At 32.4% G+C, this 144,179-nt stretch overlaps 2 protein-coding genes across 2 annotated transcripts; both read right to left on the bottom strand.

The window, feature by feature from the left end:
* Positions 1-26,588: 26,588 nt before the first annotated feature.
* On the bottom strand, positions 26,589-127,822 carry LOC149479801 (basement membrane-specific heparan sulfate proteoglycan core protein-like). The gene is made up of 7 exons (XM_089707418.1): positions 127,685-127,822; positions 41,144-41,242; positions 37,816-38,117; positions 29,813-30,032; positions 29,130-29,304; positions 27,817-27,953; positions 26,589-26,858 (listed from the first exon to the last, which is right to left on the bottom strand). Exons 2-7 carry the CDS (start codon positions 41,199-41,201, stop codon positions 26,659-26,661), a joined length of 1,092 nt encoding a protein of 363 aa, XP_089563544.1. The 5' UTR covers positions 41,202-41,242; positions 127,685-127,822; the 3' UTR covers positions 26,589-26,658.
* LOC149479802 (uncharacterized) lies at positions 80,089-80,664 on the bottom strand. Its single transcript, XM_089707638.1, has one exon. It carries the CDS (start codon positions 80,662-80,664, stop codon positions 80,089-80,091), a length of 576 nt encoding a protein of 191 aa, XP_089563764.1.
* Positions 127,823-144,179: the final 16,357 nt, after the last annotated feature.

Here is a 144,179-nt window from a genome sequence, read left to right as displayed (position 1 = left end):
ATATCCCAATGTATGCTTAAATCTTTAAAACTACGCAACGAATTTTGATGCAGTTTTTTCATAGGTAGAGTTTAGAGAGAATAATTAGACGTTAGACAAAGCGGACGAAGTCGCAGGCGGAAGGGGAAAAACAAAAATACTACTTATATTCGTGTTTTCTTTAAATATTATTATGTTCTTAACATTAGTCTTAATAAATTAAAATAAATTAAAATATCAAAACAGTTTAACATCCGTAATCGTTTTACCCCAATCGTAATGATTTATTCCATGCCAAGTCGGTTTGATAGCGGCTGTGAGTAATTAGGTCATACATTAGAGCCTGGGGGTTATATCATAGTAATAATTATTTTATTGCTCCATCCAGATATAAAGAATGTTTGAGAAATCATAAATTATTAATCTGTTTATGGTTACTAGAATAAGTTTGGGAAATAGACCTGACTTTCTTTCACTTAGATGGATATGAGACAGTTTTCATAGTGTTGAAGTTATTGTTATATGTAGCTACAATGTACAAGTAAGATTTCAGTTATGATCAATTTATCGCCGTGAATATTTCATACAGTGATAATTGATGAAGAAGATTTTTAGATGGTTTTATGATTCGTAATTGCTGAAACATTTATGAATCAAGGAAGTTGAAGGCATTCAAACTACAATAGTCGTAATATAATAAATAGCTGATACGAAAGTACTAATTTATAATTGAAACTTTTCGGTTTCCCCAGATACTGTAACACAATTTGACTCTTTTTAAAAAGTAGGTATTATCAAACATTGTAGTCATTTAACTGGCGCAATTTGTCGAATCAGCCATTTTAGTATTAAAACTAGCTTACCGCCCGCGGCTTCGCCCGCTTTGTCTAAAACCTAATAAATTATATACTAAAACCTTCCTCTTGAATCACTTTATCTATTAAAAAAACCGCATCAAAATCCGTTGCGTAGTTTTAAAGATTTAAGCATACAAAGGGACATAGGGACAGAGAAAGCGACTTTGTTTTATACTATGTAGTGATGATATTATTGCTCTTAGGGCCTCGTTCACCATCTCCAAGTAAAGCGTTGATTAGTTACTTCTTAATTAACGTTAATCAGCAAGTAAAGGTTACGAGTATCTTTTGTCAATTTCACAAACGAAAAATAAGCTCCGAGTAACAACTTACTGGTTAAATGAGTAACGGAACAAATCGTTCGTCACATTCGTTCAATATTACGTCAATGTCACTCGTCAAACGTCATTGCACTATTGCAGCTGTCATTTATGCATTGTTAATTTGTTAATTGTTGTGGATTGTCTGTAGGGTTGGAAATACGCGTGTGATTTTAATTTGTTAAATTATTATTATTATAATATTTATAAATTATTATTATAATATTTAACAAATATTTTTAATTAGTACTTAATATAATAATATTTGTTAAATATTATTATATTAAGTACTTACCTATTTAATTATTATCATGGATAAAGTTAAAAGAGATAGAAGTGCAAACTTTTCTTTGAGGGATGGGAGGGATTAATATGATTTGATAGGTTATCTACATAATATAAGTAAAATCACTTCAATAATTAAAAAATACCACTCACCTTTGCGATGTGCGATATATTTTATGTTTTATAAAGTTATGCACTTGGGCATATTTCGATAGACAAAATCTAGCGAAAAAATCAGTTTCATCGAGGTCCGTAAAATAATCAACATGGAATTTAAATACACGAATCTTTGCTATTCGTTGTGTCGAAGAATATTCTAATTCATCCAACTGATGATCAATTAAATCAAATAAATCCATTTTTATTTGTTTATTTAAAAAAAATCGTTGGTGATATGCAAGAAATGACAACAGACAGACAGGACTAAACCGTCGAGTAAAACACGCTAATTGGCAGAAGACGTGGCAAGTAAGTTACGGGTCGGTTAATCTTATGATTAGTGCTACTCGGACGTCGTGAAACTCGCACTTGAAGTTACTGGTCACTTTAACTGGCGATTAGCCTACTCGACACTTTACTTGAGGGTGGTGAAACAGGCCCTTACTACCACAATATTTTTAATAGTAGATACAAATGATAAATATTTTTTTTTCACATGTCACATCTGTCAAGAATAAGTTGGAAGTTGTAAATAACACCTTTAGTTAACAAGAAGCATACAGATCTCTGGAGATTTCTATCCTTTAGTGTTTTCTGCTCAAGGTTTTTGAACCTGTCATTTGTTTTTGTATCTCTGTATAACCTTATATTTTATTAACTATACAGGGTGTCCCACTATTGGTATACTAAGCGCGAAGGGACTTGTAGTTTTGCATACACTGATCACGTATAAAATACTTAAACAACAAAATTACATGAAAAATTTTTTGCTAAATTTTTCCTGAAAATTCATGTTTTCTTCTCTAACTTCGCGCAATCGACATATACCGCTTCTCTCATGTGAGCATTTTGTCTTTGAAACATAATCTTAAACGATAGGTCACGTGCTGGTGGCAAAGTTGGGCGGGTTGCTTGTTGTGGGTATACACATAGAGTTTTAAGAATTCATCTATTTGAAAAAAAAATGCGTCTGGAATTTTATAAGTATTTTTACGTACTCAGCGTATGCAAAACTATAACCTCCTTTGAGCTTAGTATACCAACAGTGAGACATCCTGTATAGTATGTTTGTATGTAAGCGACATGTTTGTATGTAACCGACTCTTTAGGTCTGGATTTTGACCCTCTGACTGATGATTTAACTCAAACTTCGTAGGTGTTCTATCAAAGATCGGTGAAAATAATTTCATGGGATGTGTGATTTTTAATTTTTTATTTATCTGTATTAATTATTATTTTATGTTTATTTTTATATCTTCTTATTTTCGTTTAGTAGACTTTTTAAGTAATTAATAAATTGGTACATACAGCGACGAATAAATAAAACATTGAAATTAAATTCAGTCCTTACACAAGACGTGTTTAATATTGCATGTAGGATATGGGATACGGATTTGTACTCTAACTGCCAGTTTATTAATAAAAGTTTGTCTCTTGAGAGTGCTATGACCTTTTTATGATAGATACAGAAGACAAATGATTAACCTGATAGTGTATATTTTATTTTTGTTAAGTAAATTATTAATGTAGAAAAATTATTTAGATTACAAGCAGATATTGAGGTAATATCTCATTCTATCTAATTCTGATTGACTCTTATTAGCGCGCCAGTTTTGTAATATTTTGCTTTTAAAAAGAAGATGCAGCTTATTCAAAGGGATATAATATTATTAATCGTTCATTATTTGAATATTGTTGTTTTGTTTGTAAAAACGGCTGTTTTAAAGTGACTTTACTTATTTAAAATTTTTATATCTAACATGATTTAGGAAGTTAAAACATTGAAATGTCCAAAAATAAATATGTTTACCGAATAAATCAGCAACAATGAAAATATTTAGGAATTCATTTGCAAAAGTCAATGACCCTCACTTAAAATAAAACAAAGGAAAATCAATGCAAATAGGTACATCAAAGAACTCCCAAGTGATTTTAATACGAAAACAAACTCAAACTTTACCATTGTTTCTCAAATTAACCTATCGCGTTTCAATGTTACCAAAAATTCATTTTTTCTAAATATTTTTTGTCAATAAGGGAAAAACTTCGTTCATAAGCTAACATAGGATGTCATTAACTGGGGTATTGTCTCATAAATAATGGCAATCATAACGGAGGTTGATCACGAATATCTGATACAAATAACTGACGATAAAATCGCGTCATATATTATGGAACGCACCTGGCTTTGATATTCTTTTGATATTCGGGGTTAAATTTTGAGGTTAGAATGTCATTTTCAATGGTGAAGAGGTTAAAAATTAATCATTGGGAAACCTATAAAAAACTTATTGTGACTATTTAGACAATGTAAAAATTCATTTCTAAGTCCTGAGATAGTAGATGTTTTATGAAAATAAAAAGTATTTTTAAAATCTTTTAAACATTATTTTATTTAGGTACCAGCAAAACATAGAGTTTTTTTATGTACTGGCTATTTTGTGTGTACAGTTTTACTTTTTCTTCTAAGAAATCTTACCAGAAAGGTGTATTTTTCTTGTAAAAGGGGTTCAGTTTGTTTCTAGGAAAATCTTTTTAGATTATTTATTATTCGAAAATTTCCGCAAAATAAAATAAAGACGTCAAGATAGGTAGAATAAGAATCTTAAATAGATTACGTAGTCCTTCTGAAAAAGGACTCTGTATATTTTTATACATTCATGCAGTGTAATTGAAGGAGGTCTAATAAATCTATACTAATGTTATAAAGCTGAAGAGTTTGTTTGTTTGTTTGAACGCGCTAATCTCAGGAACTACTGGTCCGATTTGAAAAATTCTTTCGGTGTTAGACAGCCTATTTATCGATCTATATGTCATCATGCTAAGACCAACAGGAGCGGAGTAATACGGATGAAACCGCGCGGCACAGCTAGTGTTAGATGAATGTGTTGACAATTTTATTAATACCTACAGGATTAATTTCAAACCTTATTCTGATACACTTTTGTGAAGATATATTAAGATGATTGTTTGTGAGTCCCGCAAAAGTACTGGCTGAATTTGGATGAAATTTGACACAGATATGGATTATGCTTGTGTATGTGCAATTCTATTAAAGCTTACAGCTTTATAAAGAAATCATTGCTTCAAGTGTCTCATGTAATACATATATGAAAGATAAAAACGACTAAGAGTAAAGCGCGTCACACACGGTGAAGATACTATAATATTTTATCTTAAGATACGGTAATATTTTATAAATGACCCACAAAATTTCGGGTCAGTTGTAACAGGATGGCGGTTCTAAAGGGGTCTTAGTACGCAATGACAAAAAGAAAAATGATGGTCAGAACGCTGATACCGGATGCCTTAAGATACTATAATATAAAATATTACCGTATCTTAAGATAAAATATTATAGTATCTTCACCGTGTGTGACGCGCTTATTCCTTAGGAGGCAGATATAAAACATGCCACTTTAGTAGACCTAGATTATTTTGATGTGTCTCTCAAGGCTTAGCCAGCCTAATATATTTTCAAGCGTCCAGAAAATCGATTTACTGACGACTTGATAGCGAAACTTTGTATTTTCTCTCTATACAGCAATTTTGGTATGTGGCCTTTGGATATGTATACTAAAACTCTGGTAGATCATTAATATTTGTATTACTAGCTAATGTCCCGGCTTCATTTGCATTCGTATATATAAGGAATAAGTTTGTGCAAAAGCAAAAAAGGAATGTAACTTACATAATCCAGAACATAATCTTTATTTATGCTAGTTTTTATAATAGATTCAGTATTAAAAAAAAGAAAGATATACTTTGCTTAATAATACGGACTTCATAGTCATAAATTAACAAACGGTTTTAAAGTTTATAAAAGTTTCAATATTTGCCTTTAATTAAAAAAAGACAGAAAGACGGAAATTACTTAATAATATTTAGTGACGTCATATTCACAAATACATTCCTCAAACTAGACAGGTATCCAACCTAGGCATCTATACGATTACTCATAAATTGATCAAACCACAGTCACAGACAAAAACAAAACTGTATTGGCATGTGAAATTGAGCGTATTATTCATAAAGACGGACATTGTATTGTATTATCTAAGAACTTCATATTCGAATCCATTAAGAACCTGAGCCGAAAACCACGGTCAGTTAAAAAGTTGTCAAACCAACTATCAAACACAGTCAGTCAGTATAAAATGAAGTACGCAAAAACTCCTGTATTAGCATGTGAAAGCCCATTTGTCGTGGCGAGATTGCACATGGCTCTCATTTAACGCTTCGACGGGACTGAGCCAAATAACGATAGATTGCTCCCATTTTCATCACTGGTGAGGTTTGACAACCCAGTTTGGTGTTGCAGTTCAATATTTAGGGAAGAAATCTATATATCAATACAGTTCAATAATCGATATCTATTGGTACTAATGTTATAAAGGCAAGATTTGAATGTAACGACTAGTGGGTATACTGTTGTGATAATACAATGAATAAATCGCGTAAGTAATAACAATAGAGGTAAAACACAAGAGGTAACACTTAGATTAAAAACATAAAACACACGTATAAAAAATAAGATGATAACTATATTTATTAAGGTGTTTCATACGACCCCGACAAAAGGAGACAGCTCAGCATATGCTGCAATGTTAAAGAACCTTCGCAGCGCTGTTTTTCAGTGCCCCCCTTTGGGCCTAATTATATCAATAACAACTTATACCTAGATTATATTACTCAAGTTCTTTCACCAGAAGATAGCTTTAGCTCATAATGGATGAACCCGGGACGAGTAGCTAGTATATTTATTCATCAGTATTTTATTTTGTTATTTGATAGCATGAAGAACTAACAACTGACCACACATCGATTAGAAATAATTATATTATTATGATCAAATTCTTTAATAGTAGAGAGCAGCTCTACCATTGATCCAATCTTTAAGTATTTTTCATTAAAAATTCATCAATCCAATATATCAGTGAAAAATTATGTCATACATGATTAAAAACGAATTCTGCACAAGTAACGAATGCAAGTATAATTTAATTGAAAAATACTGCTGCTATTGAATCAAACTTCGCTCCATATCACAAACGACTTTTATGTATTACTGAACAAAATATATTATCATATTAAGAGATAAAATTAAACTTCAAAAGAAAACCATATAAGGCAGTATTGGAATGTAAAATATATGAGCTTTATGATGGAAATTGTAGGTATATAATTTGATATAAATTATAATATGTACATATTTGATTTTCCAAGAAATGTGAATTATACCACATCAATCAATCACGCAGTTTCAGAATTCCTGCTACTGATGTTCAAGCTCATATTGTATCATCTCATATTATTATAGTTACACTTGATAATTGCGTTTGTGTGAAGGATATGTGATATTGTGTTTAACTCAACGATTTGTATCAAGAAACTAATATTAAGATCTTATAATTTTCATCAGAAATTGACATGTATAAACAGAACCTTTGTCAATATGACATAACAATTTAGCCAGCGTAGTGGCCTAAACTTTCCTAAACTTTCGAAGCTATGTATTATTAGGGAACAAAATATACGTTGAAGATCTTCAGTTGATAATTGATTTTACTTTTTAATCAATATTCTAAAAACGAAAGTGTGTTTTGTTTGTATTTTTTTCATGTCGCAGCGATGCGATGTAGGTATGGAACGATATTTTATTGCCTGTAGACAGTCAGCAGGCTAAAGAGTGATAAGGGTACTTTTTATCCGACTTTCAAAATGTTCTATGTTCGTCTATATGTTTGTAGTTGTATATGTAGGCATCAAAGCTTAGGTATACAACAGCTTGTATGGCACGGAAGCCTGTGCGGGGGACGCTTTTAATTATAATAAAAAAGAAACAATGTCAATACGTCTAACATAGTCAATTTGATAATGATAACAAATAATTTAATGAGGCATCCCTCCTAGGCTAACTATTCGGCTTTTACCCTATGTTAGTCTATATTTTTAACGAAATGAAACAACTCAGTACCACGGCAATTTCCACAGACATGTATATTAAGTAGACAACGCAAGTACCGCGATCTGTATGAAAACCAAGCGTGTCATATTTTTTGGACTGACCTTGACGCGTTATGACGTCACGAGCGCTTTTTAGTGATGGTAATTTCATTTTACGCTAAATCGATTAGGACGCCACTCGCGCGGCGATTCTAGTATCGTCCTATCCCATCGAAGTAAATCGAAAGAAATCAGATCAAACTAGATCTATGTCTAAGAGGTAGTTAAATAAATGAATCGTAATCGATTACTAAATCGATTCAAGACAGAAAAATGATAATTACCATAGACAGAGGAATGATAAAATAAAGTTATAAACCTTTTAATATTCTAACAAGTAAACTAATGTGTTTTAGCTTTTTCTTACATATGCCCATTGAGTTACCATGTACTACGTACTAGAGAGGCCATCGAAAGAAAGTAATGAAACTGTCAATCAATCAATCTTTATGTCCCGTTGCATCGATCCATTTTTCTTTTATGTTCGGGTTACTTGGAAAACTGAAAAAACAAACATAGTCTAAGCAATAAGGAGTTTTCTTAAAAAACTCCCAAGATGACACTTTAACTAATGGCGTCCATGTCATAATATTTATTTTTAGTTCCTTTGTATTAAAATACTTAAAAGTTCTAGGTCAAGTCGTATTAAATAACAAAAAAAATCTATGCCTTTTTTTCTGAAAAATTGCTCCTTCAAATTATCATTTTTCTGTTCGATTATAAAATCGATTAGAATCGAGAACTGTTGCATCAAATGAACATCACTAACCACAAAATTGGACAGAAAAATGAGAACAGAAAAATGAGAAGACGCTATTCATTGCTTGTTATCATACGACGCGATCTTTACCGTGCCAAGTAAAAGCCGCAATGTATTCCGAATCATTTCGTATGATTTGGTATCCGTGTTTGTCACGATCGTTTTCCACAGATATTCTTTATTTGATTTTAAAATAAATAGTGCATATTCTGATTAGAAAATTACTTACCGGTGGAAGGAAACATCTCTGCTAACTCGGCCACTCACAGCTGTGGAGTTTCTACAGTTTATAACGGCGCAATTCGGCATTTTACTTTATTCAGCTTCACGTCTTTCCTTGGCGAACTGCAAGCGCGGACTGAGTGTAGGCCAGCGTCAAGTAAGTTTCATAAACTTAGTTTGGACACGGGAAGTACATACACTCGCTTAGTCTATCTTGATACATGTCTGTGGCAATTTCCTTTACAAAAAACTATTAACCATTAACATAATATTATATACCTCCTCTATTATAGACCTCAAGTTAGAACTTCCTTACCAAAACTGATAAAGCTCGCATGGTGGATCTGTCAAGCTCGGTTCTTAGTACAATATTACGATGCTTCAATAGAGCTAAATATTCACGTGAGGCACGCGAAACGTTTCATATTACAGAAATATACGGGAGATGCTTTTGGGCGGGAACGTTTGGTATAGATTTTTGTAAAACGCTACGTTTTGCACCTAGTTTGAAATGATGCTTGATATGAACGAACGTACTTACTTTCCACCAAAAATGTTACGTTTTATGCATGTGTTAAAGATAGTTTAAAGTACCTATATTTTGTTATTAGTTTAGTGTCAATTTGATAGAGTTTCAAATATTGGATTTAAACGATTCTAAGTATTTATTTATATCGGCCTTCAACGAGATGGACAGACGACCTGATCAAAGTGGCGGGGAGCCGCTGGAGTCAGGCCGCTGGTGATCGGTCGTTATGGAAATCTTTGGGGGAGGCCTATGTCCTGCAGTGGACGTCTTAAAAGGCTGGAACGGAACGAAACGGAACGGAAGTATTTATTATAACACGATTTGTTTTATCTTGTTGGCGTAAAAGTGATGTTGATATTGGTCTAAAAATCATTTAGACGAATATCAACATCACTTTTACGTGATCCTTCCTTTCTATTCTTTAAACACATCTTCAACATTTTAGACAAATTATTACTGAAGTGGAAATGTAATAATTTATAATAATATTAAGAAATATTTCTCTATCTATCTCTGACTCTATCTTATTATAGAATAGGAAATATGTTAATATATTAAATATGGATTATATTTATACTAGTTTTCCGCCCGCGGCTTCGCCCGCGCAGTCAAAGAAAAACCCGCATAGTTCCCGTTCCCGTGGGATTTCCCGTTTCCGGGATTGCGTCATTTTCCCGGGATAAAAAGTAGCCTATGTCCTTTCTCGGGTATCAAAATATCTCCATACCAAATTTCATGAAAATTGGTTCAGTAGTTTAGGCGTGATTGAGTAACAGACAGACAGACAGAGTAACTTTCGCATTTATAATATTAGTATGGATGTATTTCGCATCGTATCTTAACACAACCCCTGCCCGTGTATTCAAAAGCGTGCATGTGAAAGGAATGTGGCAAAGTAAAGTTCAGTTATACGCTTTTGTAGACCTCTCACATTGAGCCTTTGTGGAACACGTAATATTCAGCGTTGATACGGTTTGGGGGAGACCGCGCAATTTGTAACTGATAGTTAATTTATTTTTGTGTATTGTATCAAATAAATGACTGACTGACTGAGACTGAGTTTGTTTGGTTGAATGTTTTTAATGGCAAAGTATTGGTTGGAATTAAATTATATAGAAAAAATCGATCAGTGAAACAGATGTATAATGCATCTGCCCCATACCCCACTTGGAGACATGGGGCTTCACTTTAAACGAAATAGATGAGTGTAGAGTAATTTTATAGATTATAACCAAGTAAGGCAATAAAAAATTCAATAAATTTAGTTATTTATATATAAATATATACCTACGTATGCGTAATTTTCTGTGCTGCATTTACGTTTTGATACAAACAACTATTACCTATTTAACACATAAAATCATCTTCAATCCTTTTTACATCCATCCTAAAAATAGACAAGCTTATTTTGCTAATTTCTCATCTTGATCCACAACATAAATCCCTGTAACATGTTTGTTTAGGCCAAGGTCAACGGAAGAGTTTACTGTTTGTGGCGAGAGGCTCGTCTGAGTCAACTATTTTGATGTGCTTTCGTCATAGATTACGCGAATTACCTTGCTCGTATTATTATGTAAAGGTTTAATTCATTACCACTCTTGCGTTGCGGATAAACTTTTTTGTAAGCTTTTCAATTTCTTTAAGCGTATAAAACAGTATTTTTAAAGATTCTCAGCAATAGTTTGAATTTGATATTGAGTTTGAAACCAAAAATCATTCTATCTACGCTTCTTTCTTTTATATTTGAACCAGTGGTGTTGCCTTCTTCTTCTTTAATTAATGGCTCCTCCCAAAAAGTAGGGAGAGGTGTTGCCAGCCGAATTTTTGATAACTACTGAATGTCGTTTTAATATAAAACTAATATCAAAGATGAAAATACTTCTTAACATAATTTTTATCTCTATCTTAATAACACGGGATTATACTCCGAAAAGTAGAATACATCAAAAAATATCCAAGTAAAGTTAAAAGCGTATTAAAAAGAGCATTTTTAAAATAAAATTTTTAGCAAATATTCTTTACCACAAAAATAAAATATATAAAACGCAAAGCCGCAAAGCGCAAAAGCTAATAGATATTGCGAATTTTGACTTATGGTTTCAATAGGAAAACCGATAAGTGCAATAAGTGCAGTTAAAAATATTTTACTTGGATATGTGGAATACATATTATTATTTTAAGTTTATTGCGTTTTGCTTTTGACATAAATCCTGCATAATTTGGCAAATATTTTGAAACGGCCTCAAATGCGTGTGTTATTTGTATGATTAGTGCCTAGTGGCTGTATTTATATTTATTAATACTTTGATATTAGTTTCCCATATTTTTATATCTTTATTTTAAATAAAAATGCACAATTTTTCAGATACTCAATCCTCTTAGTTTGTTTATTCACGAATTTAACTTTAACAGTTCATTTCTTTTGACCTCTATTTTTAACTTAATTTAACTCCAATTTATAGAACAGAAAAAATTCACAAAAGTTTGTAAAAATACTAATTTTATTCACACTTTTAAATATTAAAATGAATATTTTTTAGAAGAAAAGCGATTACAATTTATACAAGCAAATTAATGTCAAATGTTTAATTCTGACTAATATAACTAATATAATTAAAGTGACAAATAATAGATAAAATTCATTTCGAGTGTAAGAAAGATTCTTAATAAAATTTACAATTTCAATTTAACACTAAAATTATACAGATGTATACATTAATTAAATATCATAAAACAACTATTTATGAACACAAAAAAATCCATGAATAATATTCAAGAAATAATGCTATATCTATTTAATTCAGATTTTATTAACAAAAGAAAAATAGAATTCCATTGATGCACTGTGTACTGAGATTTCATTTTCATTCATAGAAAATGCTTTTTAAAGAGTAATCTGAGCATAATCTCCTTAACACTGAGGTGAAATAAAAAGCATCAACCCTTTATCCGGGCTGTATAAAATATAAAAATATAAAGTTCCTGAGACCCCGTGTAATTGAGGGATTTGTCGGTGGAATGGACCAAGGAAATAGGCACGTAGATGTGGTTTGTAAACTGGATATAGCAAGCCCTTTGGAAAGTGTCATAGGTTTTGACTTCGTACCTCGTACGAAAATTGGCAAAAATTTCATAGTAACTGGCCTTCGCAATGGGCAGCGTTGGGCGAGTAGGATACCTATGGAATACCTAGTAGCATAGGTTCCTACCACAGGTTCCTACTTATAATAGCTTCTTAAATCTTATCGCTTTCTTCATTTCTTAAATTGTTTGCGAGATGAATATAGAATACAATACTTTTAATTTATTGTAATAATATTTAACTAACGAAAGATTCTCATTAAGATATATAGATTTTCAGAATTACTAATTTAAAAAAAAACAAGTAGGTACTGTATAATATAGCATTCTAGATACACATGTTTTATCTAGTTCCCTAATTCCACATTTTGTACCTTGGACAAGCTTTTAAATTACACACTTTTATCCCTAAATAACTTTACGTTTAATTCGCGGAAAGTTTTTGGGCTTTCGGCTGAGACCAGAGGTGGTTCGGATAACGCATTTTTTGTTACTTTACTGTTTGCGAACTGAATTTTTGTGATGTTTATTATATTAACTAGCTTTTCACCCTCTTTGCCTTAAGCATAACAAATTATTAAAAAAAAAACTTACACTACTACTAAAAAAAACCCCATCAAAATCTGTTAAGTAATTTAAAGACGTTAACATTAACATACAGACGGCGGAAAGCGACCTTGTTCTACTAAGTGTATGTAATTGTGGGTAATTATAATACAGATAATAATTTTAAGCAAGGAATTCGATTGTACAAAATACCTACTATGTTTTAAATATAATTAAAGGCCTTTGATCCCTTGAACATTTCAATTGTTACCCTCGCAAAGTAATTATATAGTAGGTATCTTACCATTTCACTATTAATTCGGAAATACCTATTCAACTAAACCTTCCCTTTTTACAATGTTTGATGTAAATGTTAATAGATTGCTTAAATTGGATGAAAATTTGAATATAACGTCTTTGATGTTACAATATGAAAAGTATGAACATTTTTTGTTAATTGTGAACTTAGTTTATGTAGAGTTTGATCATCATTAGTTTTCAAAAGTAGGTAAATCATTATAATCTGTCTAGTTTCTAGTCCCTTTGTAATGTCGTACATCATGTTTTCTTCGACACATGAAAATAATTTGCAAATAATTTGCACAACTCGATCAACTTGAAAAAATAAACAAAGAAGAATTTGAATGTAGGTACTTTTAAATAAATAAGACCCTTTTCTTAATGACAACATATTTCAATTGTGAGGTAAATATCACCAAATTGATACCCTTGACATGCTCAATACACATGACAAATAACATATTTTTTATAACACCTACGAGAACAAAGCCTACATTTTATTAAAGGCGGGAAATATTTCCTTAATGATTCAAAAGATTACCGAGTCATGCTATATTGTTGTTCTTGTTATAAATAATGGTTACAGGTTTTAAAAAAAAACACGCTGAAACCGCCTTAAACTTTGAAATTATTGCAATATCACCGATCCTTGATAACTGTACAACGTTTAAATTCAATCTGTTTGTTTAAAGTCAAAATCGAGTAAAGGAGTCGGTTACATGTCGGTTACAAACATACATTTGAAGCTAATACACTAAAACATTTATTTATTCAATTAGACTTCTCCAGAAGCACTTTTGAAGCGTCATAACATATTTTAACATTTACCACCGATTCGGAAAGCAGTATCTATGGAGAAGAACCGGCAAGAAACTCCATAGTTGCTCTTTAAAAGCGTGTTAAAAAAACAAAATATGATTTATTACAAACTCTCAATGGCTTATACTTGAAGTGGGTTAATTGCATCGATGCAATATTGATGACAACCATTGAAAGTTACGGCGTAATTAATTAGTGCATGCTGCCGTGTAAAATTCATAAAAATTAGTTGATAGGTTGACTGTCTCGTTAGTGTGGTTAGCATTTTTCATTATAGAGATGTGCTAGGTTTTATGCTAGGTACAACAAATATATTTCATACACTTAATACATTACTAATTATACCTAGTACTTAAGTATTAATTTTTTAAATTATAAATGTGTGTTTTAAAATCAAGTGATGAAAATTCATACATTCAAATATATTTCCATGATAGTTATGACGTAGTACGCGATATTCTGTCACTTTTTTACTTCGATAGTAGATCTGGAACACAAAAAAAAAAGCTTTCGTTAACCTTGTATTCTTTCTAAGGCTTAGGTTTGCATTAAATTTTTTTGTTGCTGTAATTAGTTGTTTATTTTAGCTCAATAGTCAATAATAAATACTGTAGTATTTCGAAAGTAGTAGCAAAACTATTTTATAATAAATTATAAGGAAGTCGAATTCGTAAAACAAACGTCTTTTAATAATAAACTACGTGATACAGAAACCATATAGTTCCACAAGACACGGAAAAGCTGCGTGATCAAGATAGTACCAGTTTCCCACCGCTACGATAGAAGACAAGCCAATTACGGACTGATAAATTAGCAAACTTCTGCTCGTACCATGATGTCTTATAGAAGAACTAGCTGTGCAGTGTGCTTCGCGGTTTTACCCGCAGTGCTCCGCTCCTGTTGGTCTTAGCGAGATGATATTATATAGCCTATAGCTTTTCTCAATAAATAGGCTATATAACGCCGAAATAATTTTTCAAATCGGACCAATAGTTCCCGAGATTAGCGCGTTCAAACAAACAAACTCCTCAGCTTTATAATATGTATTAGTATAGATTACTACCAGTGTGCAAAAAGGACAGCGCTATATAGATCGTCTAGTGCCATCCCTTTCCCACACTGGAAATAATACTACTAAGACATGGCTAGCTCGCGCTAATTATAAAATAATACAATGAGTACTTTTCATTACAAATTGAAGATCTTAACGTCAAACTGTAATATAAATTTAACGATAAGCTACCAACTAATTGAATTATACAGGCTTTCTGTTTGTAGTGATTAAATAATATTATAGATTGCTTTTTCATTTGAGACTTTAGTGTTTTTTATGGGTTAGAGTTTTTAATTAATTGAACGTTGTAAGGGTTTTGCTAAGGAAAAACGTTAAGAGGGAGATATAAAGGGTAGAAAAAGAAACAACTTGTGAATAACGAAGTATACGCTATTGATAAAATTGCATAATGCCAATTAACTATGCCAACCATGGATTGGCATTTGTTATAAACGGCTCGACCGATTTTTTATTATTATTTTTATAATTAGGAGAATTTCTCTAAAAAGAAGATAGATGTGTGGAAAATTGGAAAACTTAAGAAAACTTTGACGAGTAGTTAAACTTTGTCAGTTACACAGTTCACGTGAATAAGACACCTAGAAAAATTGTGGAGCCAGCTAGTAGATAATTTAATAAGAATTCACACCCATCTATAGGTAGGTACATACTCTTAATATATAATTTATTATACCGTATTTATATATAGGGTATTGACGGAATTTGTCCGCGATCGTTTTGACCAACCTACTAATATTATAATTACATGTTTGTTTGTTACTCCTTCACGCAAATACTACTGAACCGATTACAATGAAATTTAGCACATACATAGAGGTTAAAAGATAGGATAGTTAATATACCGAAAATCCTAAAGGAACAGTAACTATGAGTATTTTCCTTTGACTACGCAGGCGAAGCTGTGGGCTAAAAGTTTGAAATGTATAAACGAAAAAAAAAAATACGATAATGTTGTCGATAAAATGTATTAATTTGATACGGAGTTTATCGCGTCTTAAAAATCACTTAATCCAACACACATCGTTACACTCAGAGCAATGACTTCGGGGAAGATTTACTCGGTGTACATTCGCAAATTTACGGCTTATTTAATAGAACCAAGCATGTGTGAAGCCATTAATAATGGTGGGTTTTAGTGCTTTGTAAATTGAGAGACAATTCTGGGGTAAGACAAAACAATATCAAGTTAATACGTGTTAATACGAACGCATTGGTCTATACGGATTGGCAGTCTATACGGATGTTAGACCGCCTCCTTGGTACAGTGGTTGACGCAAGAGCCGAGGTTCGATTCGTGGAGACGAAAAAAAAATGTCCTAGTCTGGCAGGACACAGAAGGCTGATCACCTACTTGTCCCTAAAGAAATCGATCAGTGAAACAGATGTGTAATGCATCGGCCCCTTACCCCACTACAGACACTTTTTTATACAATTGTTATTTAAAATTCATCTTTTGTAGTATTATCATTCATAGAAAGAAAAAGTCGTTAAAACAATGAAAAAAGGGCCATAACAGTCCTTTATCAAGAATCATAGCGGAAACTTTACGAATTTATAAAATTTCAACAAATGTACAACTTTTAAAGTATGTTTCGTTTATTTAACAGTAGTTTTCGTGTTCTCAATGCTTTTACTTAACGACTGTTTCAAGATTCTTATAGTTTGAGATATACTATTGTTGTATTCACGCAAACGTGTTATTATTTTATATAATTGCCTTACCTAATCGTGCTTTTTACTTAAGTATATGTGTACTTACATGTATTTTAATTTTTATCGTTTAGTTTATTTAAATTGAAAATTATAAAAGCAAGTAAAGAGTGTTTATTTATAAATTACTAGCGGTCCGCCCCGGCTTCGCCCGTGGTACATATGAAAAATAGATGTTGGCCGATTCTCAGACCCGTTATGCACAGAAAATTTCATGAGAATCGGTCCACCCGTTTCGGAGGAGTATGCAGACTAACATTGTGACACGAGAATTTTATATATAAGATTATCAGTTTTTGTAATATTTTCTCTAGAAAAGGTTAATTCGAATGAAAATTATATTGAACTAGTGGTCCGCCTCGGCTTCGCCCTTGGTACATGTTTCGCAATAAAAGGTAGCCTATGTTCTTTCTCAGGGTCTAAAGATTATCTGTGCCAAATTTCATCAAAGTCGGTCCAGTAGTTTATGCGTGAAAACCATACATACATACAAACCTTTCCTCTTTAGGTATAATATTAGTATAGATAGTATAGACAAGTTAAGGGACTTGCCCTATCTAAATTAGTTTGAATGTTTTGGTTAGTAGTAACTTGATAAGTTAGTAGTAAGTCAAACGAAAATGTAGGTATTCAAAAACAAGTTGTTAAGTGATCAAAGTTCTCAAAATTTCTTAAATATCGAAAAGGTTTACGGACACACGTAAATAATTCAAAGCATCACTATATGCACTGAATTAAACTACCTATATTATGAGGTTTTTTAAGTTTTAAACCAGATGGTAAGTGATGAAAAGCTCTCAATTCTCTTCAATAAAATTAAAGATCTTTGTTGTTTTAAGGACGCACTTAAATAACAAAGCATGACCAGGCAAGGGGTAAAAGTACCTATATTATGTAGTTTTTATACTTTAATTTTCAATACTAAAGTTATAGCGTCAGACATATTATATCATCTGCTAGTTATAGACTATAGCGCTTCAAAAGCTCTTCATATTATCGATTACTTCGAGCTTGTACGTACTTTTATTGCCTAAAGTTGCATTTTATACTAGCTACTATATACTAGCTGTGCCTCGCGGTCTCACCCGTGGATGAAGTCGTGGGCAATATAAAGTATTTTTATTGTTCATGTGTTATTTTGATGTGTTATCTATATTACCGAGACGAGTCGTTTTTTCGTTTAAGTAACACAAACATTCTCATCCCTATTCAGACACTCGCATTAATAATATAATATGATAATATCATTTATATTTAACTTTCTCTTTCATAACTCACCTATGGTAATTCAATATTATTACACAACGAACAACACAAGACTTTAAACAAATAATGAACTTTATCCAACACACATTAGCAATGCCCAGAAGTTGGTAAATAAGAAAAGTTACAAATCGAGAAAGTTGTTAACTTAAATAACAATAAGAAAACTAATATACCTATACGTTTCAAATACCTGTTTAGGAATTAAACAGGTGTTTTCTAGTTAAACTTCGCTAAATAATAGCTTGCAGGTCGTTGAAAACTATCTGGCTCATAAAACTTTTAAACACAAAGATCGCCGACTTCTTCCACAAAAACTGTAATGCTTGTTTAGAAACTAGCTGTGCCCCGTGGTTTTACCCATAGTGCTCCTTTCCTGTTAGTCTTAGCGTGATGATAAATTAGCTATCTAACACCGAAAAAAATAAACAAACAAACAAATACACTCTTTAGCTTTATAATAATATAGATATGAGTAAAGATTATTGTAAAAATGAATAAGAACATAATTTTTTGTATAATTAAACACAGCATAATAAAACTATTTAAACATGAGTCTCTACTCAGCCAAAGACTCTTCTTTGGCTCTATATTATGTGTAAATTAATAAAATAAAAATTAATCGCAAAATGTGTAAGCGTCGAGAACGCCTTGACCAATTCGTCTATTTTTTAAAGGTTTAGACACAAGGAATTTTCTTTTGAAGAGAAAACACAAAAAAGGGGCAATAGGGCAAAGCAACATCTGCTGGGGCAAAGGGAATAAAAAGCTTTCGTAAGAGCTTGTAAGAATTACATTCTTTTACATTATTCTCAACTATGTCGTATTTAGAATGTGAGTAGTTTCCATAAATGCATGAAAAATAGTTCAACGATCCGCAAGTTATTAAATATTGTCAAAGTTTCGTTCAACATCTGCCAAGTTTTAAAGAGGCTTAAAGAACGAGCGAACACTTACATTCTTATGGTTCTTATTAGTTACACGCAAGTTAAAGTTTGATACGTGTTTTAATAGTAGGTTTATTAATGAGAAATGCTCAGTTAAACATGTGTTCTATTAATCAGATAGTAAGGAATAGTTACATTGAAGTTGGCGGTGTTATTTATATATGTATATGAGGAATCAAGAGTATAGTTTTGCTTTAAAACCTTGAGTTGTGTAACTTGTGCGAAATATATATTTTTTATTGCTACAAAATCTTTGTTTTTATTTTAATTTATCGCTTACATACAACACATTTCAATACCCATATTTGAGTGAACACCTCACACCTCACTAACACTAAAAATAAACAGATTATTCTAACCGTAAAAGCAGTTATTTCGTTTCGTTCCGCAAAATTCGAATTCGTTCCAACAAGAGGTGAATTGTACCTGATATAAATTTTTATTACTACGTTACATTGGCCGGACTAAAAGCCAAGCTTTTGCTTCATGTACATTGCACGTTTGGTTGCCGTTTTAAAAGGGAATTTCAACTGTATTTTAGATCAATTATGTACTGATTAGAACGTGATTTCGGAAACGGTTCTTTAGAATCCAGGTTTTTATTTTATTATTTACTCTTATCGGATGTTGTGTGTTAGTATTTTTTAGAAGTATTTTAGAAGTGTTATTTACAAAGCTACATAGTTTCACAGCTTATTAATATATTATGTAGATAAGTTCTATGTCCTTTTGACGTCGGTAATCTATTTGTAGATCTGCAAACAACCTTAAGGGTGTTTACCCGTCCGATTAGGGCCCTTCTGGCCTCCTCCACTCAAGCGACAGCTCAAGCCGAGGTTCGTGGTCCCCGTCAAGGGGGGACGCCCTTGTGCATGTCGCTACCAGGGTGAACCTTCAGTTCACCCCCGCGTCCGCGTTAAAATGTAGAAGCCCTTCTGGCTAACATTGAGAGACACCACACAAAAAAAAAAAAAAAAAAAAAAAAGGGTGTTTAACCACCAATAGATAATGTGCGAGGATGTGAATGTGTTCAATTAGTTTGAATTTTGAAGCGTTTAGTGTTTGAAGCGATACAATCGGTTATTTACCTACAAACACATTCCTCGCTACACAATATCGCACATTATTAGTGGAAAAGCACCCTAAAAAGTGAAGTCCCATGTCCCCTAGTGGGGTAAGGGGCAGATGCATTATACATCTGTTTCACTGATCGATTTTCTTTTTTAAGGTACAAGTAGGTGATCAGCCTTCTGTGTCCTACCAGACCAAGACATTTTTTTTTCTTCGCCTCCACCGGGAATCGAACCCAGGACCCCTCGGTGTTACGCTCACGCGTCAACCACTGCACCGAGGAGGCGGTCAAAAAGCACCCTAAGATACTGCAAATGTTCATGGGCTGTGCCGCTTACCAACAGGCGCTCCACAAGCTCCTTTGACGTCATAAAAAATACGTAAAATCATTTTAGCATAGTTCTTTTATTCTAGTAGTAACAGTAACGATGAATTTCATGTTGATTCTTGTTGCGACTTTCTTTTGTTGAATGAAAAAGGCGTCACTTGTAAAGTTACACGTGTAAGTTTAGATAAATAAAAAAAGTTGTTGAAAAATGTGTCAGTGTTTTTATACTGTGTATTTATCTTGCTGTATTGTTAGGGAGTACCGTAGAATATGTTTTTTGTAAATTAATATATTCAACAACTAAGTTATAATTCATTTCATGTATTAAATTGTTATAGAGATGCTCTTAAATATTTCATTAACTACGGCAGCCAAAGGTAATTTAATTTAAAAAGTTTAAAGGCATTTAAAATAAAATAATTATATTCAACCGACACTTCAGGGAATAAGAATTAAAATAACACATAATATATTTCGAAATTTTGATTTAATAAAACTCAGAGACAAGAATATGCTAGAAAACTAGTTGGTACATTTCTCGTCCTCAAATAACAGTGAATAGTGAATACTATCGATAGAACTAAACACACAGATTACTTGAAAGTTCGATGGCACCTCTGAACTTCTAAGATTCCTCTCCCAATGGTAAGCGACACGTGCCAAGCAGATCGAACATTCTCGAACGTCCTCGAATGTTCTAGAACATTCTGTAAATCGAGCCAACGAATTTCACTCCAACTGTTGTGTCTTCGAAAACTTAATACAAACCACAAGCCAATTACAATTTAATCAACGGTACACATCAGTAAGATATAGGTCCTTGTGAATTAATCAACTCACTATCCAACCGAATAGCGCAATGAGCCAATGCACTAATTAATTATATTAAAGCCAATATAATAACAAACATGGATACCGTTTGAAGTCTTAATGGTGATGATCAACAAAATTGAGGTCTATGTTCATGTGTTAGAGGTGAAAATTGTTAAACGTCGGAGCGAAAGTGCCGTCTATTTTTTAATTCTATAATATTTGATAGGTAAATCGACAGATGATATTTTACACATAATATTATTAGCACACCGAGACGGTCTTTATGGAAAAAAAATGAAATAATAATAACCTTATCGTTACGTAACCATATATTCTGTATGGTTACGTAACCAATGTTTATTAAGAAGAGACAGTACAGTTTCATACCCATAGGTACAATAATTTTTTTACCTTTTATTTATAATCAGTATAACTACAAATAGATTGATAAACCACGAATTAAAATTGTTATAAACACGAGTAGTAGCCGATCTCTTACTGAATAAAGTATTATAGAAGAAAATATTTTTGTAGCTGACCCAACAGACATTGGTCTGTCTTTGTGCGAACTGAAAGGCGGGAAATTTTTCCGTTTTTTTTCTTAGAACTAAGTATGTAAGAACCTTATCCTGACATTGTAATATGTTTGCGCCTGTGTGTGATGTTACATGATAAAATAGTCGAAATCGGAGCAGTAGAGTAGTTCATGACCAGTGAAAAAAGGGTTAATATTATAATATACTGCAACATTATCTACACTTATATTATAAAGAGCAAAGTTTTGATTGTGTTTGTTTTAAGGTTTGAAAATTACTGTTGAATCAATTAAAAAAATCATTCATCATCAGAAAGCTACATTATAATTACTACATGCTATTATTTTTTTATTCAAGAACAACTTGGACAGAGCCAGGACGTACTGCTAGTATAAAATAACACATACTAAATCCACCAGACATAATTCAGTGGTCAATAACTTAACCCAAAGACGCTAAAGAACCAATATATGAATACCAAGCACAATGTTTATCCAACATGTGTCATAGGAAACCACAAAGCCGCTTGTGGGCCGCTAAGCCAAGCGCGACCGCTTAAATTAATCGTCACTGACCAATGACCATGCCTTTGATTAAGTGGTTACGGTAAAAATATAGGTTGAAGTTCGTATACGGATGCTTGCAGTTGTAGGGATATGGGAATTTAACGAATGAAGGCTTTTATTGAAAGAAAAGTAACACATATTATGATAAAATTGAAATGTTTTTGTATGTAGTTTCATTCTAGGTTTGGACTGTTTTCTGAAAAATGCCATGGAATCAAAACCCCCATCATGCATCATTCACATCACTGTTGATCCCTCCTAAAGGCAAATGACGTTGTTTTTACTATATTTTATATTCTAAACGAGCATCGACATTCATCTGTATTGCTTCGATCCCTGCTGAATACGAATAACCCATAAAAGTATTGAGATAGGGCACGCAATCCAATTTATCAATTTTCTTATGAACCTCGCAAAGTGAAAGTTTGGTAATGTTTTTTGTTGTACCCAAATTATGTGTACGTGGTTAGGGGACGTCGAAATGGTTTAAGTTTGTAAACGGTTTTAGATATAGGGCAGTAAATAGATGATTAATTAAAGTAACAAGTAGTATTTATGTGATATGCTACTTCCTGAAAGTCATACAGTAGGTATATACAAGACGTGTTCAAAGGGCTTCTAATTTTGCGTGTGTAAATTTATTTTGATGTATATTTATCAAATTTAGTATACTTAACTAATACTTTCGAATAAATAATGGCATTTTAAAAATATAATTATTTTTAATTAAATCTGTTCTTACAGATAGGGAATATAACATTTAAAAGGTGTAAATCACTAGCTTGCTTATATTTAATTTAAGAAAAGATTTTCACTCTTATAATACCAATACTATTCGTTTTAATCGATGTTAATATCATTCAAAATATGTCACGACTAGTATAATATTATTACTACCGACTACTACAACTTGTAGACTTTATCTCTACAATTTTTCATCCTAATGTCAATTCTCGATAAACTACAACCACATATATCAGACCTATTTTCATATTAGGTAGACATATAATGCAGTATCCCTTGTTCGCCATAAAGTGTTACTGATAAGCCGTCAGAAATAAGATTCAGGCTTTGTACAAATCCCTGTAAGATTACATGATAAGTGGCGTGTGGAAATATTTTGAGATCATTTTTGTGTGAATTTGGTGAATGTGTGTTTATTAATAGTTGCACAAATTAATAATTATTATTATTAGTTTGTGTTGTTGCGTTGTGTGGTTTTATAGGTTCAATGAAAATTTATCCATTGTAAAATTTAAAAAATCAACCAATGACAATGATAATACGAAAGAAAAAGTCACTTTAATTTATCCAATATAGGTTTTTTTTAGAATTATTTGAATCATGGATGAGTGAATTACAAGTAAAATTTTAACCATTTCTTTTTATATCAATTGTTATTTACGATATTTTGAAATTTATCATAAAACGAAGATTAAACAACATTTAATTTATTCAAATCGCTTAAACCTTTCACTTACAGCTTGGATTTCCATCTTATTCTCATGTGTCCTTAGGATTATGTACCCATCTCATGTTAGGAAGTACGTACAATGAAAAATAAAATTCGCATCACACGATCTCCTCTTAACACAAGACTATGGACTTTCAATATATTAGAATAGAATTAAACATTTACTGACAAATTGAAGTAAAAGTTATTCAAAATTACAAGTCATGCCCATAAAAATAACTTATTTGCAGACGGAAATACATGTAAAGACCGTGACATACACGTTACATACATATTGTAATCCATACTAATATTATAAATGCGAAAGTAACTCTGTCTGTCTGTCTGTTACTCAATCACGCCTTCACTACTTAACAAATTTGCATGAAATTTGGTATAGAGATATTTTGATACCCGAGAAAGGACATAGGCTACTTTTTATCCCGGGAAATAGGATAGGTTTTATCCCGGAAATCCCACGGGAACGGGAACTATACGGGTTTTTCTTTGACTGCGCGGGCGAAGCTGCGAGTGGAAAGCTAGTAATCTATAAACTATTTATTTTGCACTAACTATGTGGTTTCTTAGTTTATAATCTAACACGCTCGCTGCGAGTTATCATAGCTTTTAAATTGTTATTTCATACACATTATTATTATATTACATGTCCTAAAATATGCTTTTATCAAAATTTATTCTTAAATGATACGGGAAGTGGTAACGTATAATGTGCAAATAAGTTAATGAAGTGTCAATTCTCAGAACAAAATACTTGAAGTATAATTAATATTCTCAGAACAGAATAAATAGCCCACATTGTATTGACAAATCTTTCAAAATGCTTGTTATGAAATATGTAGTCTTACCTAAAGTTGTTATTCCTCACCGCAAGGCTCTTTTTGGCATAATAATATAAACTTATAGTGAAATCACTGACTGCAAAACTTTAAGTTCTGCCTTACCCGGGAACTATAACAAGCTGGATTCGAGTTATTCTGGTTTGTTTGGTATCAAGGATAAATAGAAGCCGCAGTTTTCCGGGATCAATTACTCCCCTTAAAAACATGTTGATGTTTCATAGTTGTTGTACTCTGCATCTTGCTAAGAAAAAAACAATGTTTTTTCTTTTCGCAAGACTTGATAATGATTGCGTTGTTTGTTATTTGTTCCTTTCAATATTGATGTTGGAAATATAAAAAACAAACAAAACCTTGGAAGTACAAAGTATAATAAGCTATGAGGATGTGTTTGTGTTTGATACTCTTTCACGCAAATACTACTGAACCGATTACAATGAAATTTAGCACACATATAGAAGGTAACTTGGATTAACACATAGGATAAGTTTTATCCCGGAAATCGCACGGGAACGGGAACTATGCGGGTTTTCCTTTGAAAACGCGGGCGAAGCAACGGGCGGAAATCTAGTTTAACATAATTATTATAATATCAAGAACTCTATAATCAACAAGAAACTAACCTTAAGTCTTCAGTGAAAATAAACACATAATAAAGAAAGCTTCATTGTATTCATATATGAATAATTTTCTGCAAGGTCTGAAACTGGGACAATAAAATGCCTATAATCGCCTAACGAATGCATAATGCAGGCTATGTTAATAAATGGAAATAAACACGCTTGGTTTTATTTATTTTTCCTTACACGTGGAACGGAATAAAGAATATGTAGACCTCCTGACCGAATTTCTGCAAGGCCTCGCAGTGGACGTTTTATAAAGAAAATGTATTGCGGTATATATGATTATTAATAATAGCTATACATAATAAAGCCACTATTTATAACCCAAAATGATATTATATATATGTTACCGGAAATGTATGTAATCCGTCATTGTAGGTATACAATTCCTAGGAAATGTATATAATTCCTAAAATCGCACGGAAATGTGTGAAATAAATTATTTTATACACATTTCCTAGGAAATCTATACATTTCCTAAATAGCTATCGGAAATGTAAAACATTTAAGAGTTTGATATATCGCAGGCAAATTGTATATAATCTGGCCGTTTACAAACGGTCGGCATTTTGTAGTAACTATGCCGATAATTCGAAAAAATTTTTGCTAAATTTTTCCTGAAAATCCATGTTTTCTTCTCTAACTTCGCGCAGCCGGCATATACCGCTTCGCTAATGTAAGCAATTTGTCTATGAAAGCATAATCTTAAACGATAGGTCACATCACCACGTGCTGGTAGCAAAGCCGGGCGGGTTGCTTGTTATGGGTGTACACATAGAGTTTTAAGAATTCATCTATATGAAAAAAAACTGCGTCTGGAATTTTATAAGTATTTTTTACGTATTCAGCGTATGTAAAACTATAACCTGTTTTGAGCTTAGTAAACCAACAGACCACACCCTGTAGAATACAATCCAGTCAAAAAACCAATACAGTCAATAATAATATAGAGTATGGGGTAGCAGAAATATATTTGCCTTACCTACATGTAAAATATGATTTTTTAAATATTTTAGAAGTATTATTTGGAATGCGGTTTAACTTTTTACCACATAGACTATTTAGGTATTATACTTTTATTTAATCTTTAGTTTTCTTTTAGTTCCAAAGGTACGATTGACATACCTAATATGAGTACTCATATTTCTTTTGACAAATTCTTGCCTGTAAGTAGTTTGTTTTGGAAAGTATTTTCCTTATTTGGTTCGGAATTTTAGTTACTTTGAATGTTATACTAGTGGTATGCGGGTTTGATCTCTATTTAATAATATGTACAACGAATGTTATTTAAAGTGTTTGATGTCTTAATAATATATCTTTTATACTGTTTTATGCCTCCACAAAACTTACCTTATTAATATTAGGAGGCCCGTGTCCCAGCAGTGGGAATGTATATGGGCGGATGATGATGAATAGTTACAAATACTATTAGACTCTCCCATAAACAATTAAACATCACAAGGAACAAATAAAACACCACGACTATATAATGAAATTTTATTTCCAAGTAACTATGTATAATATTTAAAATCAAACTATTTACAATATAACTATCACGTGGGATACATGAGCCCAGTAAATCGTTCTTTTAAAAGGCCTTGGACCCTAATATTATGTAATAGAGTTGCTAAAATAACAACCACTGTGAATAACGTCGACTGTGATAATATCACTGTTATAATAAATAACGTTATAACAGTGATTTTTTGTGGTGTGTGAATCCCGGCGTTGGCGTGCAGCTCCGCTAGGCTTTCTGTAACAAAATTATACGTTTTAAATGATATATCGTTTTTGAGCTGTTTATTAAATTTATTTCATGAATGAAAAGCTTATTATTCAATTAAAGCATTAATTATATTGTCTTAAATATTTATTTTGTTCATAATATTATATCTTTTTTAACGATACTAGTATAATTCGAAATATTTTTGTTTTTTCTATGAAGTAAGATCATAAAAGATAAAATTTGCCCATCTTTCATTTTCTCTTATAACCAATAAGTAATATCCTATTTCGTTCATGTAATTTAAGTCAATAATACACTTTTGGAATTTCTAGTAGTCTTGTTGTAGATGAAAACATAAAACGGCCTACGTAACACTAAAAATAAAAAAATAATACTATAAAACACTAAATTTTCTGACAAAATCCAGTCCCCATAAAAATAGCTATATAAAAGACAGGCCAGTACATTTCCGACAAGAAGTTAGCAATTGCCTCAGCAAATGGCCTTATTATAGCACAGCGGAACCTTTTAGCTTAAACTACCCTCCATTCAAACAATCCCTTGTTCATTTTCTTTATTCCGTGTTTTTGTAAATTGATTTTTTGTAATATACTCGTTGAGGCTTTTTAATAAAAAAGACGAAAAGGTTATTTACGTTCACCTAATTTTGAGATACACATTAATGTATACTCGTATTAAGCTTTTCTTGGAATGTAATATTTATTTTCTTATAACATTATTGAGCAAACATCAACAGGACATTTCCAATTACAGAATTTTTTTAGATTATCTTTCAGATTATGTAACAAATGTTTTTGTAAAAGCTTGACAAAGACAAATATACTATATAATTTTTATGATAAAATATCCTGTCACATCTCAAATCAGCAAATTAATGTTATAGTATATTCTCAAAGTTAGTAGCAAAAAATCATTTTCATACAAAAATTTTACGTCAAAAATGCGGGTAGTCACGCATTATTACCGTTCAGCACGTGAACTGCGACAGTATGCGGCTTGGCGCCGCGCACGGCGCACGTGTAGTTGCCCGCGTCGCTGCTGTTCACACGCGCTAGGCGAAGCACGCTGTCCGCGCCGCCTGGCACTTGCTCGGTTTTTACACTGCAAATATGGAAAATATATTTTTATGGTTTTGAGCAGTAAATATAAGTACATATGAAAATAGGGCTACTTATTAATAAAGGGATGTGTCGTAGTTTTTGGTTTGTCTAGAATCGTGTAATATTATGTACATTGTAGATATTGCGTAGATGAAGCAAAAATAGATACAACGGCTGTTAAAATTACTAACGGCTGCTAATATTCAAGCAATGAATATTAATTGAATCGTGAGTATTTAATCAAATATCACCTCTGTAATTAAATACGCTTATAGCCCTAATTATTCTTATTTAAATAGCGGATTACGGTAATCACGATCCCCAGAGCGATAAAGATATACTTTGAAATCATTACACAAAATCATTTGTAAATGAATTCGCGAATTGACTGAAAATATTAACAATTTATTTTGAGAGAGCATTAACGCTTGATTTCTCAAGGGACGTTATTATAAGCCTGTTTCGTTTTGCCTTAATAACTTTCTTAAAGTTTAATTCCGACATAAAAGACGTATTACTGCTTAAATTTTCTATTACGAATAATATAACTCTTTAATAAACGTTGCGAAAATGTTCGACAAATGTTTCGAGTGTTTGTTCCAAGAGAAAGGACCTATTATAAAGCAGGAAACTAACTTATAAGTAAATTAATACTCGGCTTCTGGACACGTTGGTAATTGTTCCGTATAGTTCAGCAAACTCCTGCTACGATCAGTGTTTAATAAAGCTAAATTAGTTACAGTTCACGAGCGAGTCATATTCTTGTTGGTCTTTATATTGAACAAAATTATCCAGATAGACGCTTAAACTTGCTTACTAAGTTTATTATGATATTTGATGGCATGGCCTATGAAGATAACAAAATTGTCTGTAAGCTCCTTTTTTAAAATAATTGCTTAAATTACTAAATAACAATATAATTGATTGTCACAAATAAGGCAGTTTTAATTGGTTACCGAAATCTCTTTTTTATGAAAAATGTTTGCTTTTCTTAATCGTTTCGTAGCAAGACTCACATGTACCAAATCTATAGCATCCGATCAAATATAGGTATTTACAAAAAACATTTTTTCTACCATCATTCTACTATTAGTGTACCTTTTTAGCGTTCTTATTATCAATTAATTTGAAGATAGTATCACTAGCTTACTATACAATATAATAAATACACTCATACCTGATACCCCCTCTCGACGTGTCAGAATTTAGCGCCTTTCCCTCATGCAACCACGTGAGCACAGCAGGCGTGTCCACATACCGCGCTCTGCAGACCAGCGCGAGGGTCGACTCCGCTTCATAGAACTTCTCCAGGAGAGGCGCACCAGCTTCGTCTACCACCCAGACTTGTGGTGCTGTTGGATTGTAACATAAGTTAAGGCCAATGTTGTATTAGTAGAAATTATAGGGGACAGTTTGTATTGTGACGTAATTTACATGGTATCAGACGTCACCGGGAGATCCAGTTTAGTTGATTGTAGAGGTTCATAAGAAACGATAGACAGCAGCTAGCTAGTCTATCGCATGGTAAAGTTTAATCTAGGTTTGTAAAATGAAGTAACTAATAGGGTGTTAGTGCTCCTTTTTAGGGATCTTATCAGCTATGCTTACTAGAAACGTATGTATTCTATAAAAATGTGTGTACCTATTGGATAATTAAACAAGTACTTAGAGTTTTAAATTTTATTTATCTTTTTATGGATCCGTGTAAATGAAGTCGCGTTAAAACGGTCGAGCAATTATTATATTATTAATAGTTATAAAACAAATGCTACACAACCGCACGTAGGTGACCGCGCCGACACGGACAGTCAGCAGCTCGGAAATTTCGTATCAAATAAAGAATATGGATAATACACTTACTATTTACATGCAGATATATCCTGCTAACTCTAGGCGGATGCGTTGATATCTGGCACTCATAAACTCCTTCGTCTTCCGGCTTCACCTCCCTTACGAGAAGCTTCCAGTTGCCGGGGTAACGCTTGGCGACCGTCACGCGGTCGTCAGCGGCGTAAGTAACCGCGCCGACCGTCAGTAACTCGGGGATTTCGTCTCTACCTCGACGTCTTACCCAGGATACCTGTAATAAAATAACTTTTATTTATGTTTATACTGTATCGTTTGGTGTACAATAATCTACAAGTATTAATCTCATATTTTATTAAAGAATTTGTATGATATTATATTATGTTGTTTTATTTTACTGTTCAAACCTGAACCCAATTAATTAATTATATGAATGTAAACATGAAATTTTACCTTTTAAAATTGCAAAGTTTAATATTATAATACCTATAATTGTGATAATAATAATTAATAAGTTTGCAATTATAGTATTGGAAGGAGTTATTTAATTGGTTTCTTGTTTTTAGTACGTATATTTCAATCAACTTGGAATATATTTATATGCATATTTCGTTTATAAATATTGATATACGTATTGAGAACAAGAAAATTAGCTCCGACTATTATATTCCTCTCGCAAACAGGGCCACTTCGTGCCGAAGCATAATCGATTGAATATACCAGAATATACCTCATGCTAAAGAGTCAATTATTGGAAAGTTAAATTAAAACCATGGTTTTCTTAATGTTTAGTATCTGATGACATATAATATTACTAGTGGTCCGCCCCGGCTTCGCCCGTGGTACCTACATGTTTAAACTATCCTATCTCTCAAGTTGGATCGAACTGCATAATATGGTGTGCGAATTTTATTATAATCGGTTTAGGAGTCCATTGAGGACAAACATTGTGACACGAGATTTATATATATTAAGATGAAGCTCTACAAAATAAAACTACTTACACGAAAAAAGCTCAATATAGCAAGGCATAGAAAGTTGGTAACATGATTTTAAAGTTAATTGAAATGTGTAACAGATTTTATAATATGCATCTGTCCTTATTTCCCATAAGAAACATGGAACTTTCTAATAAAAAAAATAAACAATAAAATTCGTAGTAGGTAACTATTAAAGGACAGCTAGAATGTGTGTCTCTATTTAACTTCATTTAAATCAATTTCAACGATTAATTGATAGACTTACGCTTTGAGTTTTGAAAGGTTTAAATTTGCTTGTTTTATGGTTACTTTTTTAGCTATCAAAAACAAAGCCCATCTGTAGAACTCGTAACTAGTAAAAATCATCAATTTTTGAAGAGCTTTCTAAAAACGCTTCAACCGAACAAGAAACAATATACAATTTAATTAAAATAAAGCGTAAAGTTGTTTTTACTACTACAGTTACAGAGTACTTGCGGGAGCAGTTACAATTTAACTTCCCTAGTTAAAAACCTCTCTAGCCACTAGAAATGTCGAGTTTTGTAAGCTACATAATGTTTTATGTCTTGCTTCATGAGTATTTTTGAGACTATTTTACGCCACGCGGTTTTACGTGCCGCGGAAAAATCAAATATTTGTATAGCTCATTTGTTATTATGATATATAACATATATTACTGAAAAGTTTCATCCAAATCCGTTCAGCAGATTTTACGTGAAAGTGTAACCAACATACATCCATTTATCCTCACAAACTTTCGCATTTATAATATTAGTAAGATGGAGATATGATTCTAACTTATTAAAATAATAATAACAAAATCACTACATAGTATAAAACAAAGTCGCTTTCTCTGTCCCTATTTAAGCTTAAATCTTTAAAACGGATTTTGATGCGGTTTTTTTTAATAGATAGAGTGATTTAAGAGGAAGGTTTTAGTATATAATTTATTATGTTTTAGACAAAGCGGGCGAAGCTGCGGGCGGAAAGGTAGTATAATATAAAACTGATTCATGTGTTAAATTACTTAGTTGCTACTTTGAGGCATGAAATGATCACGATATTTTATAAAGGAAACGTACCGAAGTTTTTATAATAACATCGTAATGTTGCACGGAAACGATTTTCTTACATCCTTATTGTATAACGCTATTAGTAGGTAAAATATTAGTCCAAGATTGGCTTTTCTTATAGAATACATAGTCTGATTTAACCCAGTACCTCTCAGTTGTACGCTCTTAATCACTGTACCTTTTTTTTTTTTTAGTGGGGAAATCTTGCATAGATACCCACGGCCTCCGGGGAAGAGGCCGTGGGTTATGTCGGATTCCTACCGACCAAAACCCCACTGTGTTCCGTCAAGCCGCATCAGCGACAGGGCCACGGGTATGTGTAGAATTCATCCGTGACCTTAATCACTGTACCTACGAGAAGTATAAGCATAGTGAGGGTACTTTTACACTAATAATGTGCTAGGAATGTGATTGTAAATAACCAATAGTATCGTTTCAATTTTCAAACGCTAAACGTTTCAAACTTCCAAATAAATAAAGCGAATTATTTGCGTTAAAGCACCATAATACGGTTTTAATTATTCTATACTATACTATACAGGGTGTAATCGTTAAGTGTGCACAGGCGATTATTCCGTAACTATTACAGATATCAAAAAACTTTAAACTGATATCGAAAGTACTTAACCTAATGAGTAAAATGGCCATAATAAATTTTTAAAAATAATACGAGAAATATCTAAAAAATTAACTTTAAACCCTCCCATACATTTAGTATGAGATATGAATATCCCATGTACATGGGTTGATCCAAAAGTAATGATAATCAATATTAAACAAGGTCATTACAGTTAAAATAATTATGTATTTCTCTAGATAGTCTTCTAACTAGATAATATACTTCGATATTTTTTTTTCTTAACTTAGAAAAAAAAAAACTTTGACTTCATCTACAAAAACCCCTCAAAATCGGCCATCACTTCGCTGTCGTCTTAAAATTCTTGTATCGACGGTGTTTCTTGTGCCGAGGTAAGAGATAGAATTAACTAGGAGCTAGATCTTACAAACAGGGTGGGTGTTCAAGCATTTACAATGCCGATTTTTGATTGGCAGCCATCGCAACTGACGCTTTGTGATCTGGTGCGTTGTCTTGGTGAACCAACATTCAAGACTGAAGTTTGCCATGTCTCTTTTTCTTACTAACCTACCCGCAATCTTTTAATTTGGTCTGTGTAGTAAGGCCAGGCCCTGTGTAGTAGTGGCTACCTTCTTAAAATATTCCACATTTCTTCAGCGTCCCAAAAAACTACGGCTTTAATCTATCCCACTAATTTTCACTTTGAAAATCTTCACCGTCACTTTGGAAGCTCGCATCCAGGCCATTGATTGTTTCTTGGTTTCAGCATAAACATGGTGAACCCAGGTAACGCCCATGGTCACAAATCGTGACAAAAATTATCCTGATCTCATTAAAAATTTAGAAATTCACCCTCTAAATGTCGAATCGTTGTTTCTTCTTTTCGTCGGGAAACATTCTGGCTCGCACTGTTCACATTAAAATTAATGTTAATACTTGGAAACGTGGCCTGTAGATATAATTTTTTTGTGATAACTTAGTGATTACATGAGCAAGCATAAAACATTTATTTTATATTTTTATGTGCACAGGAAATACCCAATTATCATTACTTTTGGATCAACCTATACATTTAATATGAAAGATTTTAGCTTTTTTTTTGTTTTTTTGGTTTTCTGCTTTAATTACTTCGCAAATTTGGAGGGAAGTTCATTTAGAAACTGTAAATAGACCTCCTCATTGTATTGCCCAATAAGGACGTCACTTCGAAAATCTACTATGAATACAAAATGTATGGGAAATAAATTGTATGGGAGCGTTTAATGTAACATTTTTGGTTATTTCTCGTTTTATTTTTAAAAATTTATTATGGCCATTTTACTCATTAGGTTAAGTACTTTCGATATCAGTTTAAAGTTTTTTGATATCTGCAATAGTTACGGAATAATCGCTTGTGCACACTTAACGATTACACCCTGTATATTAATATTATAAAGCTGAAGGGTTTGTTTGTTTGAACGCGCTTATCTCAGAAACTACTGGTCCGATTTAAAAAATTATTTCGGTGTTAGATAGACCATTATCGAGGAAGGCTATAGGCTTCATATCATTACGCTAAGACCAACAGGAACGGAGCAATGCGGGTTAAACCGCGGGGCACAGCTAGTGCCTTATATTTTGATATTTTCATGACCAAAATGCTCACAATTTGTCACATTCAAGAAATGCATAAGCATCCAACAATTATCTACATTAAACTCAAAGTTTTTAAAATAGCTCGTGACAATTATGTGCATTGTAAATTTCATAAATTTAAAACCAAGAAAGATAGTCTCAACAAATTGAAGTATCATTTCAGTTGCGAATTCATGAAAGTTTCTCTAAAGAGCGAGAGCAAATGGGATTCATAATAATACCAAGTTTTTGCTTTGTCGTGTATTTAGTTTGTTTTCTGTATTAAATGTTATTATTACTGTGTATTACGAAATACGGAAGTGTTCTAGTTAAATGTGGTTTTGTAATGTTTTGTTGTTCTTAATGAGAGGTGAGAGATTTTAATGTTTCTTTGAATTATTATAATTGTTACTAAATTAATGTTAACATTTGTATCTATTAACTAGCTGTGCTCCGTAGTCCGTTATCGAGTCAATTTTAATATTTTATGTTTTTGATTGAACAGAATCGTTGAACATATCATCTAGTTTGATATATATTTTATTTTTTAGATTTGGTCTTGAATATTACACGTATCATCTAATAGAAGATTGGTAATTTTGCTTTATACGCACCCTTAAGGGGATCATGTACAGTTTTAACGCTTTAATTGCTCCGAGGTCACGGGCGTTTGTTAAAATTTTTAATAAGTAACTATTTGGGATAAAATATCAAACTCTGGATAACGTGGTTGTAATTTTTATCATTCTAAGAACTCGGACTGCATTATAATTCATTTTGTAGAGATAACACTGAACATGTCAGTCGCGTCTTTATTTTTTTTCTTATCGGAATTAACCCGGCGTCATTGAGGTTGGGTCAAAATGACCCGGCTTGTTTATAATTTACAATATCTTTGTAATTACGTGCACGATTGTGCTGTTCTTTGTAGTAGCTGGAGCTAATAATGTACATTAAACGTTTTGGAAGTGAAATCCTTTCCACGTCGAGTGTACTGGGAGCTACACGCGTGTATTTTCGAAAAAGGTAAATATGACCCATCCTCACAATTGATGTAACAATTTCGCGCCATGGCTAAGTTATCGATTTTTACTGTTGTGTATGATTTATTGGTGTCTGCAAACATTTTTTTTGCTTGTTTCTGTGAATTTTATGTTTTTGTTTGGACAAACAGGGACTTATTATAAAATAGGTACTATAAACGGATAGAATAGAAAATATCACGTATCATGGCGGGTTTAGACTCTTGTCTGACTCAGACTTACCTTATTATGATGATGAAGTAGAAGAAGAGGATCATGTTAGAGTGCAGAGTGTGTTTCAAGCGGAGAAAAGCGAAAACCCGAATTCAATACCTTTTACAATAAAACTAAATATGGGGTTGACGTCGCTGATGAACTTTGCGCCTCATATGATGTGAGTCGTAACTCCAAAAGGTGGCCCCTGACAATTTTTATGCCATGTTGGACACACAGGAATTAATGCGCTTATAATACGTCGCATAAATAAAAACAAACCAAACGATAAGCGACGTAATTTTTTGAAAAACTTAGGTCTTGCTCTGGTCTTAGAACATTTGAAAATTCGCCAGGAATTGATCGATAGTAATGACAAATGGGCAAAAGAATCAGAGAATTTATTGGTGGATCATCAGAGAAGCCACCTGCAATTTCCGCAACAGATTTTAAGTGTATCCGGAAATAAAAATAGTAAAACAAAACATTTTTGTCAAGCTTGCCCTAAATTTATTTGTCCTGAACGCATCATGGCTTTCTGTATTGATTTCATTTACAACGAAGATTCTAATTAGCTTTGTTAAAGTTTTTTTCTAATATATTAGACTTAAGTTTATAAAAATGCTATTTGTAACCAAAATTACTGGTTATTAGCGTAGGAATGACATGAAAACATAAGAGGTCTATATTTTGTTCCTATTTTTATGAGTTTATGTCAAAGTTGATTAAAGTGAATAAAACGTTGGTTAATTATTATTTTTATTTTATATTATCAAAACCAGAATACCTATAACCTATAATAATAACACAGAATACTAATTTTCTTAAAAAGTTTAAAAATAACAACTATAAAATATATGGTAATATTGACCCACCTCAACGTTCGCGTATCTGTTTTCTACCACAATGACGCCGGGTTAAATACGACGCTTTATAATTACGTTACTATCTATCATCAATAAAAAATGTATAATTCTATTATTTCACATTTTACTATATCTAAATACCATATTACAACTTAATCATCTTTTAAAATTTCATTCGTATCATCCTGTATCGTATCCATATAAAAAATTCACAATTTTAAGCATTAAATTTTCTAACGCATATTGCTGAAAATCCGTCGACACTAATATCAGTTAAGCCTCTTAAATTCGAGCGCGATAAAAATTAATAAAAACCCGTCGCACACAAAATACTGCCATCGCGTAAATCTCTTAGATGATCCGTGGAAATTTCTGGAAGGTTCTAGAAATTTCTGGAAAATTATGAATTAATCTCGTGACATCTATTTAAAATGTTTTGCGTTCGAAACGGATGTCGTAGGTATTTCATGAGAAATTGTTGGCTACGAAATGTTTTTAGTTTCGTTTGCTTTTTGGCAAATATTGTTCTTTATTTCGCTCTTTCTTAATGATATAATGGAGCGTTGTAAAAGTTATTTTCAGTAATATTTCTTGACCTTGAAATGATTTCTTTATATTTTATTTCTTACAGCTGAAGAAGCTCACGTAGTCATCTACATTTTAAACAGGAAAATATATATAAACGGCAATTTTAGCCATAAACTCTGATGTAAGCCTATATTTTGTCTTCGAGATAATAATCTGTAGACGCTATTTTATCGCTATTATCGCGATTATTATGTTTATAGATTGAGAAATATCTTTAAATATATGAGAATGCAAATTATGAAAAATTTATAATGTAGAGCTGTGTTTATTGTTTGAATGCTCTTATCTCTGGAACTGCTGGTCTAATTTGAAAATTATTTCAATCGATTTATGAAGGAAGGGTAACAATATTTACGACGTAGCGTAAGTGAAACCGCGGGCATAGCTTGTGCTATATAAATTGAAAATGATTATCTCTACGTCATAATTTCATAGGTCAAGCTCGTAATAACGTTCCTTTTAATGAAATAAATCGCCTGCAGTTTTAAAAGAGACGGGTATTAAAGTATAATTAGATCTCATTTTGAATGAATAAAGATGAATTATTATCAGTATTCATTAAAATGGATGTAATTTATTTGATTTATATTCAGTATTTTAATATTTATTTTAAGGTACATAACAGGTAAAATATGATCAATGAAATTTCATAATAGACACTTTATGTGCTCACTAATTTAAAATTAGGCTTTAGGCTTTTAAACCAACTCCTTGGTACAATGCATAGAGCATTAGCGTAACTACTGAAAATAAATATCTCACCCATAATGCTACTGAATGATAGGTACATAACAACTTATGTATCCTTAATTTGATAACACATATAATCTATATTAATATTATAAAGCTGAAGCGTTTGTTTGAACGCGCTAATCTCAGGAACTACTGGTTTTTTTTTAAATTCTTTCAGTGTTAGATAGCCCATTTATCGAGGAAGGCTATATACTATATAATATCATCACGCTAAGACCAACAGGAGCGGAGCAATGCGGGTGAATCCGCGGAGCTAGTGTATTACTAAAATTGGACGAATATACTCCCATGTCAGATATAAAAAATTATATTAGATTCAACAATGATATATCCAAGCCATCTTTAAAACACTAAGAAATTTCAATACTCACAGTCTTATCCTGAAGCAGACTAATCCTGCAATTCAGATGCGCATCCTCTCCCAGTTGAACCGTTATCTTCGACATATTCCCCTCAGGTACATCTTCAAACGTCGGTCCATACTTCCCGTGATCGAAGTACGACTTGACGGACACCACGTGGGGCACAACTGGTGCCTCTTGCTGCGGGACTTTGAAGGATTTGGTGCTGTCTATCGTGGAGTTGCCCAGTCGCAGCATTATTGGTGCCGGGACTATGCCAGTGCTGAGCGCGTAGTATGGGGTCACTGTTGTGTCTTCGGATGTGGAGTTTTCTAGAACAAAATATTATGTTTATAGATACTTTAAACTTTTAAGAAAGGCCAACTTTAAAATTAATTTAGATAGAGTATTTGAGTATTTAAAAGCATTGATTTATTTACTCTTGTATATTTAAAAAAATATTGTTTAAGATACCGTGAAACCTGCTTACTTTGCCACTTTTTCATGTGTTAAAAAGTTTGATTCGCTTTAAAAAAATATAATTGTATGAAAACGTAATGAGTAACCTGCACCTAGACGTAGTAAATTTCATGAAAATTTACATTATTACTAAATATCTATTTCATTTTTGTAAATTATAATATTTTAAGCATAAAAACAATTATGGCAAAGTTAGCTGTCACTTCTGGTAAATTTGCCATATGAAAGAAAAAATGAAATTTTTGGAGTTTATGAGGTTAAAAAGTAATATATTTTCACTCATCCTATATCCCGTAAAATAAAGTAACAACTTTATATTATTTAGCACTGGTAATTTAACTCTCTAAGAAGGTGGCAAATTCACCAACCTTTCCAAAATATTTCCTATATAAGAAGAAGTTAGGGTTAGGGTTGTCAAATAAAAATGTTTTCGTAGTAGGAACAATTTAGTAAAAGTAAAAAAAAACATAATCAATTACTTCTAGTTAGTTTCTTAACTTTGAATTGTTTTACATAATAAAACAAAAAAAAATAGTATTCATTAAACTAACTAACTTTTTTTTAATATCACACATTACACGACATTCCTAAAAGATTTAAACAATGACAAATTCTTATTTATATGATCTTGATTGAATATAAAAATTGTTGTTATTTTAAACTTGATAAAATATTCATCAGAAATTTTGTGGCAGCCCTAACCTCCAACAAAACATGGCAAAGTCACCATCACAGACGTTGTGATTGGGGTTGTTGAATTTACCAATACCAATTGCGAAGTAAAGGTAGCTTGTAGCACAGTAAATCAGCTTTTATTTAGCTAAAGAACATTATGTTAACATAATATCAAAACAATACTTACGTAGGCAATGCTTTTCCCGTTTGTTTTTGTAAAAGTTCCGGAGCACTAAGTTTCATACCGCCAAAATTCGAAAAAAGTAACCGCCGAAAATTACATCTCAAAAACAAGCTGGGCTGCCACATCTCATTCGGTTTTGCCATTTAACTCATAAATTTTACTATAAAGGCATGCATACATGACAAAAAACTGATATTAAGATGTGACTACACTTTTTCCCTCAGAAGTTGGCTATGGCAAAGTCTGCAACCGTTGGCAAAGCTAGCAGGTTTTACCGGTAATGTCATTGTAATAGCATATAAGGCGGAGGGTTTCTGATTATTATTATTATGCTTTTATATTACTGTGTTTTTTATGTTTGCACAGAATGTGGAGGAAAAATTGATAACATTGTTATTTCGGTATTTAAAAGCTTACTTTTAGTTGTACTAAAGATTTATTTAAAGATCCATAAAATTTGTATAACAGTTGAAATTTACAAATCAAAATAGTATTAAGGTCCGTATACAAAATCTATCTAACTAAATTTGATATTTTTGGTTTTATGGCATTCAAATGCTTTATAAATGTAAATTTATAAAACTGTTAATAAAGCGGATGTCCTCATTAAGAGTTTAGTACAACATTTTCATTATCAAACATTTCTAAATTCGTCCCAGTAAATACAAACACACAGAACACAATACAAAATTTCAAAACAATGTCAAAAGTTACAGCAATACAATAACTGTTATAATAATTTAGATATAATTATTTTACACCTAAATCACAATTAATTAACATTACCGAACTTACCTCGTTATGCTAGTGAAAGTGTCAAGTACTAATTAAAAGTTATTATAATTTGAATTAACATCAATATAAAACCACAGACTAATAATAATATAACGATCTTGACATAATTATGTAACTGAAAAGGGATAGAAGTTTGTGTTGAGAACAAAATGGGGTGTTTTGTACCTTCAAGACTTGTACCTGAAACTTTTGTCTATCTGTTCGACGTTATTATACAGGGTGTCCCTTAAGTAGTAGACCAACAGGTTATGGGGGGTAGAGAGACTTATTATCTAAAAAAAATACTAAAATTTATTGTCCTAGACCATACATTATTTTTAAACCAGATTTGTTTAAACTTCAGTCCGTAAACTTTAATAGTAAAATTTTTACCTATTTTTGGTCTAATTTTCTTGTTGCTGTTAATAATTATGGTTAAGTATCATTTTAATTAGGATTTATTAATTGCCTTGAACAATAAAATAAAAAACAGAAATGGTAAAATTTCATATTTAGCTTGTGTGGATGATATTTTTATCAAATTTTGAAAATAAAGCATAAATCAAAAACTTTATGGTCTAGGACAATAAATTTTAGTATTTTTGCTAGATAATAATTATATTCTCTACTCCCCATAATCCGTTGACTACTTACGGGACATCCTAGATAGTTTATTATAAATATTGTGTAAACTGGACTTAATTAATTGTAAGTGTGTAAGTTTATAATACTCTACAAAATAGTTTTACAAAATACATTCGCTTTTCTATCTCATGGTCGTCCGCGTGGTTAACCATTGCAGTAACAAGGCCATTGTACCTACTAGATAACTACTATATCTACAGTTTTATTTTAATTTTTTTAGGGCTAATTCTTCAATCCTTGGTTAAAACTTATTCGTCGAATAATGTATAAAACTACCATTTTAAAAACGTATTCTAATTGCCCGTATTTCACAGTTTACGTGACATTTTAATATTATCCTTGATCGTGTAATACTTTATTGGACGGATAAGTTTTATCCACGCATTGAAAAATCGGCCCTAAATACAATAAAGTGTGACATACGTAAATGTAATGTAGCGACAATAATAATGACATACGTAAAATAGCAGGAAAAACTGGCGGCAAGAAACCAACAAGGCTAAATGACGTGCCGTAGGAGAGTCCGACGCCCAACAGTGGACTAATGTAGGTTAAAAAAGGGAATAAAGTGTAATATGAAAATACATAAATATTAATTACCTGTAGTGAACTGGCATACAACTATCTGCGATAATATGAACACGCCGACACCCCACATAGCGCCTGGTTGAGGCTCAGCCCCATTCGGGGCTTCATAATCTGTAACAACACATACATAATATATAGTTAGGAAAACCAAATAAATAAGTAAAAAGTTATAAAACTCCTACTTATATTATAAATGCGAATGTTTGTATGTTTCGTGCAAAAACTGCTTAACCGAATTTTATTAGATTTGGCACACACAAAGAGTAACTAGGATAGTAATTTTTATCTCGAATAAATGTAGTGCTGGTAAAACCGCAGGGCACAGCTAGGTATTGTATATTTGTCTAAAAATGCAAGTATTTTCCTTTAAACTTGGTAGGAACATAATATAAAAAAAAATGTATGCGTGTACTAGAGTACACACGTAAGAAGTGAAACTTCTTTATGACCTTAAAAATGTCACGAGTATGGCGTAACGCAAAAATGTCACGCGTACGGCGTAACGCAAAAATGTCACGCGTACGGCGTAACGCAAAAATGTTACACTAAATTTTTGTCCAACCCCGATAAAGAAGTTTCACTTCAAAAAATGTGTGCGTGTACTAGTGTACACACGTAAGAAGTGAAACTTCTTTATAGCTTTCTAGCCTTATTTTTCAAAAAATAATTGACTATATGCAACTTGACAGAAATACGTCGAATCACGCGTGCGGCGTGGTAGGGATAAGAACAAGATGGCGCGTAACGGAAAAAAGTCACGCGTAACGAAAAAATGTTACACTAAATTTTTTTCAACCCCGATAAAGAAGTTTCACTTCAATTTTTACATAGAGTTAATCATATTATGATTATTTTCAATGGCATTAATCAGCCACACTTTTTCTTTCATTCATAATAAATTATCTAAGATTATCTTCTCTCATAGAAATCTAAATAACAAGACACATAGAAGTGCTGTAATGTCATAATTGTATGAAAACCGCTGTCGCCAAAATCAACACATTCAAACCGAAAGCTAAACAGTACACACAAGTAAACTATGCCTTTTATTGGACAGCTTGATTTTAGTGAAAACTAACTTAACTATTAAATTAAGCTTTTGAATATGTATCCTAACGCACGAATTTACGGTTTATTTTAGAATAACATCCCTAAGTATATGAGACTTTTTGCTTCAATACGAACAAACGTGATAATAAGAATGGTCGACTGTGTCATTCATTGTTATTTCGATTACTATGGTGACACTCGTAATACTTGTAAATATTCTATAATTTTAAGGAAAAACGGCATTATTTCAAAAAAAAAATATTTTCCGATGAAATATTATTCCTTTATAAATATAATTACAACTTGTGGAAGAATTTCCGCAATGGGAATTGCTGAAACACACCATGTATACACTCATACGTCTCCAGAGCAACTGAACAGTGACGAATGCACTGGTGATGTGCAAATCACCTGAGTGGCGACAAGGTCACGCACGCTTACGACTTCTAGTGTCTTGTTATTTAGATTTCTATGTCTTCTCTACTTTATCTATAATACAATTCTCGAAAGTTGATTGGATAGTTCAACGTCCAAAAGTTTTAGATTAAAAAAAAAGGTTTAATATTTCTGACGATTAAATTACATTCACATTATTTCTTTTATATCTAACTGTTTTGTAATACCACCGTGAGCCATTCAAGCCATATTGTAATCGTTTAACAATGCCTAACATTGAACACGTCTGCTAATTTAACCGCTCATAAAAATATCGTGACGGTCATTAAATCCGTGATAAAAAACGAATTATCCCTGGTGATGCGGCACCTAAATTAATTATGTATGTATTTATGCAAATTAACTTTAACTCGGCAACATTTTTAGCGCTCCAGCCTTTGAGGTACCAGGGCTTCAGAAGTGTCGTGGTCCGTGGATTATGTCTAATTATCGAGGAACGGTCAGGCGGGATTTTTGGAAGAAAAATTTGAAGTTCTTATGGAATTAGTGGTTTGGGTATCGTTTGGTATTTGTGAATGGCAGGAAGGGGCCTGGTATAAATGGTAAGGTTGTTATTGTATATGAGAGATAACAACTTACTGCAGTTGTTTTTTTTAAGTTAAGAATCCTTATCGATTTTAGAGTGATTTTGACTTGTTTCTGTAATTCTTTAGGAGCACGTTTAACGAAACTAAATTAGTGACAATGTGTTATAATATCTTAAATTAAAGATTCATTCAATATCTAAAATATGTTCCAGACAATTTATTGATATTCATTGTCCAGTTTGTTTAATAGCCAATAACCTGAGAGGTGTTTCAATTTTTTCCATGCGAGACGTTCGTGTCTTTGTAGTTTACACGGAATTTAAAAGAAGAAGTTTTCTTATAAAATATACGACAGTAAAGACACTGAGACATCCTAAAATAGCTCGAGGCAATTTAAGTACTTTTATTCAAAAATTCAAAGAAAATCTAAGTTAAAATAGCCTTACTTTGATGAAATTTTATGTGTATTTGGCGTCGAATTTTTATAACATACAACAGAGTAAAAAATAAATAAAAAATACACTTTAAATGATAGATTTATGCTTAAAAATTTGCATTCAAAAAAATACATATTATATGATTTATGAAAGTAATGGAATATTTTAAAGTTCTCTAGAATTTTCGATTATATACGGGAGCGCAAACGCTGTTACGGCAGACCGCGCTCCGCGCTTTAGGGAGTAGGACCTGTTGCGCTGCTCCGTCAGACACAAAATTACAAAAGTACGTTTTTCCCGCGCGTAGTAGTCGGGAAGCCCACGATACTAGATTAGAATTGGTGGAGTAGACGATACCGAGATAATAAGGTCCTATAATGTTTCCACTTTGAGCGCTTTCAGCCTTTGAACGCGATCATCGTGTGTCGAGTAACACACGATGATCGCGTTCAAACGTAAAAATACTAGCTTTCGTCCAGCGCAATTTTGTATTAGGACTCTTAAGTAAGTAAATGTTTTGATTCACGATTTGGCGTGTCATCTCATAGAATCGTAATTTCATGAATAAATAAGAATTTAACTGTATTTATAAATATTGCTGAGATAAATCAATTCCTATAATATGTGCAATATTCTAGAAATCATATTAATCTGAAATACTTACTGGAAGCATAAAACATAGATTATCTAATACCAATTATACATACTGAATTATAATTATACGACATAAAAGCTTTCTTAAAATAAACCCTAATTTAAAATCCCTTCTATTTCACCAGAATGTTAATTATTTCACCCATTAGATTCCAAATCGATTCTTCCCAATACAGATTGAGTGAACCACCATTTTTAAGAATTTTAATTATTCCGTTTCATTTAGTAGCTGTAATTCCTTTTTTCATAAATTAAGAAGCTTAATATAAACTGTGTTCTATTAAAATGTTGTTGTTGTTTTTTACAGCAGTACTTGAGAAGCATCGTCACTACATAGTATAAAACAAAGTCGCTGTCGCTATCTGTCGGTCCCTATGTATGGTTAAATCTTTAAAATTACGCAACGGATTTTGATGCGTATTTTTTTTTATTGATAGCGTGATTATCGAGGAAGGTTTTAGTATATAATTTATTAGGTTTTAGATAAGGACGGTGAAGCCGCGGGCGGAAAGCTAGTTATAAATAAAGTTAGCACACAATAAAATCAAAAACTTTGAATGTAGATATCAAAAGTTCATAAAAGTCTTCCATTCTATTCGTATACATTTAATAATATATTCGTAATCATAAGAACAATTATGTTTTTCATAATATCTATTTCTAATAATAATATATTGATATCAAATATGCTAATAGGTTTGCCGACATATTCTTTTGCTTCTAAAAATACTTAATAAATTGCTATAATAACATACATTTCCATTCCATTTCCGAATTTCCAAATATGTTTTATAATGTTTTCGGATTCATGGTGTCTTCTAAGTCGGTATCTCTATTTTATATCTCTATCACATTGATTAAAAATTACTCCTTTTTGTATGCAGTCTTAAACCGCCATAATACGTAGGTATTGTTTAGTCACCAACTTTCCTTTGATTTAGCTTCTAAATTGCTAGAGCTTCATGCAAATGTCCTTCAGCTTCCTTAAGATACGAATGTTCAAAAATCTCTTGTTGCTCATGTATACTAGATATAAATGAAATTAAGAAACATAATACAAATTTAAATTTTGATACATTAGTCAATTAATTAGTCGATTTCCCTTTTCATGTATTTAGATTAACGACTTAATTGCTATAATATTTTAATAACATTACGATCATAAGTGAAAATGACTTCGTATATTAAAGAGAATAATTGAAACTCGACAAAGTGGATACATTAATTATTTAATTTTCTCGCCTACTGAGACTGTTTCGCTTTAAAAGGCCAAAATAACGTACTCCAATCTGAATATTTAATCAAAATTTAATGGTTTTCATGAGCAAGGAGGTCGTTGAACTTGTTTCGTGAAGTTAGAAGAAAATGTAGCTATTTTTAAGCTTTTTATTTGCGACGTTCTTTCTTTTGTATTGTCCCTAATCTGGACTGATTAGGAAAATGGGTAGTGACCCTGAATATTGAACGAGAGCGTGGGTTTGATGCAAAAAAAGCATCAAATCAAAATATTTTATCCTTGTTTCCTCTGGTAGCTACCACAATCGAGAGTTTTGTACATGAAATTATTGGGCATCTCATCAAAATATTAAAGCTACTCACGAAAAATTAGCTTGATAGTAATCACTTGCAAAAATGGGCGATGTATCCCGGACTAAAATGTTAAAAATATAATATGATATGAATCATTTCTTATAATTTAAGCATTCATTTTCCCTACAAAATAATGAGGCTCCTTTTCTGATCGTCATTCGTCTCATATTTATATGTCTATTTTTATTAACATTGTTGTGTAATTTTTTGCTCGTCATTATTATAAAGATGTGTGAAAATATATCGGAAAAGACGTTGATACATCCTAAAATTTCCATATAATTATCCTACACTAGCAGTGCCCCGCGGTTCTACCAGCAGTGCTCCGCTCCTGTTGGTCTTAGCGTGATGATATATAGCTATAGCCTTCCTTGATAAATGGGCTATCTAACACCGAAATAATTTTTGCAAATCGAAACAGTAGTTCCTGAGATTAGCGCCTTCAGACAAACTTTTCAGCTTTATAAAATTACTATCTTTCCGCCCGCGGCTTTGTCAACTTTTTCAAAGCAAAAACCCGCATAGTTCCCGTTCCCTTGGGATTTCCGGGATAAAACCTATCCTATTAATCCAAGTTACCCTCTATATGTGTGCTAAATTTCATTGTAATGGGTCCAGTAGTATTTGCGTGAAAGGTTAACAAATATACACATTACACACCTTCACAATACACATACATCCATCCTCACAAACTTTCGCATTTATAATATAAGTAGGAATAGCATAGTAGATGTCAAATTGGAGGACACATTTCATACACCAGAATGTCTTCGTCATTAACGTTTTATTATTCATGTTTACATTTCAATTTTAGTAATGGCCTCCACGTTATTTCTATTTGTGAATGATAATTTTACAAGTTTGTCTTTCTCTTGCTATTGATTTTCCCAAAACGACGATAGACAGAATAATTATAGAAACTTGATATATTCAGGTTATTTTGGTGGCTCGTTCAATTGTAATAAGCGGTATTTATTCAATATTAGTGTGCCCCAAAATAGATACTCAAGGTAAAATTACTTATAGAAGAGATTTAGGCAACAGACTAGAGTCATTTTTATTCTTATAAACCTAATATTATACTGCTAAATGGCACAGTACAAACACATATACACGATTGTACTGTGTCCCGCATACAAAATGTTTTCTGTTAGGTATTTTTTATATTATAACCAGCGTAGAGTAGCTTATTGTTGAACTCAGATTCAAGTTATTGTTTTTATTAACATTTAGAGTACTGTTTTGCAAGAACCAAGTGTGCAAGTGAATCTTATATAATAAAGACAGATTTAAATTTTGATTTGATTTAAATCCTTGGTTGAAACTTATTAGCCCAAAATAATATTAAGAGTCCGAAAGTTAGGGTTACTTTTCGAAAGTTTGTACCACTAAATAATTTAATTTATTTAAATAAAATTAATGGTTGTATAAAACGATATTCGATAAATAAGTTTCAACCAAGCATTAGAAAATATCAGTCATTAACAAACATAATATCATCAAATCGAATCACTAATCGACAAATTATTTCGATTAGAATTCTCGAATGTTCTAGAATGTTCCAGCATATACGCGATAAACAGGTAATATTAACTGAAAATCGCTGCAGGAGGCTTTTAATTTCACGGTATAATTATTGTGAAGCTGTTTACCGCATGTTGAACGCAACGTGTTGAAAACCATTGACGATATCCTTTGTGACATTTTTCATATTAAAATTTATATGAAAAATATATTTTTACAGTCTTATGAATATGTTTAATATACATATTAATCGCAAAAGATAACAAAGACGAAAATTTCTATAGGTACCTAATATTTAAATTATTAATTTGGAGTGGATAATTTTCTTCTTCTTTGTTGTAGTGTTACCGAAATGTTTGTGGCTAAAGCGCGTCACACACGGTGAAGATGCTATAATATTTTATCTTAAGATACTGTAATATTTTATATTACAGTATCTTATGCTATCCGGTATCAGCGTTCTGACCATCATTTTTCTTTTTGTCATTGCGTACTAAGACCCCTGTAGAACCGCCATCCTGTTACAATTGACCCACAAAATTTCGGGTCATTTGTAACAGGATGGCGGTTCTATAACAGGGGTCTTAGTACGCAATGACAAAAAGAAAAATGATGGTCAGAACGCTGATACCAGATACCATAAGATACTGTAATATAAAATATAACAGTATCTTAAGATAAAACATTATAGCATCTTCACCGTGTGTGACGCGCTTAATTATTATACCGTTATTTTCGTAAAATATGCAGTAGGTAGTAGGATAAATAATAATAAAGTTATACATTTTTCGATGCTTTTCTCAGAATCAAAAACTAATGCAATATAATCTTGTGCATGATTGTCATCTCATATACTTCAAAGAAAAAAAATATACCGGCTGAATTGAAAACATCCTCTTTTTTTGAAGGCGGATAAAATGGAATAAAAATAGATTGAAACCTGCATCTTTCGCGTTTTATGTTTTTCGTATAACCTTAGTCGGGTCTATACGATTGGTCTATTAAATATCTTCTACTTATCGAAACTAAATAAATTATAAATTGCATATTATACAATATATTTCAGAAAACCACGTTTCAAAAATAATAAAATTTTGAACACAGAAAAAAATATCATCTATTAAATAACTTTCTGTTTTAATTTTGCATTCCTATCTCGTAGTCAATCTTGCTGTTACATTTGGGGCTTAGAAATTCCAAATCTCGTTTTAATGAAATACATCGCAAACCGTGAACGCTTTTCAATATTAATTCTGCCTGAAAAAATTCTAAGGACACAAACGTTTTAGATTGTTTTACAATTACGATAGAATTACTCAATGTGTCTGGGTGATATAATTTAGAAATAGCTTAAACTTGACGAAACAGATCGAAGCTAAGTTGTACGAAAAATAATGATATGACTTCATGAAAATTACTTTTTTTAATTATTCTTGCGACACCTCTAGTTGTTCACTTTACAGATTTATAATAATACCTACTTCAAATTTGCTAAAAGTCTGTATCACTGCGTTGAAAATCGGTATCTAATTGCTGAATTACAATAAAATCACACAGTTATAATATCACTGTCAAAATCTGTTTAAGATTCAGCTCAATTCATACGACCCTACTCTAGCGTATTACGAATCTTCTCCTTTAACTTTTCAATGGTTCTTAACTTGCCGCTCACGTCTGAATTTAAAACTTCTGAACTTATATTTTTATGATGAAGTTTAATAAATCAGTGTGCAAACATACACTTTCAAATAAATATAAAAGGTTGAGCAAGACGTTTACAGCCAAAGATCGGCAACTGTAGCACAGTATGGGGGAGGCCTACGTCCAACAGTGGACTTATCCGGGCTGAATGGATGGATAGATGGATGGATGGATGGATGGATGGATGAGCAAGACGTTTAATAAATAAAAATGTGTTCGAAAAAAAAATTAAAGTTCTCTTGCGTTTAAAAATAGCCCATGTGACTATTAATTATTATGGTTTATTTCTATAAAAGTTTATCACACATTAATTAATTTGTGTACTTTTAAAATAACGCGATTATACATCCAACTGTAGGTCTAAATTAAAATAAAAAAAAATATATAATTCCAAAGAGGTTTCATAACGTCGATGGTCGTTAAATTATTTTTCTATAGTTAAGATTAAACTCGCGCCGTCTGGTGTAACAGCCGGAGTCCCTGAACACTAATCAAATTGTCAAATTCTTTTAATTTCTTTTGGAGAGAAACTTCTAAGACTTAATAGGGTTCGGGCTATTCGATAATCGATATGTGAAAGGGCGAGGCACGTTTGTGTTCTTTAGTAAGAGAAAAGAATAAGTACTTTTATGAGGCAAGAAAGAAACAGGTCTTAGACAGTTCTTAGAAAGAAGATACGTCAATAAGGCTAGAAATATACATTAATATGATATGGCTATATCTTCTTATATATAAAATTCTCGTGTCACAATGTTAGTCTGCATACTCCTCCGAAACGGGTGGACCGATTCTCATGAAATTTTCTGTGCATATCGGGTAAGTCTGAGAATCGGCCAACATCTATTTTTCATATGTACCACGGGCGAAGCCGGGGCGGACCGCTAGTCTTATATATAAAATTCTCGTGTCACAATGTTAGTCTGCATACTCCTCCGAAACGGGTGGACCGATTCTCATGAAATTTTCTGTGCATATCGGGTAAGTCTGAGAATCGGCCAACATCTATTTTTCATATGTACCACGGGCGAAGCCGGGGCGGACCGCTAGTATATTTATAAATATTACAATATTTTTTTTATGTAATTGACGTATAACTTTTCACATTATGTATCGAAGCTACTACATAATATTATTTCGGTGAAATGCCAAGGTTTAATAAGTATATCTCTTCACGCTACCTGCACTTCTCTATAGGAACTTAGAAGCAGTAGGTAGGTACTAGGTAATTCCTGTTACTGTATTATTGACACTATTGAAAAGCGTTTTTTAGAATCAAATTTAACACATTATAGACTACAGGCCCGTGTTGAAAAAATTATGGGTCATTTGACCCACCAGGTGACCTATCTAGAACGATATAAGAGCATAAAATAATAAGATTCAGCACTATGACGTCACTTGTAAGCTGTCCACCTGAGTGCAGATGAGAATTCGAAGGTTCAGGTAGAGATTTTCTCCCCTTGTCTCCATGATTTTTGTACGGCGTTGCGGAATAATGGATTAAAAGTAGTATAGAAATAGTATGACACAGATATACTTTACGAGTGACGTCATAGTGCTGAATCTTATTATTTTATGCTCTTATATCATTCTAGATAGGTCAGGTGGTGGGTCAAATGACCCATAATTTTTTCAACATGGGCCTGTAGTCTATTAACATTTAAGTTTCAGTTTACATTCAGCCCAGTCATTAATCAAACAGTATACACATCCTTCCCCATAGTCTTCGGGTCAGATATTGGTATCTCCTACAAATTTAGGGCATGATCTCATTCATCAATAAGGCCCATAACACACGCAGCTCACGCAGAATTGATAGCGTTCTAGACATTTTTACGACTAGGTTGAGTATCCTTCAATAATCAACGTTTACTCCTAGACAATTAACTCTAGTACGTTTGGTATGCTTCCTGAATTTTGAGGTCCTGGAATTGGAATAGATAGAACATGGGAATTTTTGTTCGTAAACGTTTTAAGGATAGCCTAGGGTAAAACGGTTAAAAACATGGTTGAAGTTATATTTCCAAAAACTAAAATATATACACATATATATACACATAATACTTGAGACAATCAAACCTAAAATGGCATAAATAAAATTATGTTTATAGATAATATTATGTGCAATTGGAAAAATGTTAATCGTTATTGTGTGCTGAAACATTATTTAGGTATTTAATAGAGAGGTCGGTTATAAACTAGAAAATTTTCAAATCGGTCCAGTAGTTCCTGAGATTAGCGCGTTCAAACAAACAAACTCTTCAGCTTTATAATATTAGTATAGATGGTGTACCTACATTCCACTATAATATTATAATGATTTTGGGCAACACACAATATATTTAATTCAGCGCTTAAACACAGAGTACAATCGACTAAAGCTCGATCAACAATCGAGTGAGTTGAATCAGCCAACTTTCACTAAATTGGAGTATTTTGCACAAAGCTTAACAATTCGGTTAATGTTGTGGACAAAAACCACACACTATTACTATGTACGAGTAATCTGTATGTACAGTTCACGGCATATAACTTGGCATAATTCATATTTCACGAATTCTTCTCCATTCTTCAACTTTCTTCTTAACAGACATGATTGACATGATATATAATGGTTTTAACCATATAATAATAATAATTAGCAATAAAAGTAACTAACTATTTTTATTTCCACTAAGATCACGATTATAAGTGAACTTTTGTGTTCATGCTATTAATATTTTGAGCAATACTAAATCAACATTTTTCCGTAAACTTTGTTTAAGTGTTTTCGCTCCTCGACCGAGAACTTTAAACATACGTTATCAACTGCAACAAGCTGCCAGCAACATGTTGACAGCAACTCTTCAACGTGTTGATTCAACTTTGTTGCTAAAGAAATATTTACCACTAGCTGAGTCCCGCGGTTTCATCCACGCAAATGATTCATTCCTTGTAATTCTTCTGAAATATCAGAATATAAAGTTGCCTTAGTTACTTCTTATTACATCGGCTATCTGTCAGTGAAAGTGCTGTCAAAATAAGTCCAGCCGTTCCAGAGATTAACCGGAACAAACAGACAGGCAGACAGACAGACAGATAAAATATGTAAAAGGTACTACATCCATAAGCATTTAATAAAAAGCGGTTATTTTAATATTACAAACAGACACTCCAATTTTATTATTGGTAGAGAGGAATATGCAAACTTTGCCCAGTTATTTGCCACCCACTGTACAAGGTTATTTTCAAATTTTACACACGTTCGTTTATTGCATTGAAATTAAATTTTTGAACGGCCATCCAGGTGTATTCTGATACGTGTTATTTTGTTCGTATTGTAATTTTTATGGTTATTTCTGTTTGATATTGAAATTTGGACACTTGGTTCGAGGGTTTTTGAACAATTAGGGACAACATGAAATTTTACGTCAAAAATTGTTGCGTTGAATAGGTCTTTAAAAATTCATGTCCATTTAACTGATATTATTTGCAAGCTATTTTTACTTCAAATGGAAATTTATCATTTAGGTGTAAAAATAAATAGTTTTTCAGTAAAATCGTAACAACAAACAAATAATCAAATTGTATAGATTGAGTTATCTATACCTAATAATATAAAAAGTGTCATAAGATTCTCATATAAACATCTATCACCTCATTTCACGCCTCTAAAGTTAGTTTCCGGAACACAAACAAGTTTATTTCCTTCTCTACCGCTCTACCTATCTATCAAAATTCATCCACATCCGTTTAGTGGTTTCGACGTAAATAACTACATGCAATGAAAGTTGAGTTGCGCCTTTCTTTATCATTCACCAAATACCAGGCTTATTAATATTGTTATAACAGACAAACAACACTTTTCTTTATAATCTCTATTGCTATTAAATAAACAAAAGTAACTCTGTCTATCTATACCGCACTTTCACGCCTTAACCACTGAATTAATTTTGATGAAATTTATAACAGCGATCGACTAAGCCTCGGAAAAGGACAAATGCTTCTTTTCGTTATACGAGTGAAATATGTGGTTGAAATACGGCTGTTTGCGATAAAATTTCGATTGAAACTGCAGGCAGAAATTACAACACAAAGATAGGAACAATCTAAACTATTGCCAATACATTCACAAAGCTACAACTCTTTTGCACTTACCGTTCATACGTCGGGAGCAATTCTCTTAACTCGAACGTTCGTATCGCGGCCTTTGTTAGCAACGATAAAACGGCCATATTTCAGGAATTGTCCGATAAGGTTATATTGTTCTGATTGCCGAATTTTAAAATGCACTACCGTATTGTAAGGAGAGCTTTGTATTGAAATAAATGCTGGTTATGCGACGTTTAAATCTGTTATATGATTCGATTGTTGTCTTATTTTAGGAATGGATTTTTAGACGAATAGATGCAGTTATTAGAAATTAATATATTGTCAGATACTTGAAAAATGTATAATGACTATCTTCAGGTCGTGTCTAATTGTTATTAAATATGTAAATCATTATTGTAGTGTTAAGGAGATACTGATATATTACTCTAGAGAATGTGGGTAAACTTACTACTACTTCAAATATTACTATACATTTCGAAATAAGACGTAGAATCGGAAGTTGGGTTGAGTTTCTTTAAGGCCGTGTAAATGGCCAGGGATTTTCTATTTATTAATTTTATTATAACTTAAATTAATTATTTGCCTTCATCTTCGTAATTTAAACCAATTTTTACTAATCTCCCTTTGTTTTTCAATTAATGTACGTTCTGCTTCTAAACAAATTTTGTTTTTGTACAGCTCTTAATTACATAGTCTTAAACATAATACAGTTGCAATCCCCGATTAGTATGGATAGTAGCTTCAAGATCAGAAGTCTAGACTTGTCACGTTCCCAAGCTAGTTATACATTCAAAACTGCAACGTCTTTTTGTGTGTATTTTAAAAATGTAGCGGGTTCATTGCTGATACCGTTTGAATTATTATTATTTATAAAGCGCGTATGCAATTTATAGACATAACACATAGCAAACACCTATGGACTATTTTCTTATCACTCACCCTCCAATCACCATGTATCTTATTATTATTTTATTTGGTAGATAAAGATTAAAAAAAAACAGATTTTTTATGGACGTTTTAAATAAAAATATGATTTACCTATAGAGTTAATAAAAATACATTCCAAAGCTAAAAAAAGACGTGTGTCACTCGGGGATTGCCGCGGTAAAGCTATTGCATGCTATGCCTTCTAGCCACACCTCCGCGCCCGTCGGAGTGGGGAGCGTGAGGTTTTTTCGTTACGGAATTCCTGGATTCGGTCCCCGCGCTCAAGGCCCGCGATAGAAGCTATGCAATAGCTTAAAAGTATTTTAAACAATATTCGTAAGGAAAGCTGAATTAATTTATTACACACTAGGTTTCCGCCCGCGGCTTCGCCCACACAGTCAAAGAAAAACCCGCATAGTTCCCGTACCCGTGGGATTTCCGGGATTGCGTCATTTTCCTGGGATAAAAAGTAGCCTATGTCCTTTCTCGGGTATCAAAATATCTCCATACCAAATTTCATGAAAATTGGTTCAGTAGTTTAGGCGTGATTGAGTAACAGACAGACAGACAGAGTTACTTTCGCATTTATAATATTAGTATGGATAAGCCATTATAAGCTTTACAAAACCTACAATAAACTTCCATTTTCTCTCTACTATTAGTTATCTAACTTATTAACTTTATACCACATAAATAAATCTTGTGGAACATCTAAGACCCTTATCAAGAGGTCGGAAAAGACATGTTATTATCTCTATATTATCCTTAAAAGGCAATCGGGGTAAGGACGTCTTAAGGTCTATTATATTGGCCACTTATTTTTCATTATAAGAAATGTGAGAGGTGCGCAAATAGTGATAAGTTGGAATGAATATGAAAGGTAATTAATATCGCCTATTACTAAAATAAAAAAATAATAATTTAAGATATTGAGATTATATTTTTTGGTCCGAAAATACAATATGATTCATCCTGTAATCAGCCTCCCCTGAGATATTTCAAATTCAAACTTTTATATTTTATTCAATTAGAGTCTAGTTGAGTGAATCGTCAAAAAATAGAGAAAATTATAAGAAATTCTGTAGTTACTCATCTTTTTTTAATTTATCTCCACCCGGAACCGAACCTTATACACGCCATACTACGCTTACACATTTACCATAATATTATAAGAACCAAGAATGCTTACATGACCATCTCCCCGTGACCACGTTCGCTGTAAAGTGTTCGAAACGAAACACAAGTGTTCGTTAAAAAATCTTTAATTTCTAAATGTATAATAAACACGTAAAATCAAACACTAGAAAATACCAGGAATGCTACTATAATATGATGTACACTTAATAATTATTCATAAAACAACGCATCTGCAGAAGCCCCTGTAGTTGAATATGGCGGTGGACTCGCTTCTGATCAGGCGCTCCACAAGTCCGTTTGCCCACATTAATATAAAAATAAATAAATTCATACACAAAGTTTTCACTCCTTTTTTATATAAACTCGCTCAATTACATCCCATTCACAGCCACAGAATAAAAAACAGACGCGCTGAAGCTTCACCAGAAAAGCAAAACTCCAAATAAACTCAACACTATTTCGATCACGTACTTTACTATTATGCCCTCCATTACACAAATCCCTTGTAAATGAACTAGAAAATTATTAGGAGCGTTACATGAAAAATGCATTATTTTCGATATATTTTTGTTTCGATCGCCGAATTGGAGATGGACATAATATCAACGATAATAATCTATACTAATATTAAAAAGCTGAAGAGTTTGTTTGTTTGTTTGAACGCACTAGTCTCAGGATCTACTGGTCCGATTTGAAAAATTATTTCGGTGATAGATAGCCCATTTATCGAGGAAGGCTATAGGACACGTGGCCGAGGACGAGCCACGACGAGCCATGTGGGTGAAACCGCGAAGCGCAGCTAGTAACAAATATAAGGCTTAATGTAAACTTTTATTTTTTATTATTTGCATGTAAACAGCTGTTGAGTATAATTGGACGCGCAAAATAAAATATTCTAAATAACATTACAATACAGGACAGGAATACCCGTTTACATTCGTCGTGAAAAGCACACTATAATTAAATATGTACCACTATAACAAAGAAACCTCAAACATTTCTATTAAAATCAATGAGAGAAAAAATGTTTTACTCCCGAATGAATAATAAATCCACGTTTGTTGACAATAGATTTTATATGCTATAAATTTTCAACACATAGTGGCGATAACGTGAAAAATCTAACGGGTTTGCACATTAAATCTATACGATTTATTTCATTCAGTGTTACTCTTCTAGCTTTAGAGTTTAGTACGTTGGTCTGTTACATAATATTTTAGTACCATGTAGTAATATCTCCTGGAAGAAGTTTCCGTCATGCTGTATACAGAAGATTAGTTTTTAGAGACGGTTTATGACGAGGACATCGTGAGTGTCATATAGTCGCATATTTATCACATAAATATCGAGTTAATAAGTTACGGGTTACCTAACATGCTTACGACCGTAATAACAAATATTCAGGATAATTTTCACACACGGCACAGTCTGATCCCATACTAAGCTTTCGCTTGTGTTATGGAAAGCAGATGGCTGATAAACATACATGTATATAATTTTAAATAAATACTTATATAGATAATCAACACCCAGACATAGAGCAAACATCTATGTTCATCACACAAATATTTGCCCCGGGTGGGAATCGAACCCACGACCTCTGGCTTGGAAGGCAGGGCCACTACCAATGGTTAGGGAGCCAGGTGCAAATTTGGTTAACTATTTCCTCTCAAGAGATAATTCGTCAGACGCATGAGAGTATAGTATTATAAAGCCTCGTGAACGTCAGCTGGCGCTCGGTTGGGGGGGTGAGCGGTTGTAGCCTCCCACGCACATAGGAAAAAAAATACATTCATTCATTCATTTCCTCTCAGCTAAAAATTTGTCAAATTGTAGCTAACCCAATATCTCAACGAAAAAAAATAGTCAGCTGGTTACAACATGGTGTATTATACGTCAGCTGGTGTCTCGAACATGAAAGTTAAATTTAAAGAAAAATTTATTTTCCGTTATTTCCTCTCAAACAAAAATTTACCTGATGATACCTTATATGTAACTGTGGATAAATATATATGTCAGCTGGCTGTATCTTGGTGGAAAAACCGTCAGCTGATACGGGAGGCTACAACCGCTCTTCCCCCCAACCGAGCTCCAGCTGACGTTCACGAGGCTTCATAATACTATACTTTGATGCATTTTACTAATTACCGCTTGAGAGGAACTTGGTCATAAAATCTGCTGCTGGCTCCCGGACCACAACCAAGCCAGCCGGTCAGTCAAATTTAATTAATAAGAATGAACGCCATGTAAGTTATTTCAAAATGAAAATGTCTCTTTTTTAGGTGTCGAACAATCATAATATGGGTTTGATCTCCAAAAACTTACATCATTCAAATATCAAAGTCTCATTTCAACAGAACCTAGACATTACTAATTGCTTTTATATTCACAAATTTTATATTAACAGAAATAAAGCTGAGCAAGGAACACAGTCAAATATATTTTTTTCATACTTCACACTGAACTAGAGTCCTTCAATTGAAACTTTTTAATACATCCTTATACTAATCACTCCTTGTCCCAGATAACTTAGGGACAGAACACTTATTGAGTTACCAATTTTTAAGGTCATGCTCTACTTGTAAAGCCGAAGTTTTTATACCCAGATCTAGGGTCCCAAATTATTAAGGCAAGAAAAATATAGGTGCTTTCCTAAGCTTTATGTATGAAATATCGTTTCTTATTCCCATAAACTGATCATTTCCTATTATAGGCACCAAATAAATACAAATGATATTTATGTTTAATTTAATATTATTTTCTATACTGGAATTTAAAGTTGTTTTAAAATAACTTTAAGTTGCTCCGCTGAAATATGCTTAGATCTTGAAAATTACGCAACAGATTTTGATGAGATGTTTTTTTTTAAATAGATAGAGATTGAAGACGAAGGTTTTAGTATAATATAATTTATAAGGTTGACAAAGCGGGCAACGCCGCAGGCGGAAGGATAGTGCAGTATATCTTTTATGTTCTATAATTACCTAGTGTAAATATAGTCCTACTAATCGTCCGCCCGGGCTTCGCCCGTGGTAGTTGGTACATATTTCGCAATAAAAGGTAGCCTATGTCCTTTCTCGGGTATCAAAATATCTCGATACAAAATTTCATGCAAATTGGTTCACTAGTTTAGGCGTGATTGAGTAACAGACAGACAGACAGAGTTACTTTCGCATTTATAATATAAGTATGGATGTGTAGGATTATATAAGTGGGCGTCTAAGCCTTGAGCGTCGACGTTTACTCGGGTTATACATAAAGGAATATTATATGGTATCATACTAATAGATTGTTCTCGAAATAATTCACACTCCGCTCACGTTCGTGTTTCCTCTGTAGGTACACGTTGATAAAATTTACATTAAGTACGACATTATGAAAATTTCAGTGACGAGATTATAAAAACACTATTTTGTTACATAAAAATGTACTTTATTCTAGAGCGATAGAGTTGATATTAAATTTGTATAAAAAACACAAAAGCGCGGGAGCCATACGAATTTAAGTCTAGTTGAATTTTATTTCATTCTTTTGATACTAAATGCAGTCTTATGATTAACCATTAAAAATATTGCATGTAAAAATATGCGTTTAATGAACTTTAAACTGAAAAAAAATCATACCATTCTTCTTTGCTTCAGAAAATATGTGCGGTTTCGTAACATTAGGTACCCATAAAAATTATTTTGCATGTTAATTATTAAACAAAAACAGTAGCCAGTACATTGAGCCAGAACAAGTCAAGTTGCACACTCACACGCACTTACACACACACACACACACACACACAAACAACACATACCTAACTATAAAACAGTGTTTGACGAAATTTCTCCCAAACTTTTATAAGAAACTCAAACACATACGTTAGAAAGTCGGGGTCCGGGTAATCCCCCTCGTGACAGACGTCCATTGGAAAGAAATTCCACAGATAGCGTCTGTTATAAATATTTATATAAACTTTGATATATGTTTACTTACAACTAAATAATGTGGTTTTTTTTTTTATGTCAGAGCAAGCAAAGGAGCAGATGGGCCACCTGATGTTAAGTGGTCACCACCGCCCATAAACACTTGTAACACTAGGAGTGTTCGGCCTTTTATGGACAAATAAGCTCTTTTCTTGAAGGTGACTTATTATTGACTAGTTTTGTAAGCTTTATTGTAGCTTGATGGAACTATTTGTTGAATAAAATACATTTTTGTAACCTAAAAATAGAGAAAAACAAATAAATGGTATTTCATAGACATTTGACAGCCATGACAGGCGTTAAGCACGTGATCGCGTCGAATTGTTCAATGTACTAGGAGGTTATCCCTACTAATCCCTACTAATATTATAAATGCGAAAGTAACTCTGTCTGTCTGTCTTCGTCTGTTACGCTTTCCCGCTTAAACCTCTCAACCGATTTTGATGAAATGTGGCACAGACAATCTTTATACCCTGAGAAAGAACATAGGCTACCTTTTATTAAAACACCACGCGGACGAAGCCGCGGGCGGAAGCTAGTAATATATAAAGTAGTGTTTCAATTTAATTCTTACTTTTTATATTAGATACCTACTCTTCATACTTTCTCCAATTAAAACAATAATAGACTACTGCTATTAAAAGTAACTCTATATTATACTAGATTTCCGCCCGCGGCTTCGCCCGCGTTTTTAGAGAAAAACCCGTTCCCGTAGGATTTCCGGGATAAAACCTATCCTATGTCCTTTCTCGGGTATCAAAATATCTCTATACCAAATTTCATGCAAATTGGTTCAGTAGTTCAGGCGTGATTGAGTAACAGACAGACAGACAGAGTTACTTTCGCATTTATAATATTAGTATGGATTAAATACCTAGTATAGTTTAAGATTACGTTGTACGAAGTAAAGAACATTAATTAACTTCTACAATATCTTATCTAATTTGAAATGAATTACCAAGAATTCCTAACAGGCTCTTCTCTGAAGAAATTGTTCAACAATCTTATCTATCTCTTGTTTGAAATTCCTTTATAGAAGCACTAGCTGTGCCCCGCAGTTTTACCCGCATTGCTTTTCTCCTATTGATCTTAGCGTGATGTTACCCTTGCCTGATAAATGGGCCTACCCTTGGCCTTTCTTGATAAATGGGCTATCAAACACCGAAATAATTTTTCAAATAGGACAAGTAGTTCCTGAGATTCAAACAAATAATATAGATTCTAATAATTAAGCCTTTAAGGTAATTCTCTACTGAGACATTATCCCTATAGCCTTTTAGTTTTAACAAGTTAGACTCAACCAATTTAACAAAAAAACTTCATACTCTAAAATAATCGAAGCACAACACTTTAAAAGGTAAAGTTCCTCCATTTCCCTCTACTATTAGTTGTAAAGTGACTTTTTGCATCTAGAACGTTCTATGCACTAGAGAAGCCAGTTGGAAAGTTCTAAGGCATTCCGGGGCGTCTTAAAATTACAAATAGTACTGGGTGTTAAAGTTAGCGATGACCTTTTTACGTTAAGGTCATGGCTCATTTTTATAATAGGAGGTAAAATGTATGAGCTTTTTAAGATGTATTCACTTCCACTTGTGCTAAAATTAGCGAGTTTTACAATTTTTTAGATAACTACAGGCATTGATAAAATGGAAAGAATATAATTATTATAAGGATCATAGTTAAATATAATTCTGCTTTTTTAATTGATATTGAATGATGTTGTAATATTTTCATTATTTAAAAAATGTGTGCGTGTACTAGTGTACACACGTGAAATGAAACTTCTGTATGACCTTATTTAAAAAAAAATTACTATATGCAACTTTACAGAAATACGTCGAATCACGCGTGGTAGGGATAAGAAAAAGATGGCGCGTAACGGAAAAATGTCACGCGTAACGAAAAAATGTTACACTAAATTTCTTTCCAACCCGATAAAGAAGTTTCACTTAAATTAATTCATACTTTAGATCATTTTCGTCATGTTAATATTATTTTTTCATGAGTTGTCGTACATTAATTTATTGTACTGTCGTACATTAATTGTAAACATTTATTGGACAAATAAATTTTTATTTTTCATTCAAATAAATTTTTATTTTTCATTTCATTTATTTCATTTCATTTCATTTCATTTCAGTTGAAATATAAAATAGAGCACATGAATTTAATGTTTCATGCTATAATAAATACAATCTTTCTTATTCACGACACTCAGGAAATATCTGAAAAGTAAAAATACACAAACACATAGGTCAATTAACTTTTCACATAAAAGCTGTAGAGTAAGACAGGTCAATAAACCCTTCACATAAGAGCTTATTTACCATATCTATAATCCGTTTAGTTATAAAAATATATCCCATTGGGAGCCACTGTAACTTGAGTCAGATTTAAAATTCTGAGCTGCGATCGCTGTAATATTTGTTATTCATAGAGGATCTACAGAATTTATCTGAACGAGTCAAGGAAGCTAATAAAAGTTGGTAAGAGTTATTTGAATTAGCTTGACATTGGTTAAATCTGTAGAGGATATTATCAAATTATATTTTTATATAAGGTACTAGCTTACCGCCCGCGGCTTCGCCCGCTTTGTCTAAAACCTAATAAATTGTATACTAAAACCTTCCTCTTGAATCACTCTATCTATTAAAGAAAACCGCATCAAAATCCGTTGCGTAGTTTCAAAGATTTAAGCATACAAAGGGACATAGGGACAGAGAAAGCGACTTTGCTTTATACTATGTAGTGATAGTGTATTATCTAGGTATAGGAAAACCTATGGCCTAAATGTGCAAAATTTTTGTATTTTGCTTGACGGTAAAACAGTGTAAAAATAAAAGGATATTAATATTATATTGGCATAAATAAATTATTGGCATAAATAAATTAAATGCACTAAAACATTTTCATTCTCACTGTGTAAAAAAAACTACACTTGATACAATAATAATCCTAACTACAAATATAAGTTACGAATGAATGGAGTCACAATATAATAAAATATAATCTTGATATTATTACAAATGCTCAAATTTGGTTAGACGTACACTATGTATTTTGCGCTCAATATCATAAAGGAAATATGAACGCGCCAGAATAGTAGAGCGAATAGAATTGAATGATATAATATGATAGTGGAATAGCATATAATATATTAAGATAGTATTGTGTTATGTATACACAGAATACTTCTAATCCTTTTTAATTCCAAATAATTCATACACATTTATTCATCACGTAAACTCCGCCTCAGCGCTTTCGTAAATCACAGCATGTGAAATTTCGCTGAAACTTCAAAGCTGACACCGAAATACTGGCAATGAATCATAATTTATATTTGAAGAAAAAAGGTGCGAATTTATGCCCTAAGAATCGGGACGAACGTGTCCTTAGAAGGCTGTGGTTATGAATGGTGGAGACGTGGAAACTTAACAATTTCGAGAGGCTCTAACTTCAACAGCTTCGCGAATATATTAGTGTGACAAAGCGTGAAAAATAACAGTGATTTTTCACTGTTATTAATGATTTTGATGTGGCCAGTTTGAGGCGGGGCGATGATTTGAGACAAGGGTGCCAAAAATGGAAATTAATAATTATTAAAGATCCCATTATTATTTCAAACGAAAGAGGAAAATATCGCAATGCGATCGCCACGCAACAAAAACTGGAAATCTTTTAAGGATTTAAGCATACAGAGAATGCAAATTTGTTATATATACTATGCAGTGATATAGGAATTTATGCAGCAGGATTTTAATGAAATAATCAACCATTTGCCCAAAAATATGTTTTGCAACAACCGCACTAAGTCCATGCTTTGTATAAATTTTAATTAATTATTGCATTCAAATAAACAGAATTTAGGCACGTGAATCAATCACAACATGGTCCAATAATTTAAGCCGTATTTAAATTTATTCATTAAATTAATTACAGTTGCTTTAATGCATCCGTCCATCGATACTGGTCGTAATTAAAATGTTTTATAATATAAATAAAACTTAAATACATGAAATTTGTCTGAAATATAGTTATTAATTTATTAGCCTTTCGTTACGGCTTAGCTCGGACTTCGGAGTGACCAGACGAAATAAAAATGTTACCTAATCTGCTCGGCAAAGATGTACCTTTCTAATGGTAAATGAGTATTTAAAATCGGTCGAATAGCTTTGTTGTTTATTAGATACATGTGAGATTAATGTGATTATTTTAGTGTTATTTATGTATATCTAGCTGTTCGTCCCGTCTCCGCCCCTGTTGTCAAAATTTTAGGGATAAAAAGTACGGTTTATTTTCTTCTCCTGGTTCTAAGCGAAGTGAAAGTTAGCGGAAGCGATCATCCAATTATCACACTACTTAGAAATTAATACTATTGCTGTTATGTCTCTCTCCATAATACACGGGTACCGCCATAAGGAAGATACCCGGTCCTTTGGAAGGCTTACGTGGGGACACAGGTCTAACATGCACAATTACTAATATTGTAATATAGAGTCTTACTTTACACTGCATAATGTAATAATAATTATTATAAACACCGCCATTTCGCTTACAACAAAACACTTATTCTAAATTGTTCTTCAAATATATTATACTAAAAAGCTACATTAGAATTTTAAATCAATTTCACTTGCCAAGAAAGTATTTGCATGTTAAAGAAATGATAATTAATCGGATGGAAGTCTTTGTTATTGTAATTATTCTTAACTAGTACAGGTCAAGGTTTGAGATAGCTGCTAGATAAAATTAAGGTCATTATGAGTACGAAACCAGTAATATTATAGTCACAGAATATATTTTAATACGTAAATATAGTGTTGTACATAGTAAAAGTGAAGTCCCATGTCCCCAAGTGGGGTAAGGGGCAGATGCATTATACATCTGTTTCACTGATTGATTTTCTTTAGGGACAAGTAGGTGATCAGCCTTCTGTGTCCTACCAGACCAAGACATTTTTTTTTCTTCGTCTCCACCAGGAATCGAAACCAGGACCCCTCAGTGCTACGCTCAAGCGTCAACCACTGTACCAAGGAGGCGGTCAACGCGGTTGTACATAGTGAAAATAGATAAAAATTTAACTAAAAAAACGCGCTATATTAAGACGAAATTATTAAAGTCGGTCAGGTAGCTTCAAAGTAAGTACAACAGGCGGTCTAATCACTTTTGAATGATTTCTACTAGACAACCTTTGGTACAATCGAAGAATAGAAGGCATGTAGGCAATATTTATATCCTTTAGACAAATCAGCCAACGCAAATATAACTAGTTATAGTGAAAAACATAGCAATAAAGTTTTATTAAACAAAAGGCATCAATAACAAATAATTTCCCAGAGGATTGAATAAAATTAATAACTCGCGGCCTGGGAAATCAGAAAAGACAAGTTTATCCAAAAGGATTAATAATAATAAGTAGGTATTATCTCGGATTAGTATACCGTATTGATCTTCGCAATTTGCTCTTATAAAGATGTTTTTTTTTGTTGATTCAAGAAAAATATTATTATGGGCCGATTTTTTAATGCTCGGATAAAACTTATTCGTCGAATAATGTATAAAACTACCATTTTAAAAACGTATTCTAATTGCCCGTATATTCAACAGTTTACGTGACATTTTAATATTATCGTGTAATATTAATTATTGGACGGATAAGTTTTATCCAAGCATTGAAAAATCGGCCCTTAGAAAAGAAAATGTCAAAGATTTAAAAAATTATCACGATCTATTAATAATATTTATAAACAAAACTAGCTTTCCGCCCGCGGCTTCGCCCGCGTTTTAAAAAACCCGCATAGTTCCCGTTCCCGTGGGATTTTCGGGATAAAACCTATCCTATGTGCTAATCCAAGTTACTTTCTATATGTGTGCTAAATTTCATTGTAATCGGTTCAGTAGTATTTGCGTGAGAGTAACAAACACACACAATACACATACACATCCTCACAAACTTTCGTATTTATAATAATTATAGTAGGATAAACAAGAAACTCTTCAGCTTTATAATATACTAGCTTACCGCCCGCGGCTTCGCCCGCTTTGTCTAAAACCTAATAAATTATATACTAAAACCAACCTTCCTCTTGAATCACTCTATCTATTAAAAAAAACCGCATCAAAATCCGTTGCGTAGTTTTAAAGATTTAAGCATACAAAGGGATATAGGGACATGGGGACAGAGAAAGCGACTTTGTTTTATACTATGTAGTGATGATAGTGAAGAAGTCATATTGTTTTCTGGCTTATGCTTTTATCGGAATTACTGGTTTGAATTGAAAAAGTCTTTTTGTGTAAGATAGTCCATTTATAGAGGAGTGCAAAATCAATAAGGCTCAGCAATGAAAAATTTTCAAAAGCGGGAAAAAATATTCCTGTTTTGATAGCTTCCGCTGTATGCTTTTAATAAGCGGTTACGATTAATCGATTTTTTAATGAAATTGTTGCAATAGAATTAAAAACATAATACAATTGAACATTAGTTTTACTTATTTCAATGTAGTGTTTGAGTTATTAATTAATCATCATCATCATCATCATCAGCCCATATACGTTCCCACTGCTGGGACACGCTCCTCCTATGAGGGTACAGGCCATAATCCACCACGCTGGCCAAGTGCGGGTTGGCGGAAATCTATAATAGATCTTAAATAGATAATAGATCTTAAATTTCAAACTAATATAACAAACAAATTGACTCCACATAGAGAAACCAGATAAATTCTAATAATATTATTCACACACTCAATCCCGTTTAGATACGACAATATTACCATAACTTATTGCAATATACGATTATGGCCGATGCCGTAACTCCAAAGGGTCGTAGATTATTTAAAGTTTATTATTGAACAAAAGCTACGTATTTCGAACATGGTTAGGTTACTGCATTACATTATTAAAGTAGGTACTTGTTAATTGATATAAATCTAATAATTATATTTTAAAGTGAAACTTTTATTACATCGTCTCAAACTTTTTGGTCTGTGTAGCGCATGTCGCGTGTATCCGGTCGGCTGCCGAGTAGGTATACCTACTCGGCAACCGCGATACACGCGACATGCGCTACACAAAGCAGTGTTCGGAACCGTTCGAACAGTTTCACTTTTACCGTGGTTTCATAAAACTGTGTGGTTTTTTTATTGCCAAGGCTAGATACCTATTTTGTAAAATGTCAGGAAAATTATGCAAAAAGGTACTAAAAATGGGAATCTTACAGCTACTTTTATGTTAAGTGTAACCGCAGCACTTTCTGAAATTTTCAATTATACTAACCGAGCCATTTTGAACTATAAATAGTGACACTAAATGCTAATACCACACCTTATACGGTTAAAGCTTCTAGAAAATTCTTTTCGTATACCACTCTTTTTAGCTACACGGCACGGCACCTAGAGCAGGCTCCAAGGAGATGTTCGTTTGCAAAAATAGCGGACCTAAATCTGACTTCTGATATATATTGTATAGATCCCAGACATCCTATAGACAGATGTTGCCAACCAGTTTTGTGGTCCCCCTCCCCGCACCCCGGTAATTAAATATGGCATACAAAGAAAAAAATAAAAATTTATTTATATATCTCTCTCTATAAATCCATGATTAAATACACCTATAATATCGCATTAAAGCTTCTAGAAAATGTTCTTCCTTGTTTGTAAAGGAATTTGTACTCTATATTTATCTTTATAGGAATACTTATTCCACCTACCGTTTAGCTGCACATTAAGAAAATCTACTATTCTGATAGCCACGAACCAGCTGGATTATCGCTACTAAGCTGAAACTCTGCAACTAGTCGTATCACGCCACCGCAGGACTTAATCGTCTGCCCGCAAATACCTTGGCTCTGGTTGCGTTGTTTAAACGGTAATGTCACTTACAATTTGGTAATTAGGTATTACATACATTGTTAGAACTACTATTCTTACTAACATAAGATAATATGTGAAAGGGTAGAAATTAAAGAATTTAAAACTGATTTTAAACGCGATTTATTCATTACTAACTGTGATCCATGGTTTTACCTGTAGTGCTCCGCTCCTGTTGGTCTTAGCTTGATGATATAATTTAGCCAGCCTTCCTCAATGTGCTTTCTAACGACGAAATAATTGTTCAAATCCAGTAGTTCCTGAAATCGCGTTCGCGCTAATCTCGGGAACTACGGGTCCGATTTGAAAAATTATTTCGGTGGTAGATAGCACATTTATCGAGGAATGCCATAGGCTATATATCATCTCGCTAAAACCAACAGCCGCGAAGCACAGCTAGTTATACTATATAGAGCAAAATATATGAAGAAAACTAGCCAACTATAATAAATCATTATTGTCGAAATATAACGGACAAAATAAAGTGTACAGTAAAAACCCTCAAACTAATAATGTAAACTTTTCATTAAACTTAAAACAATATTACACCTATAAAGTTATTTCCTGGACGTAACATTTTTCTCATTAAAACGTTATGGATCATAACAAGATAATTAAACTGGACTTAATACTATCATATGAGACGTTTATGAACTATTTTTATAGCCAGTATATGGAGCTAGTATGATATTTAGTGCAAGTGGATTATTTAACAATTTAGCTAGTTATTGTGTGGGTGTAAACATTTGATAAATGAATTTATATACAAACTAGCTTTCCGACCGCGGCTCGCTCGCTTGGTCTAAAACTTAACAGTTCAAATACTAAAGAACCTACCATACCTACTCCAGAACCACTATCTATTAAAAAACCCCAAACAAAAAACTCACAATTTTAAAGATCTAAGCAGACATATGAAAAGCGGAAACCCACTTCGTTTTATACTATGTTGTGATTATGTTAAGCTCAAAGACCAAAAATGCTAAAAAAAACCTTTTGTTTTGTGGTTACCGCAAAAGAGCCAAAACGCACAGAACGCGTGGCATTTCTTCATTGCATTCAAGGCCTAGGCGCTTTATTAAACGGCACCCTATCCCAAACTGCCTTCAGCAACTATAAAATATGTGTATACATCTACTGCATGTATACAAACAGTACATGTTATTCATTAACGAAACTATTTGTATCCGAATTTTTCAATTGAGTCTGCTTTGAATTCGTCATCCAACGTCATGCTGTCAAAAGCTGTAACTAACGAATTTTTCAACAAAAATGTAGGTAACAAAAGATACTTTCAAATACTGGAAAATATACTGAGAATCTTATTTAATTGACATAGCGTTGAACAATGTTTTGTTGCAATATTTTGATATAGAACGTGAATTACTTTTTTAGTTGAAAAAATTGTTTTATTGAAAAAAATAAAAATAAAAACAACATCTTATGAAAAAGATGGGAGTTGGAAATATTATATTTTCACAGCTGTCAACAGTCATGGTTGATATATCTTATCTAGATATATCAACCATGACTCTACATCTATTATCTTAATATTATAATATATAAAATTCTAGTGTCAGTAACCAAACTCCTCCGATACGGCTGGACCGATGATTTTTTTGTGCAATAGGCACAAAAAAAATTATAGGTAAGTAGAGGTAGTTTTTCAGAATCGGCCAAAATCTATTTTTCATACCCTTAATTGTTAAGAGTAAGGGCAGAACAACGTTTGCCGGGACAGCTAGTAATTATAATCCCTACTATATTATTATTATTATGTTTCTCATCTCCATAATACTCGGGTACGACCAGAAGGACGGTACCCGGTCTTTTGGAAGGCTTACGTGGGGACACGGATCCTACACGCAGAGGCCCTTTTGAGAGTTTTAATGTGTTAATTATTATTAATTAATATTATAAATGCGAAAGTAACTCTGTCTGCTACGCTTTCCCGCTTAAACCTCTCAACAGATTTTGATGAAATTTGGCCCAGACAATCTTTAGACCCTTTTATTGCGAAATAATATGTACCACGGGCGTAGCCGGGGCGGACCGTTAGTAGGAAATAAATAAACTATTTCAAAGAGCCAGTAATACACTACGGCATTTAATTTCTTTATTGTATCGATTTCCATTTTATTTCACTCATGACCTTATATTTGCTGAATACAACGTCTATGTATCGTGTTTATTTCACCAATTTTTCTTGAACCTTGTCTAATAATATCGATTGATAGTTCTTCAAAGACAAGGACCTTCAAAGGCCTAAGATTGAGGTTGTGATATCTCTTTATTGAGGAATTGATGTCAAGACGATTATTACTTTTGTAGTGTATAAAAGTGTTTTATTATTATATTTATTTTTGTATTGAAGGTGAATTTGTTCGCGTTATATAGTAAGTACTGTTTTGGGTGACAGAATATTGTATTTTTAAGATTTCCTGAATAATTCATTATTCAGCTACTTAATTATGACACTGCAATCAAAATTAGTGCATCCGTTTTAAACAAAAGTAAACAAAAAAAGTTAAATCACTGATGAATAGGGAATATTTGGTTTTTGTTAATGTTAAATTTAAAACAAAAACCACTTGTCCGATTAAAAAAATATTTAACCGTTACTAAACTACATTGTTACCAAGGAACATAGGATATTTTATCCCGGATCAACGCAGACGAAGCCAGGACAAGCGGCTAGTTAAACATAATACGAAAGTTCACACAATCAACAGTCAACTACGACTAAAATACAATATTTCAAATGGAGTTTCATCGCATTGTAATGTTAGTTTTTAACTGCAATTTTAACAGAATGGTACAAAACTTTTCCCATTGTAGTGTATAAGATAAATCACAAAATTTCCAGACAAAACCGTTTGTAAAGCTATTGTTTCAAATGCTTAACTTTTTCCGTGTGGTTTTGTGAACAATGATAAATTGGTGCCTGAGTATGAGTGCAATATTATATTAGTCTATTGTATATTAGGTATTTTATTTTATGATAATAATAAAGAATGTTACAAAATTGTAAATGATGTTGCCGAGACGATTTTACATACCTACTCAGGATTTAAAACTCGAATTTAAACTAATTAATAATATTGTCATTATATTATAATAAGTAAAAGTTTAAATTTACAAAGTTTTAAACTACTACAGATAAATTTGATTGTGACTTTTTATAAACAATAAAAATTAATATTTCGGAAAAAGTCAATAATTAAATAATAAGTTAAATAGCTTTATATAATACCAATATTCGACAACAAAATTTATAACGTCGTTACCATAAAATTTACTATTAAAATTACATATTAAAATCGTGTAAACTTGTTCAGGGTGATGGAAAATGTCCTATATTTTTCGTTGTCTCTTGTAATTAATTAAAGTAAACACAATTTACATACTATCCTTACCTCGGAGAATATAATAGGTCTTGAGGCGAAATATTGGCTCGTATAGTGAAATTATTAACTGAATATTTATAAAATAAAGACTTCAACAGATTTTAGTGAATAAATCGCGTTTAAAATCCGTTAAAAAGCCTTTAATTTCGTTATAGAGATATTTTATTCAAACATTATATTATTGAAATAATCAATGAAAAAGTAAAAGAAATTCGGGTTATTTCCACCGTTTTAAATGAAGGACGGTTGAACGGACGTTAATGGTTTTGGGTTCTTTGGTTCGTTCGTTTTCTCTTGGATTTGGAAAATAGCTCTAAAAATTAGTAAAATGTTTAAAAATAAGTCTACTCTTGTTTTAAAATCTCTATGTTTTATACTATTTATCATTTCTTCATGATATTTAATGTAACTGTATTTTAATGATGAATCCAGGCGGATTTATAATACTTAGTAGGTATTTTTTTTTTAATTTTATTCATAAAAGGTACCTTACAGCTGTTGATAAGATAAATTATTATACTAATTACATATAAAAACGCAAATTACAAGGCACACCGATAATAGTAAAATTGTGTGACAAAAAACGGCAAACTACAAGGTACAATAATTGTTTTCTTTTACTTTAACAAAAAATACAATTATTCTTGATGAAACACAAAACTTGAATGAATTAAATGTGACTTCTCGTGAACAAGCAATATCAACAATATAACATTAAAGTTGAGAAAAACAGAAATGAAATTGAGCCTGATAAGGTGACTATGTGAGAGAATGAGTGGATGGAGTGTTATTTATAATTTGAAGAATTGCACTTTTAAATCTAGGGCGTGATAAACTAAATATATCAGCTGAGCAAAATTTATTATTATATACTTCAGGGACTCTGAAATATGGAGAATTTTTAAGATAGTTTGTAGACGTTGACGGCACTAAGAACAAATTTTTTTGTCGAGTGCCTTGACTTGGAACCCGAAAGTTTAAAGGATTCAAAATAGAGATACAGTCAAATTTATTATTTAGAATATCAAACAAGAACATAACGTCGATTAGATCTCTTCTATTCGATAATGCGTTAATATTATAATGTAGACAAGCCTGCTCATAGCTTACAGGGAAATGTTTGGATTTAAAATTTAATTTCTTAAAAAATATTTTTTGTATCTTTTCTAGCCTATCGATATTTTTGTTTGATTTAAAAAAAAATCTTGAAACTCCGAAAAGTTTTTCGGGCATTCTTTATTTTTTTCTATCATTAAACTTTAAGGAATCTGACCAGACTAGTCAATAGTAAATTACATTCACAATAAAACTATCAAAACCATTAATATAATTTTAATAGAGAAACTATGAATTCAACAATTAAACACTCAAACGACGCACTTTCAATCACCAAATAAATACCAAAACCAAGCGTTTAGGATTCATAAACTTCGTATAATTCATAGATATATGTATTGTAGGGGTTTTTTATGATCCATAAAACCGGTGCCATCCGGGGACTGTCCCGGATCTATATGACGTATGTGTACTTATCTAGGTAGTAAATCTTTGAAAGAAATATTTATTCGACTCTAAGACAATAAAATGTAGTGTGAGTCGTTCATTGCTGTTATACTTTGTGTGCTGATTTTTTGTGAGTAGGCTCTTTCCAATATTATTAAATACTAGTAATTGTTCACCAAACCATTTTCGATCGACCAATTAATTTATGAGTTAATTAATTTAGTATAAGATATTGCATTTGTTTAGCTACTATTAAGTATTCTGTGCCTATGTTAAAAAAAATTTGGAAAATCCAAAAGTGCACGCCTCATAATTTTTTTTTAATAAATATTTATTAATTATTATTTTTGTTTATTTAATAACAATTAAACCACATCGAATCAGACCCTGAAAAATGAAAGGGTTCTATTCCTGAGCATACTCAAGCGTAAGAGAAAAAAAAAGACTCGATTAGTAAAGTATTTCGGTCGCTATCGTGTTAACAAGAAAAAGGATCCGCACATACAGACACACGGACGTCCAAGACAGAACTTTTTTAAACTGTTTTTTAACTAGTTTAAATAACAAAAATGACATCAAAAATATCATGAACGTTAAAAATAGTGTTTTTTCTTAATATGTGTGTGTATGTATTATCTTACAAGTGCAATGTATGATACATAAAGACATTTTAAGTTTGAAAAATCAGATGTTTTGCGCGAAGTGACAGTAGTACCACAGTAGTATTACCATTATTTCCTACAGTAAGGAATCGCCTTTGATGTCGCGCGATGCCGCCGCCAGCGTAGGTAATGACGCTGCCACACGAAAATACGCTAGGGTTGCAAGAAATGGGAAATAAAACAATTGTGATTATTAATATTATGATGAAATCTTTATTCATATGTACATTCAAAATAATTGCGATTATTAAATCTGATGTAATTATTTGTTCATAAATATATAATTACAGATATTGCACTGCTAAATATTATTTACGTGGACACTTTATTTTTGGATGTTCTTAATTGTATATTATAACATTTAACTAAGTAATGCATTCGCATTGGGATGTACAATCTGATTAGAAAATAATGAGGACAACATATATACATAGCTTTGATTTTAATTCAACAGATACAATTAATACAATCTTTCTGAAATATTGTTTCCTTCTGGGATTTCAATGTAGATTTACATCCGTAAACCGAACAGTTTGTGCGCGCCATAATAGAATATGTAAGTACCTATGTATAATAAAATTATTACACAAAAAATACGACTGCGTCGTCCTTTCGCGCTAGGTAAAGCAAACTAAGCGTGTTTGCTTTACGCGGCCCGCGTCGCCCGACCCCCGCCAGTTCCCCTCCGTTTCTCTGCACAAGTACATTCGTCGCACTACTGTAGGAAATAATGGTAATACTGTGGTAGTACCCACCTCAACGCTTCGCTTATGAGGCGTGCAATTAAAGATATACACCAATTTAAACGAAAATGAACCTTATTGCGTATAAATTCACATGGAATCAAAATTCTACATTCCCGTGGTGTTTATTGGCAAAACGTTACATAGATTGACGGTCCAATTAAGGCGAGAGCAATTAACGACCTAATTATATAATTAATTAATGATTAAATTTAAATATCAAGTAAATGAAAGGAAAAGTTAATCGATTGAAGTTGTTATGAAGGCATAATTTTAGATAAGGATAGTTATTGTTACAAAGTAATAGGTACAAGTGGATAAAATTTATCTCAAGAAATGTACTAAAACTGTGATTGTAGCTATTACATACTAAATACTCAACTGAACTCTGTTCCTTTGCAACTTCGTTAAAATTCTAATTTTTAATATTAGAAAGATACTGATTAGGTACATTAATAGATATATCAAAACATGCAAAGTACAGAACATTTTATGTTAAAATACGAACTTTATTTCGTTGATAAACTAGCGTAATTTTCAAACTAAAATACCTACAACGCTATTACAAGAAACACTCAAGCACTTTTATACACAAACATTTTAGGTTTAAATTGAGCCAAAAACTTAGTCAAAAGCGGAACTTACAAAGCCTCAGAAATCTGGAGCATTTCTAGTGGTACTTGGCGAAACAGCTAGGTAATCAAAGGTTTAGCACAATTCATGCAGTATGCAGCAGGTCATGAATAGTCGGTGCCTAATGAAGTCTGGAGTAACATAACGTATAGAATCGATGACAAGACAATCTTGGGAGAATTATATGATTGATTGTGAAATAGAATAGGTAGGTGTGATTAAATAAATAAGTAAATTGTAGTGTAAATTTCTTGTATTTATGTATAAGTAAAATGGAAGTACATTTGTAAAATGGAGCTACATCTGCCAACAAACTGTTTTACAGTTTGGCAGAGTATTGTGATAATATGTATAATATGTGTCTTTGGTTCTGAAATGAAAATAAATAAATAAATGAAAATAAAATTATTATCACACACATCAGATTATTTATTTCTTTTTCATTATGTAAATTATGACACACTATTGTTTGTAATAATTTACATAATGAAAAAGAAATAAATAGAAAAATTTGTTTTGACAGAAACTGTTTTTCACAATAAAAAACATCCCAACACACATGTAACGACAACACATGGCGTTGACTTCATTTCAACCACAAAACAGAAAAATATTTTTTCTGTATGTAATGTGATTTCATAAATTATATTTGCAATGATATTCGTAGGATTACTATCGTTTTAAGTAACATTACCTATATAATAATGATAATTTAAAGTCTAAAAAAAAGCACTACATTATTTACGTATAAGTATCTTGTTGGAGAATTTATTTTTAATAGTTTTAAATTTATTATATAAACATAGTACGTATATCATCTACATAATATATGACATTTCATATTATGTAGATAATAAACGTAGCTAACGTAAGCCATTGCTTATAGCCATAAGGCCGCCCACTGTATGCCGATTGTATCTTTTATTTTGTGTCGCCTTCATTTTGTATTTCCTATACAGTGAAGAATAAATAAATAAATAAATATAACTTAGCCCGTATTTTATTTCAACAGTTACTTAAGATAACCTACCTATATCTATACCTACTAATATTATAAAGAGGACAGGTTTGTATGTATGTATGTATGTATTGTTTTCACGCATAAACTACTGGATCGATTTTGATGAAATTTGGCACAGATAATCTTTAGACCCTGAGAAAGAACATAGGCTACATTTTATTGCGAAATATGTACCACGGGCAAAGCCGGGGCGGACCGCTAGTATTTTATACGTTTGAAATAGCTTACGTTTATTTACGAAAAATAGTCCCCAAAATAATGTACAACCCACATACTTACATATCAACTTACACATAGAACCATCAAAACATGTAAACCAGGGAGTCCATGCAATAAACTACATAATAAAGTATACTAATCTAATAAATTGCAACAATTTTCGTAATAACAATATCACTAAGAGCTATCCAAAAAGTTTGTCACGGACTAAGGGTAAAACGTGTCGTTCATATTACACAAAATTGCTACCGAATAAAGGTTTTCATGCAATTTTATAATACGCAATCTTCAAGGTCTTTTTGACCTGTGATTTAGTTTTACATTGAATTAAATTGTAGATATTTTGTTAACCTAGGATTAGAATAGTTTATGCTTGATTATCGGTTTGAAACCTATGTTTATTTCTTGTAACTTTAATGTAAAGGTAAGTTTCTCAAGTGAACATGAAATAAATAACCTAAGTTTAACCTAAAATTACATTCACGTACATTAACAATTATATTCACATTTTCTTCTCACTGAAAGACTAAAGGATCTGCCTTAAATCGAGGTAATGTAAACCGCGTATATTATAAGCGCAACTTTCTCCTAAATATTTTGAAGATTTATCAGAACATCTATACTAATATTATAAAGCTGAAGAGTTTGTTTGTTTAAACGCGCTAATCTCAGGAACTACTGGTCCGATTTGAAAAATACTTTCGGTGTTTGATAGCCCATTCGTCGAGGAAGGCATCGGCTATATATCATCACGCTAAGACCAAACGGAGCGCAGCTATTAAAGCATAAACTACACAACCAATTTGGATGAAATTTCATATACCCTCGATAGATTATTATGTTTTATTATAGATTGTTGTATGTAACTCCACACTAGGCTAACTGCTCTTATTATAATGCAACTTTACATCCTTCCTACTAATATTATAAATGCGAAAGTGTGTGAGGATGGATGTATGTGTATACATATATGTATGTTACCCTTTTACGCAAATACTACTGAACCGATAACAATGAAATTTAGCACACATATAGAGGGTAACTTGAATTAACACAAAGGATTTATCCCGGAAATTCCACGGGAACGGGAACTATACGGGTATTGAATATTTATTTGACACGGGCGAAAAGCTAGTTTACAATAAAACATTTTCTTATATACTTATTTTAATATACACAATGACTCTACCACAAACTGACAAAGGGAATTATTTGCTTACACGTACTCTATTTTTTCAACCTCGCTCTGCGACGTCTTATAAAAACAAGACTATAGAAATTGAATATTTTCTTTTCTCATGCCGAATGCATGGTGAATTTTTATGTTGTGGGAATATGAAGAAAAGGTATATTTTATTGTGAACGGTTGGATTGGCTTGATAGAAACGGATGATATTGTTTTATCGGATTCTATCATGTGTGTTATATGTAAAAACAAAAGCTATATTATTTGAAACTCACATAAAGATTGGATACTGTAACATGGCGTCGAAGTCTTTTAGATGTATAATAAAAAACCGGACCACGAAACACTTCAATAACTCACAAAGAAGACATTTAATATTTTTTTAAATAATCAGCATATACTGACAAATCGCTTAATTACATACAAAACAAAAGCTCTTATAATAAAATATACTAGCGATCCGCCCCGGCTTCGCCCGTTGTACATATTTACGTTTTCTCTACATAAGAACCATCCACGTACTTCAAGGAATATAATAAAAAAGAATTATCGAAATCGATCCACCCGTTTACGCGTGATGCCGTGGCTAAGGAAAACGGGTTTCATTTATATATATATATATATATATACTAGTGATCCGCCCCGGCTTCGCCCGTGGTACATATTTCGCAATAAAAGGCAGTCTATGTCCTTTCTCAGGTATCAAAATATCTACATACCAAATTTCATGCAAATTGGTTCAGTAGCTAAGGCGTGATTGAGTAACAGACAGACAGACAGAGTTACTTTCGCATTTATAATATTAGTATGGATGTATATAGATATAGCTCTTATTAAATATTAAAATCAAAAAATTACTAGAAGGTATACCTAGGTACATATTATATGAAATCCACATGCTCCAACATGCTCAGTCAATCATTTAGACATTTAAATTAAAGACTACATCGCGATCATAAAATATCAATAATTTATCAAAGAATTAGCTTCACCAAACGATACGTAGCATTTATGATAAAAGCCGTACCCTTTGGTAAAGTTAAACCAATAATCAAAAAGCACATCCAACTGAACCAAGCAATTATAGTAAATGAAGGATCCAACCTTTGACACTGTACAGTGTACAGCTATTATTCAGTTAGGTTTTGTCCACGTTCTAACGTTTCAGGTCTTTGTAAATTATAGATTTAACCTAGGGATCAAGTTGATTATTTTTACCTGTTTGTTGTGACTTGTGAGGTTTTTTGATGTTTTGAGATTGTGGTAATTTGTTGCGTCATAGTTTTTTTTCTTTTTTAATAAGTGTAGATTCTTTGATTAATATGACTAATTCTCTTTAACAATTAAGTACTGACGTAGATTGATGGTCATTATGATTATCTATTTAATAGTTTATAATAAAAAAAGTAAGCGGATTTATGCATTCGAAGACCGATTCGAATAACCAGTAAATAGAGTATTTATCTTTTCATAATATATCTTCGCATTTAAAACAAAAAACTTGAATAAAATTTTATGTTCTTATCTCTAGTTCCGTACAAATAAAATATAAAAGAAAAAACAACATCATGTAACTAAATTCAGAAACAACAGACGCCGTGTAAATTAATCTATTGTTCGAATTGAAAGGCTAACTCCATTTAAATTCAAATTTGAACTAAATTCTCTAAACACAACGACTATTTGCGAAACGCTGAAAGAAAAATATATTCGTATATCGAATAGAACGCAATCTAAATTAATTTAACGGTTCACGCCTGATGGCTGACAAACAAATAAATATAGTATGAAAACGCAAAAAACAATGGCTGGTCGATAGGTTTTACTATCGCAGAGCAGTGTTTGAGTTTAATGGAGCTTGAGTTTGAAGCTCCATTAAACTCAAACTCAAACATTCATTTATTCAATTAGACTACTATTTAGTAGCACTTTCGAATCGTCATTATATAGCATTTTTTACATTTACCACCGATTCGGAAAGCAGTATCTATGGAGAAGAATCGGCAAGAAACTCCATAGTTGCTCTTTTAAATAATGTCAATAAATTTACATAATATGTAACTTATATCTAACTACATAATATGCCAAAGACTTGACCTATAGTTATTTTGGCACGAAATTGTAAAAATATAATCATACAAATTCGTAACTGAATACTAAAAATATATTATCACGAGCAAAAGCTCTAAAACGTTATCTTTTACTAAAAAAACATAAACTTGACAACTATAAAAAAATAGTTTTGCAATTATATTGAAAATAAAACATACAATCATACATAGAAACAATATGCATCACATATTTCCATAATAACCAAACAACATGACATGTCTATATCAAATCAAAAGCACCCCACAAAACCTAAGAAATGACGTCATCAACCCAAATTGAGACACATTCATAACAAAATTACACGAAGTACCTGCGTGATAGTGAAATTTTACAACCAAAGAATTATAGAACAACAATTATAGAGATTGCTAAACTTCCTAAGTACCGCTTGTAACCGTTAAACTAAAATTAGGTTAGTTACCTGTACGAGTTAGCAGTTTGTTGAGCCTTTTTCTGGTGTTAGAACTCTTGATAGTGTTAATTTGATTGTTACTAGAAATACACTAGAAAAATAGAACGATAATTGTTTTCGTTTACACATTTTGTTTGCTTTAATACATGTATTAATCCGGAAAAATATAATAAAATTGGTTGATCAGGTAAGTTACGATGACTGAATTAGATTCATCCAATGTAAAATATTATAATTTCTATCATAATATTATGAAGAAACTAACTGAAGTCTGCGGTTTCACGCGCGTGATATTCGAGTAAAATGTACCCATGTGATGTTACAGTAAAGTTTTAAAGTAACATATATTCATCACGAACTTAATAATAGCTGTGCCACGATTAAAAGCAAGTATTTCTATAGCTCATGTGTTTATCTGGTCAAGCATTAACACACAAAGTCATCAAAATCAGAATTATTTTACACAGAAACTACAGAGTTTTTGCTTAAAATAATAATAGACACACATCCATATCTTTAATGACTTTCACGTTTATAATAATACTAGCTAAAAAACCCGGCTTCGCCCGGGAGTTGATATGAGATGACGTGGTAGAGTCGAAATAAAAAAAATAAACTATGACGTAAAAAGTAAAAAAAAAATTTATTGAAAACGTTTTCTCATTATTTACAATACTTGTTTATAAACAACATTTTTCATTTTATTGTCCGGAGTATATATACATAAATTTTTCGGATTTCCTACTCTTGAAGCAAGCTACATATAGCTGACCGTGAGAGAAGCAGGATTCTTTGAGGTTAATGCCACAATATTTTAAAGTTTGTCCTTGCGCTTTGTTAATTGTAAAACTAAAGGTTAATTTTATTGGAAACTACAGTCTTTTAAATTGAAATGGCAATTCCGAAGAGATCAGTGGTATTCTAGGTATAAATACTGTCTGTCCTTTGGTCTTTCCAGAAATAAGTTCAGCTTCAATGATATTATTCGATAGCTGTTTTACGATCATTCTAGTTCCATTACATAATTTTGGGGAGTTGAGATTTCTGAGTAGTATGATTGGAGTTCCAATTTTCAGACGAAGGCAGTGTAATGGCATTCCTGGTACTTGTAAAGAGTTTAGAAATTCAGTGAGGACTGAGGAAGTTGACACTTTCTTCAATAGATACCATCGTGTCGATCGATTTATATATTTTCTCTTCATCAGGTATTTTCTTCAGAATATTAAAATTGATATCGTCAACAATATTATTTTTAGTGGCCAAAATTGCTCTTTGAAATAACCACTCTGCATTAGTATAGTTCTGAATAATATTTGGATAAATTTTGTCGATTAGTTCGTCTTCAGTAGTGGCTATATTACAGAAATCACTGTTAAGTTCAATGAGGCCGGTCGTTTGGTCAGTAGGATATGTACCTTCGCCGATTTGTAAAAGTATTTTAGCAAATTGTGCTGTTGTTTCATCTCTTGATAATTCAACTCTCATGTTTTTTGTTAATTGCAGTATTTGGACTTGTAGCCAGAGATGTGATTTTTTCAAGCATGCATTGATATCGTCTTCTGATGTTGTCTTGGGAATAACTGGAAGTGTTTGTCGAAAATCTCCTGAGAGTATGAGTAGAGCTCCTCCCATTATTTCAGAGTTTTTTCGCAATTCTTGTAATGTTCTGTCCATGGCTTCTATAAATTTTTTATGGGCCATGGTGCATTCATCCCAGATGAAAATTTTAGCTTGGTTTAGAATTTACCACGTCCAGATTTTCCTGAAATTTTACATACCGGGAATTGTTGTTCGGCTATATTCAATGGTAGTTGTAAGGCAGAATGGGCAGATCGTCCTCCTTCCATAAGTGTGGCTGCAATGCCAGATGATGCTAGTGCCAGTGCGATGAGTTTTTTAGCACGTATTTCCGCCAGTATTAGATTTATGAGAAACGTTTTACCGGTGCCTCCTGGTGCGTCCAAGTAAATAATTCCACCAATATCGTTATTTATCCGGCTCATTATAACGTCGTAAACTTTTTTTTTATTGTCATTGAGAGTTGTGAGCATTGTATTCAAGTAGTTGATTGATGTTGTAACTTTTTTCCTTCATAATTTCGTAGTTTAGCACACTAAAAGCATTTCTTTGTGGTGCTGGCATTCCAAGTTCTACTTAGGCTTGATTATTTATTGCTAAACATTTATCTTCTAAGCGAATGAGTGTTTCATTGAAGATCTCGTCATTGAATTCTATAGTCAGTTCAGGATTAGCTTGTCGGACTTGGTACAATATATCATCACTCATACTCCTTTTGAAAAGGTCCCATAGCTGTTTTGGGTTTGATGGGTTACATGTTGTTAATATTATAAGGAAATTTCACGAAAAAAACCCACAAATAACTTATTTCTATTTCGTTTCAAAATCGAGAGTTAATTAAACACACTATTAAAAATACTCACACGTGATACTTCTAAATAAAGGCTCACAGATAACTTCTCTTATTTTCGTTTTGAAATCGCTCGTTTCGCTGTTCAAATTAAACTAACTCTGGTGAGCGACACCGGGCTCTTATATATTCAGAGAGCTAGGCTCTAGAATATTCGAGAAAATTTGAAAATATTTTCTCTCTCACACCTTCTAGAGTATTCTGGTCACTATCGTCCGCCATAATAAAAGGTTCTATAGCGGTAGCATTTGTACTAAAAGCGCGAAATTTTAAAACCTAAATTTTTTAAGGTTTTGAGAACTAATTTGGATAACTAAAATTATGTCGCTTTAACTCCAAAATATAAGTTAGCTAATGACGTACAAATACAGAAAATTTAATAACTTTATTATAGCAACAAACTAAATTTAAGACTTTATTGAAATTTGCTCGCAACGCTTTTGGAAATGCAACCCAAACAATCGTTGTCCTGAATGAAGTTCAAATATTCGATAACAGATGGCGCCACTATGTAGGGTTGGAAAGTTCCTTATATCTTTAGAAACACGCCCTTAGATTAAAACGGGAACTTTCTAGCTTCTGTAGCGGTAGCGTATGTAGTAAAGGCGCGAAATTTAAAAACCTAAATTTTTTAATATTTTGAGAATTAATTTGGATAACTAAAATTATGTCGCTTTAACTCCAAAATATACGTTAAATAATGACGTATAAATACACAAAATTTAAATTTAAGATTTTATTGAAATTGGAATTTTAAATTTCGCGCCACTACTACACATGCTGCAATGGCTCACAACTATGGAGACTACACACTATGTCTATTGGAGTGTAATATAGTCTCCGAAGTTCAAATATTCGATAACAGATGGCGCCACTGCACTTAATTTCCAAGTTGAAGGGTCGGAAAGTCCCTTATATCTTTAAAAACATGCCCTTTAGATTAAAACGGGAACTTTCTTGTTCGAGGGGGGATAAAGGGCTATCACACTACATAAGTCCCTTTATCGTGTCGGGACTCCTTTTTAAGTTTTATCGGCACGCACATTTTATCGACTTAGTTTTATTATATACTAGCGGTCCGCCCCGGCTTCGCCCGTGGTACATATTTACGTTTTCTCTACATAAAAACCATCCTCGTACTTCAAGGAATATAATAAAAAAAGAATTATCGAAATTGGTTCAGCCGTTCTCGAGTTATGCGCTTACCAACACATTTTGCGATTCATTTTTATATATAAAGATATAGATATAGATTAGTAAAAAAATAAATAAGATATAAGACACATTTTACTAAAAACAAAAGTTCCAAACACATTTATATCATGCAGAAAAAGTCAACTGTAGCCTGTCCTTACCAGCGGCTAACTTATCTAATTTATTAGGTCGCAATTTGTTGATTGAATACATCGCAATAAATGGATTACTCCAGTTTTTCGACAGTTGCCCTGACATTAGTGTCAGTTCTACTATTTTATACGATAACAATCTGGCACATCTTCGTACTGAAATAAATCACAATCACCAGAAAATGTAGACCTCTCAATTATATCGAAGCTCTAAGGTTACAGAGACCAGGTTAAACTGAATTTATATGTACGCTTATTCAATTTTAACAATGCTGTTCAAAGCTGAAATTTACTGCATTTATCCAGACGTATGAAGTTAATTTTAAGCAAAACAATAACATGACAAAAATTCCGCGAATCGTAGTTGAAATTCCGAATACAACGTTTTAAAACACTGTTTTATTTAGTTTTCCACGAAGGATACGTTTAACATAATAAATATTTTTGTTTATGTTTTATTTTATAACACAAGCGAAAGCTTAGTATGGGATCAGATCGTGCCGTGTGTGAAAATTGTCCCGAAATATTTATTTATTTATTTATTATATTGACTATGGTAAGAAGTATTTAAGTACAAAACGTCGGATAAAATTACAATGAATAAACACTTTAAAATCCTTTATGTACCTATCGTCTTTTTACACGCATTTAGTTTCCATTTTCCGTAACACGAACTCAAATGGGAGTTAAATCTGGCATTCGCCTTTTTTCTCCTAATAGCATATACCTTTGTATACATACGTATAGCTTTAAAAAACCAATCTTCGTCCTAAGCCCGCTTGTCAAGTCTAACCTATAATTAATCCTAAATTTGGTTCACAGTCTGCTGGTTGTCTCAACGTTTTCCACTAATTCCGAATGACATTGCTATTTACACATCTCTATTCTACTAGCTGTGCTCCGCGGTTTTACCCGCAGTGCTCCGCTCCTGTTGGTCTTAGCGAGATGATATATACCTATAGCCTTTCTCGATAATTGGGTTACACCGAAATAATTTTTCAAATCTGACCCTTAGTTCCCGAGATTAGCGCGTTCAAACAAACTCTTCAGCTTTATAATATAATTTGATTTCGGGTTCGTTAGACACCCCCGTTTATAGCATTGTAATTATTTAAGTATTATATACGCATTAGCTAGCAGTTTCAAGTTGTTCCGCTAAATTTTACAAAATTATTGCAGTTAGTTCGGTTAACATTGTTCTGCCAAGACTTATAAAAACTTTAACTTTAAATATTAACCATTTGTATTAATAAGCGTAGTATTTCATTATGTTAAAGTCTGTTTTATTTGCATAAAACTTGCCTGAATTACCAAGCAATCTTTTTGCAATTTAATTGACGTGAATGAGTACCTGTAACAAAATATACAATATAACATTAATCACAAGAGAATCAATCATTTTTGTTTAATATTTACGTTTAAAATTTACCAAAGATTTGTATAATTAAAGTCTCTAATGAATAGAATATGTAATATCATAATTATAATACATACGTAATCCGTAATACCGTTGATAAACTTTGCAGAAAATAAACTCTCTTTGAAAAAATAGAGCACAATACTGAAAAGACTGTTTAAAATGTTATGTGTGTTCCGTCTGTTTAGAACATAACTCTGAACTACTTTATTTGTTAAGGCTGAATATTTATGAAAATTTTACTTTTAAATTACCAAATATTACTAACAATTTTAATAAAGATAAAGGTTAACCTCGGGTGTTATAAAAAGCAAATATTACTTCTCCCAAAACTGTAAATTTATTCCTAAAGAATAAAATAGATGTATATTAACATATTTTTATTATAACTTAGGTCGTACTTTGTTTACCAAGTATATTGTTTAAATTTACATTATAATACTTTACAATACAATTTTAGATACGAAATATATTCTGAAGGTTTTAATATTATATTTTTTAAAACATTACTATCCACGATTGAACATAATGGTAATTACGTTTTCATAAATCTAATAAAATTAAACAGCATACTAATATTACTATTTAAAAATCGTAACTTCGACGACGGTGGACATGACCTGTACCTTCAAAGAAGGTTCGTGTACCAGCAGTAGGAACATAAGGGTCTGATGATGATGATGATAAACAATATATATTCTTGTTTTACAATGCTGTTTTGTTAATCTGTATTTCATCGAGATACGTACATCGGAAGAAAGGCGATCTTCTTTAGTCCTTAGTACTTATAAAATGACTAAACGAGCTATTTTTTACAAAAAACATTTCGAATTCTATATTTTCCGGTATCTTGTTTACGCATCTTCGTTCCTTGCGTAACGTAATTACCGACTACGTGACGCTGCGTAAAACGTAAGTTAATCAAAATGTTCCTTGCATGGACGACATTTTGCGTCTGACGCGTCACTAATGTAATCATTCAAATAACTTCCCGTTTGATGGTTAGATTTACATAATACTAGATTTCCGCCCGCGGCTTCGCCCGCGTTTATAAAGGAAAACCCGCATAGTTCCCGTTCCCGTGGGATTTCCGGGATAAAAACTATCCTATGTGTTAATCCAAGTTACCCTCTATATTATGTGTGCTAAATTTCATTGTAATCGGTTCAGTAGTTTTTACGTGAAAGAGTAACAAACATCCATACATCCATACATCCATACATCCTTACAAACTTTCGCCTTTATAATATATGTATATTAAGATAGAGTCTGGAGATAAATTAGGTAATTAATAATTTATTATTGACATGTGTAATTTTGTTAATTGAAATAAATAAATAGATTAAGATTAATTTTCTTGTAAGGGTAAATAAAAGAGGGAAAACTTTCAATATACTAACATGAAAACCAAGTTTAAACGAAAAACTGGCATATTCGCTTTATAAAGAACACACCCAGAATCGTATAATTAATGATTAAATGTTAAAATCTTTCAAGCCGTTTATGATACACAGCATAAAAACACACTACATCTCAAAAAAAGAACGTATGTGCCGAGAAGTGAAACTTTTTGGCATGATTTAAACATACCAAAATAACGTGATGGTATTGCCATGACGCGACCTTGCAATTTTACTCTCAATGCGCCTAAATAAGTTTAACTTCATAAACATACTTATTTCAGCTCAAAAACAAAACATTTCTGCCACAAACAGCTAAAAAAGGAACAAATTATTGACAATATATGTCTCGAACAATCGTTAAGTGCCTTTGATGTCAAACTGACATTAAGACATCGTAAATGTTCAAAGAAACGAATGAACTAACCTCCATCTATAAATTCTTTATTAATGGTCAATCGCTTTAGTGGACTAGAATTGGCTTTAAAATAACTTCATTTATATTTAAATTTACTTCATAATATATGATTAAATCTGTCAGTTTAAAAAGGGTTAAAATAGAGTCAGTTACACACAAATATAGAGGTGGTAATAAAAGCGTCTTGAATATGCATTATGCAAAAGCTCTTGAGTAACAAAGAACATCCATCCAGAAGTAATATTTGTCACAATCACATCAAAACTACTAAACGATCTTTTATTAAACTTGCTATGGTTTAGTATATAAATAAACTAGCTGTGCTCCACAGTTTTACCCGCATTGCTCCGCTCCTGTTGGTCTTACCGTGATGATATATGGCCTATAGCCTTCCTCGATAAATGGGCTATCTAACACCGAAAGAATTTTTCAAATTGAACCAGTAGTTCCTGAGATATGCAAATATTATAATAGATGCAAATATTATAATCTGTATTTTGGTTATTGTATAGTCTGTATGGTATCACTGTAAACTGCAATTGTCTTTGCCCTCCTCCTGTCTCTGTGGTTCGTGGTGTAATGTCGTGTGCGCACAATGTAGTTTGTAATAAAGTGTTATAAAAATAAAGATAATTTATCAGCATCCATAAGTTGTGTTTTAATATAGAATTATTTCAACACAAACAAACAAACAAACAAACTCTTCAGCTTTATAATATTATAATATAGATTAAAAAATTAATTAATATATAAAAAATATTGTCAATGAATCTTATAGGTACACTTTACAACTTCAAATTTCAAGAAAATTAAAAAGGTTTAAATGTCGAAATTGTATTGTTATTTGAATTTAAGGGCATTAATTTTATTAATGTCCCGTGATACAAAATAGAAACTATTTTTAGAGCGTTCCCTTGCGATACCATCCAGTTCACTCTATCTATAGAGACATAGTAATCATGATCGACACATTTGAATTCGATAAAACCCTTAGCAGGGGCTATCAACATTTCGCCGACACAGATCGATATAGCTTATTTATGCGTGACTGATTTATTTCCAGTTAATGTATTTTTAGACTACAATATACGGATAAAAATATTTCAATAAAAGACGAAATAAATGTTGGATATGGTATTATAAAGTGTACCTAAAAACCTCTAAAAACCTATTCATAGTTGACCTTAGAACAGTTTAAGAATCATGTATTATTATGAAATTATTATTGGACTAATAACTACAAATACTTAACTAATTAAATTTTTTGATACATTAACTTTTTGTTGTTGGAAAAAATACTGGTTATTTTCTTAAAGAGTTACTTAAGAAAATAAAATATCTATCTAGATTTTCGTCGCTTTCTAAACCTGTCTTTCATATTTTATAAAGCAATATCTCACTCATTATTAAGACAAATATCAAATTAATCGATTATTAAACAAAACAGTGCCTTCAAGATGAAAAAGTTTGGACGCTTCATCTGTCAGCTGTGAATTATGATGAATCAAACATTTCTATCAATCATAGACTGACCTTCTAGAATATTGATCTCTCTATAATTATTTTAATAAACTGATGAGACTAGAGTGTGAATTCTTAGCTTATAATAGGTATTAGCTGTTTAAAGTAATAGTTATTATAATATTATATACTAGGTTTCCGCCCGCGGCTTCGCCCGCGCAGTCAAAGAAAATCCCGCATAGTTCCCGTTCCCATGGGATTTCCGGGATTGCGTCATTTTCCCGGGATAAAAAGTAGCCTATGTCCTTTCTCGGGTATCAAAATATCTCCATACCAAATTTCATGAAAATTGGTTCAGTAGTTTAGGCGTGATTGAGTAACAGACAGACAGACAGAGTTACTTTCGCATTTATATTTTTTTTTTGCCTCAATAATGGTTTCATCCACCCTTTTCCGACCAACTTCAGAAAAAGGAGGTTCTCAATTCAACTGTGTTTTTTGGCTTTGTTACCTCAGAACTTTCGCCAGGATTAACGGGTTTTGTTTTAAAAAAATCAATAACGTATTAGCTACTAAATTAATAAGAAAACTAAATATTCTTTACCATTACATAGCATTAAAGAATATCAATTAACAGCACGTACAACAAAGCAGGAACATAACTCAATATTAGCAAGTGTCATGGTACACTCGACTAAGCAAGTTATTGATGGTCTCGCATTTACAATCTACCTATTAATTTGTCATCTTTGCTGTCTGGTTGAAAATAACTGAGCAATTTTTAATGCTACAGTATAATCTAAAAACCTTTAGTAATAAATACAGCATTGATTTAATGACTGCAATGTTTAAGAAAATGTAGTGAATAGATCTAATATATTAAATTCTCGTGTCACAGTTTTCGTTGCCATACTCCTCCGAAACGGCTGGACAAATTTTCATGAAATTTTCTGTGCATATCGGGTAAGTCTGAGAATCGGCCAGCATCTATTTTTCATATGTACCACGGGCGAAGCCGGGGCGGGCCGCTAGTGTTACTTATAACTTGTTTCAGCCCGCGGATGCACTGGCTGTACCACGCATATGCGGACTGAATGATTGATAATATCTGCTGCAAATTTCACCACGATCTGTTTAGTCTTTCTGGTGGGAATGAGTAACAGACAATACTTTTAATAATTACCTACAAACTTTATTTAAAGCAATCTTAGAAATAGAGTATAAAATCTCAAATATAAGATTCAGAGATGAAAATTGTTGTTCTTCTAAATAAACAAAATTATTTATTTCTAAATAATCTAAACCTAGATTTTTAGCAAACTGCATATACTTAAATGTTGTGTTAAAATAAATATGCAAATATATCTATTTCAAATGCCGGTTGAATATAGGCCATTCAATTTAAAATGTTTTTGGGTTAACATAAATTCGACTTATAGAATCACTGACTATGAACAAATTAATAAAATCGCTATTGATAGCATTCTTAGTACCTATATAGATTACTAGCTTTCCGCTCGCGGCTTCGCCCCCATTTTCAAAGAAAAACCCGTTCCCGTAGGATTTCCGGGATAAAACCTATCCTATGTCCATTCTCGGGTATCAAAATATCTCTATACCAAATTTCATGCAAATTGGTTCAGTAGTTAAGGCGTGATTGAGTAACAGACAGACAGACAGAGTTACTTTCGCATTTATAATATTAGTATGGATTAAGTTGTGAAAAACAGAACTCGTGGGAACGATAGCCGATGAAGATAAAAATATATGTGTCAGAGAACGAAATATATAGAAATACAGTACAAATTTAGATAAGAATATTATTTGAAAATAACTTAAGCATTTACGCCATTATCCTTTAGAATAAACCTACCCCAAAATATGACTTTAAAATGTTACATTCGCTTTATTAAGGTTATTAAATGTGCAATTAAAGTTTTAAGTTTACTGAAATAAACACAATTATTATTATTCTTATTTCTAAAATGTATTTCTTCATTTCCTGGCTATCTCTAATATTAAATCACTATTCAACCGCCCCTAAAACGCTATTAAAACAGTTGTTCAATCGAACGTACAATTTTAAAATGAGAGCAAAATCAAGGAAATCATTATGGCTTGTATCCGAACAGCTACGACACGACTGCGAATTCCTCTGAAGTAGGTCACCGAAAACCCACAATTATTTGAAACAAGCTTTACGCGGCTTAATTCTGCGGATAACCTTGTCTTTATAGCTAGGCTCGACGTTTGGCTTCACTTGGTATTAGAGTAAATAGTAGCCAGCTTTATCTTAAATCTACTAGCTCTGCCGCGCGGTTTAACTCGTGGACGAACCAGGCGTGTTATCAATTTTTTCAAAAGATCCGTGATCCATCAATTTTTTCACGAAGCAGTAACAATTTATAATATTAATGGGACAGGCATATTATTTGGACAAGCTTTACGCGGCTCAGTACTGCTGATAACCATGTCTTTATAGACCTTCGGTTTCACGTAAATAGTAGCTAATGTGATAATCTAAAATTATAGTATTAAAGCAAAATAGTTATTGCTTTCTTGCAAATTTTGTGTAGCTATTGATATAAAATAATTACTATATGGTTTAATCATGTATAAAATTGAAGTGAAACTTCTTTATCGGGGTTGGAAAAAAATTTAGTGTAACATTTTTTTGTTACGCGTGACATTTTTCCGTTACGCGCCATCTTTTTCTTATCCCTACCATGCGTGATTCGACGTATTTATGTAAAGTTGCATATAGTTAATTATTTTTTGAAAAATAAGGTCATAAAGAAGTTTCACTTCTTACGTGTGTACACTAGTACACGCACTTGTTGAAAATTTTAAGGAAATACGGCAATATTACTGATTGGAATTTACTAGTTTATAAAAAAACCTTAACACAAAAATAAATAATGCATGTTTCAGATAGAGAACATTAACACAGGCGTCCAGATATTACACTAATATGTCCTTGTGTGTGGGAGTTTTTCACCAAATGACATTTCCGTGAAAAATGATTTTATACGAAAATCTGTATGTATATTAATCAACCATTTTATTAATGAAAAATTAATCATGCACATAATCACCAAAAAGACATATTAATGTGGCAACACAAAATCCGTACCTTTCAATAACTTTAATGAAAAACGAAAGACAGGTATATTACGCTTTTACCCGCCATTATTTAAAGTCGACTTAAATATGTAAATTCCCTTTAAAATTCGAACGATAATCATTTTAATCACAAAGCAATTGCCTTTAAATAAAACCGCAAAATGAACCATACTACAAAAATGAACATCACCGCGCACAAAACATAATAAATGGCGTAGGATCGTTTTAATTTGTGCAAAGTCAGGAAAAACTTACAGCTTAACAGCCAAAGAGATGAGTCAGCTAAAGTAAAGACGCCTATTCACGCTTTTTCACGTTAATCTAGCCGACATGTCTTAATTTATTAGTTCGCCCTTAAATGGCAAGCTTTGTGCGTTGTTAAATTCATTTTTTCGTATAATATTACACAAGTGCATGTTTAGGTTTTGGTAATTTTCCCTTTCTATCCGTCAATGTACCAACTACCAACTATTATAAAAAAGGCAGTCTTTAGTATAATTTATAATGGTTTTAAACTATCATTTGAATCTTCATTTAACTTTATTTCATTGTTAAAATCTATTTAAAAATGGGCAGTTTACTGTTATTCTTTACAAATTTTTTATTCTAACAATAATTCTAAATCTATTATTGTTTATGAATAATTTTTTAGAAAATTAAAAAGAAACAAGACCACAACACATTTCGCGCGCAAATTCAAAAATCGAACAACATTTTCTTTTCTTTATTATTTATTCTTCATAAATCAATTCTGAGCTATTTCCAGTCTGCATTTGATTGATTTAGCTCAATAATTATGCTGGTTTTGCTATTAATTTAACAACTACTATTGTGATTGTGGGTTAGTTGCTAGTCAATCTATTCAATGCAAACTCATATGCAAATGTAGGCAACAATAGACCGCATGATGCATAATAAAACTGAATCAATACACTTGAATAGAAATAGGCATTCGAAGTTAAAATCACTTCTTGGTAAGCTTAGAATGTACATTTATTTGTAACGTGTATTATTTAAAGAGCTGATAAAAATGTTTATTGAATGTTAGTTACAAATGATCAGCATCGCCCTCAAATGTGAATTTAAATTGTGTTGCTTTTATTTTTTTAATAAATTATAAATTAAGTTTAAAACTAGGTTTTCAACACATAACGGGGATCCTTCTTAGTTTTTTTGGCCATTATTAGATTCAAATATTATACACGTATTCAATTCTTTTTTAAAGTAAATTATTATAGTAAAGTATATTAGTTTTTTTTTTCATTTATCACACCCACCAAGTTCAAATTTCCCACATTCAGCCGTATTATTAATTCATCAACATAACGCTAACCAATACTTAAACCGATACCTATACCGACACCGGCAACGATACCATACCCATAACTCAATTTACTTCACTCGGTCGGAGGCTAAGTCGAAATTGATTAAATTCGCCGCCAATTTATTTTCGATTTTCTATTGGAGACACCTGTGAGCCATTGCTTTGAAATAAATCTAATTAATATTAAAAGTTTTCACATTAACACTATGGTTCCGAGGTTTATTACAAAGTCATTGACCTGTAAGCTCTATTAGAACTAGTTTGGTAACTTTAGCGGAATTCAGCATGAATCTAAAGCGCGAACTTATGCTCTTGTTGGTATATGTGTTGACATCGTTTCAAGCTAGATTTCTACTCTTATATTAACTAGCTTTTTTGTCCAAAAAATAATCTATACTAATATTATAAAGCTGAAGAGTTTGTTTGTTTGTTTGTTAGAACGCGCTAATCTCATGAACTACTGGTCCGATTTGAAAAATTCTTTCGGTTTTAGATAGCCCATTCATCGAGGAAGGCTATAGGCTATATATCATCACGCTAAGACCAACAGGAGCGGAGCCACGCGGGTGAATCCGCGGAGCGCAGTTAGTTTTTTATATACATTTGTTAATTGTTAATTCTGTCCTTTTACTTCCTACCAACTTATAAGTCTTTTTTCTTTTAATAGAACTGTTGTGAACACAAAGTTTCCTGTTAAACGAATACACATAAAAACTGTTTCATTACAGACTACATATTATCTCTTACCTTAGTTTATTTTCTAACAACGTGAGTAGAAAATGTAAATCCTGTATAATTTCATAAGAAATAAGCTTGCAATATGCAGTGTTTGTACAGCTTATAAGTTGCTAATATTAGAGTTTGAGCCGTTGCGTTGGTTAGATTTTATGTTTAGTTTCTACCTGAGTCAAAAGAGTTTATATGTGATGGTGTGTGTTTGTGTAATTGTAATGATGGTTCTATGCATAAGTCAAGTAAGTAACTGTGAAATCGTATTTATACAATACTAGTTGTTCCCCACGGTTTCACCCGCATTGCTCCACTCCTGTTGGTCTTAGCGTGATGATATATAGCCTTCCTCGATAAATGGGCTATCTAACACAGAAAGAATTTTTCGTAGCAGTTCCTGAGATTTCCGTTCAAACAAACAAACAAACTCTTCAGCTTTATAATATTAGTATAGATTCAGTGTTTTACCTAGAGCTGTGTACAATATAGTTTTATTAAAATAGTGTCCTTTTGTGTCTTCCTAAGTAAATATCTTTATTTGCTAGTCCCAGTCCTCTCCAAATTTCTATCTACTATCAGTTCTACGCTCAGACGTTGATAATTGCAAAGACAAAGGCTCTATCAAAAATAAAAACTATGCATTTTAGAAATACATATTTATAAATAGCTGTACTGCGCGGTTTTATCTGCAGACGAAGCCGCGTACAAAAGCAAATATTGATGTGTTATTCCGGTACATAAGCTACATCACTCTCAAGTATCATCAAAGTCCGTTCAGTGGTTTCACGTCATAAAAACACACACTCCTAAAAACTTTCGCGTTTATAATATACGTAGGACTTACATACATTACCTGTAAAACTAACAGTTACACAACGAATACAGTACAAACGAGCAAAAATAAACCACAGACATGGTCATGACGTTCCTTGTCAGCATTTATCATAGGAAGCCGTGTTGACGTGTGTTCGACTGTCAGCGTTTACTGACTCATAGCAGATAAGTAAATGAGGACGCAAAGCTGCCAGGGCCGGACTTGAGCTTTGAATTTTGTTACATTGATTAACAAATAGCAAATATAAGTACAGAATGATCCTCTATTTCGCAATCATTGTTGGTTGTTTTAATCGTCTATCACTATTCGCTAAAATTAAATGAATTTGCATGCCAATGGTTCAAGTGAAAAACGTCGGGTTAAATAAACATATAAATAAAAAAAATGTGTGCGTGTACTAGTGTACACACGTAAGAAGTGAAACTTCTTTATGACCTTATTTTTCAAAAAATAATTTACTATATGCCACTTTACAGAAATACGTCGAATCACGCGTGGTAGAGCTAAGAAAAAGATGGCGCGTAACGGAAAACTGTCACGCGTAACGAAAAAATGTTACACTAAATTTTTTCCCAGCCCCGATAAAGAAGTTTCACTTCAACAATGTTTTGATATTGGATTGGATAACTTGCTATTTGACGCCTAACCTGCTCTGCTTTTACATTTTATAGTTATAGTGGTAAATAGTTTTTAATATTGTAGAGTTAATATTTTACGTGTATATTAAGTTTATGTTTAATAAAACAATTCCAAAGTAATTCAACTTCAATGAATAAATAGTCACTAACAAATGAACAATAAAAAAATACTTAACATTATTCTCAATCCAGTCCTGTACACCTCATACACCAGAGACACAACTGGAGACTAACCTTTGAGCTTTGCCTTTGGATCGCTTTAATTGAGCTTTACAGCTGATAGTTTAGCCAATGACTAACTTGGATAACTGGCTATTTGACGCCCAACCTGCTCTGCTTTTACGTTTCATAGTTATGTTTTATACGGGTATATATTTTGTTAAATATGTATTACTAGCTTTCCACCCGCGGCTTTGCCCGCGCTTTGAAAGAAAAACCCGCATAGTTCCCGTTCCCCTGGGATTTCCGGGATGAAACCTATCCTATGTGTTAATCCAAGTTACCCTCCATATGTGTGCTAAATTTCATTGTAATCGGTTCAGTATTATTTGGGTGAAAGAGTAACAAACACACACACACACATCCTCACAAACTTTCGCATTTATAATATTAGTAGGTTAAGTTTACGAAGTGTGTTGATGTGGAATAATCAAAGACCTAATCGATTACAGATAGAATCAATTATTAAAGAAATTTTGTATCTTCTTAATATTGTAAAATGTAGATAGATAGTGAAATAAACATATTCTTTAATGTTAAATGGTTCTTCATAAGGTGCAAATAAATGTATTTATTCGTTAGCACGAATTAATAATAATTATTCAAACATTATTGTAAACATTATTATTGTGACTTTTGGCTCACTATCTATAATCTATAATTTTCAAACATCAATGTCTTTTAATTCAAGCTATTTTTCATTTATTTGTGAATTAATAAGTTAATGAAATGGCAAAATTGTATTTGAAACTAGCGGTCCGCCCCGGCTTCGCCCGTGGTACATATTTACGTTTTCTCTGCATAAAAACCATTCTCGTACTTCAAGGAATATAATAAAAAAAGAATTATCGAAATCGGTTCACCCGTTCTCGAGTTATGCGCTTACCAACACATTTTGCGATTCATTTTTATATATAAGAAGAAGAAGATGAATACCGCAAGTTTTGTACATCACAAAACACAGTACTTTACATAGAGGTAAAACTTATGTCCAACACAGAGCGCATGTTCATTGAATTTTATAACTTATAATTGAATTATTTCCTAGTTTTGCCACTCTTTACTTTCATAAGTTGTTGTTATGTTAGGAAATCCAACATATTATAGCAGAATGACAGATCTCTTATTATCACTACATAGTATAAAACAAAGTCACTTTCTCTGTCCCTATGTATGCTTAAATCTTTACAACTACACAACGGATTTTGATTCAGTTTTAAAAAAACTGATAGATAGATAGAGTGATTCAAGAGGGAGGTTTTAGTACATAATTTATTAAGTTTTAGACAAAGCGGACGAAGCCGCGGGCGGAAAGCTAGTTAAATATATTTTTTTAATAAAATTTTAAAAATATGTTTCTGTGTAATTGGATATTATATAAATAGACGGAGAAATAAATTTTGTCACTTAAGTTGGTTTCGTAAGTGACCTAGTTGATCTTCAGTTAGCTGCAATAAGCGAAAGATGTTACGAATCCGGTACGTTGTTAACATTTTTATACCTTTTTCATTTAATATAAATATAACTATTACTTAAAACGAAAATCTTGGAAACTTTGCTACTAAAAAATTATAACATCAAACCTCGCTATTTTTGTGAAAAAGTTCTGAACGTGACCCTTTCCGCCCAAAAACATAATCGTCAAACAAAACTACTATTACCTCATAATATTTCATTATAATAATGTTCGCACAACATTGAATTTCACTCAAGAACCAGTAAAAGCCAGTTGAGTTTTATTGCAGTGAAACTTTCGTATTAGAATTGACAAACTAAAGTGAACTCCATCTTGTCTGCATTCAGCATTTCATGTCATTTCATTCAAATGAATTCAGAATTTCAAGCTATAAAAGGACATCTATTGCATTGGATTATTATATTATTTATAGCTATGAAAATATCCAGAATACGTCTATATGACTATATCATAAATATATCAATCAGAGTATTTTTTTCAATGATTTTCGGTTTAAATTTTCTGAGAACAAATTAACAAATTGACAGAGTAGACCACTTTTGTGAAGAAAACGACAGGAATAATACAATTTTGTAACTAGGGGTATCGTGTCCGTCCATTTTTATTTCCACGTCAAGTCTGTATTGTACACTTAGTAAATAAAATACACTGCCTATCTTCATATTAAGTACCTTTAAAACACTTTGTACCAAGTTCATTTTTAATAAAAGGAGGCAAAGATGACACTGATTGAAAGTGACCAGTATCTTAGATGCAAACTCCGAAGAAGGATAATTAATATATAATTATTTTGAGATATAACTATAAGATGTTTTCAATAAAGTTCCTTAATACAAATTTGCGATACAAAGAGTATAAGTTTAATCTGTAACGTCCCTAAATCGTCACCATTTGGCAACAATGCATTATAAGCTTCCAAATAAGTATACAGTTTAGGTTATGTATTCAGAAGGTGTAATTACGTATGCTATTGTGGCAAAACAAAGCCCAGGTTTAGCTGAATGCAATACTCGCGAACTTTTACCCAGGAACTGCCCAAAAATGAGTTTTCATATAATGAAGTTTTGTTATTTAATAACAATGGCCATTATGAATCTTTTATTTATGGGTGTGAAGATTCCAGCTTCAATTAACGAAATAACGTAATTGTTCTGCTATTATGACCTATCGTGTTCTCTCTTATTATTATTCTTTTTCTTTTGTTTTCGTTCAATTATTTAAAAAGAGGAGAATATGTTTCCGTTTTTATCTTGAATTGATCCTGGCCATAAATAATTTTTGGTATGTTTATTTTTAAGTACTTTTAATGTTTTGAAAATCGAATATAGAATATGTTTTTGGAAGACAATTTTGTTACAAAAGCAAATAATATATTAATTAGTATTAAGATGTAGTTAAGTAAATACATTTAAATTAAATACAGAAATATTACGTATAAGCTATGGATATAGCTTATTATAAATCAAACAGTGCATTCATAATTCCTGTAATTCAATTGATTTCGAACATAATACGTGATATTCAAACAATATACAGATAATTGGCGGTTATGGATAATTTAATGACACCACACTTAGGGTTGCTAATAGAAATGAAATATATATGATTGACAGCCCTAAATGTGTTAGCGGATTTAATGACGTATATCCGATGATTTTGTTCACCGCGCAATTAATTGGTAGTTGATACATAGAAATAAAAAAAAACTAAAAATATTATTAAAATAATAATATGTGTAAATCATGGACGTATAAAAAAAGACGGACGCCGTATTACGAACAAACAACGTGAAGCCACCATAGTAAGCTAGCGATCGTGTCAAGACAATAAACACGCACACACTCTCACCATAGTAAGCTAGTCGGCCGCCATTACGTCGTGAACTACCGACTGATTAACTGCGTCACTGTTTCACAAAAAATATTTAAAATGCCGTCTTGCGTGGTTAAATGGTGTCGCAACAGTACAATTTTTAATAACAAAACACAAGGGATTACATTCCACAGGGAAGCAAGTTATTTCTTTTATGTTTTAATGACAAAATTATTACGGCAAAATTTATAGAAAAAAATACAGCCGCCATTGTCATCAGGACAGCTGTTGCCATGGCAACATGGCACACACACATGGATGTTTCGCCGCCATTACTAGGCTTCACTCAATGTTTAGGCGATATACCGTCCGTCTTTTTTTATACGTCCATGGTGTAAATATTATTCTAGATGTTCGCCCGACTCCGTCCGGGCCCATTTTTAATTTATTAAATATACATAGTTTTAGCAAAAATTCGATTAACACACTAAAGTTCGTCACATACGGTCACCCACAAAATTTCGGGTCATTTGTAACAGGATGGCGGTTCTACAGGGGTCTTTGTACGCAATGACAAAAAGAAAAATGATATTCAGAACGCTGATACCGGATACCTTAAGATACTGTGATATAAAATATTACAGTATCTTAAGATAAAATATTATAGTATCTTCACCGTGTGTGACGCACTTTATCCTGCTGTGGGATCTCGTACTATATTATATGCTATGAAGCACATATTCGGTAGCATCTGTCATTCAAAGCGTGCGTACTTCACGAAGTCTTTTACGGTATGAATAATAAATATCAAGAGGTGCTGAATGTACGCCATTTTCCGATTAATACTTGCTTAAGTGCCTCCGCTGGTTCGGCGTAAACTGAGCCCTTTAAGGTTCAGGTTTGAGGTACAATGGGTATATGACAATATATGCGACATAATATTATATACAAATATCAACAAAGTCTAGGGGATATTTTGTATTGTGCAAATATCAAAAAATTATGAAGAATTTAGTGATATTGTAAATGGAAAAATTATTATAACTCATTTTAAGGACAATGATGTCTGTAATATGACATGAATGCATGTAATAGTGCAGTGTATGGAGGAAAAGTGGGGATATAAAAACACGTGCGAAGTTATATTTACAAGTCTTTAATAAACCTATCAAATTTTGATATTGAACAAACATACAGTATGGAAAGAGAAAATTATTACCAAATGTATCAGAATTTAGATTAAAGAATTTCAGAGTATTATTTTTTAATTGAAATTTACAAGGTGAGTATACAACAATATTTCCGTAAACAAAGCTTAAGCGTTGATTAAAAAATAATAATATATCGAAATATTACCTCTATACGTTCTGAACAACATTGGATTACTGAGCAAAATCGACAAATGTATAAGAATTTCGCATTTCGCAGCAAAACTAGAAAAAAATTCTCAGAGAGCCGAAGAGGTCAATGTCCGATCGAAACTGCTGAGTCATACAGGGCTGAAAGCTGATGCGAATATCTCCTTTGGATATAACGTGTAATCGATAAAACAAATTAAGTTTCAAATCTTCGTAGAGGTCAAATAAATCATTATGTAATCTTACATAATTTTTAAGCAGGATACATTAAAATATCATAATTGCCAATAACATCAGTATATAATATACAACTAACCGCATATTGCACGCCTCATAAGCGAAGCGTTGAGGTGGGTACTACTGTCACTTCGCGCAAAACATCTGATTTTTCAAACTTAAAATGTCTTTATGTATCATACATTGCACTTGTAAGATAATACATACACACACATATTAAGAAAAAACACTATTTTTAACGTTCATGATATTTTTGATGTCATTTTTGTTATTTAAACTAGTTAAAAAACAGTTTAAAAAAGTTCTGTCTTGGACGTCCGTGTGTCTGTATGTGCGGATCCTTTTTCTTGTTAACACGATAGCGACCGAAATACTTTACTAATCGAGTCTTTTTTTTTCTCTTACGCTTGAGTATGCTCAGGAATAGAACCCTTTCATTTTTCAGGGTCTGATTCGATGTGGTTTAATTGTTATTAAATAAACAAAAATAATAATTAATAAATATTTATTATTTATTCAAAAAAAATTATGAGGCGTGCACTTTTGGATTTTCCAAATTATTTTGACTTTGCCCGAATTGACACGGGACAAAAAACAAGCTTCTGTTACTCGATAAAGCATCTTTCTTATGGTAAAATAGTTTAAATAAATTAAAATCGAATACTAGGTATTGGTGCTAAATTGTATCAAGCCAAAAATGCTCATTAGAATATTATTTTATTAAGATAGTATTGAAATAGCCTTTTAGGCACTCCTTATACTAACACTTAAATGCATTATTACCTGAAACTATCACTTCTACTACTCTTTTACTTTACCGGAAAATAGACCCTAAAAATTACGAGTCCATGTCCTCTTTCATTAAAAAAGACAATTCGAAACTGCGTGTTGCAAACGAGCGATTACGTTCGCGTTTTATTACAACCATATATTCTAAAGTAATAAACAAGAAAGCAATTTGGGATTTTTCGATTATCAAAAGTGGTACGGCTGTTATTTGATACCCACTGCGTTATTGCTGAGTCGTTTTACTGCTATGGATAGGTTTGGAACACAATGAGCAAATTCTATGGACTGAAAAGGGAATTTCGATTGTAGAAAACATACAGTTGGCGAATATTCAAAAATTAAAAACTAGTTAGTCAATATTATTTGATGCTATTTTGTTTGGAAAACAGTGTGCAATTTCTATGAACTAGGAAAGGGAATTTCAATTGTGATTGTCAATTCGTGGATTTAGTGAATATGTATAAGTAGAACAATGATAATAATTAATAACTAATCAATATAATGCTCTTTTTACAGAGTTATGGCTATGTTTGGAACACTATGAGTTAGTTCTATGGACTGAAAAGGGGATTTCGATTGTAGAGAATATACCTACTGTACAGTCAGCGCATATTTATAAATTTATAACTAGTTCATTTAATAATGTACTTTTTACGGTGCATATGGCAAGGTTTGAAACACAATGAGCACGTTCTATGGACTGAGAAAGGGAATTTCAATTGTGATTGCTAATTCGTTAGTGATTTTTTATAGAGCATTCAAACGAATTCACACAGTACACAAATTAAACGTGAAAGTTTTGTGAAGGTAAGTAAGCGCTTATTTAAAGCATGTGCTACAAGAAGAAATATTTCAAACAACGAATACAAAGTTAAGAGCTGAAGAGCACGTTTATTTTTTTTAACACGCTAACCCCAGGAACTAAGGAACCGATTTCAAAAATTATTTCACTTTTAATTTTCTAAGTCCTATAGGCATAGGCATATATAGTGTCGAGTGAAGCCAGGGCAGACTGCTAGTTTCTCATAATTATTAAATTTATTATAAACCAAGTAGAAGTATTTTTGTAATAGGTATTAAAAACAACCCCAGCCTTATAAATACTTTCTCCTTTTCCTATCTTTCATCAATCAATGACGGGTGGTTTTGGTTCCATTATACCTAATGTCTGCGTTATCATTTTAAGCTAACTTAGCTTTGAATGACTTCATTAATGAGTTAAAAGCTAAGTTATATTGCATACATAATAATAAAAATGAGAATCACGTAATATAACAGCGGTACCTACTATCTAATCCATACTAATATTATAAATGCGAAAGTAACTCTGTCTGTCTGTCTGTTACTCAATCACGCCTAAACTACTGAATCAATTTTCATGAAATTTGGTATGGAGATATTTTGATACCCGAGAAAGGACATAGGCTACTTTTTATCCCGGGAAAATGACGCAATCCCGGAAATCCCACGGGAACGGGACCTATGCGGGTTTTTCTTTGACTGCGCGGGCGAAGCCGCGGGCGGAAACCTAGTTATCTATAAAATAACAACTATACCTAAAACCCCATATAAACGTTAATTTAATTATGTATTAAGATTAAGACAAACCGAAAAACAACTACCTCACCTGTTTGTTTTCAAAAGTTTTCTCAATAATTAAGAATTTAAACCAATAATTTAGGACCTTTCCAGGCACATTACACCATTAGTCTCATGACACCCGATATCCATTCGGGTCTAATGGAACCACTTATTTAAGAAGCTTTAACGTTTACTTTAGAAAATTTCCTCTTAAAATTTCTACCTACATCCTTACACGCTCTGTACAACCGCTCAACAAAGACAACATTTTATATAGGGCTCTGTGACTTGTTAACAAAAATTGTGGTCTAAGATCCGGGATTAGAAAAATATACCCTCATCTGTTATTTAGATGTAACTTTTTTTATAAGCTGATTTCAATATCATGAACATATAAAAACAACCTCTGCTTTTATAAGTCTGCTGCAATTAATAGTAATTTTGATGGCAGAGGTTGTTTTTATAAGTTCATGATATTCAAATCAGCTTAAGTATAACAAATTGTTTCATCCAAATAACAGATGAGGGTATATTTTTCTAATCCCGGATCTTAGACTATTGCATTGTGTTTTTTACTTTCATGCTAGATTATAAATCTATAATCAAAGTATTCTTACAATTCGTTTACAAGAAATACTTTATTTTGGGTATAGTAGACAACGCTTTTAATTTTGAAATCAAGAGAAGTAAAAACAACATTAGCAAAATTGATTCCAGTAAATCCAGAAATAACATAGAAATAAAGTGAACTTTTATGCTTAAAGTTACGAAGCAATTATATTAAGAAATTATTAATTTTAATAAGAAAAAAGTGTATCTGCGTTAAGAAGTTTATCACCCGGATAAACAATTTCAGAATGTTGATAAAAAATTGGACAATTCTTAGAATACTAAACTTCATCAATTGAATACATCCGAACGAATCGCCTCATACAACAGACGTTTATAGGTTTCAATATAAAAATCGTATGTTTACTTCAATTTATTTGAGTGCTCTTAAACGTTCAATATTTTTGGTAAATATGAACATTGAACATTTTCAAAATATGGCCACCAACAAAATATACGATACATTAACTGAATATCAGAATTAATAGTTTGTAAATTGTTTTTTATATCAACTTATACTAGTTATCCTTATCAGTACATAATATTATGTAAAGTAGAATAATAAGGCGAAGAGTTCGACGATATGTGACGTCCGTCAACCCACACCTGGCTAGCGTGGTGGATTATAGCCAGTAATAAGAAGCTCGTGTCCTAGCATTGGGAACATAATGGGCTGATGATGATGATAATTAAGAGGGCAGTCACTACAGTCTTTTAAGGAAAATAAATACGTAGCTTTCACTTAGCATTTGAAGTCTAACTTTTTCTCAAAGAACGCTTCTAAATAAAGGCGTCGCACGGTAAAACAAAATAAATAATATTTCATACTAAGCATTTATAGAAAATCGTACATTATACGTCAATTGAAGACGACCATTAAGATTCCATCGGCCATACTCCAAACATTTTTCCACGAAAATTTCATTCCAAATTCTCACCGACATAAATCAATCACGCTTTCAATATTTTCGATTAATTTTAATATAATCTAAACCCACAAACCGCAAATAAAGCGCGTGAAGCTGATATAAATTATTTATGAATATACTAAAATAACATGTGATATGTACTGAGAGATTATTTGGGTACTAATTTCGGGTTGGTAGCGAATTATTATGGCAGCTTTTGTTTAACCAGCGTGATAATATAAATTCTGTGGGATTAAGCTGCAGTAATAGAATGAAGAGGACATGTTTGTAGTTTGTGTGAAAACTAAATAGAATTTGAAAATGCTGTCTTATAAAGACACCTTATTCCTGATTGACAAAGGTTTTATTAGAAAAATGGCCGAATTCAGTTGATGTATAAGGGAAATATAAAATAAACATATTATTTTGAAGTGAAACTTCATTAGACGCAATGAGAGTAAAATTTCGAGGTCTCGTCATGGCAATACCGTCACGTCATGGAATAAGGCGACGGTTTTGGTATCTTCGAATCTTGCCAAAGAAGTTTCATTTCTGACACGTGTGTTTTGTTACCATCAATTCCCATAAATTATAAATTATTGTGACCGCAGGGATATTTCCGTAAAGCATCCCAGTACAGCATTACTTATAACCTTTAAAATTATTTATTAAATACAATTTAACTAATATTTAAAATGACAAAAGATTAAACGATTTAATTCATATGAAATCAGTCACATCTGGGTATATAATATGAATTGAGTGATTACAATAAGTCACTTATACATACCTTGACGATATGACATGGAAACGAATTTATTCCTTACTCCCCTTTCTCTCGGGGCTGTTGAATGTGTATAAAATGATTTATGGCCAATTGTGTCACATTATACACGCTGTGCTGTTAAAATGTCGCATGGAGATTTGAAGTGCTTTGTATTGAATTAAAGATAAGTGGGAGATTGTTGAACAATATATAGGAATAAAAATTTGCAAATTGTCTCTTTGTGTGCTGCTAGTTGACTTAAAAATGATCGTTTTAGAGATTATCTAAGACAAACCAAAGGACAAGATGCGTTATAACAACATGCATAGTATTTTCTAGTGTTGGTTATACGCGAGTATTATACATTTTGATATTAAGTATTTTTAACGGATTTTAAACGCGATTTATAATTAATAAATCGCGGTTAAAATCCTTTATTTCTAAATAACATACTTACATGAGCATTGAGAACAAAATGAAAATTTGTTATTGTGTCTCTACAATTCGATTTATTTGTTGCAACATTTCATTATCGAATCTCCAAACTTATTCCCTTACTTATACAAGGCTATACTTATAAAACACAATTAAAAGTAACACAAGAGCGTTCCCAACAAAATATGTATTTCGAACCTTTACACGTTCAAACTCGATACGTAAGTTACTTTAATCACACGAGTTTGTCAATAAAACTTTTAAACCAACGTCGAGTTTCATTTTCCGTAGAATATGTATAACGGCGGATCCACACTAGTGCCGTGAAGCTCTGTGAACAGGCGTGAACAGGAATTTGGACGGTTTTCCTGTTGTGAACGCTCGTTCGCGTCCGTTCCCCGATCAAAGTCAGCATTGTGCCCCGCGACAAAGCATTTGCACCTCCTTCGCGTGGCATACATATATCCACATTCGTGACCCGTACCATAGTATCTTAAAGTAACATAGTGATTTTTACAGCAGCTTCTACGACCATTTTACGGCGGGTTTCACAAACGACTGCGCTACCTATAGTAAAAATGTGATTTTGTTAGCAGTTTTTACGCCCATTTCACGCCGTGTTTCAAGAATGATTGCAAACAAGCTATCAATGTGGAGAACACAACTTATGCGGCAAATTCGCGACGTCAATTCGTGCGTGAATTCACGGCACTAATGTAGAGCCACCATAAACCTACGTATAACGGAATTTCAAACTTGCGAAGTAAATAAAATATTCGAAACGAATTGCTAACAATTTGCTCGCATCCCGCTAACAGCTCTGAACTTTTTAACTGACCTGAAATATTCCCAGATTGTATGAATACGATAACTTTTTTCGGGTTTATCAATTTATCGATTTGTACATAATTTTATAGGCTCTTGGTGATAGAAAAGTATGAATGTGGTAAGCAACGTTCAATTTAAGTCAATGATAATATGCTTAACTAGTAATTTGAACAAAATAGATGCTTATTTCTCTTTGATATCTACTTTAATATTACAAAGATGTATTCTTCTACTTTAAACTCACATAGTAAATTGGCTATACAAATACAGTTGAAGTGACCTTTCACAGTAAAAATATCCTCATCCCTTTATCTATTAATATGCATATTTATTTACTACTAAATATTGCTCTGGTTAATAAATAGTAGATTTCCGAAAATTTTCCTGATCTTCTCGACTTTTATACAGAAAAAGCGAAATAGTCTGTGTGACTTATGTTCTACCAACTGTCCTAAGTAATTAATTATGAAATTTAGTCAGTTCTTAATTCTTATAAAGTATAGTTTTGAAGTGAAACTTCTTTATCGGGGTTGGACAAAAATTTAGTGTAACATTTTTGCGTTACGCCGTACGCGTGACATTTTTGCGTTACGCCATACTCGTGACATTTTTAAGGTCATAAAGAAGTTTCACTTCTTACGTGTGTACTCTAGTACACGCATACATTTTTTTTTTTTATATTGTACATAATTTAATTAGTGTCTTCAGCTTTCTCATATTATTATGTATTTGATTACCATTCGTTCCAGTAACTAAAATTTCTTAACTAATTGCTTTTATGTAATGTTAGTTCTTTCTAAATTATAATTTATAAGGCTCTGCCTAATTGTTTATCATAATGATTAATTAATATGTATGAGTACGGATTATTATTAAACCAGATATGAACATTTTATTAGATTCGCATTAAGTTTACATTCAATTCTATTCACTAAGGCTAGTAGTTATTAGGTATGTGTCTTTATATTTTACTAGCTGAGCTCCGCGGTTTTACCCGGTTTTTTTCTATTGCGTTACTTTACACGACGGTTTTTCTGCCACTTATCTCTCTATAATTGAAATTTTTTCGAAACTCATGGCTATTAAATATAATATATTTGAGTTGCACTATGGAAATGCTGTCATGCGCTTAATTTATTAAATTAACTCCAAATTCCTCATCACCTTATTAAAACAAAGAAATAGCTGCTTTTAGTATAATACAGATAACCAACTAGTCAACGGTTGACAGGCTTTGAGAAAAAAACAGAACTATAACCAAGTTGACTTGTGGGAACTAACAACTGTTAATAAATACGACGTACATTCGTACTAAATGGATCACAATACGATAAGAGACATTGACCTTTATATACATGGCAATAGAGATCAAAATATCGTAGTATTACACCGTATTTTTCACTCTATTTGAGTTTTGAAACTTACGTAATGATAAGAGAAACTGACCTTTATATACAATGTAATAGAGATCAAAATGTCGTAGCATTACATTGTATTTTTCAGTCTATTTGAGTTTTGAAGCATAGTTTGCTGGATATACAATCGAGCAGGCGTTGGTTAACGTTTAGTATACATAACTTATTTATGGTGATAAATTGGAAGGGTTTTTACAAATGTAACAATTTTATTATATCATTACTTCATCCATTTTTTTCTTATGATACGAAGTGAGCACATGGACACCAGATAATTTAAAAACATTTTTAAGCAGCTGTATGTTTGAAAAGCCGTTTTTAGTGAAGCAAAAGTTTTTAAAGCTGAAACCTTTCCTACACTTGCAAAAAATGCCAACAAAACTAGGCATTAATAGCACACTCGAAATCGACAAAACTGATTTTCAATTCAAGTACCAATTCAGTGACAATGCCTCTTTCAACGAGAGTACTCCGAATTTTTATTAGCACAATAATCTCCTTGTCCCATCACAAAAGTCTTGTATTTGGCATCTCGATTTTTTCCTTCTATACGAGAGACCTAATTTTATTCTATGGACTTAAGAAATTAAGAGCTTAAAATAAATATACTTGTTTATTTTTATTTGTATTGTAATATAAAAATAAATGTTTTTTCGATGTAAAGATAATATTGTTTGGAAAGTGAAAACACAGAATATTACGTTAATTGAAAATAGTAAGGCCGGAACATGAGTGTAGTTTTCTTTCATTCATCAACTTAATAAAATTAAACATAAAACAAACACAATTACTACTTAGACATAAAACTTGATTGTTGCAAGATCTTTATATATAATATTATAAATGCGTATTTTCGAGGGTAGATTTAAGTTAATTTTTCTCAAAAAACTACTGGATGGATTTTGATGAAACTTTACAGTAATAAAGGCTGGATAGCATAAGAATAACACATCAGCTATAGAAATAATTGAATTTTACCTCTGGTGCGGCCGTATGTAAAACCGCGCGACACAGCTAGTTGTTATCATAAATGATCTACAAACTTGATATCTAAAACATCTATACAGTTAACTGAATCACAAACACACTAACAGCAGACAATCTTGTGTGTTCAACAAATTTTGTAGCGTCAAAGTTAGCGGCTAAATGAATTATGTGAATCTTCGCTAACGCAATACGAGGTTATTCCATGGGGTATCGTTTGTGAATTCCATCTATATTTACTGTGGTATGTTACCGTTGTTCCCTTTTATTTGCCTGTGTTACAGCTTTGTCGGTATTGTTTTTTAAAACGTATGCCTGTGGATTTAGACCTTTTTTTAAAGGATCGAATGGTGAATTCGTGAAACTGGATTTTGCGAAATTTATCGCAACAGTGCCTAATTTTTTAGAATTGGTGCTATTTGTTTACACGTTTGACAAGCAATTGTTTTGTATTTTTACATAATTTTGAAACTAAAAAAGAGCACTTTGTGTACTGAGTACCTACTCGTGTCAGAAACGAAACATCTTCGGGAAGATTCAAAGATACCAAAATTGAGGCCTAAAGAAGTTTACTTCAAAAATAATTAGTTTAAAAACTGCTCATAAATGATATACAACGAGCTATTTTATTCAAATCATATAATTTAAATCTAATATGTATAAAGCAGCCCATTAAATAATTAAACAAGATAATTCATAAAGCTTCTAACACCAAGGAAACTGATAAAACACGTTATAGAGTGTGAACAAAAGAAGACTATAAGATCGTGTTTTCGATAAATGCATCGTGCAAATTATTACCTATCGCCGAGAGCCGGTTCACCACTTGCTGATAATATCCCTGATAACGTATCTGACACTTTTTACTAAATTTTTAAATATTAAATGTATTTTTTCTGATAGATAATTCCAGTCAGAATTTTGCAAAATCCTATACAATGATAACTCTCCTAACTTGACAATTTAATCTTAATCTTCTTATATATAAAAATGAATCGCAAAATGTGTTGGTAAGCAATAACTCGAGAACGGCTGAACCGATTTCGATAATTCTTTTTTTATTATATTCCTTGAAGTACGAGGATGGTTTTTATGTAGAGAAAACGTAAACATGTACCACGGGCGAAGCCGGGGCGGACCGCTAGTAATATATAAATCTCGTGTCACAATGTTTGTCCTCAATGGACTCCTAAACCGATTACAATAAAATTCGCACACCATGTGCAGTTCGATCCAACTTGAGAGATAGGATAGGTTTTATTATCCCGGAAATCCCACGGGAAAGGGAACTATGCGGGGTTTTCTCTGAAAACGCGGGCGAAGCCGCGGGCGGAAAGCTAGTATATTATAATTATCAAGCTGAAGAGTTTTTTTGTTTCTTTAGACGCGCTTCTCTCAGCAACTACTGGTCCGATTTGAAAAATTATTTCGCTGTTAGATAGCCCATTTATTAAGGAAGGCCTATATATCATCACGCTAAGACCAACAGGAGCGGAACAATGCGGGTGAAACCGTGGAGCACAGCTAGTTTATAATGATATCAAATTACTGGAAGACTTGTATAAAGATATTTGCCTAGTATTCGGTACTTATCTTCATTTCTCGTAATACGGTAATAGAGAACGAAGATTTATTGAAAAGTCAGATGAATAAAAGCAAAAGGCGTAGGATTAGGGACTTTTCTAGCACTTCCCTTCCATTGATAGAAAATAGAAATGCTGACGTATTTGAAGATTAATTTCTTTTTAAATCACAGACTGAACCAATGAGTAAGGAATAAAATTATTATTATCCACTTATAATTCTCTTATATTAAAAAAAAATATTATTAATGCTATTAATGCTTAAAAGGATGTCTCAATGACTGATATAATTGTAAACATATTTGTTACTAAATAAATATTTTTGATTTTTATTTTGATTTTTTGATATTAATCTTCATACACATAGTGTATCATTTTTTGTTTGTTAGCTCTAAAAAAGCTTCAAAACTATACAACCGATATTGAAGGTAATTTCAACAGCAAAAAGATTTATTATTCCTTAGCGACCTTATATTTTTATCCGGAATACATATCTTTATCTCTGGTAATCCCGGATGCATGAAGGGTTGCTATGTATTATGACTGTTCACTATCAAATAGGAAATTCGTTACATTATAAAGATATCCACGAGGAATTGTGACTTGCAAAATGTCGCCTATTTTGTAAAAGTAAAACCCCTTGTCCCTTTATGGGGTATGGGGCAGATGCTTTATACAAATTAGTCACTGAATGATTTTCTTTTTGAACAAATAGTTTATTAGTTTCCTATCCATTAGACCCAGGCATTTTTTCTTCGTCCCCACCAGGAATCGAACCCGAGACATCTCTATCTACGCTTACCTACATCTTAACCACTGAAAAAATGTAGATGCCACTTTCGAAACCATATTGTACACGTATTTTAAGTGATAAACAAGAGTTCAAATTGGAATTTCATCTTTTATTTGACTTTGAAACTTGAAACGGGATCGCAGCGAGCGAAATTAACCGGCCCGCTATTCCACGTGTATCATTTGGGGACAGAATGAGTTATTTTGAATGCACACATATAAATAGAAATCGAACTATTTACGTGTGTGTTTGTATGTATGTATTAGGAAAATTATTCCTATAGTTGTACTTGACATAGGTACTTGCTCATTTTTAGTTGTGTATAGAGTGTAAGAAAACTTTGAAAATTTCAATTAATTTCAAAGTTTTATGCCCATTTATTAAGGACACACAACCGAAAAATCTTCTATTACCTACATACAAAAAAAATCTGGAATGGGACACCTATTCATATACCTATACGTGAAGAATGTTCATATTTGTATATTAGTCATATCCTAAAACTAATGCCTTTTTATTCATAAATAAAACATGCACACATGAAAATTAAAAAAAATGAAGGCCAAAATATTCAAACTAGCAAATACAATTCGTAACTTCCAACAAACTTAAGCTATAGAACATTCTCGAAGGGTTAAACTTTTGAAATAAAACTTTCAGGTCGAGTTTACGCGAGCGACTTTGATGTCCTCGCCACATGTGTCAACGGCTTTATGATATTACAAATATCTATATAATACATAGTATTTAAAATTACCTATATATAAAATTATGAAGAAAGTTTGTTTGATTCAACGCGCTAATCTCTGGAATTCGTCCGAAATAATTTATTTTTTCTGTAAATATAGTTTTAAGTAGCTTTTTACGTACTTAATTGACATCGAATTTATGCCAGTTAAACAGCGAGGCTAGTTCATATCAGAAATAAGAAAGAGTTTTATGTTTGTTTATTCCAAATAAGTTCTTTAACTTTAAGACCGATATTGATAATGATATAAGGCATCTAGAGCTATATTCTTCCTGAATGGCATAGGTTATATTTAGTTTATTTTTGGGTGAATAACAACCTTGAATGTAGATATAGTATTGAAAATTTTCTTAAAATATTATATTCCAAATTGTACTTTATATTTGATATCAAGTGAATCTTAAGTGACCATATATAATGGATATGTGTAACCTATTTTTTCATAAAACATAATATTATGTATTAAATCTAAAAACATTAAGGCCGTAATATAGATGGACAATTGAGAACTTGGAACATGTCACATGTCCTCAAACTTATAGCCTCGAAGTCTGTTCTTGTCAGTTAGTAATTCCCTTTTTCTTGAAGTACTTATCAAATATATTGTTTCTTTCATATTATTTTGTAATATTCTCCAGGCCTATTCCTCTCAATTCTATGTTATATTTGAAAGGTTATCATTATTTTCTTAAATATTTATTTATAAAGTATAAGTATTCATTTATAAAATGGGCTCTATATTAACGATTTACTATTCAGAAGGCTTCTATTATATTTCAGCAATGGAGTAGTAGGCCGGTTGCAGAGCTTCACCGACCGTCAGTGCGTAACATTGGTCCTGACGATACGCATCAACAATGTGTATGAATAACAATAATATGACTAACTAATACGTATGACAATACGCGTGCGTATGGTCGGTCTAGCTATGAACGGTTTTATGAATTTCCATACATATATGACAAGCGCGACTGACGTACGCACTGATGGTCGGTGAAGCTCTGCAACCGGCCTACTACTCCATAACTGGCCGTATGGTATGACTTGCACATCCGCACGTATCACTTGTTCAAGATATTTTTCATTTGTTTTTTCTATCTTTGAATTACTATTTTGTTTTCTTCGACCAGTCGGATCTGTAGTTCCTGAGATTAACGCGTTCAAACAAACAAACAAACTCTTCAACATTATAATATTAGTAGGTATAGATGACATGGCGCAAGCTTTCCAAATAAAAAAAAACCTTTAAAACTGTCATATAAACGTATAAGCAAAAAATATCTTCTCTTTTTTAACTTTTCGTAGCTGCAATGTTTAATTCCCACATAACACCTCTTAAGATACACTCAGTGTTCCGTGGCTGTGTAAGAGAATTACAATGTGGATGCAATCTTACGTAGTTTTACATCGTTGAAGTATTTCTGAGTTTCGTTATTTATTTTTTATTACATGCGAAGGAAACATAGAAAAAAATATGCGAAGAAAATAGTACACACACATTCTACTAATATTATAAATGCGAAAGTTTGTGAGGATGGATGGATGGATGGATGTTTGTTATTCTTTCACGTAAAAACTACTGAACCGATTACAATGAAATTTGGTATGTAGGTAACTGAATACGGGACAACGAAACTTTGCGAGTTTTTCTTTGAAAACGCGGGCGAAGCCGCGGTTAGAAATCTAGTTTAAATACAATAAGAATGCTTAGCTAGAAACAAAAAAAGAGAAGTCCATTACAGTACATTAAAGTGTAGGTCAATAAAATAGTGTTAGGTGTTAATCGACATTGTATCTTTAAATCAACAGATAAACATACAATATAAAAGCCCTTAAAACTAATTGGGATGTTATTTATCATATTTATTTTACGTATTCAAGCGTTTCAATACACAAGTATTAAAATATCAACATTCCGTTCCAACATTTCATTGCAGATATTTTAATGAATATGTTATAAGTATGTTATAAATTTAAAAAACCAAATTTATTTTCGAATGAAATAGCGTTATTTTCGATCTAGTTATTTCATAGCACAGATAGCGAAAAAGCATACGGGTCACGGGTCAAACGATGTGAGGGGAAAAATATTGAATGGCAGGACGTTGCGTTTTTTAATATAAAACTGCTTGAATTTACCTAAACGTTATGAGTGGCTAGTTTTTAATAAACTTCTGATTTTTCTACTTTATAATGTTTGAATAAATACACCAGAACTAGAAATGTATATAATATGAATTTCATCCTTATAAGATTTTAAATAAATATCTTTTAAATAAATAAAATAATAAAATAAATAAAACATTTATTGATAACAAACGAAAAAAGAAAAAGATGTACAAGCCACACAGAAACAGAAAAAAAAGTAATAAGAAAACATGGTAAAAAAACTTAAAACTAACACAAAATAATTACACAATTAAAAACTTACAACCTAAAAATAAAAAACAAGTACTGTGCGGCAACGTCTGTTATCAAAAGGGGCTTCTCAGTATAAAGCTGCAGTGACTTTTGAGTCAACTGGCAGCACTGATTTTCAGAAACCCCTGTTGACAGTCGGAGTTACAGCCTGTGTGATGTGTGTGCGTGTGTGTGTGTGTGTATGTGTGGGTGTGTGTGGGTGGGTCGGTGCGTAGATATATAAATAAAATAAACGTAAACATATAAATAAGTACGAACTATATAGGATTCAATACGACAAGAAATTAAAAATAGATATATATCAACTATAAAATACTTACTATACTTACAATATTATCAGAGATGAAATATGGTGACAGACACTACAACGGGTACTAAGGCTGATTCGTAGAATTTAGGATGTATTTTCGATACTTGAAACGAAAGCTACTGACTGATGTTAATTTAGACAGAGGCGGAGGGAGATCGTTCCAGCACTTTGTGGCCCGGTAAGTGAATTTTAATTTTTATCTGAAATTTTCATATTAGAAATATGAAAGCTTGCTTATAACTTACTAGCGGTCCGCCCCGGCTTCGCCCGTGGTACATATTTCGCAATAAAAGGTAGCCTATGTTCTTTCTCGGGGTATAAAGATTATTATCTGTGCCAAATTTCATCAAAATCAGTACAGTACTTTATGCGTGAAAACCATACATACATACATACAAACCTTTCCTCTTTATAATATTAGTATAGTTATAGATAGATATCTACGTAGGCAAAAACTACTGAATGTAGCTGCATATAGAGTTATCAATTAGTTAATAATATTATATTATTTTTGTTTTATAATAATACTAGCGGTCCGCCCCGGCTTCGCCCGTGGTACATGTTTACGTTTTCTCTACATAAGAACCATCCTCGTACTTCAAGGAATATAATAAAAAAAGAATTATCGAAATCGGTTCAGCCGTTCTCGAGTTATGCGCTTACCAACACATTTTGCGATTCATTATTATATTATAGATTTAGCGTATTTAAGGCTAAATATAATATACGTATTATTAAATGTTTTAAAATATTTGTATTTTCCACCACCGATGTAAGAACTTGTTATCAAGTAGGTAAGTTTATAGTTTTAAGAAGAAACAACAAGAAACTAGTTACAACTTACTTATTTTCTTGCAGTTTATTTCACGCAAGATTATTGAGAAATTAAAGAGTTTTTAACGAGTTTCCTTTTCCGTATCCACATTTGCTATTTGATAGAGTTATTAAGTATTTTATTATATTTAGGTAAAAAGCAGTTCTTCGGTTATTATCTAAGCTTATATGTATTACAATAGGAAATTTATTTTTCCTACGTTTTATATGAATAAGCTTATTATTAAAACGACTATTTTTTAACCAAAATAAAGCTACAATAGTTGATCAACGCGGACAGTATAATCATATTTAGATGCTCGATTAAACATCATTGTAAACATTTTGTATCAAGTGATTCATCCTGATCCTGAACATAGCTCGGCTGTGCACGGACGGGGCACGGCGTTGAAATGTGTATGGATATTGTTTCACTAGCTGCGCTCCGCGTGGCTCCGCTCCTGCTGGTCAGCGTGATGATACATAAATTATATAGCCTATAGTCTTCCTCGATGAATGGGCTATCTAACACTGAAATTATTTTTCAAATCGGACTTGTTGTTCCTGAGATTAGCGTGTTGAAACAAGCAAACAAACTCTTCAGCTTTATAATATTAGTATAGATTTGTTTCCCGGCTCCGGCACGGCTCGTCCCCGGCATGGTGTAGCGTATCATCCTTAATCCTAAACATAACATCCCTTGTCATGTTTCTACCCTTTGTACAAGTAAATTTTAACATAAACAAGGCCATGGCTATTCAAATTTGCAACATGTGGCACCACTAGATATTTCCATGCTACCATTACGCGACCTATTACCATGTATTACGCGAACTAAATGACGCGTAATCGGCCGTAATAGCTGTTACTGTTCCAGTGATTTGTAGATAACCGTTGCGTAATGTTATGATATCGTGTCTGGTGTTAAATGTGTTTGAAACTGTACTGTTTAATTAAGGCTTGAAGATTAGAAACAGATCCCGTAAAATTGATAAGAACTAACCTAGGTATTATTAGAACCGCAATTTATTTAATTTAATGTACATGCATGTATAACAGCAACTTCAGATTTTGTTAAGGGTTCTCACTGTAGAAAGTGCTTTCCAAACCGGTGGTAAATATTAAATTAATAGGTGGTAAATATTAGACGGTTAAAAAGCTAATCTTCTTAGGGCCGATTTTTCAATGCTTGGATAAAACTTATCCGTCCAATAGTAAAGTATTACACGATAATATTAAAATGTCACGTAAACTGTCGAATACGGGCAATTAGAATACGTTTTTAAAATGTTACCGCCCGCGGCTTCGCCCGCTTTGTTGTAAACCTAATAATTTATATACTAAAACCTTCCTATTAAATCAATCCTTATTCCTTATTCCTCTATCTAATAAGAAAACCGCATTAAAATCGGTTGATCGGTAAATCTTTAAAACTACGCAACGGATTTTGATGCGGTTTTTTTAATAAATTGAGTGATTCAAGAGCAAGGTTTTAGGTATATGTAATTTATTAGGATTTAGAAAAAGCGGGCGAAGTCGCGGGCGGAAAGACTACAAAACTATTAAATGTCCTACCTGACTAGGTAATTAAGCATATTAATTTCAATCTACCTACCTATATAAAATGCTGCTTTTCCCACATATCTTGACAACTCATGGTATTATCTCCTACGTACATACCATGTGAATAAATATGCGATACTATAAGTAACTAGCGGTCCGCCCCGGCTTCGCCCGTGGTACATGTTTACGTTTTCTCTACATAAGAACCATCCTCGTACTTCAAGGAATATAATAAAAAAAGAATTATCGAAATCGGTTCAGCCGTTCTCGAGTTATGCGCTTACCAACACATTTTGCGATTCATTTTTATATATAAGAAGAAGACTAGCGGTCCGCCCCGGCTTCGCCCGTGGTACATAATATTTACGTTTTCTCTACATAAGAACCATCCTCGTACTTCAAGGAATATAATAAAAAAAGAATTATCGAAATCGGTTCAGCCGTTCTCGAGTTATGCGCTTACCAACACATTTTGCGATTAATTTTTATATATAAGATTACGACGAATAAGTTTTATCCAAGCGTTGAAAAATCGGCCCTTAAATAAATAAATGCTTCAGTTTAAGTTTTAAACAGAGACGATGTATCTTGTAATGTTTGAAATAATATTGTTACTAAAATGAATCAATATTCTATAGTAATCTAATTGTGATTTCAGCTCGTAACAACTTAAAGATTCTAAGAATATCGGTTCATTAGTAAATCTTGTAACATAATATTCGAATACATACTATACGAGTCTTCAACTACTAAGTTCTTCAATGTGATTAGAACAAAACTTTACAATACCAACCAAACATTAAACTGAAAGGCAATATTCCGTGTCGTAATGGAAATTGGCACATTGCCTCGATATTAGGGATGCAAAAGCAGTGTGAGCACCCTAAGCATAATGTTTTTCTGATGAGCGTCATACGTCGCCGAAAATTACTAGTTTCATCGCTTTATTCGGGGTCTGTAGAGTTTAATAGAAATTTTGACCCCAATTTGTACACGTGTTAAATCCGTAATGGTACATTGTAAGATTTTACGAGTTCGTCATAAAAAGGAAATTTCATTGGAAAATCTTTCTTTTGGTGCAACTTTTTAAGACTTTCAAAACTACTTACTTTCTTTTATTCACGCTTATAGGTATTATACTTATAAGAATACGTAATTCCTCCTTAAAAGAATTCCATTATTTCAAACTTAATAAATATTCAAATTGTTAAAAAGAAAAGAACATTCGAGAATTCCACTTATGAAAATCTCATTACCGTCGTTCGTTTTAAAAACCGAAAACACATTAAGGGGTCTTGTAAAGGGAAGGTACATGGTTGTTTGAACAACACAAAAAAGCGCTTAGCATAAATTGAATTAATTTATTTGAAATCAAATCAAACGGTTTGCTCATGAAATAAATGTTAAGTACTTTGCACGTCAATCGTGTTTGTGAAAGAACTTAGACCGAGAGGCTGTTTGATTTTTTGTAAAAGCCTCTTTGAGATGACAAAGGAACAATTGAATTACGTGGCTTCCAATTACTGACAATATAGTTAAGTTTTTTATTTGTTAGACGCCTCGTCAGTGTGGTAGGTTGCTTTAATATAATAATTTGTATTGATAAAAACGGTGGAAATTTTCTATACTATAGTAGAGCCATTTTAATAGGCAACATTTGACAGTTCAACAAAATTCAACAACGTAACCTAGTAACGACAACATAGAATCTAATATCTAATATCTATAGTCCTTTTCATTTAGGATGATTCCTGTGACACTTCATCGTGTTCCGAATTACGTATTTTATGTTTAAAAAGTCAAAATAATTTTAGTGCATGATATTTTTATTTTATGGCGGCATTATTACCAAAAATATAAAAATGAAACATCTTAAGCTTATAAATCAAAAACAGTATTGTTTAGTTTAATATAATGAAAAATAAAATAAAATAACACAAAAATATAATACCTACGCAATTCGTGTACATGAAATGGATCGTTGAAAAACCATAGAGTTGGAAAATCATATAATCGGCGCCCATCTTGTGATCGTTTGTCAATCGAGTCAATCGTCTGTACGAGTACTTCAGCCTTGTATACAAGTTGCATTTTTATATTGATACTTTACGTGGTATTCTGTTATTTTTACTAATTGTTATTGTTGACTTTTTGTTGCTGTTGTTTGCTAAGCTTCCTTAGTTAATTGTTGGTGAAATGCCGAAAAAACTAATTTTGGTACTTTATTCAAATCGATTTCATTTCCATATAGAATATTATCGATTATCGGGAACAATTGATACGATTTCAGTAACCGACATCTCTACACGTGTCAAAAATCGATGTGTCACAGAAATCATCTTAGGTGGAAAGGACTATAATATAATATATAATATTATAATATTATAATATATATTATAAAGGCGAAAGTTTGTAAGGATGTATGGATGTATGGATGTATGGATGTATGGATGTATGGATGTTTGTTACTCTTTCACGTAAAAACTACTGAACCGATTACAATGAAATTTAGCACACATATAGAGGGTAACTTGGATTAACACATATGATAGGTTTTATCCCGGAAATCCCACGGGAACGGGAACTATGCGGGTTTTCCTTTGAAAATGCGGGCGAAGCCGCGGGCGGAAATCTAGTAACATGATATTTCTTTCTGTTAGATCTGCACATTTGCTTAACTTTTTTCAATAACGATTACATATTTATAATAATAATGACCGATACAAGTAATTTTAAGATTTCATTTTACTGATGAACCATTCTAAACATAATAAACAATTTCTGAATTGAAGAACTGACGTCGCTACAATTTTGTGTCAATAAACCTTTCTTCTTTTTAAATACCAGAGATGTTACTCTAAAAATCGAGATCTGACATCTAGAATCGAATGCATTGATTATTTGTGAACAAAAATCATCATAAATTAATAAATTCGATTTACAAATGTTTCAAATCCGTATCGATTAATTCACTTTAATCGATGTTTTTAAGCAGGTTACCTCTCTTCGAAGATAAAATTGATAGACGTCAAATGTTGCCTATTAAATTGGCTCGACTATAATTTAATGTTATTAGGGGTAACCTATTAAAAACTCGAATTTCTATTACCCGAATCTTAAAATCCCGAAAACGGTTGTTAGAACTTTTAAAAGACAGATGTAATGAATGACAAATTTTTGAAATTCCTTTTTTAATTTCCCAGATGAATCAATTTCCAGATGCACCAAAACTAGATTTTTAAAAAGTATTTTTTTGTTTCCCGTATTCTCATAATACAGATCTCATTATACCAGATTCTCAGAATACTTTTTTTTGTTTCCCATCGTACTATTTTCCAAATAAACTATTGCCAAATTTTCATAATCTTTTTATTTGGTTCCCATATAATCGTATAACAGATAAACTATTGCCAGATTTTCATAATCTTTTTATTTGATTTCCATACAATCGTGATTATACCTTTACTATCGACTGAAAATAATCATTGTCAGTAACTAAATTTATTGTTTTACTTGTCCATTACAGACCAGTTCTAGTGTCAAAGTCGACTCAGTAGGTTAGGTTTGAACTACGACCCACATGCTAGAACTGACTCGCTATTGTTTTACTTGCCTATTACAGAAAGGTTTAAGTGGCAAATTCGACTCAGTAGGTTAGGTTAGGTTTGAACTGTGACCCCCCATGCACGAGCCGAGCGAGCGAAGCGAGCGTGCCGCGGTAGCGGCCGGCGAGTGCCAGAACCGACTCGCTATTGTTTTACTTGCCCATTACAGAAAGGTTTAAGTGTCAAATTCGACTTAGTAGGTTAGGTTAGGTTTGAACTGTGACCCCCCACGCACGAGCCGAGCGAGCGAAGCGAGCGTGCCGCGGCAGCGGCCGGCGAGTGCCAGAACCGACTCGCTATTGTTTTACTTGCCCATTACAGAAAGGTTTAAGTGTCAAATTCGACTTAGTAGGTTAGGTTAGGTTTGAACTGTGACCCCCCACGCACGAGCCGAGCGAGCGAAGCGAGCGTGCCGCGGCAGCGGCCGGCGAGTGCCAGAACCGACTCGCTATTGTTTTACTTGCCCATTACAGAAAGGTTTAAGTGTCAAATTCGACTTAGTAGGTTAGGTTAGGTTTGAACTGTGACCCCCCACGCACGAGCCGAGCGAGCGAAGCGAGCGTGCCGCGGCAGCGGCCGGCGAGTGCCAGAACCGACTCGCTATTGTTTTACTTGCCCATTACAGAAAGGTTTAAGTGTCAAATTCGACTTAGTAGGTTAGGTTAGGTTTGAACTGTGACCCCCCACGCACGAGCCGAGCGAGCGAAGCGAGCGTGCCGCGGCAGCGGCCGGCGAGTGCCAGAACCGACTCGCTATTGTTTTACTTGCCCATTACAGAAAGGTTAAAGTGTTAAAATCTATTCAGAAGGTTAGGTTAGGTTCGTGCTGCGTCCCCCTGGAAGGATTTCGTTTTGCTGGATATCGTTTTGCTGGATATCGTTTATTTGAATTTCAAAAATCTGGACATTGTTTGTCTGGATATCAATTAACTGCATTTCAAAAATTTGTGTTTTAAAAATCTGGCTTTCGTGCATATGGATTACGGTCATCTGGATTTTGTGCATTTAGATTTCGTATGTCTGGAACTCATTCGTCTGGATTGTGAAACGTCGTACAAATAAAGAAATGGGCAAATGAAATTCGGAGTTGCGATTATATGGCAAACAAAACTTCGAAATTTTAAAATTCGGGGTTATGAAAAAATGTCCAAACGTTTTCTGGATTATGATATTCGGAATATTAAAATTCGAGATTAAGATAGGTAACCGTTATTAGGTATTATATTCCCACTTATAATTAACATTTTATTCAAATTAAAGATTTCCACGTTACAAATGAAACGTTCTAAGATCATTAGCTAATATTTTTTGCCTTGTTTCAGTAGTTAGAAAACACCAAGTGATACATATGACCAAACAAAGTCAGAGAAGATGATGCCAAAAAAATTGGTTGTCTGTAAAGTCGGTTTACTGACGATAGTAGAACGAGACAACGTCCGATTGTGTTTCTTTGTCGCTCGTTCCGCGCTCTCGCTTGCACTTCAAGCCTTACATGGAACGCCTCAGAGCGAGGTAACGCCGCATGAGTCATGTTTTTTCGTCTATCGAATTATAAGACGTTGTCACGTCAAAAAGAAATAACTTAATTAATCAAATCCCTCAGATAATTCCACTTCAGCTCCCAGACTACAATTGTACGTCTACGGAAGAGAATAGAAAATGAGCCGAAAAACATGAGCGCTCTCCTTTAATTGTATTTGCGTATAAAATTGATGTTTGTATGAGAGAATTGGTTTGTTTTTGGCGCGAAATTAATTGCTACCTATATTGTAATTTTAATACGCGGTTTTCGGATATCTTTATATCGATAGAACCGCAAATTGGGATAAATTAATCTTCTGCTTGTTATTATTGGGGATTAATTTTAATGGAAAGGTTTTTACATTATTTTTAACATATTGAAAAATAAAGCGTGTTTTTGTATTTCATACTGGATTTCCAAGTGTATATTAAACGATTTGGATCATTTTAATATATTTTTTGAAATAATGTACTCATACTATTACTATAAACCCAGAGGTAAAATATCATTAATTCTCTTATGTTTACCTACAATAGATAATAATACATTGTTTATTTATAAATTAATTCAGTATTTTAAACAAATTAACACACCAAAATGTATTTACATTTACAGTTATTTATATTATGTCACTCAACTGTTGTTACATTCATGTAAACATTCTTGGTCCATTGAAAAGTTACATTTGGGGTCGCATTTTTTAGAGGACGCAATTTTATTTTTTTGATGTGTAGGGGGGGTCAGTGTGAAGCTATCACCAAGTTTGTGGGGTCGCCACCCTTGTCCCACGGCCGCCATCTTGAAAATAGCGGTTGAAATGGTTTTTACGATATATCTCTTAAACTATTTATCTGATAATAAAACAATGTTAACATTATTCGTTGCAAATTAAATTCTCTACAACTTAGGTTCAGTAACTTTTTGTCATAGAACTATAAACAAAAAAGTTATAAGCGAAAATGTTCAGAAATTAGAGATGTTTATATTTTTCAATAAAACTTTTTTTTATAAGTTTACGAAGAAATTATATCAGACCATTTTTGTAGATTGTTTTTCGTAGAACAACTTTTATTTCCAACATTTTTTCATTAAGTAAATAGCTAAGGTTTTACAGCCATCCGAAGTGAGTACTATTTTAAGTACTCTTTACTATACAGAATACGATATATTATGTGTGTACTAATAATAATTTGTCACCAGTAATTATTTTATTTTTGTTATAATAATATTTTTAATAATTAATTTTATAATATTATTAATAATTAATTATTGAATCTTTTCCCCACAACCCAGGAGGTAGAGTCTGGAAGTGCGTTTTTTTTTACGCCGAAAAGCAGGGCTGAAATGTTCTGCAGTGTGCTTCCATTGTTGTGGAGTCTGGGAAAAGAGCCAATAGCCAATTTATTATGTATAGTTACTACTGAAAAATAGTACTCACTTCTGAGCGCTGTAAAACCTTAGCTATTGACGTAATGAAAAAATGTTGTATATAAAAGTTATTCCTCGAAAAACAATCTACAAAAATAGTCTTATATCATTTCTTCGTAAAATGATAAAAAAAAGTTTTATTGATAAATATAAATAGCTCTAATTTCTGAACATTTTCGCTTATAACTTTTTTATTTATAGTTCTACGACAAAAAGTTACTGAATCAAAGTTGTAGAGAATTTAATTTGCAACAAATAATGTTAACATTGTTTTATTATCAGATAAATAGTTTAAGAGATATATCGTTAAAACCATTTCAACCACTATTTTCAAGATGGCGGCCATGGGACAAGGGTGGCGACCCCACAAACTTGGTTTTAGCTTCACACTGACCCCCCCTACACATCAAAAAAATAAAATTGCGTCCTCTAAAAAACTCAAGGTCAGGCCTAAAAAATGTAACATTTCAATGGATCATCTCTAAAATTTTAACTTTATTTTGTATCAAATAATCAAAATAAATACGATTCTCTACAAATTAAATTACATATTATACCTACAGATATATTATATCTTCTATAGAATAAAAATGATTGATCAAATGTGTTGCTAAACGTAAAATTCGAGAACGGCTCTACCATTTCGGCTCTTTCTTAACGTTTTTGCTAACGTACAAGGAAGGTTATTATAGAGAAAAAGCAAGAAAAGGGGACAATGGGACAGTACAGCGTCTAGGGCAGCTAGTTGTTAATGTTTTTTATATTCCAATTTGATATTAAGCAAATATAACTTTATCAGCTCTGAAGCCTCTAAGTTAAATTTTTCCCACTTCACGTCGAACAATCAACTCATTTCAGTGCTTATAGTATGTTTCTAAATTAAAAATAAACATCGTAATCCCCTTTCATATAATCACATTGTATACTATCATATAATAACATCCTGTTTTCTGTAGGATTTATCCGTATAAAAGGAAGTAGGTTAATTTGGAACACATTCGTCTTATTCCAAACCTATATAAAAAGACTAAGGTCTTGATTTTAAGCATAATCTTATCTAAACTCCCACTATCAATCTATAATCACTATACCTATAGTAAATAATGTCGCTGTCATTGTTTGTCCGTCTCTATATATGCTTAAATCTTTAAAACAACGGCAGGGGTTTTGATGATTTTTAAGAAGGTACAGTGGTTCTTGAGCAAAGTGTTAGTTTATAATGTTTCAAGTTTTCTACGAAAAGATGAAGAGTTTGTTTGTTTGAGTGCGCTAATCTCAGAAACTGCTGTACTGATTCCAAAAACTATTTCACATAGATAAAAAGACATGATAAAGACAATGCTTTAACCAGTAATACAATTCAAGCCCAGATTGACACAGTAATATTTGCGCTATAAAAATAAGGCCGTATCTGTTACACGATTGTACAAAAAAGTACTTATTTCCGGTCAGGAAAGCCTTTTGTAGACCATTTTATCTAACAGGACCGTCAAATAAAATGGCAATTTTTTATATCCATCGACGCATTTATAAATGAATTTAGTTTGAACTCCTAAATAACCTTTGAAGTGTAACTATTAACAACGTGGCGTTGGTTAAAATTGTGGCAACCCAGTACTGCCATGTTCCGAAAATTTATAAAGAAATAATAAATATTTCAGGACAATTTTCACACAGCACGATCCGATCCCATACTAAGCTTTAGCTTGTGTTATGGAAACCAGATGGCCATACATAATATATAATTTTAAATAAATACTTATATAGATAATTAACACCTATACATAGAGCGAATATCTATGTTCATCACACAAATATTTGCCCTGGGTGGGAATCGAACCCACAACTTCTGGTTTGAAAAGCAGGGTCCAACCGGTCAGTCAAATTCTTCGAACCTCGTAGCTTCATGTGCTTTCAAAAGAATATTATTTTTTTATATACTATATAGATACACAGAATCACATAAGAAAGAAATAAAGAAAGAAAATTTAATTCAGTAAGCAATAAGAATACTTAATCGTGGTGCTAACTGTGCATAAAACCACGGAGCACAGCTAGTCATTCATTTTATATACCACAAGTAAAACGTAGCATTTCTAGAACTTTCGCGTATAAATCTCTTTAGCAGTAAGTTCTGATTAGCGAAACTAGCGAACAGAATAAAAATAGAAACAGCGTTAATTAAAACTAGAAAAATACGTTCATTATAAGTTAAATTAATAGAACCTGAGACAAATGTAATGATACTAGAGATGTCCTTTAAATGTCTTGTTAAGGATCCCTTAACTACATCATTAAAACCTATGATATTGTAAAAATGTCTACTCGTAACAAATTATTGTGTAATATAAAATTAAATTGCTAAATGGAGAGCTGAATGAACATCTTTTTACCTCTAAATACTTTATTTGACTTATATAAAAATTATATCTTCCATGAATATGGGATATCTTATATATAAAATTCTCGTGTTACAATGTTAGTCTGCATACTCCTCCGAAACGGGTGGACCGATTCTCATGAAATTTTCTGTGCATATCGGGTAAGTCTGAGAATCGGCCAACATCTATTTTTCATATGTACCACGGGCGAAGCCGGGGCGGGCCGCTAGTTTTTTATAAATATGAAGATGTTATATCGATTCGTATTATGTACATACATATATAAACATAGTACTCGTACCTATTCCTTCTTTCATCCTACATTTTGAACGTATACGTATGTACACAAAAAAATAGCTTATCATAATATCTGTATTAAATTGGGCAAATATACAATAAATAGGTAGTAACTAGTAAATAAAAGCTTTTTTTTAGAAATAAATATTATAAGTAAAACGTAAACTCTTCGATAAGCTTGCTAAAAACAACTTTCATTTTACATTTCATTACAATGAATTTCCAGGAAAAAATTATCTATATTTAGGTAAATTATTATTGTATCTATTATTTAGGGCAGTGCCCTACTAAACAAATACAATATAAAATGTTGCTCAAAAGAGCACTAAATCTATCATCTCCGAGCTGCTACGACTAACATTGTTGCAACATACTGCTCTAGTTCACGAGTCCCATTTGAACCTTAATAAAATTCTATATCACATTTCTATAGATTAAAATCGATCCCAAAAACACAGTCCTTCGAAACACAAGAGCCCTTAACCTAAAACTCTTTTATCTGTCCCATTCAAAGTGGAATTTCTTCTGACAAGTAAAACGATTTGAGCAATCCTTTAAGAAGCTTCGGATGCCTCCAGCCATAATAGTTCTAAAGTTTTATCTATACCAGTTCCTTGGTAGTTAGTTTGTAATCATTAAGTGAATCAACGTTGAGGACTTTATTTGAAGAAAATATATTCATTGGAAGTTCAAATTGTCAACGTTAGAGTTACAAAGTTGCTGAAGAGAAACATTGAGTGGTTAACATTACTTTATGGGGAAAGAAAATTTACACATATTTAATGTTTTAAATATGATAATATTATGTATAATGTTCTTTGGGTGTTCATGTAGGTATATGTATATGTGAATTTTAGTTTCAAGTCCAAGTCCAATATCCAAAAGGTATCTACTTAAAAACAAAAACACTAAATCCTACACTAAAGTATACAAACACAAATGCCTTGCGAATGTCCATGAAAGAATCCCGTATAAAATTTCAAAAGCTTACGACCAGTATCATAACTCTTTGAAAAATTGTTTTCTAATTAATAAGAAATGAAGAAGATTTAATCAACCATATTTAGAACCTCAATTTGATACGTACAAATTTAGATATACTAACCGCCTATAAGAAACTCTGCAGTAATTTAAGTCCTGATAAAACGGAGTTATTCTTGAAGGTATTCCTTTCAAATATTCATTCGCTTTATTTCACGTGAAATGCGTAAACAAGTTTTTTGCCCGAGTTTTATTTAGATTTATTATTCATACTTTTTTTAACAGGACTTCCAAAGACTTCATACAATCTATTAATGTATTAAATAATTCAAAAATATTTTTAACTAGCTTTCGGCTCGCGGTTTCATCCACGTTTACAAAGAAAAACCGGCATACTTCCCGTTCTCGTGGGATTCCCGGGATAAAACCTATCCTATTTGTTAATCCAAGTTACCCTCTATATGTGTGCTAAATATTATTATAAACGGTTCAGTATTATTTGCGTGAAAGAGTAAGAAACATACATACACATACACATACCTACACCCATCCTCACAAACTCGCATTTATTTTATTTATAGTAGGAATATGATAGAATAAAACCCTTTTTATTTAAGTCATTCATTTCAGTATCAGAATCAACATTATTTTTAGTTTCTATTGTACAAATAAATAAATATTTTGGTTATTATTAAATGATGTATTTTAAAGATTCAAAAGCGCTCCTAAAGTCTATTTGTATGAATTAATGTTGGAGTTTCAGTTTGAAATATAACAAAATTAATAAATTGTTCATCAAAGTTTCCATTCAAATAAAGTCAATAATAATCACAAAATACTGGTACCTATAACCTAATAGATATTCATAAAAGCTAGTTTTGCCATACAAATGATATTATTTCAAAAACTTTATTCGTGAAATAAATGAAGTAAAATTTGTCATAATATTTTCAAGATTAAAAATTGGTACTTTATTTAAGACTAGCGGTCCGCCCCGGCTTCGCCCGTGGTACATATTTCGCAATAAAAAGTAGCCTATGTCCTTTCTCGGGTATTAAAATATCTCCATACCAAATTTATTTCATGCAAATTGGTTCAGTAGTTTAGGCGTGAATGACTAAACAGACAGAGTTACTTTCGCATTTATAATATTAGTATGGATTATCTTAGTATATTTTATTTATTAATTTAAAAAAATAAATGTAAGCTAATCTACTTATGTAATCTTACTAAACAAGTAACCTACAGCCAATTGCTCTATGAAAAAACGTAATATGAATCTCATATTATATTATCTTATAATACTAAAGTAATGAAATAAGTAAAACAAATATAATTAGGAAATACATGAATAAAAGGATAACGCTTTCGAATCTACATTTAAATATTAAATTAAAATATCCTCCCCAGATAATCCTTTACACAGGAAAATGCTCGAATTTTAAGAGCAATGATTACGTTTAAATCTTCTTATCTTCTAACATCATCCGTGCCGAAGAACTTCAAATTATTCAGTAACACGATCCAATTACAACCACTTAAAACACCACCCTTTTACAAAAAAATAACCTGAACTTACAAAAACGGCCGTAAAATAGCCGAAACTAAAATAACCGTAAATTTTAAATAAGCCGTCCAACCTAAACTATAATTAACGCTTTATTTAGGTATTCCCTAATAAATAATCGACGGAGGGTACAAAATATACGTTACATGCCCAAATTAAAAATACACAACTACCTGATAAAGGCCACGGTCATCTTTCTTTCAGCCAGAGAACATATAACACACACGTTTCACTATATTTCCAACACCCACTACACAATTTTTCGTAATTCAGTTTTCCGTTCCGACGCGCACGTCCGCTCTCCACGAGGTTTGAAACTTGACTGATGGTCGAATATAGACAGCGCACGCTCAAACTTGAGACATAACTTAATCTTAAAGTTCTTGATACATGTATGCAGTAGTTTAAGGTAGGCTTTTAAATTTTATATACTCTAGATACGAGATTGTGCCTTAGTATATAAGATGTTTCATACATAAGAGCGATGTGAAACGATTTTCTAAACCACGTCTTGACAACATTATGTTCTATGTTTTAGAGCTTTAACGCGAAAGCTATCTGAAAGCTTTTAAAGAGATCGTGCTGTGTGATTATTATCTGGTTTAAATTAGCTCGGATATCTTCTGGATAATGCAGTTGATATTAAATTTTACAGCCTGGGAACTGGGGCGTGTGGTTGTTTTATTCCAACAACTAGCTTTATGGAATTAATTTTAAATCTTCTTAAAAACAATGTTTGCGGGTTTTTAGATCAATGTTTTTAGAATATTATTGTAAAACACAAACATATTTTAACTAATCCTAGCTGATGTAGAATTTGTTAAGACGTGTAGAGTTAGACGCTTGGCTCTACATGGATAATATTATTGCATTTAACTTATTGAAGTGCTCTTTAGGCGCGTTGAGAGTAAAATTTCAAGGTCGCGTCATGACAATACCGTCACGTCATGGAGTAAGGTGACGATTTTGGTATCTTTGAATCTAGCCAAAGAAGTTTCTAGACGCTCTTTTTTTCTAAACTTTTACCTTGATTGCCAAGCTCTATATTTAGTTTTGACTGTGTACATGTTTGGGAAAACGTTTAAAAAGAAATTACCATCATTAATACCCAGTGACCCCTACTAATTAAACAAGAAAAAACAAAAAGAGAATCGCGTTCTTCCCAAAATCTTTGAACTAATTTCCTTCACATTTTGCCGACTTCGAGTTGAAATCTCAAGACTTTTCTTTTCTGGAAAGTTTTTTTGCAAGTTCCTGATTACGTCATCAAAGTGAATTATATTTTTCGTTAGTTTCACTAGGGGTAAATTTAACCAACTTCATTAAAGGAGGTTCTTAATTTGATTGTGCTTTTATTTGGGTAGCACCTAAATTTTTATAGGATAAATCAATTTTAATTATTTGTATTTATGTATGATTCAATTAAAATTTAATAGAAATTTTAAAAGAAGTTTTTTAGTTAAGTAAATAATACATTTTTTACAAAATTTTTAAACTATTTTTCTTATATTTATTGAATATTTTAATCTCATATTGTTCGAATATTATAATGGTTTAATATCATTATTGATCGAATGTTATGTTAAAATTTGGTTGTAATATTTCAGGATTATTGAAAATTCAACCCAAGATTCACTTAGTTCAAGAAATCTCAAGCTTAAGAATGTAAAATATCAAGATAGATGTAACAAATAACTCACAGAATTATTAAGAAAACGCTTCAATTCCCGACACGAGGAAAAAATCAATCAATTTATAGGGAAGTTTAGAAATGGATTAATACTTCTGTCTTATTTATATTCAAAGTTGGAGATAATGCCTTTGGAATCTGCATAACTTTTTGTTTTGCAGGAAAGCGTTTTCTTGTGTTCAAGAGATATTCGTAAACAGGGGCGGATTTACCTATAGGCCGAGTGAGCCCGGGCCTAGGGCGGCAAAATTTGGTCGTTTTTTTTTCAGGTTGATGCCTACGCATACGTGTAAAAAATAAAAAATGTGTCCATATAGCATCTCGCGAAAAATTTTTCATTTACGACAATATTATAAATAAGAATGTTGAATCAATTAGATCATTATTAGAACTGTTGTTTATCCTTTTTTTTGTAATTTCTATAGTTTATCTAATTTTGTAATGTTTGTATAGCGCAGGGGGGGGGGGTACTCTTTCATAGGCCTGGCAGCCATCGTGTCAAATCCGCCCTTGTTCCTAAGTAGAAATAAATCTTGATTATAAGGGCGAGATCTCATTATTTGTTTGTATATCTGATTGGCGCAAACAAAACGTTTTTGTTAGCGTCCTACGTAATACATTTTGTATGTAACGTATGTAATCGTATTAAATTATTCATAGAAAATTAATGATTTGTTGAATTATTCTTTTAAATTTTATAACTCGATAATATTGAGATAGTCTAATACATGTATCATAACTGTGCATTTACATCAAACGAACATAGAGCTAGAGCTAGAGCGAGAGCATTCTTTCGTGATCGTTAAGTGTAAATGTAAACTCGTTCAGAGTTGTTCAGTATTAGAACATTGCATAGAATCTATTCGCACGCACAAAGAATGCTCTACGAGAACTCTAAAAGAATTTGACATAGTGGGGTTAGAATGAGCATTCGCTCGTTGGATCTAAATGCACCGTAATAATATCGTATTAAGTAAAAATGGACAAAAACCGTGGTTGCCTGGCAGAAATCACTGCATAGTGATAAGGCCGCCCTTTGTGCTTTTGTTTATTGTAAACTGTTATTTTATGTATCTGGTTTATTGCACAATAAAGTGTTAAATAAATAAATAAATAATAATAATAATGGTCATATTTTTTCTCTTATAACAATTAAGTATTACAAAAATTATCGAAGTTATAACAATACTAATTACTTAAGAAACTAATTAAGACAGAAAATAGCGGGCAGAGATTATCTGGGGATTTTATACTAATTCCTCATAAATAGAAAAGTCAGCGATTTATTATCATAATATTATTTTATTAGCATCAGTTTTCGAGTTTCCTTCATAATCTATACTAATATTATAAAGCTGTAGACTTTACAGTTTGTTTGAACGCGCTATTCTCAGGAACTACTAGTTACGATTTGAAAAATTCGGTGTTAGATAGCCCATTAATCGAGGAAGGCTATAAGCTATATTTTATCATCACACTAAGACGAACAGGAGCGTATCAATGCGGGTAAATCCGCGGGGTACAGCTAGTATTTCTAAGCGATTCTATAACTAAAACGGTCCAATATTTTTTTTAAATTGCTTATAATATACACATGATTAGAATTTACTAACATTCAAAATTATTTGTTTACATCAACACAGATTTAAAATTATGAAACGATATTATGTTATTACGGGACAAATGATAATCATCCAAATAAAGTAGGAAATTATTAAACAATTTACTCAAAACGATAAATCGTAGTCACATCCGCATATAAAGAACAACTAATAACCTCAACCTATTTATCCTGTTTCATCCAAAATCGAATTAATATAATACCCTTCTTCCAATTTATGAGAGGGTAAGGTAATATATTATTTTTTGTCACAAAATCAAAGGAGTTTTTCATCTGCAAATCGTGGCAAAGTCATGAATTATAAAGGGAAATAAGGAAAATCTTGGCACATAATAAATGAGAGTTTTTGTGATTGCTCAACACTGCGCTTCATATGAATAAATCTGGTTTTAAACGTGGCTTTTTATTGCCCTTTACTGGCGCTGTGGTAAGAATTATTTAGTACTAGAACTCAGTTGTAACCTGAGAAGAGATAAGATAGGGTATAAAAGATGGCCAATTATAAGGAATAGTTTTAAATTTTAAAGTTATAAGTTGCGTGAGCTTAGGTACTGTAGAAAACAGAACATTTGCGAAGAAAAATCTTATTCTTTTTATTTCACAATGCGAGAAACCAACTATTACATATTTATATTAAAAGCACCAGGAATCAAGTTTAATTGTAAAATGCCACAATATACTTTGTAGAACAATATCTATAACTACTAGGTATATACTAATATGTATAACTCCTTATACAATATAGAGGTACATAAATTGAGTACGGATTTAGGACTGAAGGCTAGACTGTTCTTAAGATGTTGATTGTGTCTAGTGTTCGGTGTTATCTGTTCGGTGTCGTATATTATCTATTACTAGCTAGCTTTACATGAACTGTTTCACCACGGTAATATAATATATTATTATCGCCAATATATCTTTCTATCACCTTCCTAATTGGATAATTTTACGAGCTTATAATACAGAATAATGAATAGGTAAACAAAACATATTATCGCATATTCTATAAAACTATTAGTGAGGACAAGGATTAAATTTATATTCCTGTTAGAAAATTAATAGCAAACACAACATTGAACGTAATATCTTTATAATAAAGCTAGGCGCTATCACTTATGTTGTCATATAAAAAATAATCGCATCAACACCCATTTATTATCAAAGAGCGGCATGACTATTTATTGCCTATTAACAGATGGAAACGACATCAAAGAACACAATTTTATTCAAGTAAAACAAAAAGGAAGAAAAGCAATTCCCCAATATACATGCGAAAGTTATTACAGAAAAGATATTAGGTTACGAAGTTGTAATCTAGATATAAATCTAGATAAGTTAGGCCAATGTAATGCCTATCTTTCGCTAGGGTTGTCACTATAGAGTTAAAAATGTATTTAATATATTATATTATATACTACTAGTTATTATTGCACTACCCATTTATGTATTTTGGTATTTATTCCTCTATTGTACCAAAGGTTGTCTGGAAGAAATCGCTCTAAGCGATAAGACCGCCAATTGTACTTAGGTTAAGTTATATTTAAGTGTTTGTATTTCTTGTTTTGTTATCTTTAAGTGCACAAAATTGCATGCTGGAATGTAAGAGGATTATTAAAACCGGGTAAACTCTCAATTATAGAAAATGAAATGGCCAATTACAACATTTCTGTACTAGGTCTCAGCGAGACTCACTTGAAAGGAAGTGGCCACTTCAAAACTGCAGCGAACACAGTATACTTCTCGGGACATGAGTCTGATAGTAAAAATGGTGTAGCTCTTCTAATTCCAAGCAAATTATCAGCTTGTGTCACCGCATATAATCCAGTATCAGATAGAATAATTACTATTAGAATTAATTGCAAACCAATACCGCTTAACATTGTCCAGGTCTATGCACCAACTGCACAGTCTTCCGAAGTGGATATTGAAATATTTTATAATACACTACAATCCACCATAAACAATATTTCTAACAGAGAGCTTCTCATCGTACAAGGTGATTGGAACGCCAAGATCGGCAACACATCTAATGACGATCACATAAGACACATTGTGGGTAAATTCGGGCTTGGCACTAGAAATGAGCGTGGCAGTAAACTGATAGATTTCTGTATAGAGAATAATCTGACAATAACCAATTCTTGTTTCCAGCATCATAACAGGAGACTTTATACGTGGATATCCCCAGGTGACCGTTTTAGAAATCAAATTGACTATATCACAATCCGCCACAGATGGCGATCGTCAATAACTAATGCAAGAACGTTCCCAGGTGCGGATTGTGGCAGCGATCATCAATTGCTAGCTGTGGACATCCGCACACGCATGAAATGCCCAAAGTTAAAGAGAAAAACAACACAATCCAACATCATGGACTCGGTTACCTTTCAATCTCAAATAGAGGATAAATTGCTGAAACAGAATTTTCAATCATATCAAACATCTGAAGTTTTATGGCGACACCTAAAACAATGCATTACAGAAACCATCAAAGAACTCAGTCTAAAACCGCGCATCTACAAGAAGGACTGGATATCAGAGAAAACATGGGACGTTATTAAGGAACGGAAGGAATTAAAGAGTAATGGAATAAATGACCAATCAAGACAAAGATATTCAGAGCTGAATCGCAAAATACAATTTATGTGTCGTAAGGACAAAAACCAATATTTTGAAGAGTTGTGCACAGAAGTAGAACTACATGCAAATAAATATCAAACAGCAGATCTTTTTAAGAAAATCAAACAAATAACGCGTAATTTCAAACCAACTTCCTGGATAATTGACGACAAGGATGGTAACCCAATACACGACATTGGAAAAGCGGCCGAACGTTGGAGAGAGTATTGTGCTGACCTATATGACGACCAGTCGTCTTCACCTCTAATTCCCATGCTTGACATAAGCGAACGTGAGCCAGATATTCTCCGCTCAGAGGTAGAAGATGCTATTTCTAAACTCAAAAGGAATAAATCACCTGGATCAGACAATATTGCGGCGGAGACATTGAAATGTTTGGGTAATCGTGGAATATCCATAATACATAAAATCTGTAATGTTATCTGGGACACTTTTGATTGGCCTCTGGATTGGACACACTCATTAATACTTCCACTTCACAAGAAGGGATCGGTACGGGACTGTAACAACTATAGAACCATTGCCTTAATATCTCACGCAAGTAAAATTATGCTTAATATTATAAATAACCGTCTTAAAGCATTTCTAGATAGAGAAATACCACAAGAACAGTCGGGTTTTGTAAAGGGCAAGGGTACACGGGAACAAATAGTTAACGTTCGACAGATAATAGAGAAAACATACGAGTATAACACCCCCGTAGTAATATGCTTCGTCGACTACCATAAGGCGTTTGACTGCGTAAAGTGGGTTAAATTGTGGGAGGTTTTAATCGAAATTGGTGTTCCCCATCACTTAGTACTATTAATAAAAAGTTAATATGAATCCAATCATGGCACGGTTAAGCTAGGCAATGCTATTTCAAACAGCTTCAAATTTCATAAAGGCGTGCGTCAGGGATGCGTGATTTCACCGATACTCTTTAACATATATGGAGAACTCATAATGCGTAAGACTCTAGAAGGCTGGCAAGGCGGGATTAAGCTAGGCGGTAATAAAATTTCAAACCTAAGATATGCAGACGATACCACACTCTTTGCATCTTCCGAAACCGAAATGGTTGAGTTGTTAGCTCGCCTAGAACAAGTCAGCAGAGAATATGGTTTAATTGTTAACAAGAGTAAAACTAAAATCATGATTGTCGACCGTCAATGCTGTCTTAACTCAAGAGACTTACTCAAAAACTATGAAATTGTGGAACAGTTTAGATATCTAGGTTCCATTATAAATAACACTAACAACTGTGAAGCAGAAATAAGGCAGCGCATCGGCATGGCAAAATTGGCTATGACGCAACTTACTAAATTTTGGAAGGATAGGAACATAAGCAATCGGACAAAGATAAGAATCGTGCAGTCATTGGTTTTTTCCATATTCATATACGGAGCAGAGTCCTGGACGCTCAAAGCGACAGATAGAAATAGAATCGATGCCTTTGAGATGTGGTGTTGGCGCAAAATGTTGAGGATTCCGTGGACCGCTCATAGAACAAACATTTCAATATTGAACGAATTACATCTTACAAACCAGCCACGATTATCGACCATATGCCGACAGCGAATGTTGAAATACTTTGGGCATATTTCACGCCGGAATCCCGACAACCTAGAAAAATTAATTATTACTGGCAAGGTTGAAGGCAAGAGGTTACGAGGAAGGAGTCCCAAGCGGTGGTCTGACCAGATTTCGGAACACATGGACCTACCGATGAATATGGCGCTACATCTGGCCACAGACCGGACTCGATGGCGTCAATTAATTAACAACCCTGGTGGTAGGAGTCTCGATCCTCAGTAATGAGGGAACGACTAAAGAGAGAGAGATCTTTAAGTGCAATAAAGTATTTATAAATAAATATAAATAAATAAATATATTCCGTTATTGAGTTAATAGAAAACCTTTTCAATTTTTATACAGCTTGCTAGCAGCCTATATTCATTCATCATTCCAGAGAACACAAGTGTCCGAAATGTGACATCTGTGTATTGGGCTACATAGCCATTCTACAAAAGAGACGACCAATGGTATTCAGATGGCTTGTGGACTAAGTTACATTTGCTTTAATACGAAATAAATATTAAGAAATTAGCAAGAAAACAATAAAATTCGTTCGATGCTTTTCAATCGTCAACATTCAGAAAAAAAAATTGCTAAGTACCTCGTTACTTTATCCCTAAAGGAGCGAACAAAACTCTGTAGTTGTCCTTCTAAAATCACATTAGTTTACGACATCATGTAAAATAATTCAATAATTCTTATATTCCCCTTTTAAATGAGAAAATTAAAATAAATAAATTTACAGAGTTGCAGCCCTAACAATTACAAGCACAGTAGAAGTAACTCAGTTAAACACTCGCAACCCTGACCTTGCGCGTATCGAATTCCTTTCTTCCCTAAATATTTTATACGAAAAGCATTATTCGTATGAGCGGCATACTAATTATTTTCTTTTTGCTCTTAGCAAGATTTATAACTTTGGAAAGTTCGTTGCCCCTGTAAATTTTGTTTAAAGACGACCTTTATCGTTAGAACTTTGAAATCGCGAATTATGCATCGTATGTAAGCAATGCAAAGTATTTTGCAGGTTTTAACAAATATAAAACATCACAACGAAAGATAATAATTGTAATAAACATAGGTATTTGTGAAGATTTTGCGCTCAAATAATAACAACATTTAGATAGAGAACCCTTGCTCCTTTTTCATAAATGAAAGAAAAAAAACTCATATTAAGTAAACAATAACATACGCATCCAATTCACACCTACTTTCAAATAATCACAACTTCATCACACGTAATATTAAAAACTGTCAACACCGTAAATGGCTGTAATAAAATTAGGCACGGCTCCAAATGTATTTCACTAGTACATAGCCTATTTCTTTTGCCAAATATCTCCCCTTTCTCATTTTCATGGTCGCCAATATTTGGGTCATAGTGACATATTTAATATTTATATTGTGTAATTTTGTAGAAAATTACCTTTGTATTTGTACATTATATTTCAACTAGCTTTCCTCCCGCGTTTTTAAAAAAAACCTGCATAGTTCCCGTTCCTATGGGTAAAACCTATCCTATGTGTTAATCCAAGTTACCCTTTATATGTGTCCTAAATTTCATTGTAATCGGTTCAGTAGTATTTCCGTGAAAGAGTAACAAACAGACACATACACATCCATCCTCACAAACTTTCGCATTTATAATATTAGTAGGATAGGATAGGATAGGATTAGCCGCTCGATCTGACTATGTTATTGTTGACGGTATGACGGAAACTAACTCTTAGTAAGGTTGGGTCGCCTAAGATCGGACGCATACGCCGAAAATTTTATACGTACTGTATTTTTTATTTTATTTCTCATGATTCGATGTCGTTTTTCTGTTGCGGTCAACTGTAAATTGATGACAAGAAAATATTGTTTAACCCCTAATTTTTTGGTTTGCGTAGATGCTATCTATCTAAGCAAATTTAGAGCCTAAAAAGCAGACTTTTTTCGACTTACCATAGTGAAGAAAATAACAGTTCGGCCGAAGATCGGACTATGTAGTATCTTCACTTCTATGCGTTTAATAATAATGTTAACATTAGGAAAACATCCGGACTTACGTCCATACATTGAGCATCAATGATTGAGTCAGGAAATTCCTCAAAAAATTTGACAAAGAAGATTTTTTTTTTATTGCGTTTTTTTAGTCCGGTCTTCCCTCCTCATCCTAATTAAGTTTCTCAAACTTTTATCCTCCGTGTTCTAGGATTAAATAATGAAAATGTACCTAAGGTCTGATAGTCATAGCGTCATTGGATAGTTAAATATATTAAAAGTTAATAATTATTGCGCATTATCGCATAAGGCGCAGTCAAGAGCTAAACTTCGGTCCGATCTTCGGCATTGGGAGGGAAGATCGGATCTTGGGTTGTGAACGTCCTAGGCGTAATCAAAGTATACAGATGGAAAGAGGATTCGCTAATTCTGCCCCAAAATAATTAATTACATTATTTCAATGAAAGTACTCTCCACAATGAGCCATCAAAATTTTGTAGGTAAGATCGGATCGACGATTTTCGCCACAAAATACACCTTTTCTGCTGAATCACCTGTGTACACGTCCCGTCTGGTCGCTGGCCGGCCGCAGAGTGAAGAGAGGGGCAGAACAAAATGGCGGATCTAGTAGTGTTGGTAGCAGTAGAGAATATTGCCTAGTTTGCGAGTTATTCCATGCATCCGATCTTATGTCACATCCGATCTTAGGCGACCCAACCTTATAAGCCTGTTTCACTACTAATAATGTCTTTGATAGCCTATTTGAAGTATCATATAAACTTTCATGTATTAATATCAAATGATAGAGAAGCTTATCTGAATAATATATCAAAAAGCCGTGAAACTGGCTTGATAATAATTAGTTTTAATTGCAAAAACTAAAAACACGCAACCAGAAGGAAATGATCAGAATACGTCTCGATAATTTAATCTACCCATTTCAGCTATCTCTCTACCCATCTTGAAAAATCTAGGTACCGAAGATATCTATCCAGCTTTATATGTTAGTGTTAAGACATATAGATAAACAATTTATGTGTTGATTGTTCATTTTTGATGAAAAAATAAATTAATTTAATTTAATATTCCATCATCAGACACTAGATATTATTGTATTATCGCCTGATATAGTTGTCACTATTCTTATCGATAAAAGAATAAGATGATGATGAAATTAAGCATCATACATTTTGTTAAATCGCTCTTATATAATGATATCTCCTTGGTTTTATAGTTTATCTAATGCAAAAAAAATTATACATATACAAAAAACCAAACCTTTATAGTATTCATAGAAGAGTATAATATTACAGAGTTTACTTTGGCATTTGATCTACACTAATATTATAAAGAGGAAAACTTTGTTTTGTTTGTTTGTTTGATTGTAATGAATAGGCTCATAAACTACTAGACAGATTTTAAAAATTCTTTCACCATTCGAAAGCTACATTATCCACGAGCAATATAGGATAGGTTTTATCCCGGAAATTCCACGGGAACGGGAACTATGCGAGTTTTTCTTTGAAACCGCGGGCGGAGCCGCCGGCGGAAAGTTAGTAGAATATATTTTATGTATTTTCTCGGCCGACTGCATCACTTAGGCCGACCATTATGGTAGTGCAAATTACGTGGAATCACTCCTCCTGATGGGGAAATCCTTTTTCCTTAATTTTGCGTCTAGAAGAAGGAAATACCATTACTTGGTCTCGAAACACGCGCTTCCATTTATATAAATTAGTCAAATGTTTTATATATTGTTTTTTTAATGAAAATAGTATTTGTCACGCGAAGTATTTGTCAATACTTAATTGTATTTTTTTTTTATTTTTATTGCAATAATTGTCATCAAAGTAAGTAAATTAACTGAATTAGAACTTGCTTACTAAATCTGAATGAATAAGCTTACATATTAGATACTAGCGACCCGCCCCGGCTTCGCACGGGTGCAATGCTGATACTAAATACACTACAGAAAAACTGTGAACGTTGTATATAAAAACATAGCGGCCCGGGCGGCCGGCCGGTACCGCCGCAAACGCTACGTCCCGCAATTTTTAAATCTGTAATATCTTCGAAAATATTCACTTAAATCATACGTTGTAAAGGGCCATATAGATCTATATTAAATGAACAATGTATTCAAGGTATTTAATTGGTTAAGGATTAATGCTGTATTGGTGAAAATCGCTTCGAAAATTAGCTATTATTTGTCGTAAAAAGTAAATGACAAAAAAATGTTATTGTGGGTTATCCATAAGAGATAGACATATACCATGCGGACTTTTCTGTAGACCTTTTCAATGTGTATAATACTTAGTACATTATTTTGATAAAACTCGTAGGGTTCAGCCTGCGTTTGCAATATAAGCGGAAAAAATGTAATTTTTTACGACATCACATTAGAAACCTCAAAAATAACAGTACTTCTCCACTATTTAATGGATGTTATTATACATATAAACCTTCCTCTTGAATCACTCTATCTATTAAAAAAAACCGCATCAAAATCCGTTGCGTAGTTTCAAAGATTTAAGCGTACAAAGGGACATAGGGACATAGGGACAGGGAAAGCGACTTTGTTTTATACTATGTAGTGATAATATAATGTATATTTAGGATAAAGTCACTATACATGGATACTTACTATACTTATACTATTACTTAGGTATATACTATACTATAAGAAAGAAAGAAAGAAAGAAAGAAAGAAAGAAAGAAAGAAACATTTATTTATCAAGGACAGCACAACACACACACATATAAAACATAAAGAACCGTAAGAGATAAATAAGAAAGCACCACGACAAGAAAATAGCAACAATAACACTAAAATTAATAACATAAAAAAAGCACGTAGAGAAAATAAAATTGACAATCAGTATTATTATTAAGGTGTGTCATACGATCCTGACAAAAAGGAGACAGCTCAGCATATGCTGCAACGTTCTGGAACATTGCCAGCGCTGTTTTTCAGTGCCCCCCTTTATAATTATGAAGGCTTCGAGTTGGGACGAAAGGAGTAACTTAGGTTTACATATATACATAAATACACAAAAAAAAATAAAATAAATGAAATATAATAACTTATAGATAGGTACGACGATACTGCACTTACTATACTTACTATACTTTTTGTTAAGCTATGCAAATGTCACCAAAGACTGAAATTACTTTTTACATTATAACATTGACAACAAGATATCGTTAACAGAAACCATAAACACATGGTAGCGTACATGTAACGTATAAAAACCGTACGTGACGATAGCGAGCAAATATGCATTTATGTTTATTTCATAAATTTTAAACAATCAAGTCCTTCGCATAGGCACGGAAACAACTCGTGATTTCACGGGCAATTGTTTTTGGTTTAATACACAAGTTGAAGCGAATATTTCAAAAGAATATGATATTTTACTTTTTTATGTTATAAAGCCCGAAATTTTACATACTTGAAATATTTGAGTCTTTATTATCATCGTGAATTGAAATAGCTGCTAGTTCTTCACGCAAACATTCATTCATATTATAATGATGAAGAAGTATCTAAGGCAGCCTCTTCCTATAATCATATTAAATCCTCCTTATAATATAAATTTTTATTTTAATATTATGTTAGGACAGTTTACAGCAAACAAATATTTTGGACACACAAACACAGATGGAGCTGCTTCGATCGAAAAATGGTTCGCGAGACAGTTAGCCTGGTGTGGAATAGCCTATTACAAAATTAAAAAAATATCCACAGACTGCATAACACATTCTAGAAAATTAATAAGATTAAGGGGTTACTCCCACCAGATTTTTGTGAATTTAGTATTAAACCAAAAGAACCATTCATTTGTTATAGACAATATTATCGCTATTTTAAACTAGTTTTAATTCATAAAACGACAGTTCTCCTAACTTAAACCATAGTATACATTCCAACTCCTTCATACTTCAAGTTGAAAGCAAAATATGTGGAGATTGAAATGGCTTAATGCGGTTAGAAATGCCGCTACTAAAACTACCCTCACTTGGTTAAGGCTTTATTGCACCTTAAGAATCTTTGTTGGCCTGAAACTTAATATTCTGAACATTATGATCAATTATATGTGTTTTAAAGTAGTTATTGTGCATACTTTTGAATAATAAAGTTAAAATTGTTTGAGGAATGTTTGAATCTACAATTTAGGTAAAAGTAAAAGCAGTGAGTTTAATTATGTGTATAGTAAATACTATAAAGTAAAGATGTTGTGTTTGTATAGACTATAGTGTATACTCTTCACTTTATCTACCTGCCATATTATAATTTCTTTAAGCTTTTTTTTCTCTGAACATAGAAAATGCACTATTCTCTTCAATATTTAATTAATTACAACATAATAATTATACGGGATATATTCAGTGCTCTAATCATGAAAAAAATTCCGTTATAGACTTTCATGCGGCGTGTTCAGATCCCGCCCTAAGATCGAATATTTGTTTATTCTAAAAGAAAACAATTGTGTTAATAAATAAATATTTTTTTATTTTCAGATATACATCCATATTTGTTCCCACGACACAGGGAATCCTAGTGTTTTCAATTTCTATGCATCTTATATTTTTTGGAAATAAAGATTATTGTTGTTTGTATTGTTTATTTGTGTTAGTATACATTAATCTTAGAAACTATGTTAGTAATACGTATTATAACATTACATTCCATACAAATTAAATTCATATAATTTAAAAAAATGCTATTGAATTAAAAACTAAAACTCTGGATCTGCGTTCTTCAATAACTTACATAAAAAAAAGGATCGCGAAATTCCCTGACTCGCACACAAAATGAAGCACCCTGTGTCTATCCCGACCCCATAAAGCCAACGATTGTAAAAGCTGTGAATTCGATAGAACCTTGTTTATCGCACACTGGAAGCGTTGCGGGGAACAATTGTGGAACATTCTATTTTGTTCTGGAACATTCTATTTCGTTCTTTACTAGCCCAGAGAGATATGGGTTTAATTTGTTAAAGATTCGTTGTTCACTTACTTACTTACTGAAGTGAGTCTTTGCCTCCGACAATAAGAATTAAATAACGTGTTTTTTTTTCGAACCTATTGGTTAGGATTTAATGTTGTATTGGTAGGCAGATTTCTAAATAGTGCACGTCATGTAGTTTCAAATACTTGAAACATTATGTAAAAAATACTAATTGTAACGTATATTTGTAATGTTTTAGTGTACACGTTAAAAATCGATAAAACCACATTATATTAATAGTTAAGATTCGAAAATCACTTAAGGATTGACCTTACCGAGTTTTCCAACCAAGTCATCCAAAAATAGACTCCAAATACAATTTCACTCCATTAAAGCAATTTGCTAATGAATATAATCAGTCCCCATCAAAATCCGTAGCAATTAACAAAAACAGTGCACTAGCGAGTCCTGACAAATTCGCCATCTTTATTTCAGCAGAATATCTTTTCCCGGGCAAATTATTTAGACAATTTCCGAGTCTAACATGGGTTCTGCCTAATCCCTTAATTCAGCGATTCCATCTGACATGGACTTACCGGGGCTAATAATAAAAAGACGAAAGAAAAAAGATTCACCAATGTCAATTACCTTTTTAATCATTTTATGCGGACATGGCTTAAATTGTCCGATGTTGAGGTGATTTTTTTGTGTTAGTAAAACACAGTGCAAATTTAACAGTCCTGTATTAATTGGTCCCTTGAACTATTTTCCTCTAGAAATACACGGGCAAAACCGTAATAATTGTGAATACAGATTAATTACTAATTAATCACATCCATACTAATATTATAAATGCGAAAGTAACTCTGTCTGTCTGTCTGTTACTCAATCACGCCTTAACTACTGAACCAATTTGCGGTATGGAGATATTTTGATACCCGAGAAAGGACATAGGCTACCTTTTATTGCGAAATATGTACCACGGGCGAAGCCGGGGCGGACCTCTAGTTGTAATATAACTTTTCAATGAAATTGTGTGATCCCACAATCCCATACAAACATAAAAATTTACTCTCGTTAAAGTATGATTGAAGTGTTTCTAGCAAAAATATCTCTACACTTTGGTACAAATACAATTGCAGAAATTGATATGAATTTCATATTTTTCACACTTGACGAAATCGTGAATACAAATATCCCTTATTCCTTTCAAGTTTTAATTCCACGACAAAAACCTTTGTCCTTCTTCAACGAAACACCTATCTATGATAATTTATGAAAAATCATCCAAATCCATTCAGCCGTAAATCCCAGACAGAATTATTTTCACATTTTTAACATTAGATTCAGGTTTCTTATGTAGAAAGTTTAGCACGGCCAACTAGAGAAAATCTAATAATCAAACATTGAGTTACCATGTACTACGTACTAGAGAGGGCATCTCTACTAAACTATTTCTAACACGAGTTAGAGTCAATCGTCTCAAGCCATTTTTTATATATTGATTGGTTTTAATTGATAATTTTATTCATATTTTTTTTAATAAGATAAACAATATTTATTTGTTACAGTGATTGGTTTTAATTTATAAGTAATAAAAGGCAGAATATCTACAAAGTGTTCTACTCAGTACTCACTAGCCGGCCGGCGCCGCCGCGCTTGTTACGCAGATTTTGTTCGTGGTGTCCTATTTATAAAAATACCTCAATGTAATCAAATACGTGTAAGTAGATAATATTATCGTTTTGAGAAAGGTTTTTGTTTGCCTGTTTGTTATAATATGAAATATGTCAAAAACTAAGGTCAAAAACTTTTCAATCTTTCGATAGGCGCGTTGAGAGTAAAATTTCAAGGCGATGATTTTGGTATCTTTGAATCTTGCCAAAAAAGTTTCATTTCTAAAAACGCACGCTCTAATTTTTTACAGCAAGAAACTGTGTTTTAAAATTGTTTCACCGCGTACTAGGTACTAGTAACTAATACTAGTTAGGTCTAGTTAGTATTAACAATTTTACATTCTACAGGCAATACGGTTGATTTATGGACGGCAAATCGTGGGGCAATAGCAGGAAGCAACGTCATTTAACCCTATGCCCGGATGTTTTACGGAGCTCAGAAATATGGACTAGGTAATAAAAGATATGGAGTTATATTCGCTTTTTTCGAATAGTTTGGAAAATAGGTTATTTATCTGGTAAGAGGTGGTGAGGAGGTTCTGTTCTA

The sequence above is a fragment of the Colias philodice genome, chromosome 19, assembly GCF_061535455.1.
Source record: "Colias philodice isolate Cphi_HAF_F1 chromosome 19, ilColPhil1 Martin Lab GWU primary, whole genome shotgun sequence".
Classification (NCBI taxonomy): domain Eukaryota; kingdom Metazoa; phylum Arthropoda; class Insecta; order Lepidoptera; family Pieridae; genus Colias; species Colias philodice.
This window is presented reverse-complemented; position numbering and strand designations above follow the sequence as displayed.

Bases quoted from the DNA above. Each gene is read 5' to 3' on its own strand.
- LOC149479801 (XM_089707418.1), bottom strand. From the start codon at position 41,201: ATGTGGGGTGTCGGCGTGTTCATATTATCGCAGATAGTTGTATGCCAG. The intron at 38,118-41,143 runs GTAATTAATATT...ATTTTGTTCTAG, and splicing joins TGTATGCCAGTTCACTACAG to AAAACTCCACATCCGAAGAC. The intron at 26,859-27,816 runs GTAATAATGCGT...ATTTTGTTACAG, and splicing joins CGCAGTTCACGTGCTGAACG to AAAGCCTAGCGGAGCTGCAC.
- LOC149479802 (XM_089707638.1), bottom strand. From the start codon at position 80,664: ATGGCCCATAAAAAATTTATAGAAGCCATGGACAGAACATTACAAGAA.